The sequence below is a fragment of the Cupressus sempervirens genome, chromosome 2, assembly GCF_028749045.1.
Source record: "Cupressus sempervirens isolate cs-2001-9-10 chromosome 2, ASM2874904v1, whole genome shotgun sequence".
NCBI classification, from domain to species: Eukaryota; Viridiplantae; Streptophyta; class Pinopsida; order Cupressales; family Cupressaceae; genus Cupressus; species Cupressus sempervirens.
In genome coordinates, this window is record NC_143119.1 from 649,204,243 (window position 1) to 649,337,341 (window position 133,099).

Below are 133,099 nucleotides of genomic sequence, written 5' to 3' on the forward strand. Positions count from 1 at the left end.
GAAATTTGCAAAGTACGTTGTAAGTTATATCAGATCAGAAGACCATTATCGTTACTTTCTAGCAATTGTAACAGTAAGTTTAAATCCTGTGGACTTAGGTTGGTTTAATAGCCATAAGATAAATCCTTTAACCGGGTGACATTCCAAGTGAATGTACTAAAGACCTTTAACCAAGCCCATTCTTAACAGTGTGGTGAAATCCTCTAACAAGGTCACATTTAACAGTGTGTTGTAAGCCTTTAACAGGGTAGACTTTTAACAGGGCATCACTTCAGAAGAGTGAAAATCAAGTAGCATGTTATTGGTGGTTTTTCTCAAATTGGGTTTCCACGTAAATCATTGTGTCATGTGTTGATTTTGGATGTTTTATCTTTGCATATTGATTTACTGTAACTTGCTTATATGATTGATTTAAGTTTGGATGGATGAAAAGTGTATGGATTCATTAAAAGTAGTAAAAAGGTATTAATAGGGAATTTTGGACCTTGAATAACTGATTCACCCCCCCTCTCAGTTATTCTAAAGAATTCTAACAATTGGTATCAGAGCCTGACTGCTGATTCAGTTTAAAAGGACTACAAGCAGAAAAGATCAAAATGGCAAAGAAAGAAGTTCCCAAGCTCAACAAAGACAACTTTGTTGCATGGCAAAGTTTGATGAAGCTACATCTTGGATCCATAGGAGATTATGCCCAAAATTCAATTGTTATTGAACATGTAGATCCAACAGGTGCTCCTACTACAGAAGACATGAAAAACAAGCAAGAACACAATCATACAATGCTGGAAATTGCCTCTGCACTCAGCTATGTTGAATTTGATGATATCAAAGGATGTGACACTGCATACAAAATGTGGAAAGCCCTATCAGATATCTATGGAGGAGATCAGAATGTACAAAGAGCAAAAAGAGAAAGTCTCAGAGGAAAGTTTGATGACATGAAAATGGAAGAAAATGAGAATGCTGCTCAGTATGGTGCAAGAATAAAGGAAGTGGTAAGTGCAATAAGATGCTTGAGTGGTCAACTAGATGAAGATACTGTTAATAGTAAGTTCTTAAGAACCTTTCTCCCTATCTATGCTATTAGAGTATCAGCAATACAAGAGCTAAGATGTATACCAGGAAATAATCTAAGTTTTGAAGGTATAATAGGTAGACTCACTACATTTGAGTTATCTAACTTTGACAACTACAAACCTGAAAATGTTGAATTTTCTTTTAAGGCCAAGTTATCACTGAAAGATGCCGAACATGTGAAATCAAAGAAAGGAAGAAAAATGAAGTATGTATCCAGTGATAGTAGCACTGATGAGGAAGATGTGAAACAATTGGAAGCATTGCTCGCTAGAAGATTTCACAGGGGCAAAGGAAAATTCAAAGGTAAGATGCCTATCATTTGTTTCAATTGCAATGAAGTAGGTCATATTGCTGCAAGGTGTCCACAGAAAAAGGATTCCAAGGAAGGCAACAAATACAAGAACATAAGAGATGATGACAAGAGAGATTACAAAGAAAAAGGTAAGAAGTGTTATATTGTTGAAGAAAATTCTGATGACAATGATGATGAAGTTGTTTATGTAGCCATGAAGGACCAATCTGATGAAGAAGAGACCACAACACTGGTAACATGTATAAACAAGAATGACAGATGGATCATAGATAGTGGATGTTCACATCACATGACAAGAGACAAAAGTAAGTTTATTAACTTTACTCAGTATGATGGAAATAGTGTTAGATTTGGTAATGATGCTCCATGTCAAATCAAAGGAAAAAGTTCCATTAAGCTCACAGAACAAATTTCTTGTGACAATGCATATTATGTTGAAAGATTAAACTATAATTTACTGAGTGTCTCACAGGTAGGCAATATAGGTTGCAAAGTGGAATTTGGAAACAAAACTGCAAAAATCTATGATACTGATGGTAAACTGATAGGAAAAGGAGATCAAACAAAGAGTAATTTGTTTTACCTTGATATGGATGATGTTTCTTGTTTATTTGCAAAATTTGATGATGAATGGTTATGGCATAGAAGATTATGTCATGTCAACTTTGACAATCTAGTCAACATCAGTAAAATGAAGAAAATAAGAGGTTTACCAAAATTGAAGAAGCGTGATAATATCATGTGCAAACAATGTCAGCTAGGAAAGATGACAAAGTCAAGTTTCAAAAGCAAAAATTATACATCTAAAGAGATACTTGAGTTAGTTCACACTGACTTATGTGGTCTAATGAAAATACAAAGCTATAGAGGAGATAAATACATAATGCTATTTGTTGATGACTATTCGAGGATGATGACTGTTATGTTCTTAAAACAAAAATCTGATGCTTTTCAAATGTTTAAGTGGTATGTGGCTAGAGTTGAAAAGAAAACTGGAAAAAGCTTGAAATGCCTAAGATCAGATAGAGGTGGTGAATTTACATCAAATGAATTTGAGATATTTTGTAATGACAAAGGAATCAAAAGACAAATGTCAGCTCCTAAAACTCCCCCACAGAATGGAATTGCTGAAAGAAGAAACAGATCTGTGATTGACTGTGCCAGAATATTAATGATGGAAAAGAATGTTGCTCTAAAATACTGGAGAGAAGCTGTAAGTGTAGCTGTTCATACACTGAATCGAGTACAAGTCAAGAAAGGTACAAATACAACACCTTTTGAATTATGGTATGGTTATTCACCTAATGTAAAACATTTCAAAGTGTTTGGTTGCAAATGTTTTATCCTTAAAGATGTTAGAAATGGAAAATTTGATGCAAAAAGTGATGAAGGCATATTTTTTGGTTACTCCACTAGAAGTAAGGCATATAAGTGTTTGAATATTAACACTAACAAAATTGTGGAAAGTGCAAATGCAAATTTTGATGAGCATACAGAAGTCCAAGCTGAAATACCAAAGAAAATGGAAGAGTACAGAACCTTTGTGTATTCTTATGAAGGAATGACTATTGATGAGGATGATGTCAATCAAATTGAAAATCAACAACAAGTATCAGTTTCAGCTGAGTCACAACCAGTGAATGCCGAGTTGCATTCAGAAGCCGAGTTGCAGAATGAAGAAAATGAAAAATCTGATTCTGAAGACAGCATACATGATGAAGAACAACCTAACAACGAAGTGCATAGTGATCCTGAATCCGAAAGATCAAACATGGAAATAAGGACAGAGCCAAGATTATCCAAATATGTAAAAAGACATCACCCTGCTGAACAAATAATTGGTGACAAAGATGCAAGACCAATGACAAGGAACAGACTAAGACATGAATCATGTCCGATCAGCAAATCTGAACCCAAGACAGTATATGGTGCATTACAAGATGATGACTGGTATAAAGCTATGGAAGAAGAAATTGATCAAATAAGAAAAAACAAAACCTGGAGTTTGGTTCCTAGACCAACTGACAAGAATGTGATTGGCACCAAATGGGTATTCAGAAACAAACTAGATGAGAATGGTGAAATTACCAAAAACAAAGTTAGACTAGTATGTAAGGGTTATGCTCAAGAAGAAGGAATAGACTATGGAGAAACATTCGCTCCTATTGCTAGAATGGAAGGAGTAAGAACTTTACTTGCATCTGTTGCTTACAAAGATTTTAAAGTCTATCAAATGGATGTAAAATCTGCCTTCTTAAATGGTATACTAGAAGAAGAAGTCTACATTGAACAACCAGAAGGATTTGTTGATGAAAACAACAGGGACATGGTGTGTAAGTTGCATAAAGCACTCTATGGTTTGAAACAAGCACCTAGAGCATGGTAGGAGAGACTTCACAAGTATCTAGTGCAAATTGATTTTGAAAGAACTGATGATAACAGCAACATGTACATCAAAGCAGAAGAAGGTAAAGACATCATTGTATCTGAAATCTTTGTGGATGACATAGTGTTTGGAGGTTATGAAGTACTTTGCAAAGGCTTTGCTGACAAAATGAAACATGAATTTGAGATGTCTATGTTTGGAGAAATCAAATTTTTTGTTGGATTGCAAGTACATCAACTCAAACATGGAATATTTGTTACACAATCAAAATACATTAAAGAAATTCTTAAAACATTTGGATTAGAGGAATCCAAACTAGTCAGTACACCAATGGCAACAGGAAATAAGCTGTCCAAAAATGATGAGTCAGCTGAAGTCAATCAAACAATGTACAGATCCATGATTGGAAAACTACAATATGTTATACATAGTAGACCAGACATAGCATTAACAATTGGAATAGTGGCTAGGTTCTCTGCTAATCCTAAAGAAAATCATCTCATAGTAGTAAAAAAATAATGAGATATCTCAAAGGAACTGATGACTTTGGTCTATACTACAAAAAGAATGGGAAATTTGAGCTCAATGCTTATACAGATGCAGATTGGGGAGGAAACATTAATGATAGAAAAAGCACAAGTGGAGGTGCATTATTCCTAGGCAAAAGGTTGGTTACCTGGACTAGCAAGAAATAAACATGTACATCCCAGTCCACTGCAGAGTCAGAATATGTGGCAGCTACAATCAATTGTACAAACATTGTGTGGCTCACACATCTATTGAATGGAATGAAAGAAGAAGTAACAAAACCTGTGATATTGTATTGTGATAATACAAGTGCTATAAACATATCCAAAAATCCAGTGATGCATGCAAAAACCAAGCATATTGCAATTAAGTATCATTATGTCAGAGAATTGGTAGAAGACAAACAAGAAAAGTTGGAATACATTCACACAAAGGAACAAACTACAGATATCTTTACCAAACCATTGCCCAAGGATGCCTATGAATATCTTAGAGGCAAGTTGGGGGTCATACCCCTAACTCAAGTAGTTTAAGGCAACATGGAAGCTGCCTTGTATCAATAGGAATAAATCATTGAAATATTAACAGGTTGATGCAAAGGATGACAGCAGGAGTAGAAACTCCAAATCAGTCACAAGCATGGTGACAGAGGGAGAAAATCAACAAGAAGCAAAAGCTTATATTTTGCATAATAAAGATGCTACATCTTTGGCATTTATGTCAAAGAGGGAGAAATATGCAGAAATTTGATCAATAAACAAAAAAGAGGGAGATATATATGAAAGAGGGAGATATATGAGATCAGTAGTAAACATACAAAAAGACAACGTATACAATCTTGGTGGTAACTAAGTTCATCAATTGATCAGTTTGGTTTGCCATCAATGCCAAAGAGGGAGATTGTTGGAAATGATTGAAATGATCATAAGAAAAGTTGTTGGAATAATATATGGAACTGGTAAAGAATGTCCTCAATCATTGTTTTGTCATTGATGTCAAACTTGCTACTTGCAGGAATGACAATTACTTTAGTGATCCAAATACTATCAATTAGTTGATTGTCAAGGTGGAGGCAATCAATAAGATGTAACTAGAACACCTAGAGAAAGATTGAAGTTATGATGTTGTAATGAAGTACAAGGATCAGCTAAGCCATTGATGAAAAAGTGTATTTGATGACATACTATAAGATACAAAGAATGGGCACACTGAAACATATCAAATATTTAAGGTTTTAGCTAAGTCTTTTGTAAAGCTCAAACTAAGATCATTAGAGAGAAGGAGCCGAGCAAGCTAGTAAGAGCCGAGAAAATTCCTAGTTAATACCGAGTAAACTTCAGATGCCGAGCAAACTTCAGATGCCGAGTAAACTTCAGATGCCGAGTAAACTTCAGTTGCCGAGTAAACTTCAGATGCCGAGCAAGTTCAGATGCCGAGTGACACAGAGTTTATCAAGTGCCGAGAAGAACCTAGTGCTGAGCAGGTATAGGTGCCGAGTAACACAGAGGTGCCGAGCATCAGTAACTCAATAATGCCGAGTTGTTGCATTATTTTGGAAATCGAAGATTCGCTAGATCTAAGCCGACAAGGTTGTTATCTAGAAATTTGTGAATTAAAAGGAAGATAAGAATGATGAGCTGGTGGCATAGAACACCATGTAGAACATTTTTCTTTTAAGGATACAACTGGCGAAGTTTCTAGAAGAGAACAAGATATGGGGTAGATACATTGTATCCTACCTAATCTATTTTGAAATCCTAAAATTAGAGAGGGAGAATTGAGCGGCAAAGGCAAATTAGACTTCTATTTAAGAAGACATAAGTTAATGAAAAAAAAAAAAGGAGAGAGAGGTGGTCAAGCATAAAAGTATGAAGTGTTGTAGAATGTGCTAAGGAGAAGAAAGCACAGGAACTCTGTTTGAATAGACAACCTCAAGGATGATTGCATTGGCAGAATGGGTAAGAAGACTCAAAGAGGACGAAGCTTGATAGGAAGACAAGCAGTCAGAGCTGGAGTGATTGAAGCCAAGCATAAGGATTGAATTGAAAGTGTGATCTGAAATCTGCAAAGTATGTTGTAAGTTATATCAGATTAGAAGACCATTATCGTTACTTTCTAGCAATTGTAACAGTAAGTTTAAATCCTATGGACTTAAGTTGGTTTAATAGCCATAAGATAAATCCTTTAACTGGGTGACATTCCAAGTGAATGTACTAAAGACCTTTAACCAGGCCCATTCCTAACAGTGTGGTGAAATCCTCTAACAAGGTCACATTTAACAGTGTGTTGTAAGCCTTTAACAGGGCAAGCTTTTAACAGGGCATCACTTCAGAAGAGTGAAAATCAAGTAGCATGTTACTGGTGGTTTTTCCCAAATTGGGTTTCCACATAAATCATTGTGTCATGTGTTGATTTTGGATGTTTTATCTTTGCATATTGATTTACTGTAACTTGCTTACATGATTGATTTAACTTTGGATGGATGAAAAGTGTATGGATTCATTAAAAGTAGTAAAAAGGTATTAATAGGGAATTTTGGACCTTGAATAACTGATTCACCCCCCCTCTCAGTTATTCTAAAGAATTCTAACAATATCTAGTAGACTAACTTTCCATTACAATATTTTAAACTCTGAACCAATTAACTTTATCAATAGACTAATTTTCCATTACTATATTCTAAACTTTTCCATTCCAAACTTTACATATTTAACATTATAGACATTATAAAACATACATTCATGCATAACCAAATTCATCAAGGAGAAATGCAAAAGCTAATCTTAGTTGCTATCTCAAGGACCGTGAAGAGGTGTTAAAAGTCATAATGGTATCATTCCGGCTGATGTAATGAGCCAATTGATTTCCATTGGGAAACCCAAAAGGAAAGTTTCTTTAAAGTTTTTATTTTTGGTTGAGATGGAGGTCTTACAAGAACACTATAAACTTCAAATTTGTGCCAATCAAGAATCTATCAATGCACTTACTTCCAGGAGGAGGATAATTGGATTAAATGTTTTGAGAGCATTGGGTATAACTCCCCCAAACTATTATTGGATTGGTATGAAAAAAATGGAATATCCCCAAATGCTTCTAGGAACAGTAAATCTTCTTTGAGGTACAGTAAGACGATTTTTTTGTTCAATCCACTGTTTGTAGATAATCATGGCAGCCTACACTCTTCTTTCTTGTGGAATTTTAGTGTATAAAAGAATCTTGGCATTATAAATATATGTTTTTTTTTGTTTTGATTGTGTTAAAGTTCTTAGCATCAAAGGAAGTGCAAGAGACATTTTTTTTCTCTCATTTCTTTTAGTCTCTTTCCTTTTGGTCATTTTGATGATCGATCATATTAGTGATTCAAAATATTGATTGCTGAAAACTTCAACACAATCAAAATCAGAAGCATATATTTATATTCTAATAGATTGTGGAAATCTGATTACATTAATCTTAGAATGTTTTTCTCAATTGTATTGTAGATTATCTTTTTTATACTATGATCAATATGCTCTCTTATAAGAAGAATTAATTTCTGGTGAGATCTGTAAAGAGAAGTCTTAACCCGTATCATTATAATGTCTATTTGTACGAGTCTTCTTTAAGAAAATCAAAATGAACATCTTCGGTCAAAAGCCAAGGTCTAACTACTGAAGGTATTCATTTCATCCAAGACACAATCTCAACCTCATTCCTTTTGATGCTGGGGCCTTGTGCTCAACAAGTCTTGTCCTGATGAGCTCATTAAAGTATTCTCAACTTCACTAGAAAAGAAAAAGTCCATTGATAGTAGGATTTTAGCCTTCTAAATTAATATGAATACTTAAATCAAAACATTTTAAAAATGTTTTTTTTGGCCAACTAAAATTAAAGACCAAGTTTAAACTTATAAATGCTTTCATAATATGAGTAGATAATAAATTAATAAATCCAATTCTATTAACATAACTCTTTAATTTCAGTATGTTTTCTCCTCTCAAAGACAGAACCTCAGAACTACTTTTGTTTAGGCCTCTATCCAAACAAAACAAAAATCTCTCTGTAAATTATACTATTTATTTTCATCATTCTTCTTTCAATTCAACTATACAGTACATAAAAATGGGTCAGATTGTCATCTGATATATGTCACATTTCTCATACACATGGCTTTGCCAAAAACCATAGCAAATTTTTTCTTTACCCAAATCCTCCTTTTGTGGGAGAAGATGAGTTCAAGAAAAGTTGAATATCATGATTTCCAAAAAGGTCTATGAAACTTGGGAAGAATATAAACCTTTTAATATTAGACACTGAAAACAATGTAAACAAAAATGTGCATTTAGGGATGGAATCAATGTCTAATCCAATGTGTATTTGCTTCTTTTACAAAAAAAAAGATGGCTCTATTCTCGTAGAAGAAATGAGCACCATATATTCAAAAGGCACATTGAATTGAACTGCACTAAATTTGGTAACCTCAAGCATTTCTGATCTTTACATAGTTTTGGGAAGAAAAATTAAAAGTTTTTTTCCTAAGCATGCAATGAAATTGTAAGTCAAAGCATACCCATGTTAATTTTGAAGATGCAATGAAATTGTAGGCTAAAACAAACCATATGGAATTTTATGTAGCTATATTAATTTATTTTTATTAAAATAGTTTAACATGTTTATATATTAGCTTTTGTTATACTTTTATGTTAACTTGATCTTTACATAGTTTTAGGAAGAAAAATTAAAAGTTTTTTTTTCCCAAGCATGCAACGAAATTGTAATCAAAGCATACCCATGTTAATTTTGAAGAAGCAATGAAATTGTAGGCTAAAACAAACCATGTGGAATTTTATGTAGCTATATTAATTTATTTTTATTGAAATAGTTTAACATATTTATATATTAGCTTTTGTTATACTTTTATGTTAACTTTTGTTTATTTCTTTAGTTTTCACTTTTTATATTATATTTACGACACCTAGCATGATTGGATATTCATTTTATAAAAAAGAGTTAAGTGTTATATTGTTGCAAGTAATTATTGTAGGTATAGGATGGACTCTATTTTCATTGACTTGGCTGGTTTTTATATATTTCTATCTAACTTATTCAATTTCATTTGATTTTTTCATTTATAAGCGTAATATCAGTTGCAATCAATATTTAACTTAGGTTTCAGTTTTTGTACACTAAAATGAATATCATTCTATCAACATCTTCATCTAGGACACTTGCACAATTTCTTGTTATTTACTAATCCTCCACATGATTGTGAATCTAGTATTTTCTAGATATTGAATCAGGAGACTGTTTTCTTAGATACCCAACTCTCTATTTTTTATTTTTTTAATACATTCCAACCAAATAGGAGAATGAATAAGAAGCACACCCAACAAATTTACAAGTAGAAGTATACAACCAACATGAATAGATTTATGTATTAGGAGATGAAGGATTTGATGAGAACAAATCCATAGATCTAGTAGAACACCTGCATGCAAGAACCTATCATAGAGAAAAAAAAGACAAGAGAAGGAAAGGGTTTGGCTATGAAAATATGGAAGAATATATTATCAGACTGAAAAGAATTAATTGAAATTTATAATTGATCAATCCTTATAGAAGGAGATCATAAAACCTAAAAAGGAAATCCTAAGAGGTAAATGACATGTAATAAATAAATGGGAATGCATGTGCATAAAGGGAAATCTTAAGAAGGGAGTAAATGTAGTTTAATAAAATGAAATGAAATTAATCCTTTACTCTAACACCCCCCTTAAGATGAGCAACAATGCAACTATAAACAATGCATGAAAAAGAAAGGAAACTACAATGTTGAAAGTAAACTTGGGTCCTGACAACAAGGCCTGATGAGGTACCCAATCACAACCAAATGTCTATGAAACAGAGAAATATAGAAAACCTAATGGGAAAAAACCCTACTCCAAAAAGAGATAGACAAAAAAAGTACAAATGATATGTCTCAAGAGACTCTCTCAAAAGCATAAGTACAATGAAAATCCCCATGATAGAGGATTGAGACTTCATAAACCCCCCCCCGCCCCCCAAAATGGTAGAACTCCTATGTCAATGAACATACCGATGTGGCTTCAATCTAAAAGAAAAAAAGGCACTGGACAAGGAGGATGAAACCCTTGAATGTAAGGTGAAGCTGGAAGTCCTAACTGACGCTCAAAGCAAAATGCATGAGAATCCTAAAATGGAATCTCCAATGGAGGTGGGATAATAGGTGTATTGAATCCATCATTTGAGAGGAGATGTATGTCCTCTAACATATCCTAAAAAATTGTACTAGGTGGCTCGATGAATGGATCTGCAATATTAGGCAATGTTGAAGACTAATCATGTGTAATAGATGGAATCTAAATAGGAGGTGGAGGTGTAGAGGTCACAACAATGGTCTTAGAAACAACACATAAGTTCAAGTGATTTGACTTCACCTCAATATTCTCTCATGAAGAAGGAGAGTGAGTCTCTGATAGTGGAGATGGTGGACTAAAATGAGAGAAAGAGTAAAAGCAGGAAGACTGATCAACAATTCCTGTAGCAACAATATTGCTTATCTCACTATCTCTGATGTGCATTGAATCTTGTGCAAACTCAACTGTCTTCCTCGTCCCATTGTGTGCAATTTGATAAATAAAGAGAAGGTTAGAGGACAAAAATGGAACACATAGTACATCATGACATGTTGCTCTTCTGAAGGAGAGCTGTCAAAGTTGAAACTTTTTTTGCATACCCATCTAACTTCTTCTCATAGCAATGTGACTCATCATGAATGGGCTTATTACAATAAGCACACTTTAATCTATCTGGCTTTGATTTATCCCCCTTAGGAGGAGGTGGACCTGATGAGATGTGAGGGCTAGAATCAATTTGAGACTCTGTAGGATGTGACTTCTATTTCTTCTCCTTCTTTCCAGAAGATGTTTGAGCTACCAATGCATAATTTTGTGAGCTTGTGAGAGAATCCAATTGAGAGAGCTTAGCTTTCTCTTGAATCAAACGATCACAAAAAACCTCAAAGGGTGGCATGGTAAATATAGTACCCAAAGCATCCATGGTGGAATGGAAGGTAGAAGAAAAAATCTGAAAGTTTCCATGAAGCTTAGAAAGAATCAAGTAAATACACTCAGTGTCAGTCTTGATCTTCCCACAACCCTACAATAAAGATCTATGTTGTTTGAACTTCATCAAGAAGTCCTCAATGGAAGGAAAATAATCTGGTACAAGCGAGGTAAGCTACGCCTTAATCTAAAGAGCCTTGAACTCATTTACTATACCAAACAAGCCGTTAATATTGCTCCACATAGTTAGAAGGGTATTGCACCCATCAAGATGAAACTGTAGCATGTCAGATACCTATAAAGAAATAAACCTCATTACCTCATCCATCTTGTTCCTATGCTACATGACCTCAAAAATCCTATGTAAAAATGGTTGCACTATGTCTAAACAAGACCACAACCCTTTTGACCAGAGCAGTCATGTCATCAGGGACTTCCATGTGTGATAGTTATGAGGGGTCAGCAGTTCTAGACAAGAAGAGGTCTCAGCCATTGTTTTAGAAGGTGTTTGCCTTTTTTTTAATAGTTTTGGATGTAAATGATAGAAACAATAATACAAAACATCTCCATAATGCAAAAAATTGAACCCCATATGCTAGAAGGAAACATGTATATAAGAAAAGAGAAAAAATATTCAGTTGAGTATCACAAATACATGGAAAAAATTATTGGTAAAATAACAGAAAATCTAGAAAGTGCTCAAGAAGAGCTTTCTAGCGCTTTTTTTCAAATAAAAAAATAGAGCTAAAATGAATAAGTTATGCCCCCTAAAAGGTAGAAAGAATCATCTAACTTTGAGTAAAAAAAATAGGTACAAAATGAAAAAAATTCCAAAAAAATATCTTCATAAATGTGTCTATCTTGGAATTAGCTTTCCGTTGATATAAGATTTGTCAAAAAATACCTCTAAATGCCTAAGATACAACCAAAAAACCATCAATAGATCTTTAGGACAAAATAACTTGAACATTGATGGGTGAATGGTTGTCAAATTTTAGTTCAAAAAATACTGACATCATGACCTACAGCGGCATTGGTATGCATGCCAAGGTCGTACAATCTTGGTATACAATTTTTTTACCTCCCTAGTTAACATTATCCAAAAATAATAAATTTTATATGAGAATAGGGGTTTTGACGCACTCTGAATCCAATAGTGATGTTCATTTGGACTCAAAGAGCTCCAATTTTTAGAGACCCCCTATTTTTACAAACAATACTGAGAAAATACCAAAATTGATCCAACAAACCCTTGTTCCCACTTTCTTGAAAAACCTAAACAAGCTACATTAGATCCAACTCTAATACCATGAAGAATTTGATGAGAACAAGTCCACAAATCTAGTAGAACACTTGCATGCAAGAACCTGTCACAGAGAAGAAAAAGACAAGAGAAGACATGGGTTTGGCTCTGAAAATATGGAAGAATATATTATCATATTGAAAAGACTTAATTAAAATTTACAATTGATCAATCCTTATAGAACGAGATCGTAAAACCTAAGAGGGAAACCCTAAGAGGTAAATGACATTTAATAATAAATATTTAAAATTTAAAATGGGAATGCATGTGCATAAAGGAAAATCTTAAGAAGGGAGTAGAGGTAATTTAATTTAATAAAATAAAATAAATCCTTTACTCTAACAGGGGATAATGACACAAAATATGGAAGTGATCTACATGTATAGATTTGAGCTAGGTAGACACAATTATTACTAGAAATCTAAGCTAGACACAATTATTACTAGAAATCTAAGCTAACACATAGGTAGGGATCTTATTTTAAATAAGAAAATAACCCATATTCCTATAGTAGAGTCATTTATCTTTGATACTAGAGAAAATATTTATCAACCTTCTATTGGGACTCAATTTGAAATTGCCAAATTTTGCTTTAGTCTCATTTCCTTTGTATATTTGGACCTTATTTTTATCATCACAAATAACTAACATAATTATTTTTGTACACGCCTCAATTTATCATGTTTACTCATGTTGGTCATCTTCATTGGCCATGTTCTTATCAACATGTTAAAATTTCAGACATTCAAAAGATATATATTATGGGACTTCCCTAATATATTCCAAGGATAGAAAAGATCATCCCAAATATTTATAGTTGATTTTCAAAAGATGTATAATGGGATCTTTCTAAGTCCCAAGAAGTGTAGATTTGATGTAGAAGAAGGCAAATAGTTGGGTCATACTATATTAAATGGTAAGATTAGAATAAATCAAGAAAGATTGGGAGTAATTTTTTTTACCAAACCTAAAATAGTCAAGGCTGTGCAATTCTTAAACTTGATCAATTTCATTAGGAGATACATTCCTACCTTTGGTGAGAGAAGTAAATTTGTCTAGATGTTATCATAGGTAAACCCAAAATTTTCCAAACAATTTAGTTATTCTCATTTGCCTCATTTTGTACTATTCATATTTCACTACTTCAAAATAGAAAAGATGGATATGAGAATATGATTGTATATTTTAGTGTTGAATTGAAGCATTCATTAATATAAAAACATGTTTATTCTGTTGTCAAAATTATCCATAATTACAAGCCATATGTAATAGTTGCAAAGCTCATTGTAGATTCACCACATATAACAATAGAAGAAATGTTAAGTCCATATAAAGCCTTAGGGAAAAAGAGATTGATGGATCAATAAAATCCAAAAATATGATATTGAACTACAAATGAAAAAGTTTCTGAGAGATCAAGGTGTGGAAAAACTAATGAAAAAGGAAAAAAGTAACTAAAGTCAACTAAAGAAGTTTTGAGTATGCATCAACTTAATTTCCATTAAAATATGATGCTTAACATATTGATATTATCTTTTACCTAGAAAATATGAAGTGTCTTTAAATAATGAGTGGTGGTCAACAACTTAGAACTCTAAAGTTGCAATCATAGACATATGTGTTGGTACATAATAATATGATCTAAATAGATCCCAATTCTCTACTCCTTAATTTCTTAAATGAAGAAAATCCTATAAGGTCATGGATGAATGTTATTAAGGCATCCATGAAGACCGAGATCACTAAGCACATGATCCAGAGTATGATATTGGTGGCTTACCTTCTTCAAAGATGGTGTACATGAGAATTTTTTTTTATGTGTCTTAAATATTCTTTAAGGCAAATTAAAACTTGCAAGTGCCTTATCTCTGACATCTATGATGATAAAAAATTTCATAGGTTTTGGAGAATCAATTTCAAATGAGAAATTAACAAATGATCAAATAATGGAAAGAAGTGGATTCTTGTAGCCAACAACTACTTCACCATATGGATTGGAACAATTCCAACATGTAATGCTACATTAAAGGTGTTAGTAGAATTTCTATTCAATTATAACATAATTAAATTTTTGCATCCCTATAAGAATTGTTGCATATAATGTTACGTGTTTCAAGCCCAATGATACTTCAAGTTTATGAGTTTGGTATTGACCTAATTCACTTATTACCATATCATCCCTAATGAAATGGATAAGATAAGTCATATAATAAGATCCTTATGAAGATTGGTAAGATAACATTAGATTTGAAAAAGAAAAGATGAGATGATAAGTTGAAGCATGCATTGTGGATTGATAGAGAATTCTATAAAATACCTATCGGGAAGAACCTTTTGAATATCTATTGACTACATGCAAAAAATACCAGTCAAATTAGAACAACCTCTGTATCATTTATTGTAGGATGTTGAAGGAGAAAAAAATGCAATCTCTCAAAGAATATTGAAATTATTAGAGTTAGATGGAAATAGAAGGATTGCACAATAAAAATCTTGTCGTATATGAAAACAACAAAACATCTATTTGACAATAAAGCATTGCAAATAAACTTCAAAGTTGGAGATATTATTGTCACATAGAATGTGAGATAAAATGATAGGTAAAAATATGGGAAGATTGACCTATTATGGCTTGAATAATGTGTATCATCTCTAGAATCAAGCATGACATTTAATTACTTCACGTAATTAAGCTTGTATTATGCCTTATGTTATATGTGTGTGTCATGTTTTAGTGTAATATAAATACTTGTTATTATTATTATTATTGAAATCAATATGGATTCACGTTGATAGGATGATGCATGATTGTATTGATCCCCTCTTTGTGATCTCCTTTTGTGGTTTTCTCCTAAAGATCTAAATTGCTAATGTGCTTTTAAGTGGCATGTCCCCCACCATAGCCAATGTTGGGCCTCAACCTAACAAGATCAATTTTTTCTTGAAGTCAAATTTCTTCATGTATGTAGGTAGTGTTTTTCTCATCATAAATAATAAATCACATAAATATTTGTATTGGTTTCCATTTTAAAAAATAACTAGAATGATGGTTCACTTCATTCTTCATATTCTTACCAATGAGTTGGAAGTTGTATAATAATAATAATTATTATATTGAAATTGATATGTATTCTTGTTGACACGATGATGCATGATTGTATTGATCCCCTCTTTGTGATCTCTTTTTGTGGTTTTCTCCTAAAAATCTAAATTCTCAATGTGATTTTAAATGATATGTCCCCAACCATAGCTAACGTTGGGCCTCAACCTAACAAGATCATTTTTTTCTTAAAGCCAAATTTCTTCATGTATGCATGTAGTATTTTTTGTATCATAAATAATCAATCACATAAATGTTTGTATTGGTTCCATTTTAAAAAATAACTATAATGTTGGTTCCTTTCATTCTTCATATTCTTACCAATGAGTTGGAACTTGTAAAGGTTCAAAATTTTTGTTAGAATTATGCTTATTGTTAAAGTTTCAAAGTTAATATACCTAGTATGTATTTTGTTCCAATTTTAGCTTTTATGACTATTGTTATTGAGATATTAAACTTTCCCTTTTATGCATATCTTTTTCTTGAACCTCAACCTTTCTCCTTCTTATTTGATGTGTTTGGATTTCCTATTATTGACACGTTTCTCTTCAAATCCTTGTACTCTAACAATTTACACTTAGCTTTTAAGGTGGCAAGCTCAATTATTCCTGCATCCACAATACTTATGTCATTTTTTCCTTGGTATCCTTGATACTCAAACCCCAATATTTCCTTCTATATATTTTACTAGAGTCAAGAGATATGGATATATTTAGTTAAATATTTGGTGGGATGACTACCTAGATAATCCTAATCAACAACTTCTAATATTTCCCTTCATGTATCCGTAATACTTTTATTTGTTTAATGATAGAAAGAGGTATGCCATAGTCCCAATCTCATATCCTTAAAAAGTGTAATGGACTATGGGGTATCCTTGACCCTAACCTACTTCCCTACATAACCTAGATCACTATATTAGATTTGATGCCAAAATTAACCTAAGGTTATTTTTTCACCTACAATGGTTATCCATTTAAAGTGACTGATGATAATGCAATTCAATGATAAACTATACTACTACTACTAATGCTATGATTATGCTTTTGATGTGAATGATTTCCACACAAGCTACATGTTATCATTTTAGTGATTTTTTAAAAAGGATTTAGCTTGTTCAACATACCACATAAATGACGTATAATCTTTAGTCAGTTCCCAAAAGCAGTTAAGGTCAAACAAAGTGCTATGTATACCAATTCCTCCTCTAAAACGATGTCCAATCATTTCTGCATTTTCATGCAACCTAAGCTAGATATACAATTCCATTCCTTTCTTACCTATTTGCGGTAAAATTTTTTTTATATTGAAAGTCATCTACAAATAGCTAATATGCACCAAATCTTCATAACTAGATATCTCCTTAGCTAGATGTTAGATTTTTTAAAAGGTTAAGAAGCATGACACATTCTTCATGTATTAGGACTTTCTCTTGCTAAAATTAGGTGATATAATTATAATATTCACTAAAATTAGGTGGTGTTATACATATGTATATATATATATATATATATATGTATATATACATACATACGTGGATATATACATACATCCACGTATGTATGTATATATACATACACACACACACACACACACACACACACACACATATATATATATATACATATATATATATATATACATATATATATATATATATATATACACGTATGTATGTATATATACATACATATATATATATATATACACATACATATATATATATATATATACACATACATATATATATATATATATATATATATACATGCATATATATATATATACATACATATATATACATATATGCATATATATACATATATACATATATATACATGTATATATATACATATATATATATACATGTATATATATATGTATATATGTATATATATATGCATATATGTATATATATACATATATATATATACACATATATATATGTATATACATATATATATGTATATACATGTATATATGTATATACATGTATATACATGTATATATACATATATATGTATATATATATATATATACATATATATGTATATATACATATACATATATATATATATGTATATACATATATATGTATATATACATATATATACATATATACATGTATATACATATATACATGTATATACATATATATATATGTGTATATATATATACACATATATATATGTATATACATGTATATATGTATATATATGTATATACATGTATATATACATATATATGTATATGTATATATACATATATATGTATATGTATATATACATATATATGTATATGTATATATATGTATATATATATATATATATATATATATATGTATATAACAAACAATCATGGTGGATAATCCCTCTTAGAACTTAAAAAACCCCTAGCATCTACTACTATTAAAATGTTGTGATACATATTTAGTTAATATTAAAATTACACCACCTAATTCTAGAAAGAGAAAGTCTTAAGACAAGAAGAATGTGTCACACTTCTTAACTTTTAAAAAAAGTCTAACATCTAGCCAAGGAGATATGTAGTTATGAAGATTTGGTACATGTTAGCTATTTGTAGATGACTTAATATAAATATCTTTGACCACAAATAGGTACAAAAGGAATGGAAATATTGTTAGCATGAATGCTAGTGGTATTCCCTTGGGGGAGTGCCCTAAGCATTGGATAAATGGATAACATGATTGACATGTTGCATTCATGACTGTATTTTTCATTGATGTCAACATAATATTGTTTTTGTGAAGACTGGCATAATAGAAGGCAGAGAACAAGGTCGTATGGTTACATATTGATGACCAAGTCAAGCGCAGTTGAGAACATATTCTACATTGTGTCCCAATGAAGTGGACAAGTGAGTGTAGAAAAAATCGAAGACATGCGAGAGTTACTCAAGAATTATAGAGGACAATGTACATACAACATATGTGATAAGTGGTTCTTGATGCTTGGATTCTATCTCCTGACAGAGAGAGAATTATGATGAGTAGATATAAATAGTGACATAAGATAGCCTAATGATGATGTCAATGAGTGCACAAGGTTAGAAGTCGCAAGTGTGAGAAGTTATATCTGTTGTGAGCCGATAGTGTTGTATTATTGTAAAATGATTGTTTATTTTAGTAAGGTCCTATTATAATTAATTGGGAAAGCCTCAAGGATGACTCAAGGAATTATTTTGAGGATGTGATATAAAAGAAGGTTATTTTCCTTATGGTAAAGTGAAGCAAAAGTGAAAAAGTGCAAATTACACAAGTGATATGCAAAGTTGGTAAATGTGAGTAAGCAATCTAAAGGATTAATTGGATGTGAAGTTCGAAGATTTGGTATTGAGATCAGAAGAGGATTGGTCTAGTCAAGAGAACAAAGGAGTTTGAGATTATTCATTTCTATTATTCAACAAGGAATAAAATAGAGATCAGTTGAACAATGTGTTTGGTGATCTTGCCCCTAAAGCTATTTGGGCAATGGGTCCTTCTACCTTCTACAAATCCTACTAGGGATTCAAAGTCTCCTAATAGGGATTGATATGTACTGAATGTATTTCATTGACTCCTAATAGATTCCATCCTCTTACAAGAAACTTTTATATTAGTACATCATTTTGTGGATAGCATACCATCGGAGTTTTCCCTCTGATCAAGGGTTTCCCTAGTTAACATATATGGTGTTATTGTGTATGTGTATCTCTTATGATTGTTGGTTATATTGTTCACATGGTTAAGGAGAATAAGGTTGATAAATATTTTAATGATTGGATAATTGATTCACTCCCCCTCTTAGTTATGTTGGTGGACTTTACTTTCTAACAATTAGTATCAGAGCATCAAGTACTTGAAGGAAAATCTTAACAACTCAAGGAGATCAATGATAGGTCATTTCAAAAAAGAAAGCCCAAAATTTGATGGAGTTAACTATGATAGTTGGAAGGAGAACATGAAGCCTCATTTGCTATGTATGGGTCCAGGGTATTGGTTGATGACAAAAAATGGAAACAAGATTGTGGAAGAATGCAAACTTGAGGATTGCAGTGAAGCTGAAAGAGATCTATTTATGTGGACTATGCTTGCCAGAGAAGCATTATTGATAATTCTTCCTAAAAATGATTTCAGTTAGGTAAAATTCATAGAAACATCTCATGGAATTTGGAAAGCTTTAGAAACTACATTTGATGGTGATGTGCATGCTAAAAGAATTAGATTATAGAATTGGATATGCTTATTTCAAGATTGTAAGATGATGGAAGATGAATCTATAAGAAGCTATATTGGTAGAATATCATAAATTGTTGCAAGAATTAAGTCTTGCAATGAATCTAAAATTGAAGATGAGATTATTTAGAAGATCTTGAAAATGTTGACACCACCATTTAAGCAAACAATGTAGATGATTGAGCTATTGATACCCTGCACTAAGAAGTTTACCAAAGAGACTCTACTTGGAAGGTTGAAAGCAACAGAAGTGAGCTTGAAGCAATCTGGAGATTTTCCTAGAGTGGAAAAAACATTTAGTGCATTAAGTGCTCATTCTACTTTATCAATAAGTGAAAGCATGGTGTAGACTATGCTAGTAGTAATAGATCCATATTTGAGGAGGATAGAAGAATTGAAGAAGGAAAGAATTGAAGAAGGAATTGCCCTGCTTGTAAGGAGAGAACTAGATGGTAAGATAATTTTTAAATTTTGGACTTGCAATAAATTTGGTCATTATGCTTCTAAATGTATCAAAAGAGAGAAAAGGTATAAGAAGAATTTCAAGTCTAGAAAGCCTAGAGATTATTTGTGTGCAAATGAAGATGATGAGTCTAAAGAAAGAGTTTAGAGTGAAAGTGATGATGAATTAGGATTTGTAGCTATAAAAGAAGAAAATCTTAAAAAAGATGTCAAAGAAGAGAAAGCCCTAGTTTTGCATGTTGAACAAAGAACTAATCGAATTATAGATAGTGATTGTTCGCATCATATGATTAGAGACATGAATAAGTTTGTTAAGTTCAGTAATCATGAGGAAGGGATTGTCAGAGTTGTTAACAATGTAACTTTTCATATCAAGGGAATATGATCTACTACTCTTGATGGAAAGACTAAAACTAATGATGTTTATTTTGTTGATGGATTAAAGCATAACCTATTGAGTGTTGGATAGTTGGCTAACAAAGGTTATCGGTTGCAATTCACAGAGAAGACATGCATTATCAAGGATAAAGACGTATGTTGGTTGGAAATGGTAAATGATCCAGAGGTAATATGTTTCAATTGAATCCAACAGAGATGACTTGTTTGGTTGCAAAAGTGGATAAAATTTGGTAATGGCATAGAAGATTCTATCATGTAAACTTTGATAACATTATGAAAGCTAGTAGTATAGTTGTTGCCAGAGATCTACCTAGAATTGTGAAACCTACTAATGTTGTTTGCAAAGAATGCATCATGGAAAAGCAAAAGAAAGTTTCTTTTCCTAGCAAGACGTTCACTACCATAAAAAAATTGGAGATTGTCCATAAATATTTGAGTGGTCCTACCAGAACAAGAGGATTCTACGGTGAAAGGTACTTCTTAATTTTTGTCGATGATTTCACTAGGATGATGTGGGTAGCATTTGTTAAAGAAAAGTCTAAGACATTTGAAAAGTCTAGGTTGTTTAAGAACAAAGTTGAGAATGAATCTGGAGAAAAAGATAAAATATTTAAGATTATATAAAGGTGGAAAGTTTACCTTGAATGAGTTTAACAATTTTTTTGAAGTGAATGGCATCAAGAGACAGTCATCAACACCTAAGACCCTTGAGAAAAATGAGATTGCTGAAAGAAGAAACAGGTCTGTAATAGAAGCAACAAGAGCATGATGTTTGAGAATGATGTATTAAATACATTTCGGAGAGAAGCAGTCAACACAATAGTATACACAATGAATAGAGTGCAAATCAAATAATGCACAAACAAGATGCCCTATGAATTATGGTTAGGACATGCACCTTCAGTAAAGTATTTTAGAATTTTTGGAAGTAAGTGTTACATAAAGAGAGATGATGATGATATTGGCAAGTTTGATGCAAGAAGCGATGAAGGTATGTTCCTTGGTTACTCGTTGAAAAGTAAATCTTATAGATGTTTTAATCAAATAACTAAGACTATTATTGAGTGCACAAATGTAAAAGTGGATGAAAAGTTTGGAGTTAAAGAAAGAATGTTGGATTATAATTCTAATGATGAAGAAGATAATCCCAAACTTGTTATAGAAAATTTTGAAGTTTTCTTTGAGACTAACAATGATTTTTATAATGATTTTCAAGTTGTTGAATAGAGAGAAGAACCAAGATTTGAACCTAGAGAAGAAGTAAGAATTGAAACAGTAGCATCTACACCCAACATAAATTTGACAAAGAATCAAACTGATAATTAGATTATTAAAAGAAAAGAAAAAGGAGTTATGACAAGAAACATAGTACATGAAGAACTATGTTTAATTTCTCAAATTGAACTAAAGAGTACATATGAGGCATGCAAGGATAGTCATTAGAATCAAGAAATGAAGGAAAAACTAGATCAGATTGTTAAGAATGAGACATGAGAATTGGTTCCTAGACCTAAAGACAAGAATGTTATAGGAAATAAATGGGTTTTCAGAAACAAGATGAATAAACAAGGTGAAGTTGTAAGAAATAAAGCAAGGTTGGTATGCAAAGGATATTCACAACAAAAAGTTATAGATTATGAAGAGATATTTGTCCCTCTTCCCAAAATTGAAGTGGTAAGAATGTTCTTGGCTTATGTAGTAAGTAAGAAGTTCAAAGTGTATCAAATGGATGTAAAGTCAACATTTCTGAATGGAGAACTTAAAGAAGTTTACATTGAGCATCTTGAAGGATTTCCTTTGATCGAAGAAAAGGACATGGTAGGTAGATTGAAGAAAATATTGTATGGTCTAAAGCAAGCATTGAGAAGCTGGTATGCAAGATTGGACAAGTATTTGACAAAGTTGGGATTTGCTAAAGGTACAACATATAAAAAATTTTATTTGAAAGAAATTGAGAATGGATTGTTGACTATTGTGATATTTGTGGATGACATAATCTTTCAAGGAAATGATGAAGCAAGTGACAAATTTGCTGATGAAATGAAGAATGAATTTGAGATGAGTATAATTGGTGAGATCAAATATTTCTTAGGTCTATAGACTGTATAGAACAGTGATGGTATCTTCCTATCATAGACTAAGTACTTAAAAAACTTGTTGAAAATATTTGGCTTGGAAAGTTGTAAGCCTGTTGGTACACCTATGAGAACTAGTCATAAATTATCTAGCAAAGATGAAACACCTACAATGGAGTAGAAGAAGTATAGATCCATGATTAGGGGTTTGCAATACCTGACTCACATTAGACCATATATAGAAAATGCAATTGGTATAGTAACAAGATTTCAAGTAGATCCTAAAGAAGCACATTATTCAACAATAAAGAGAATATTCAAATATTTTAAGGGTACACTTAATTTTGGTTTTTGGTATGCTAGATCAAGTGATGCTACTTTGTATACATATACTGATGTAGATTGGGTAGGCAGTATGGATGACGGAAAGAGAACCAACGGTGAAACATTTTTTCTTGGAGGAAGATTAGTTTCTTGGCTAAGCAAGAAACATGAATGTATCTCACATAATACAACAAAAGTAGAGTATATAGCATCAACAAACGATTGTAATCAGATTATGTGGATGGAGCAGATATTGAAGGACATTGGGACAGAGTTTTCAAAACATGTTATCATATATTGTGATAACACAAGCACAATAAGTATGTCTAAGAATCTTGTGTTACATTCTAAGACTAAACATTGATCAATTTGAGAGAGAAAGTTGCAGAGAAAGAAACCATATTAGAGTATGTAAGTAAAAAATAGAAGATTGTAGACATCTTTATGAAGTCTCTACCTAAAGATACATTTGAGTATTTGTGAGGTATACTTTGGGTTATGCCCCTTCCTACTTTTGAGTAGATGATGTAGAGAGTGCATAAGTCTAGTGGTACAAAGCTTTATTGTTTATCTAGACAGAATGTTGATGCTTCCTATATGAGGGAGTATCTGTGATGAGTAAAGTCATCAAGGACTCCTGGTAGTTGGTATAGAACATTATCTTTGGACACTTCAGCTAGGTGAAGACTAGAGAAAATGATTGACATAATGAAGCCTTTGTCATTGATGTCAATGGGGGATAGATTGCATGAAAACCATCTCCTATGTATAGGGGAGAAGTGTTGTAGATCAAGAATGAGGTAAAAAATCATAGACAAGAATAGAGAGTTGTTCCTGTCAATTAGAGCATGAACAACTAATGTCAATCCTAAGAATGAGGAATCACAGGCATAATAGTGTACCTATGAGTTTCATATTTGATCGATGAAGAGGATTTGACATGAAGAGAGCAACAACAACAATAGGAGAGTTTGGTTTGGTATTCTTCCAACTTAGATATTTTTCGTCTATGTTGCCATCAATGCCAAATGGGAGATTGTTAGCATGAATGTTGATGGTATTCCTTTGGGGGAGTATCCTAACATAGTATTGTTTTTGTAAAGACTGGTAGAGTAGAAGATAGAGAACGAGGTCGTATAGATTGCATGTTGATGATTAGGTCAAGCACAGTTGAGAACATATTCTACATTGTGTCCTAATGAAATGGACAAGTGCGTGTACACCAAATCAAAGACATGCAATAGTTATTCAAGAACTATAGAGGATAGTTTGCAAACACCGTATCTAATAAGTGTTTCCTGATGTTTGGATTGTATCTCCTAATAGAGATATAATTATGACGAGCAAAGTTAGATAGTGATAGAATACAAATTGATGATGATGTCAACAAGTGCACAAGGTTAGAAGTCGCACATGTGAGAAGTTATATCTACTATGAGTCAACAATGTTATGTAATTGTAAAATGATTATTTATCTTAGTGAAATCCTATTATAATTAGTTGGGAAAGCCTCAACGATGACTCAAGGAACTATTTTGAGGATGTGGTATAAAGGAAGGTTATTTTCCTTGTGGTAAAGTGGAGAAAAAGTGAAGAAGTTTGAATTACACAAGTGATATGTGAAGTTGGTAAATGTGAGTAAGTGATCTAAGGGATTAAGTGGATGCAATGTTCAAAGATTTGGTATTGAGATCCAAAGAGGATTGGTCCGGTTAAGAGGACATAGGAGTTTGAGATTATTCATTTCTATTATTCAACAAGGAATAATACAGATATATGTTGAATAGTGAGTTTGGTGATCTTGCCCCTAAAGCTATTTGGATAGTGGGTTCTTCTACCTTCTACAACTCATAATAGGGATTCAATGTCTCCTAACAGGAACTGATATGTACTGAATGTATTTCATTGACTCCTAAGAGAGTCCATCCTCTTACAAGGAACTTTTATATTAGTACATCATTTTGTGGGTACCATCCCCATTGGGGTTTTCCCTCTGATCAAGGGTTTCCCTAGTTAACATATCTGGTATTATTGTGTATGTGTATCTTCTTATGGTTGTTGGTTATATTGTTCACATGGTTAAGGATTACTAAGGTTGATAAATGTTTTAATGACTGGATAACTGATTCACCTCCCCCCCCCATCTCAGTTATCTTGGTGGACTTTACTTTATAACAAATGTATATCTAGCCTAGGTTGTGTGAAAATGCAGAAATGATTGGACTTTGTTTCAGAGGAGGAATTGGTATATATAACACTTTGTTTGACCCCTAAATTCTTTTAGAAGTGCTTAAACCTATTTATAGTAGTAAGTTAGGCTTATTTATTATTATTGTTTAGTATTTCTAATTGCAATTAAATTCTTTCAAATATTATCTCAAGGATTGCCTCTTAGGTTTGACTTAGCCCATGTGAGAGTGAGTTTGTCCATTCCTAGCAAGTGACTTATTACCACTCATTATTTATTAATATCCCGGTCTATCCACCTTTAGAAACAACATATTTATAACCTTAAAATAGATTAGTCCCTCTAGAATGATGAACATCAATTTTTCTAACCCAACATCTTTACATTTATGTCTACAACTACCAATTATTAGGACTCTTTTGTCCACCACCACTCTAGATATTTCCTATCGAATAATTGTAGAACTTAAAGAAGGAAATCAAGGATAGCAAAGAAAACATTAAAAATAGTCCATCACATTTGAACCTTTACATTTTTATTTTGATGCATATGGGATTTATGGCTCCTTTATTTGTGAATGTAATGGAAAAGGAGTCTTGAATGTTTATATTCCATCTTTTATAGCCACACACATTCACATCAAAGATTATGTTATCCAATGGCATTCTTCATCACCATTAGGCTCCATTCATTCATTTGACTATGTTGCTAAAATGCTCTTGCATCACTTTCATATATATACAAGATTGACGATCACTATAATGACTTGCACACAAGTAGCCAAAACATCAATGATTATGTCACTCAATTACAATCTTTATGTGACAAAATCAAACAACAATTAGATGATGACAAGTTACAAACCATATTGAGGGATTACTACATCCATTAAAAATAATGTGGACCTAAGTAGCTTGCACACATTTAAAGAATCTTGAAGTTAAATTTTAATGCATTTGAATAGTGCCACTCTTCTAATCCTTAAATTCTTACATTTTTCAAAAGGTAATGTCATGAAGGAAAATACAAATCAAGTGGCTAATACATCTTCCTTTCATTCAATTAACAAGAGCTTTTATGAGAGTGTGAAAAGTTCCATTTCAAAATGGTCGCAACAATCGCTCCCATCTTTGTATTAGGTCCCTATGTAATGATTGGCTTTGACCCTAGGGCTTCTAGGTTTTTTTTTGCACTAGATGACATGTTGGTTGCATGAGTTTCGCTAGATTGGGTGGTGTTGCAACCCCTTCTATTCTTGTTTCTTCCTGTAATGTGGAGGAGACTGCTACTATTTTTCTCTTTGCTAGTCGGTTGGGGATAACTTGTGATGATTTGGGGATTTTGGTTTCAGATGGTGGAGTTTTGTGTTCTCTGCACATGTCACAGAGACCTGAATACGTGGTTGTGCACACTTTACAGACATAATTTTTCCCATGTTGCAAAGTTTGTTATTGTTGTCCCTTCAAAGGAGAAATCTCAACCCATGGTTTGTACCAAGACATCCCCTATGGTGGTTGTGGCTTGGAAGTGGTGGAGAATGTGGATTTTTACTATTGTTGCAAATTGGTTTGTAGATTTGTAGGCTTCTAGCTCTCTCTTCCTAATCTACATTGCTAGGTGTTTATTTCTTGGAGACCTATGGTTGTAGGTAACATCAAGCTTTTCCATTATGCTAAGGGGGTTTAATATTATTGTTTTTACTTCATACAATGAATGCAATTTAGTATTTTACAAGTTGTGGATGTAGGTAACTATTGAGCGATTATTTTGCACGATGCTAATGGTAGAAATTGTCTCAAATCTCTCTCTTGATAAGTTGATCAATGACCAACTGCAAGGTTCCAGATCGTTGTTTTTCAACCTGCTGGGTAGCTCAATCAAAACTAAATGTGAATTTTCACAAGGAGGCCTTTGTTGGTATCTACCAATTCTGCACAACTTTGTTGAAACATAACCACAAAACCAATATATTTTTGAATTTTCTGTTTTATTTTAACCACATGTTTTGAAAAGAAAATAACAAAGATAGAGTAACAAGAGATTTAAAACAAATTAATGAAAGGGAAATTCCTAACAAACATAAGCTAAAGTAACAACACGTCTACGAATTAAATTATCATATGGTAGGAAACCAATGAAATTAGGAGCAACTCTTCCTCAACTCCATTGAAATCAAAAGATGTTTCACGATTCATCAAATCATGCAGCCACAGAAAGTGCATTGACATAAGACAAAATGCTATGTAGGAACAATAGTGATCCTTTCTCCAATTTGTCACAACAATGAAATTTGTTAACATAAGGCAAACACCAGAATTAAAAGATCACACAATTATAACAACACAATAAAACCATTAGCTCCATTATTATTCATGAACATGCATTCACAAATAATAAAACACTTCGGCAAGATTTACTACACTCATAATAGAAGAACCAATAACATTTATTATTGCATCAAAATATCGGCCTGAAGTACATTTTACATCCATGTATTTAAAAGAAATAATCTCCTCCTTTTGTGTTAGGAGTGAGAGCTATTCTAATGAAAATATTATGCAAAGAACCAATAAAATAAAGCTACTTACATACAAACTGACTCTCTAAATGGTGCTAAGTAGGTCTCCACCCCTTGTTTATATCAATTAATGGATGCATGAGCCTTTACATGACTTAAAACAATAAAAGAAGAAGATAAGAAGAGAGAAGACATGAGATGATCTGGGAGTCACTAGGACTTCTAAAAATGCAAGTTTAGCCTTTTTCTAGGTGTTTATAGGAGTCAAATTGTTGTCAAAATGTATTTTCGGTGCATGGAATGCTAAAATATAGTAACTGGTAGTTAACTATCAGCGCACTACTTCATCTTCAAGATTGTCGGCGCACCTCTTGTAAGAAGCACACCTTCTGAAAAGCACACCTCTAGGTGACAGGACCAAAATTGACAAAATTTCTTTGAAGTCCACAAATTTTCAAAATTGACAAAAATATTTGAACTCCACAATTTTCCAAGAGTGAGAATTTTTTCTAACTCCACAATTTTCCAAAGTGAGAGATTTTCTAACTCCACAATTTTTTAGTTTCCATCATCTAGGTCTTGTGTGGATGTTCCCTTTAAACTTTTGGATGACAGAGGTGATTTCTTGAGGAGCTAACAAGTATAAAGCTTCATAATTTTCCCTCACTTCCCTGTGGAAATCATTAAGTGTGACTTCTTGGGCATTCATTAGAACTTGAAAGTCAAGGGTTTGAGTGTGACCTTGGATGATGCAAAAGACAAGGAAGTCATGGCAATATTGGGGACCTCAGGGGCCTCTGCATATTTTAGATATGCGCACCTACGCACCTTTAGAGATAATTTATTCACCAAATCTTCAAATTGTGCACCTGCACACCTTCAAAGAAGCATGCAAGGTGCTCAATTCATCCAAAAATTGAAGTTCTTAGTTTTGAAAATAATTTCTAGGTTTTGCTCAAATGAAGTTTTAGACCACTCTTGTGTACTTATTTCAAATATTTCTGATGATTTAAGCCCATTTGTGCAGCTATGCACTTATGCATCTTCAAAACTTGTAAAATTGTCCACCTTGGCATCTTTGGGGCCTTGGGCATCTTTAAGACTTTAGACCTTCACAAATGTGCACCTTTTAGACTCCTTCAACTTATGCATATTCAAAATTGTAATGCACACCTGCACACCTTGCGCACCTACGCACCTGCGTACCTTTAGGGAAGTGTGCAAGGTGCTCATTTCACCCAAAAATCAAAGTTCCTAGTTTTGAAAATAGCTTCTGGATTTTTCTTAGATAGGGTCTAGGAGCACTCTAGTGTACTTATTCGTGACCTTTTTGATGATTTATGCCCTCTTTATAGTCCAACATTGTCATAGACTTGAACTCCTTCTATTTGAAATCCCAAGGCACCTATTTTGAAAAAGCACATGCAATACCATGGTAATTTTTGTGCTACAATTGATGAGGATGCCATGATGACCTACACAAAAGATAAACATCAGTATACTGGTGCTAGGGATTAAAAACGACACTAACTGACCAGACTCCTAAACTCAAACTACAAAAATTCTACTCCCTAAGGCACCTTGGAAAATACCCTATTCTAAGGAACGAGCTTTTGTGAGCAAAAAAAAGGTGGTCCCCATTTTCGAAGTAAAAAATGGGGTAGGTTATGGAACCACAATAGTAACCACTCCCTTGACTAAACCTTGCACAACCTCCTTTAAACCCTCGTACTCAACAACTCAATGTGCATAATGTGTGGGTTCATCTCTCTAATCTCCCCCTAATTTTTTGGAATAATTATTTCTTTAAGGCTATTAGTAAATTCTATTGGGCATTTTGTAAAGGTGGATAAGGCTATGGTTGTGATAGGCCTCTCTACCTTTCCTCACATTCCAGTTGACATGGACATCTCTATACCCTTTCCTAGGGAGGTGGTTCTCATGGTAGGGGATAGGCCACAGGCTCAACTTGTTAGTAATATGGTTAAATAGATGTATTGATAGTTGTCATTTATGGCAACATGTATTCAACATTTCATTTATATATTTAGAGATAGAAAATTGTCTAAGTGTTATACAATTTGCAGTAGCACAAAGAACAAATGTGATGTGTACGGACGACTCATTGAGAGTTAGCTTATGCATAGTTAAGGGAAGCTCTATGACAATGTCATGATGATGTGTACCAGTGTGCAGGTGTGTACGGACAATACGATGTGAGATATGGTTAAAGTACCAGTATGAGTATTTAACACAACAAAACATAGCATAACATGGAATTAGATTGTACGAATTGAGAAATTATTTTGGCTATGAAATAATTACTAAGTCATGATGAGTTGACTTTGTGGATATTATTCCATAAGTTATTATATATAATGTCAAGCCTATGAAGACATGAAGGCCGACTGAGCAAAGAATTATGAAGATGTGAGGTATAAGTAAATATCTTATCTTGCAAAGATAAGTATGAAGATGTGTGTGATATGTGATGAACTATGCGACATATGTATGACCTATGCAAGATTTGTGATTGTTGATATGTGAACTACATCTGATGTTTGATCAAAGCAAGTGCAAAATACAACAAACAAGAAAATATTGTATGTATATCTATTCTTGTGAAGAATTGAATTGTATAATTGCATGTTAGGGTAGTGCGCACTTCTTGCATACATTGTATTTGTTCTACCAACTCCTGACAGGGTTGAAGCAATTCCTAACAAGGTTGAGGCTTCTAACAAGGCCTAGTCCTCTAACAAGGACTCAAGACACTATATGTACTTCATGGACTCCTAACACGATCCTGTTGTTTAGTGAATCATTTAGTGGGTATCATCCCCACCAAGGTTTTCCCTTGGTGAGAGTTTTCCTAGTTAACAAATAATTGTGTTATGAGTTCTCTATGTGCATGGTTAAATTTACTATTCAACATTGTTGGTTTACTTTCATATGCAATTTATAAAGTAATTGACAATATTCAGTTGTGGGCAAAAGTTTGTAAAATACTGATTCACCCCTTCCCCACCCAATAATATCTATTTCTAACAATTAGTATCATAGCCTAGTTACTCAGAAGAAGTTTAACAACTTGAGTAAGATCCCTGAAGATATGGAACAGTTGAAGAAAAACCTTGAAGAAGTTCTTGAGCAGATTGACCTTCTTGCTAAAGAAAGAGATAGCCTGAAAGATAGGTATGAAGATGCGAAAGTTTTTATCGGCAAGTTAAAAGATAAGATTGATCATTTGAAATTTGGCAAGGAATCAATTGCGCAAACTAGTGACAATGATGAAGTATGGAATCTCTAGAAAGAAAATGAGATTTTGAAACATGAATTGAAAATTGTTGAACTTCAGTTGAGTCTTAAAAAAAAATGGGTAACAATGAACCTGCACTAAAAACTGAGAATGCAAACCTTAGTCCCAGTCAAGTTACATTTGAACTAGATACTATCAAGATTGAGCATGACGAATTAGAAAAGTACAATATCATTGTGAAAGAAGAACTGACACAAGCTAAGAAACAGTTAGAGAAACTTTATTCTAGTAGTGAGAAGATAGATCAATAGATATTTCACTAGGGACCCTCTTATGAAAAGACATCACTTGGATATTTGATTGGAGAGAAATCAGCCAAGAAAGTTGAGATCAGAAGAGAACCAGATTTAGTTATTGAATCCCCTAAGGAATCTGATTTGAGTAAGGTCAAATCAAGCACATCTACTGAAGTATCAAATGAAGTATAATTAATTGATTTTTCATCAAAACATGATGAACCTAAGAAAACAGAGCAAGTTGATAAACCTAAACAAGATGAACCACCCAAGGAAGTAAGACGTGAGTTCAAAGGTAGATGCTTCATATGTAATGAAGTTGGACAGATGAAAAGAGATTGCACAAGTCTTTTAAATCTATTACTAATTTCTATTGTTATAATTGTCATAGTTATGGACATAATGCAATAGAATATAATAAACCTAAGTTTGATGGTAATAATGCAAATAGTAGAATGTTTAGGAATACTAACCCTATACGTAATGAAAGAGGAAGATCACATAATAGATCGAATGATGGAGATAAATCTAATGGAGAGAAGAACCAGATTGTATGTTACAAGTGTAACAATCTTGGACACATTGCAAGGAATTGCAGAGCACCTAAGAATTAGAATCAAACTAATCAGAGAAAAAATGCACCTGTATATCAATTATGTAATAACTTCAGACACACATCAAGATATTGCAGAATGGACAGAAGGAACTTTGATAAGAATCCTAATAACAAAAGGATCAACAACAGGAATGACAGAAGGAATGATAATGATAGTGACAACAATCAAAAGGAAGCAATTAAGGAACATGATGAATTCAAAGAAGCATTTGTGACAGCTAAAGATCCAGAAAGCTCTTATATAGTTTTGGAGGAACAATATTTCGATGCACTTGATAAGACATCGAAGTCACAGATTGTTTGTGACTCATCCTACTTGAAATAAGTAGTTTCAGTAGAGGCAGTGCATCAGTTGGCTAGAACTAATGTTAGAGAGAGAGTTTAAAATTGCACAGTTAATAGATGGTTAAGGACATAGAGAGAAGGCTATGGTCAAGTGTAGTAGTCTTTAAATGATCACAGTAAGCAAGAATTGAGAAATCAAGCTTACTAGTAAACCAAGACGGTATTTGAATCTGTGGTAGATACACATTTAATGCGCAATGAGATTTGAAATGGTTTAAGGATCGCAAGCAAGATTGTGTGTACCATTTGTGCATGTGAAGTGTCTTGAGCAAATTGAAGAGTGATATGACAACGAATTGAAGTGCGAAGTGAAGGTTGTGAAGCATAAAGTTGCAGAAGCCCTAAGTCACAATTTTAAGGTATTTTATGAAGTTTGAATCCAGTTATTTAGTATTTATAGTTACATGGCTAGTTAGAATGTGTATGATGTGAGTGATAGACCACAATATGTTTTCAAGAAGCATCTATTTGTGTCACTATTGGATGACTCGTTGGGTGCATTTTTGCAAGTTATGGAGAATGTGCTACATGTTGAGAATGTCAGAATTTATATTCACTACAATATAGAAAGTATTGGTGATGATGATATTCATCAAGATTTGGGAAAAATGTGTAACAATGACCTAACCTTGAAGTCTGAGTATGTGCACCATTGCTTAAATCTAGTGAAGTTTATGTTCTGTACAGAATTCGACAATCATGATTGGACCTAAATAATTCTGAGTAGGGTACATGATTTGTTGTTGTTAGGTGATGGGCAAATTGTTATTGACAATGACCTAATTCAAAAGGTCACAGGATTAAGTAATGAAGGTTGTAATCCTGTTAATGAGAAGAATGTCAAGAAGATGGTTGAGAGGAATCTGAATACAAGGTTTGACAGAAGAAACATGAAGGTAGACTCCATTCAAGACAAAGGAGTAAAGCTACTAAGCAAGATATTTGGGTACAAGTTCAACCATCGATCAAGGGTTAACTCAGTACCAGCTGGATTTTTACATGCCGCTTATGTAATGGCAATACAAGGAAGAAAAGTTAATCTTTGTGAGATTATCATATTGCAACTATTGGATAACACTGCAAAGTTGAAGAAACAAAAGATTGCAATTTTCATACTTGAGTCCCTACTAACCCATCTATTGTTTTATGCTACAAAGAAGTTCCTAGTATGACAAATTGGGATAGCAACGAGTGGGCAATAAAGATGGTGACTGAATGCTATAGATCAATGTTAGAAAATGTCAGAGATAATGACATTGACAGGATGATGAAGAACTTTCAGACTAAAATGAAATAGAGGTATAACATACCTCCCTCCATTGTGGAGAAATCTAAGGATGAAATATGCTTCATGGTGGAAACTGATAACACCTGTATGAAAGATGTGGTACCAAGGGTAAAGTTTATTGAACCTATGGGATATGAGATGAGTGCAAAGCTCATAGAAGGGTGTGCGCAGATCATACTCCAGTTAGGAAAGGACACAGAGTGCCCTAGATGGGGAACATATGAGGAGAAAATGAGAGTAGTTCAATCAAAACTACACATCAAGGAGAGCAAGAAGAAAGTAGAGAAAGTTATTAATTCTATACTTAAGGAATCAAAAATGACAAGAGAAGAATTCAATGAGGTAAAAGGAATTGCGATGGAAATGAGAGCAAGTAGACAGTCTAAAGTAATTGCAACAACACCTATTGTTGTAGCGGGATCTTCAAAAGGTGTGACAGTGGCATAACCATGTGCGCAAGCCCCCATCGCATCTTATGCAGTATTTGCGCAAGTGCAACCTGTAAATACAAGAGGCAAGCAACCAAGGAAGCGGTCAGAGATGGAAGCACCTACAACGTAGAGACAATATGAGAGATTGGTCAAGGTGAAGCAAGAACATGCACCTTCACCAAAGAAAAGGGTCAAGCAGACCATCAGTGGACCAGGCAAGAGGAGGAAAACGATGCAAGTAAGTGATTCAGATAGTTCTAAGGATGAGGCTGGAGATAGGCCAATAGTACAAGATGCACAGGAAGGCAGAATTGCAACTAGAAAAAGAGCATGGAAACCAAAAGTAGAAAACCTTAACATGCATATAATAAATGATGATAATTTTGTTCAATTGAATAAGTATTATAACTTGTATAGTAATATGGATAAAAGGCAATTAGAAAATGCCATAGTGAGAAATATGATTTTGAGGAATAAGAAATTTGAGAATATACAGAATAAGATAACAAAATATCTGTATAATAGGCTTATAAACAAAAAGAAGAGAGTATTGGAAGAAGCTCTAAATATGAGGATCTCTATGATGAATAAATTGTGTGAGGTTGACTCTAAGGAGAACTCAAACAAAATTTTGAAGGGTGTTGAACCCTTGCTGAAGAACAAAAGAAGAGCAATTCTTCTGATGGGAGGCAATTATGAGGAGGTAAGGAAAGAAACATAGGATGCAATTGTGAAATTCATGACCTTAGTGCTAGAGGTAAGTGTGCAATCAAAACCTGATAGCCCAATGTATTTGCAAGTCAGTACACCTTCCAAAAATGAGGAAGAAGCAAAGGAGACACAACAAGCACTTTCACCACTGCATATTGTCGTGGGTACTGAATCCATGCAAGTGGATAGTACATACATAACTGTGGACACAAAAGAAAATTCATTTGCAGCTTTTGACCAAACTATTGTTGGCACTATGATGATGGTGAAGAGGACAAGAAGAAGAAAGAAGTGGAGGAGCAGAAGAAAAAGGATGATGACGAGAAGAGAAAGGAAGCAGAAAAGAAAGAAGAAGAGGAGAAGAAAAAGAAAGATTTTGAACTTAAGCACAAGTGGAAGATTGTAATGCAAGAATCAACATTCTTGCCCAATCTAAATCATGTGGAGTCAAAAATTGGGAAGGTAGTGTTCTAGCATGAGGTTGACATACCTTATGTAGCCCCAACAATTATATCTATTGCAGTACCAATAGTTAATCCATCAACAATAGTATCAGATGATGAAGATCATAAAGAATTGATGAGCTCGCTAAGCAAGTTGTTTGAGAAGAACAAATCAGTAAAGTCTTTGAAAGAAGACATTAACTGAAGTCTTGGACATATTGCACAAGATGGTTACTACAAATGTAGCAAATCAAGACTTGCAGTCAAAGTCCAAGGAGTTGGTGAAGATTTTTGATGAAGATTTCATAACTTTAGCAAAAGTAGCTTTAGTGCAAGCACAGGTGAAGCATGATGCATCATTGTTTGATACAGTATGCACTAATGTGAAAAATGATTTGAAAGCACTTGATGGAAGCATCAAGAAACTGAGAAAGCACAATGATGAAGGGAAGAGATTGTATGGACAATGTGCGTTGTCATACAAGTGTCTGACTGATTTTGAGAGTCAAATAAAGGCAAAGTTGAGTGAACTTGAAAAAATCATTGCTAAGTTACATCTCACAGAGACCAGTATCGAGGATTGTAAAGCAAAAGTTGAGAAGATACATGATGTGATCAGAGGCTTGGAATCAGATAAGGATAAGGCAGCAAAGAGATTCTCTAGTCTTATAGAAATATTGTTAGCGAAGATCAGCATTTTGCAAAGGCAATTGGAGGAATGTCTTGCAGCTAGGAATTCCTATGAAAAATTTGCCTATATTGACTTGAGCATAGTTGAAGTGGCATCTTATGCACTATGCACACTAATGAGTATTTCAGATACAGTAAAGGAGAACTAGAAGAAGGAAGTGTAAAGACTAAAACTTGTATATGCAAATTGCTTTTTCAGAATATCAAGTTGATTAGCAACAAACCACCCAGTTTTTGTTGATACAGTTTTTTTTTGGACACCTTTGTCATTGATGTCAAAGGGGGAGTATTATGTAGAAGATAAATTGTATAGTTGTATATTTTATATGTAAGGGGGAGTACACTTATGTACTTATGTATCAATGTAAAGGAGATATAAGGAATGTAATGATCCATCAAAACGTGAATAAGATTGTTATGTTTTGAAGGCAATTTTGTGTAGTTACTTTTATTTATTTTTTACTACGTATGACATCATTTTGGGACTTAGTCAATTTTTCCAAATGTTGTCATCAATGCCAAAGGGAGAGATTGTTGGCAATATGCTCAGATAGATGTATTGATGGTTGTCATTTATGGCAACATGTATTCAATATTTAATTTATATATTTAGAGATAAAAAATTGTTTAAGTGTTAAATAGTTTGCAGCAGCACAAAGAACATATGTGATGTGTATGGACAACTTGTTGAGAGTTAGCTTATGTGTAGTTAAGGGAGCTCTATGACAGTCTCATGATAACGTGTACCAATGTGCAGGTGTGTACAGATAGTACGATGCGAGATATGGTTAGAGTACTAATACGAGTATTTACTAGAGCACAACATAGCATAGTAAACAATTGGATTGTACAACTTGACGAATTATTTTGTTTACGAAATAATTACTAAGTCACGATGAGCCGACTATGTGGATATTATTCCATAAGTTATTTTAAAGCATGTCAAATGTGTGAAGACATGAAAGCTGACTGAGCAAAGAATTATGAAGATGCGAGGTATAAGTAAAGATTTGTTGGAAATTTGTTCACCGCTCCCCTCAAAATTCGTGATGAGGGCTTAACCACCCCCTATGTATTATAAATTGAGTGGTTGTATCCGGCATTGATAGATTGGTCTTTTGGTGCAACAAAAACCCCACTCTAACAAGTAGTATTAGAGCTTGGTCACAGGTTCGAATCCTCATACCCTTGGGTAACGCTAAGGGGGAGATTGTTGAAAATTTGTTCAACGCTCCCCTTGAGATTCGTGACAATGGCTTAACCACCTCTTGTATACTATAAGTTGAGTGGTTGTATCGAGCATTGATAGATTGGTCTTTTGGTGCAATGACAACCCCACTCTAACAAGATCTTATCTTGCAGAGATAAGTGTGAAGATGTGTGTGATATGTGATGAACTATGCCACATATGTATGATCTATGTGAGATTTGTGATTGATGCTATGCAAACTACATCTGATGATTGATCAGAGCAAGTGCAAAATACAACAAACATAAAGTATTGTGTGTATATCTATTCTTGTGAAGAACTGAAATGTATAATTGCATGTTAGGGCAGTGGACTCTTCTTGCATACATTGTATTTGTTCTACCAAATCCTAATAGGGTTGAGGCTTCTAACAAGGCCTTGTAGAATGATTATGCTTCTAATACTGATTACCACCCCCCTTCTCTCTCGTTATTATCTATTTCTAACACAACTACTAGATTATGAGGGCTTCTCCTTTTGGTATTGATGGTGCTTCTTTGCTAGTCATTTGACTACAAATTGTTCTCTTGCACATTGAAGATGTGTTGCCACTTGGCAAAGGGATGCATATGATGTTAATTTAAGTGTCTATGCAATCGACACTTCCTGTTATGACTCTTCACATGTTAATAAATGACTTCCATAGAGTGATGCTTCTACTGAGTTAGCTGCCTCTAACATGATGGATTTGACCCTGCCTTTTTTTGTGGATGTAGCCCCCTCTCACTGCGTGGACCCTCTAACTATTGCTACTCCTAATTCAAGCCATCCCTTTGTTGTTGAGTTACAAAATTGTCAACACTTTTCCTTTTATTGATTCTCTCTTGAATAGGCCTTTGCTAACATTTCTCCATTTTAAAAAAGTGTAACTTTATCATAATTTGTTGTGATTTCTATACTCATTGTACCCTCTATATTTGTTTTCATATTTCCCTTCCCCAACTTTTGGGCATCAAGTCTCTTCCAATGTTTGTTGATTCACTTCTTATTTATATGGCTCTTGTTTCCTATTATATTTTCCTCCTTTCCTTTGCCTATGTTTATCATTTTGTTTACCTATCCATACCCACTTCAAATTATGCATTCATATGCTTATTTTGTCTTTTGAAGATATTCATTTCAGATGTTGATTTCTAACACAACCTTGCTACCTCTTATTACATGCTTGCAATAGATTTACCATAATGCTTTGCCTCTAATCATCACTATTGTTATCATACTTTATTACATTTATTGTAGTCTGATGTTTATGTTTTACTCTTTTACTTACCATGGCCATGTAATGCCATACCATCTTTTAAAGGACTTGCATCTTGTGCCAAACTCTTATAATCAACCATTGATCTAACATTGCAATATCATATCTTAATGGTATGCTATAATGGTGTCCGTGCTATCATAGTAAATGCCAACATATAATATATATAGTATACTACAAGGGTCATCCTCCCTTCCCCTTTATATATTATGCTTTCATTTCCTTACATTTCAAGGGGCATCATGCTTTTCCCTAATACACTACAACATGCTTGCACCTCAATATAAAGTGATTTACATCTCGAGTGAGATATTGTGATTTTTCCAAAAAAAACTATCCATCCTAATACTACTTCACACAAACTTTACCATGGAGATTCCCCATTATTAGGCACGCTTAAAGGGAAGCATCTTACATTTATATATTATTATTAAAATTAAAATAGAACTGTTTTGTAATTTTTAAGTAATTAATTAATTAATTATAATAATTAGCCATTCGATCGGCTGCTGGATCTCCCATGCTCAAGGGAAAATCTATGCTTATTAATTTTGGCTGAAAACTATGCAACTTAAAAAGACAAAATATATTTCTATGAACTATACTACATAAGAAATGCAGATCAACTAGTTTGATTATAAAAAAAAAGATGAATCCTAATAAAATAACATAATTTAATAACTTGCAAAAATTACTCCTTACCATATTCGATACCAAATTTAGAAAGAAGATAAAAAAAAATCCAATCATCCATCTTCACCCGCTAACACACATTGCCATTTTGTAATGATCAAAATCTGCCATCACAAATTCAATGTTTGATGTGCTTTTGGAGAAAAACCAATGCTTTCTTTGAGATGTCAGGCTTGCAATGTAAATCATAAACTGCTACTTTTGGAATCACTAATTTTCACATGATCCCAAATTTCTATGCAAAGAACCTTTACAGCAATACGTGAAGCGAATCTTTCACAATTATTACTATCAGATTATGTTGTGTCGTAATTACCTGGCACCCACACAGTAATCACCATAGAAAATACCAATTAAAAATGGTTTAATTATCAGGGATCAAATAAGAGAATTAAATGACTCGGATTGTGTTCTGGCATTATACATTTCCTGAAAAAATAAATATTAACCTATCTTGGCCTACAGTTCTACTTCTGCAAGAGAATTTTCCAACTTGTTAGAGCTATACAAAAGATATTCACAAACATTGGGAGGTGTCCATTACTTACCAGTTTGTGCCACTTACGTTAGACATAATCACAGTAGTGACATTTTTGTGGAAGGAATTTTTCTTGTATGATCATACACAAAGATAGTAACCCTGAATTTTTTAAAGCTAAATTGCTAATAAAATTGGTGGACACATATCAATTACATCTGCTTCTTCAAAGGAATTGATTTTGTATTTAATATAAATATATATTAGGGCAACTCACAGTGACAGTCTGATGCAGATCAAGGATAGGATATTTTGTCAAACCACACATCCAGGTGGCCATAACCATTAACACATCCCCATTTCTCAACTTCCAGGCAGAACAAAACTCAAGTTATTGAAAAAAGTCTTATTATAATAATCTTGAATTCATAAGGAGACCTTGATTTGATGTCACAAAACAATTCACCGCATCTTCACAATAGAAAACACTTGCAGAAAACCAAATATTCATTAAAGCTAATAAAAACACACTGGCAAAATTGCTCACATGCAAGATTTGAAAAATCTTGTCCTCCAAGAACACTTATCTGCAATGTTGAAATGTAACTCCTCCTGACATTCAAATTTGTAACTCAGAAAATTCCAGCATCTCTTTTATAACTCCTCAAATTGGCATCCAAGAACGAAGTACAACTATTTAAGAACATTTGATTCATTTGAAATGTCCACAACCAATAGTTAGGAATTGAAATTTCAAGATTAGGATATTGTTGAATGTTATATTAATGATGCACTTCATAAATCAACAAAATCATGATTTGAAAGCCATAAGCCCAAACCCTTATTTCTCCACACTAACTGGACATTGGAACATTAAATTGCTCAACCAAAATAAAAATATTCCTTGGGAATAAATTGCCTCAGAATTGAAGAAGTTCAAGGACGGGAGACTTCCATGCTACCAACAAATCAAAGGAACCCAACAAAACTACACTAAACTAAACCACTTTTTTGGAGTGATGCAAGATTACCATACAACCCTGGATGCTCCTGCATCAGTCATATCGTGCATACACTGCACGACACGTGTCCATAGCATGATCTTGAGTGAAGAATGGGAGGAGCACACCATGCTCTGGGCATAAGTTTCACACCCCTTAATAGATATGTGATGCTTTTTTTATCACTTCTTACCAGATACACTAACAACAAATTTTTTTGCCTTGAAATCATAAGATCACCCATTAAAGATATCACCCAACATGGCAAAACTTTAAACACTTTTTGCTTTAAGTGTACCCTTCCGTTCAACAAACTTGGTATCAAATAAACAAAGATAATTGGTTTGATTTGTCCAACATAAGTTACACAACCCTATAGAGACTCACAATATGTTTTGTAAGAAAGGGCCCCTGCATGCTCTGGAAGTAAGTTTCAGACCTTGTTGATATCTACAAAACATCTTAAATCATTTAACAGAAAAAAATCACTACCCATTCAAGATAAGAGAGTTGATCATCCAACAAGTAATTTTTTTTTGGCAAGTTTTATATCCTGTGTAACCATCCATTTGACGAATGCAAATTTTGAATATGCCAGCCCAAATAAGCTAGAGAATTGAATGATTCATTGAACATGATGATCGGTAATGTGAACTTGTTGGGAAGATATCAGAAGGAATACCAATGCAGATATAGAACACAAAATAAAAAGAATAAGATATGAAATGGTTCAATCAGTAGTTCTGCCTATATCTCCAGCCAAAATAAATTGACATAATAGAGATAGTCAAAATCTTCTCCATACTGACATCAAACAGTCTCTCCAGAAGGTTATATACAAAGGTCACAAACAACCATATTGCATTTACAGTAACATATATCTCACGCAGTAATACCACATCTGAATGATTTCATCAACAAGCATTCTGAGGTAACTTTTAGCTGTCATTTGTACCATGGACATGACGGTGTTTGGTCTTCTTCGAAGGAGTTTCAAAGAAATGGCGAACTGAAGCCACAGGATTGACCTGAAAGTGAATAATGTTCATTTTCAATTTCTACAGTCCATTGGCAATTATGAACTCACATATTAGAAGAGTAGGAAAAAGAACAATACCTTGGCGAAAAAGATACATAGTACCCTTGGGCAAGATAGTCAATCCATTAAATGTTAAAAAAAAAAACAGTATGACCACTATCAGTATCATTCTTTATGAAAATTCAATGTTGGCTAGTGGCATACCTTGTATCTAGATGAGGTTGATTCTGATTCTCTCAGGGAAGCGGATGCCAGTTCTTGTGCATTGCATTGATCCAGTGCATCAATCGTAAGCTGCCATCCACACAGTCCTGTGTTTTGGTCACTGCCAAGAGTGCCACCTATAACATGGACCCAGGGGCAGAAATGCCGATGTTGTCTAATGGAATCAAACTCCATTCGCTTTCCCCGAGGACTATCTTCTGTACCTATTCCTGAAAAAGTGCCATTTAATATGAAATGTCAAGTATTCCAATGTACAAGATGGATTAAAAACTATAACATGTCTTATTATACAGTGAAATCTATTTTTCCCTGAATTTGTCTTTAGTCCATTTATAATCTTATGTCATATTAAATTGGCATAACTTCAATTTGTATTTAATCTTTTTTCCACTCTTCAATTATTCCATTTACCTTTATTTGTGTGGAACTCTAGGCAAAAGATAAGTAGGAGATAATTTCCACAGCAAGTCAAATCGTGATATTGCTATCAGGATTTAGCTGTGTAGTTGAGTCTATGAGTTTGACTCAAAAACTACACAGTTAAATCCTGATAGCAATATCACAATCTAGGCGAAAGGTCCAGTCCAGCATACGATTATTTGTTTGCAATCATTAACTTAAGTTGGTCACTATGCAAATTGATCATGATATTTAATCAGGATATATCAACAAGGCACTAAAGCATGTTGCTGCATTAAAGATAAATAGCATTGTCTGGCACCGCAAAACGCAACTAATATAATCAAAGTATCATCAATTTGGCATACAAGACAAACTATAGTAAAAGATTGGAAACTTGTAATTTTAAATGATTAATGCAAATGTCAAGATGGATAAGCGAGCATTGTTACAATTTGTTTTGCTTACTTGGTCCTTAACTGCTAATAAGCATTTTAACAAGAAGCTGCAGTTATAATCTCTACAGAACAGTCAGCACATTCTACCATCCCTAACTTGGGCAGCTGCCCAGTCTGATTTCATGGACAGAGGGCAAGGTCCTCGATGTATATGTTGACAGACCTACTATTGCAAAAATCTTACATGAACCCATGACCCATTTAAGGTTGCACATGGAGAAGATTCAGTGCAGTTATTCTCCATGCAGTTGATACTTGCATCGCCTTAGGCCCAAGCTTCATATGAAAAAGTCATGCACTTTCCATATTTCAAGAATTGATCCTGAATAATGTCAGTTGTGAGCAGCAAATGCAAGATTGAACTTGGGTGATGATAGATATGTCCAGCTATCTATCTATCTATCTATCTCCTTATATAATATCATTGCCTTTCATAAAAAAAAATTAATCTTTTCAAGAGCCCCCAAATTTTCCACTCAAGCTGATCCTTTCTTAAAACATTCAGTAACGCAACAAATATTATTGGAACACGGGTTCTGACAGCTATGATTGTTGAACCCTTGGTATTTGGTCTTTGATTGTTGTCATTGATGTCAATAATGAGCATATGATATGGTTAACATAATGAGCATATGGTATGGCTAACATCATGTAATTATCTTATTTAATGTCCTTCAATATTGTTCAAAACATATTCAAGACAAATACTTAAGTGTTATACAGTTAACACTTAATGTTCACATTGCTTTTGAAAACAGATATAAAAAAACAGTTTTGGTCTATTAAAAAGTCGACAAGCTTTTTTATCAGATAGACCCCAACTATCATACCTTTTTAGAAAGAACTCGGAGTTAGCTAAAATGGGTCTTTGTTAGTTTTTGCATAACACGTGTGAAAAGAGAAAAAGTCTGTTTATCAAAAACAGGTACCAAATTGTTATGACAGTTTTGACAGTTTTGAGCAGTTTGGGGTATGTAACTGCCTCCAAAATTTTGACTTTCTTGGTTTATAAGTAGAGGATACATTCCTTTAAAACATCCAACAAGTGGTTTTGATAGAAGTTGCAGAATTGATGTGGAATTCCTTGTTGACCGAACAGTTTGCAGGCAGATTTTTAACAGCAAAGAAGAAGGTAATGCTTTATGTTTCTATTTTCATATTTGTGATTTGATTTTTATTGAAGAAGTTTATCAGAGGTAGAAGAAAGGTTATATATTGCTCCTTCATTCATTCATATCAGTATTTGATCAGATCTTTTAATGGAAAAAGAAAATATATTTGGATATTGGATGTTTTGAAGGGAATAGAAGTATATCCTGCATTGTGTTTTCAACAAGAAGTTGAAACTAGTGATTCATGATTTGTATTGTAATAGAGATAATCCTCTAATTTTCTATCTCACTTGTTCATTTTTGAAGTTGGTGCTTCTTGTATTCACGAAGTTGGTGCTTCAGGTGTAATGGATTGGTGTTCTTTGAAATTGGTGTTTCTAAAACAGGGTGTTGGTGCTTCCCAGAGTTGTAACTCTAAAAGATTTGCCCAAGCGGTCAATAAAGTTACAGATTCAAAGTGGTTTTTTACCCTAAGGGGTTTTCCACGTTAAAATATTGTGTCACATTGTTATTCATTAACTATCTTGCTCGTGTGTTAAATTTTTATAACCTATAATTGTTTCAAGTTTTTAAAAGTATTTTAAACCACTGATTCACCCCACCCAACCACCTCTCTCAGTGGTGTTTGTATTCCAACAAGTGGTATCAGAGCAAGGTTCCCTATATCAAATTTAACAACTTTGGGTAGATTTTGGTTTAGTGGAATACTTATCTTTTATGGCTCAAGATAGTTCTTCAAAAGTTCCTATATTTGATGGATCAAATTATGCTTTTTGGGAAGTATGATGCAAACATATTTGTTATCTATTAATGTTGATGTTTGGGCTTCAGTTGTTAATGGTTATAAAGTTCCTAATACTTTGCCTACAGATCCTGATGAAAAGAGGAAGTATGAAACTAATATGAAAGCTAAATTTGCTATACTTTAATAGTTTATCTAAAAATGTTTTTGTTAAGGTAATGCATTGCACTTCTTCTAAAGAAGTATGGGACAAACTGAAAAACACATATCATGGTAATGAAGTTAAAGAAGCCAAGATACAACATTTGAAATCAAAATTTGAAGACCTTAAGATGGGTAATGATGAAAAGGTAGAAGACTATCTCCTTAAGATAGATGAAACTGTAAATGGCATAAGAGGACTTGGTGAAAAAAATGGTGATATTGATGTTGTAAAGAAAGTTTTGAGATCTCTTCCTGATAAATTTGATTCTAAGATATGTTCTATAGAAGAAACTAGAGATATTAACAAGTATACAATGGAAGATATTCATGGAGCACTTGTAGCTTATGAAATGAGAAAGTTTGGCAAACAGGAATCCACAAGCAAAGAAGCAGCATTCAAGGTGGAAAAGAAAGTGAAGCAAGTCTCTTTAGAATCAAAAGATCTTGATGTTCTTGAAGCGCATTTATCAAAAAAATTAAATAAAGGAGCAGGTAAATACAAAGGTAAACTTCCTTTCAAATGCTTTAATTGTGGTAAAATAGGACACTTTGCATCTAAATGTCCTTATAATAGTCACGATGAAGTAGATGATGAGAAAGAGAAATCAAGTAAAAAAAGAAATTCTATAACAAAAAGAAGTTCATTAAGAAGAAGAGTTTGATTGCTGATGTATCAGATAGTGACTCTAGTAGTTTTGAGTGTGATGAAAATGAAGTTTCATTCATGGCTATAGAAACTACTTGTCAAGAATCAAATAGTGATGATGATGTTGAACTTGTTGAGGCTGATTTAGAATGTGAATTTCTTTATGCACTTAAAAAGATCAAGGAACTTAAAAGAAAAAGAGAATTTTGAAAAAAAAACTAAGGACTTAAATCAACAAGTTATCGAATTGAAATTACAAGTTGAGGAACAAAAGAGAATTGTCTTTGTCACTAAGGAAGAGTTAAGTTCTAAAGATCGGAAATGTACAAGGTTAATGAATGAAGTAGTATCATATAGAAGAAAGTTAGAAAAAATATGAGAACACTAAAAAATATGAGAACACTACTTTGGATGATATGCTAAGGAAACAAAGAAGAACTGATGATCTAACAGGAATTGGTTTTGAACTTGAACAATGTTCTAGTGACAAGAAAGATAAATCTTTATTCGAGATATTTAAATCTGAAAGTAAGGATACAAATCAGAATGCTACTACATCAAATGCAGGTAAAAATGCAAATTTTAATCAGATTTCTAATGATAAAAATTAGGTTACATCAAGCACTTCATTCATGGGTAAAAGATACTTAACCAAGTTCACTTCTTTCTTTGATAGGTATTGCTTCATGTGTCATCAATATGGACATAGAATAAGTAATTGTAGATACATGTCAAGAAGGTATCCAAAGTTTCATTTTGGTTATTCCTTTCCTAAAATGAATAGTCTAAGATGTTACAAATTCAATCTCTTTGGTCATGTTATGAGTAATTGCAATACTAAGTCAATTTAAAATGATCAATCTTATGCTAGTCTACAAGTTGATAAAAAAATTTGATACTAAAATGACTAAGATATGGAGGCCTAAGATTAATAAGTCTATGTTTGTTCAAATGGCTCTACATTCTGAAGAAAAAGACTTTTGGATAATTGATAGTGGTTGTTCTAAACACATGACAAGAGATAGAACGAAGTTTGACAAATTGATTAACTACAAAGGTGGCAATGTTAGTTTTGGTGATGATTCTTCAAGGCAAATTAAAGGTTTAGATTCTTTGATGCTTAGTGACAAAATGTCCATTCATGATGTGTATTATGTTGATAGATTAAAGTACAATCTTCTAAGTGTTAGTCAAATTTGTGATCATGGACATGAAGTTGTTTTTGATGACCATGGCTGCCAAATCAAATTAAAATCTGAACAATTGGTTGCATCAGGTAAAAGATCTAAAGGGAATGTGTACAATTTAAAAGATATCACAAATACTAACAATCATGAAGATGTTTGTCTTATGGGACAGGTGAATGAAAGTTGGTTATGACACAAAAGGCTTGGGCACTTGAATTTTGACAACTTGGTAAAAGTAAGTAAGCATCAGAAAGTAAGAGGTATGCCATATATAAGTAAGCTAGAGAATGTTATTTGTGAAGGGTGTAAACATGGTAAACAAACAAAGGCATTTTTTCCTTCAAAAGAATATTTTGCTTCTAAACCATTGCAATTAGTACATACTGATTTATGTGGTCCTACAAAGACAATGTCATTAAATTGTGAAAAGTATTTCATGCTTTTTATAGATGATTATACAAGAATGACATGGGTAACATTCTTAAAGCATATATCAAAGGCATTTAACAAGTTCAAGATTTTCAGAAAAATGGTTGAAAATGAATCAGACATGAAGATTAAATGCTTACGATCAGATAATCTGTTGAGTTTACTTCAGATGAATTTGTTGATTATTGTAAAAACCATGGCATCAAAAGACAATATGCAGCATCCAAGACCCCTCAACAAAATGGAGTTGTTGAGAGAAAGAACCAAACAGTGAAAGAAATGGCAAGGACTATGTTAGATGAATCTAAAGTACCAAACAGGTATTGGAAAGAAGCAGTTCAAACAGCAGTATATATTTTAAACAGGGCACAACTAAGAGTAAAAACTAAGTACACTACTTATGAGTTATGGTATGGGCATCCTGCATCTGTTAAGCATTTTAGAATTTTTGGAAGTAGATGCTTCATTAAGAATTCTGATGATAAAATAGGAAGCTTTGATTCAAGATGTGATGAAGAAATCTTTTTAGGATACTCTTCTCAAAGTAAAGCTTACAAATGTGTTAATAAAAGGTTGAATAAACTTGTTGAAACTATACATGTGAAAGTGGATGAAGTAGTGTAGGATAAAAAGGAAATGCAAGATAAAAAGGAAATAAAAATGGATAATACTTTCCTACAAGACAGTGATAAAGACTTGAAGGAAGTAGATAATAAAGTTGTTGAAGCTGAAGAAGAGATAAAAGATCAAATAGAAACACCAAAACCCACAAGTACAAAGGCTATAGGAACAAGATTGAAGAAGTATCATCCTCAAGAACAGATTATAGGGGATAAACATGCAAGTATTCAAACGAGAACAAGAACTACATCTAGTGAATGTGCTAATCTCTGTTTGTTATCTCAAATTGAACCTAAATCATATAAAGAAGCTAGTGTGGATGAGTTTTGGGTTAATGCTATGAAAGAAGAACTATGTCAAATTGAAAAAAATAGAACTTGGGAATTAGTGCCTAGACCTAAAGATAAAAATGTAATAGGTGCTAAATGGGTCATTAGAGATAAACTTGATGAAAATGGAAAGATATCAAGGAACAAGGCTAGATTGGTTTGTAAGGGTTATGCACAAATAGAAGGTGTGGACTTTGATGAAACTTTTGCACCAATGGCTAGAATTGAAGCAATAAGAATCTCTCTTGCATATTCAACTTTCAAGGGCTTTAAAATATACCAAATGGATGTTAAAACGACATTTCTTAATGGTTATCTGGATGAAGAGGTTTATATGGATCAACCTGAAGGATTTGAGAACAAAGACTATCCTAATCATGCCTACAGGTTAAGAAAGGCTCTTTATGGTTTGAAACAAGCTTCAAGGGCTTGGTATTCTAGGTTGGATTAGTATCTTATCAAAAATGGCTTCAGAAGAGGTGGTGCTGATAGCAATTTGTACATATATGGTACATGCAATGATGTTCTCATTGTTCTTATTTATGTTGATGATATAGTATTTGGATCCAATTATGATGCTTTAAGTCAAGGTTTTTCAAAGCTTATGCAATCTGAATTTGAAATGTCCATGCTTGGGGAACTATCCTATTTTCTTGGGTTGCAAATTTCTCAGTTGGAAAATGGTATATTCTTATCCCAAACTATGTATGCAAAAGAAATGTTAAAGAAATTTCAAATGGAAGATTGTAAGCCTATGGAAACACCAATGATAACAGGATGTAAACTTACTAAAAATAATTAATCTCTTGATGTTGATCAAACTACTTATAGATCTATGATTGGTAGTTTACTATATCTCACAGCTTCAAGGCCTGATATCATGCATGTTGTATGTTTGGTTGCAAGATTTCAATCTTCACCTAAAGAATCTCATGTTATAGTAGTTAAAAGAATTTTCAAATATATTCAGGGTACTTTGGATTATGGGATTTGGTATCGTAAACATCATGATTTCAGATTTGTTGCTTACATTGACTCAGATTGGGTAGGTTGTCTAGATGAAAGAAAAAGTACTTCAGGAGCAACATTTTTCTTGGGTAACAGGCTAGTGTGTTGGCATAGTAAAAAGCAAGAATCTACTACACTTTCTACTGCAGAGGCTGAATATATAGCCGCATGTTCTTGTTGTCAATAGGTTCTTTGGATGGTTCAAACTTGATCAGCTATGAAAGTAATAGTGTCTAAACCAGTTCCTATCTATTGTGATAATCAAAGTGCAATCAGTATTTCTAAGAATCCAGTCATGCATTCACGCACCAAGCACATTGATGTTCGTTATCATTTCATAAGGGAACATGTTAATGTTCACATAGTTTTTGAAAACGGATCTAAAAAAATAGTTTTGGTCTATTAGAAAGTTGACAAGCTTTTTTATCAGATAGACCCCAACTATCATACCTTTTTAGAAAGGTCTCAGAGTTAGCTAAAATGGGTCTTTGTTAATTTTTGTATAACACGTGTGGAAAGAGAAAAAGTCTGTATATTAGAAATAGGTACCAAATTGTTATGACAGTTTTGACAGTTTTGAGCAGTTTTGGTCTAATGGAAGTTTGGGGTATGTAACTGCCTCCAAAATTTCGACTTTCTTGGTTTATAAGTAGAAGATACATTACTCTAAAACATCCAACAAGTGGTTTTGATAGAAGTTGCAGAATTGGTGTGGAAATCCTTGTATACCGAACAGTTTGCAGGCAGATTTTTAACAGCAAAGAAGAGGGTAATGCTTTATGTTTCTATTTTCATATTTGTGATTTGATTTTTATTGAAGAAATTTATCAAAGGTACAAGAAGGGTTATATATTGCTACTTCATTCATTTGTATCAGTATTTGATCAGATCGTTTAATGGAAAAAGAAAATATATTTTGATATTGGATGTTTTGAGGAGAATAGAAGTATATCCTGCATTGTGTTTTCAACAAGAAGTTGAAACTAGCGATTCATGATTTGTGTTGTAATAGAGATGATCCTCTAATTTTATATCTCACTTGTTCATTTTTGAAGTTGGTGCTTCTTGTATTCATGAAGTTGGTGCTTCAGGTGTAAGGGATTGGTGTTCCTTGAAATTGGTGTTTCTAAAATAGGATGTTGGTGCTTCCCAGAGTTGTAGCTCTAAAAGATTTGCCCAAGAGGCCAATAAAGTTTCAGATTCAAAGTGATTTTTTACCCTAAGGGGTTTTCCACGTTAAAATATTGTCACTTTGTTATTCATTAACTATCTTTCTCGTGTTAAATTTTTATAACTTGTAATTGTTTCAAATTTTTAAAAGTATTTTAAACCACTGAATTCCCTCTCGCACCCACCCCCCCCCCCCCCAGTGGTGTTTGTAAATTTCTGACAACTCTTGGGAACAATCTGAACACTCCTGATTTCACACAACAATAATGAGGTCTTGTGCTCCACCTATTGAATGTGTCTGAGGGTGCAGAGGTTTCCCATTTTTTCAACTACTGAATCTAAATATGGTGCTTGAATTCTGCAACCGTATTATACTTTTCTCGTAATTGATTTAAAGGCTGAAAATTTTAGTAATAAAATTTGGATCTTAACCTCTATAAAACAGTGGGATGGCCTCTATATTTCCACGAATCATGAACCAACAGGATTATATCCTGCTACGAGTCTAAAAAAACCTGATAAGAAAATGTGAAATCAAAGCTCCAGTAACTGTCAAAACGTATCTCCCAACTCTTATTGGGGCTATTGAATCCACACCAATTGGCTCTCTGAGATGCAATTTTAGTCATTAAATCTGAAAAATTGGGGCTCTAAAACTTGAAAAACATGGCTACCTTTACACAGAACAAATGCTTGTGCATATTTTATTATAAAATGCCTTTTGAATCCCACTGGTGTTCATTTCTTGACATAAACACAGTTTCATCATCTCCTTTCTCCTTTTATAGCCTATAAAGAACATCTTCTAAATCTTCCCCAACAAGTTAAACATGCAAAGAAAACTCTTCTAATAACTGTTAAGAATATTAACCTATAACCTACAGGTTTGATGCTACAGACCGTAATTCTTCTTCTCAGTATAATATATCTCTAAATTAGCATTTTATATATAACTCTAAGGGCTGGCGACTTCTCAGGAAACAAGAGCATAATGTTTAACTAAACTAATAAATAGTTAGTTAAGTGTTGTTAGTTATGTCTTCCATGAATCGCCGAATAGGAAGGAGTTTGATTAGTGCTTATTTAGGAAGGGTTATGTCCCTTTAAGGGACATACCCTTTAGGAAGGATATATTAGTAGGTTGTAGGCAGATTAAAGGACAAACAGTTGCATCAGTCTGCTCCTCTAAGTATTTACATTCTGCGATTTATATCTGAGATACTCCCTTACAATAAAAGGTTAAATATTCAGTATTGGATCTGCATCATAATAAGCACTAACTTCATCAATACTCAGAATTTTAGAAGACTATTCTCAGCAAATAAGACTGGATTAAAAGTCTGATTCAGAGACAAGGATTAAGCAGAAACTTTACAATAACATGAACTCTTAAATTGAAAAAAACAAAGAACTCAAATGTAAGACATAACCTCCAATATCACAAAAGTAAAACTGGCAAATCCAGATTCTAAAAGGCAAAAAAAGCATCTAGAATGCAAATATCATTTTTTCAAATTTAAATTTTAAAATTAAAACACCACATCGCCGAAAATCTTGCTTATGAAGAATATCAGAACTACTTAATTAGCCTTAAACTTACATCATTCTAAATACTAATAGAAGGTCAATTGAACTAACAAATATTTTGATTTCATTATTAATTTGCAAATTACAGAAGCTTATAAAACAATTTTCAAGAAAAAATGAAGACAGAAAACTCTTAAATTCAATCTTCTTTCAATCATCACCATATGCTTATACCATTCATTAATTTTTATTCTAGAAATATTGAATTACCTGAGTTGGAAATGACTATATCGTCAATCTTTGCGCAGTTGTGGGGTCCAGGCATCACAAAATTAGATTTCTCCTGCTTTTCACCTACCTCTGTAGGTTCATACACTTCAGATCTCTCACCTCCAACTTGGTACTCCATGCCTATACGATTAGCTAAAGAGTCTTTGCTTGAGGTAATGTCTGCCAGAGCTTGATCTACTAGTAAAGCATGTTGACTGTCTTCACAAATACTGACATTGTGTGGTTTGTCTCCCCTGGAAGCAATCTCACTTCCTTGTACACTTCTTGCAGTTTCCACCAGAACTTCAGATTCAGCTGCTCTACTCTCAGCTCTATTCACCGAAATATCATTTCCACAAACTTCACCATGAGCATCAATCTGAGTAGCATTAACACTCATGCCCACACTGGTACCACCTATTCTACCTGTACTTGCAATATTTGTTCCCGTGCCTTCCTCAATGCCTTCATCACTCTTGTACGAATAGTGAGGAATATTATCAACACTATCTGTAGAATTTTCCTTCCTGTCATGGTAACATGTATCAACTGCATTTACAGACGAAAATCCATGGTATTCACTGCTGCCAAGTTCCTGAACACACCTTTGACCAATGATGGCTCCATCACGCTTTCGTTTGTTTCTAGTGTTGCCATCTGTATCATTGACTCTTTCAGATCTCTTTCCTTCTATTCTCTTACGCTTTGATGATCCTGCAATGTCAATTCTTTCTCTGTCAATATTTATGCTTTCTGTAATGTCTCTTACGCTGTTCACAGAGTTACCATGTTGTTTTGTAACTTTTATTTTTCCCTGAGCCTTGTGTGATTCAGTGGATGTAACCCTCTCACCAACTTCACTGCCAGAAGGAAAGCCAGCTTTAAACTGTGTAACAGAAGGCAAGGGAAGCAGTGAACTGCTCTTTTGTTTAGTTGGTGGAAGGCCCCCAGCTATTGTGAGACTCAAATCTAAAACTCGTTCATCTGAGGCATTCTTCTGACAGTTGCTAGTCATACCTTCACCGATATCATCCTGGTATTCTTTGCCTTTGCCTTCACTGGTAGAAATTCCACCAATGCAACTAGCTGCACTTAAACCACATATTCCAGTCTCATTCTGTTTTTCGCAAAAGTTTTGTGCTTCAACAGAGCCATATGTAAACTGCAAAGGCCGATAAATTGTAGAGAAAGCCCACATTCCCACACTAGCTCCACAAAGAGAACAATCAAAAACAACTGAAGCTGGGTCAGGCACTTCCTGAAAGCCGGGAGATTTGGTTTTTGGTGATTCTCCCACCTCATTTGCTCGAGACCTGGAACGAAGAAGAACACTAGGACTATGAGCATGAGACAGGAGTGGAGATGCTTCTCCAGGGTTTGCATCTTTGACAAACTCACTCGAGTAATCCTCACAATCAACAAAGTAAGGAAGCACCCTTGGCTCCCAACCACAGAGACTGATAATCCTTTGAGCCTGTGGAAATTATTCTGTTAGTTTTTACTATTAAGAAACAACACAATGGTTGATAACTTGATATAGATTACAATTTATAGTTATTGAGCAAGGTAAATTTTATTGAAAAAACAAATATCACTTCCTGTTATTCTAGAAATTTAAAGAACATAGTCTATGTTCTGTTGATGAATAATGCAGAGCAGTACATAACTCTAAAATACATTACATTAAGAGCCATGGGCCATAAGGAGCATAACTAAGGCATTATGTATATATAAAATCATAAAATACCTCATCTCAAGTGATAATCTGTCTTCTTTCAAAATGTGCAATTCTAAAATAGTCAATCATACATAATCTTTCATATGAATTCAACTCCACCTCTCTTCAATTCATCCCCATAATTTGATTCACATTACTACTGTGTATGTCATATTGTTCCATCCATAGTTACACTGCCTTGGGGAACAAGGGGACAAGTTTCCGAGGGACTTGGAGGGGGTTGTGTATACTATACATATAGTACTTAAAATGCTAGTTATGAAAAGATGTATTGCAATATAAGATATAAAGATGTAAAAGAGTAAATACTTGAACATTGGATTGAATTGGAACATCGAACATAAATAGTCAAATCGGTAAATAATCAACACCAAGACATCCCCCATCCTCGGCGGAGGTGGCAGAATCTGGTGGTGCCGCTGGGGGACGAGGAACAGAGTCCCCAAGTCCCCGGTGCATCCAAGTCTCTGGGACGTGGGGCAAAAAGAGGGGGGATGCGTCCCCGTGTTACTATGGTTCCATCATATTTACTCTGATTTGATTCACTTTGCCACTATGTATAATGTATATCCCATAATATAGCCTGCCCCATATCTACTTGTCATCTGCAAAAGTTGAAACCCATAAGCCCAAAACAAAATATTTTCATCCAAGCATTATTACCACAATGAATTGAAATATTTGCAATGAAAATTTTGGAACTCAGTTGGCTTGATTTTAAGTCAATCTGCATGCACCATATTTCGTTAGTGCTGATTCACAATAAACTCTCTCACAGGCATTAATCATTCACTACAAATTCACTGCATTTAGGTGATGCTCAAGTGTGCTTAACCATATAATTTGCCCATAACCAAGATCACTTAACCATTAATGCTCATGAGAGATTGGCTGCCGTGAAGTTTGAACCACTACTCAATAAATGTGGGTCAATGCTTAAACCAAAACAGCCAAATCCCAAAATCATATCACAAAACAAAATGTTAGTTTACATAATAAACAAGTCAAGCCAAGCATTCATCTTAAGCTATATGTGCGAAGTATTCTTAAATTAGATAATGGAAAATAGCATTGAAGACCATCTTTGAGTTGACAACACAATTGAAGATGCTGTTTGGACAAGATAATAAGGCCTTGCATAGAAGGGATTTAGATGGGCACAAATTGGACTGTAAAGTGTACAAAGATATTCCTGGAAAAAGACTATGCTGGGGTTTGAAGCCATGTTTTGTTGAAGACAGCATGACAATGAAATGTTTCCCATACCTAGAGTACAAGAAATGATTCAGAAAGTGAACACAGAAATGAAACTGAACAACTCTACAATGGAAATATGATTTCAACCATAAATTAGATTTTACTATTTTATCCAATGCATTATCAAATTGAGATTGCAAGAAAATAGATGGGTAACTCGAAAACATTTGGAACAGAAGAATTGAACACTCATAATGTTTACATGAAGAAACCTTTTCAAGAAAAAACTCCACCAAGAAGAATGACCAAAATTTATATTATCTTCAAAACAGAGATTATATATATTCCTTCATTCTCCTCTATCTTCAATCCTTCAACACTTGCAAAGAGTTTTTTTTTTGTTCACTCTTACCTAAATATTAAATAATACACACTTACTCCCGTCTTAGGGCTTGTTTATATTGCATTTTCACCCTCTAAATCAGGCATCCAAATCAGTTATCAAATACCAATGTCTCCCACTCTCTGCATAGGATAATGTATATTGCAACCATTTTACTAAACTACTCAATTTGGACACTGCTTGCCCACTCTTGAAAATTAGCCAAATTTTTAAAATTTCCATAATCTTTGTATATTTCAATTGAAACTACCATTCTACATGGCAAATTCTGTGGACAAAGAATGTCATTTTTGCAAGATGTGTGAAGTGTTCAATGAAGAAGAATTCCAGAGATTTGTGATTTAATATGAGATATTCAATGTCTTTGTAATTTCTTGAGTCGTGATAGTTTTCTTTATCGAGAAGAAAAAGAGAATGAATGGACAGGGTAGAGTACTTTTCAGAATTGACAACGACTATAGCAGAAACAATCTAGAACTCAGGTCTGAGCATTTCTCAGAATCTCTGGCTACATCAAGTTGCAGTCCTGGCAAGCAATGTGGATTTGTTTCTCTTATAAATTCTCCTTAATTAATAATGTCATGTTTAGAAACAGGTTTAAGATACTAGTGAAAGTACATTAATGTAGCAAGGTGTAATTGCGGACAAATCATCTTTTAAGAGGAATGACATGCCATCAAAATGAAAATTTGGCAATATTAGATTGGCCTCAGAAAAAACCTTGAAGTGGCATATCTTGCAGTATGTCAGTCATCATGTGAAATTCTCCTTTGATGTCTAATCTCCCATACAGTCCCCACACCTCCAAAAATCTACGGTGAAGTTCGTAGGGTAAAATCCGTGCCTGAACAACTTTTCAAGTGGGTTTAAGAAAATTTTGGGACTCAGTATAATGCCGAGGCATTGACACTTCTTTGAAACAACAAATTTGGGGTTCAAGAGTTTGATTTTCATGCGACATTGTTGACCCAACGACAGTTATTATCAGGCCTACCAAAGACAAATAATTATTTATGTGGCAGTCAGCAATTGTAATGGTTTTGACTTAGTTACCAATGCGATCGCCTAGCCCTGGGTGTGGAAGCTGATGCCTGCAGAAGCGGATGCATGAGAAGATGCTGTGTGATGTGCACAGCATGCATTGCTGTTTTTGCACAGGCTGTTTTATCATGTCATCTGTGACTGGCAGTTTTGCACAAGTTTCCCGTCTGCCTTTTCTCTCAGCTTCCACGATCCATGAACAAGCGAACTAGTGAAAAAAATTTAACCTCCTCTTTCTTACGTTTATTAAGTATATGTTCAAATGCCATATTATCTTGGTGTATTATATTATTTCTTTTTAAATTTAAAGTTTAATCTTTAATTGTGATCTATTATTTTATTTTGTTAACATTTTTCTTTGTTTATAAACTTTAACTATTATAATTTTTTAGTTTTAGTAATACATATTTAAAACATAACATGTCATATATCAAATATTATTTTAATTAAACTAAATTGCTATTAACTTTAACATTTTCTATTGGTTTATTTTATTTTATATTTTTAAAATATTAACATTTATAAATTGAATTTTCATATTTTAAAATATTCAATTTAGATTTTAAATTACATATAAAATTGAACAAATCTAGCATTTAAATTTAAATTTATCAAATATATTATGTTTTCCCACTCTCCCCCCCCTCCTCTCCTCCCCACAACACACACACTGAAAATGAGGACCAAGAAGAGGAAAACAACTGAAAGGAATTCCAGCTTTGGCTGCTCAAAACCTCAATACTGCCATAGCTTCAACAAATGGCATCAGAGGGTTTACACTATACTTCTTTGATAGACGGTTGCTGGATGACATTCTTGAGGCTTCAGTTGATAAAAAAATCAAAATCGATATATACAGTGGCAACCACTTGGTAAGTATTTTGAGAGTTCCTCCAAAGTCCAAAACTTTGGAGGCTGATGAACTCCTGGAAAAGATAGCACAATATGGGATTCTATTCCCTATTATTTCAAAAGCTACAGAAGTTCATCTATATGATATAGACTAATTCTGGGAAACAGATGGATTCACAAAGCCACTGGAACTCAAGAGCAATGAAGCTATCTACTGCCATCACAACTGATGTAAAATGGGAAGCATAGAGAACCTGTATGAGATGTTTGGACAGAATGCTCCAAAGAGATGAAATTGCATGAAATGTATGATTGCATGGACCTTTATGTCTTTCCTATCCCTTTTGAGTTACATGGGACTTTCTTTTTACCGCTCAGGAGTATCATTCAAGCATTGTCCTCAACCTTGGATTGCAAATATTAGGACAGATGATATTCGTTCAGACGATCTCTTGACCTTGTCAAAGATTCGTGGCCAGAAAATAGAACATCGTAAGACTGCCAATGATCTCAACTTTCCTGAATATATTTTGTACAAGCTACAAGTTGGAAATAACGAGGGGGTTTCTGTTATCACTACTATACTGATTTTCCAAAGGAATCCCCCTTCTTGTGAATGTACAAGTTTTCAGTGTTTATTATAAAAATTGCCTTATAATGCCCTCCTGGAAAGTTTCTCATGAAAACAACAGCAGAGGAAGAGGTGTTGCAAGTGTGCATGAAGCCAATCTTATTGAGCCTCACAATAGGATTTTGAAAGATCTGCAATGTTGCTTAGATTCGAAACTCAACAGAAATTCATGACAATAGAGCATTGGAATTGACATTGTGCATTGATTAGCTATCAACTAAGCACTGCAAAATACCCTACCTTCACCTCCTCCTGCTCCTCCACAACAGAGTTCAAATATTGAAATGAAAGGCAGAGGAAGAAATGAAAATCCCCACAACAGTCTTAAAAGAAAACAACCTTCAAATGGATCCTTGTCTGCACTAATCAATGGCTGTCCATGTACCTCGCTAAAAAAAAGAGAAGACTTCAGAGGTAGCTTCATCTAATGAGCTAGAAGTATCTAGGAGACAAGTTCCCAGAAACATAAATATCATGGAAAATCGTGAACACTGAGACATCCAGACTTTGGATGACATGGAAACTGGAAGCATCGCTATGATAGAGCAGCTATCCAATAGGGAGGATGAAAGTGTCAATTGTCGAGAGCTTGACGCGCTTCTAGAAGAAAACTGAAAGCTTCAAGCACAGTTGTGTGGAACATGATGATTATAAAAAAAGAACTTCAAGGAAAAGCTAGCTTATTTGGAATCATTAAGACATAAGACAGCTAATGAATATTTGACATGTGTAACTTATTGTTCAAGCCAAGATATACTACATAACATATGGTCACGGGAAAAAAAGCTTGATATCCCTTTGTATCCTTTAAAGATTCAGTTACAGAAACTGAAAGGTCAATTCCAAAGGTCTTTAAAGTGTAATCAGGGAACATTACAGAGGGGGATCTGAATATCTGAAACCTACATTCAGAAAGAGGTATTACGATAATAGAAAAACTTCTATTATTAGTTAATGGTTATCTTTTGTAATCGATTCTCGGTCTCTGTTGATATTAAGCAAGTGTTTTACCAATTACTTCATAATATGGTATCAAAGCCAATTCTTTGAATTTTTTTCGAAAAATATTATAATTTCTTGTTCGAAATTATCAGAGCAATATTTTTTGAAATTATTTTCTGTTATATCTGCTTCTTACGGCTATTTTTTTGCAACTACCATCTCTTTTTTCTGCACATTTCCGCCGTTTTTTGTGGTTTTTTTGCAGCAGGGCCATTTTTGTTCAAAACCCTATTTTTATGTACTGGATCAAAACAAATTTTATTGATTCTTGGTGGGTTTTTTGAGATCTCAACTAGGTTATCATTTGTTTTTCTAGGTGCCTCGATTTTTGAGCCAGTGGATCTAGAAACCGACACCATATTCTTTTTGCGATTTTCAAACTCTCCTCTAAGTACCCCTTCAAATTTTATGGGTCTTCTATTTTTTCCTCGAAGAACGTGCCTTTACAGATTTTCACTCTTTTTCATTGAAAAACATGCTATGGCAACTTTGACTAATATTATGCTCGAGGGCTCAATGGTCGAAATTATAGCACATAAAAACAATAGATACTAGCAATCTTTGACTATTGAAATACCGATCAGATTGTTCTGGGTATTACAAAGCCTCCGACTGCACCTGATACTGATCAGGATACATGGGATCTCAATAACCAAGAGGCAGTAATGCTTCTCAAATTATCCGTTGCTGATGATCAGCTCCCTCAGATTCCATCCAATGAAACAACTGTCGAGATATGGGAGCATTTGAAGAAATTTCATGAGATTTCTGACAATAGAAGAGTTTTTTTTCTTAAAGAACACTCTGTTTTCTATTATCATGGATAAGCGAACCTCGCTCCAAGCTCACTTGAATAGGATTCAGGAAATCCGTAATCAGTTGCTTGCCATTGGTCGCAAGATTGAGGAAAAGGACATTGTGGTCATAACCCTCAAAAGTTTGCCCAAGTCCAATGAGAATTTTATCAAGACAACATCACTTCTACTGGTGTTGATTTGAAGTCATGAATCTCTACACACTTTTGCTTCAACAAGATCAATGGAAATAACAATTCGGTAGCAATTCCAGCTCTACCTCCATAGAACAAGTTTTTACTGCTAAATCCTTTCAAAAGGATAAAGGGAAGTCTCAGCAGTCTTCTCAACAGAAGTCCTCTGCTCCAGCTTTAGAAGGCTTCCAAAAGAAGAACATTCAATGCAACTACTACCACAAGTTTGGTCACATGAAGATTGAATGTCGAAAACGCTTAGCTGCCCAATCTAAGCTATCAAGTACACAGCCCATAGCAAACAGTGCGGAGCACTCTAAGCAGACAAAATCTGTCTTTTACGCTTTTTGACAGCTTTGTACTCTGGATAGATTAACCATTAAGGGAGGGTATTACGATAATAGATAAGCTTCTATTATTAGTTAATGGTTATTTGTTTGTAATCTATTGTAAATATTAGAATGTTTCTAATATTTAATTAGCTATAGTTATCTGTTCGCTTTCTTTAGCTTTCTTTTAACTAGAATAGAATATTTCTATTCTTTACGATCATTTCCTAAGGAAACAACGCTTTATTCTTTTGTATATATTGACCTCTCGGTATCTATTGACATTAAGCAAGTATTTTACCAATTACTTCGTAATAAGAGGAGATACTTTATGATTCAAACTTTGTGAATGGGGAGATTTCAATAGGTTTGTGAAGGGTAATATGATCTTTTGCACAGAATTAAAAAACCTTCTAAGTCTCAAATTTTGTCCAAGAAATTTAAAGGGGAACTTCTGAAACTTTGATTTCATTTCTTTCTTTATGATTGTCATTTTCCCATGTCAATTGCAATCAGTCCTTGGATAAGTTAGTCTGTTACATTTGGTTACAAGTGTGGTTATTTCATAAATTTTGTGTCTTGAATATTTTATGCGATTTGAATTTTGAGTTTTCTTGTGGATGCTGAGGAAGAGTGAGCTTTATGTCATTCATCTCTCCTCTCTTTTAGTTTATGCATTTGTTTTCATATCTGAAGTGGGCCTATGCTCAAGTGTTAGTGTGTCTTTTCTACTTTGGGTTTAAAAGCATAGATGTACTACCGGCAAAGTACTCTCCAAGTTTAAAAAACTGGTCAAGTTTTTTAGCCTGGCAAGTTTTTACAACTTTTACTAGAGTTTGTAAATGTAATAGATTTATACAAGCAAAGAATTTTAAATTATTTCAACTGATGTGCAAGAATGTAATGAGTATATAGAACTATAAGAATCTGATCATTGATGCTGAATATATTTCACAAATATTGTTGGTGTGTACTTTCACAAGTATCATTGATATATATTCTCCAAGTATCACTGATATATGTTCTCCAAGTATCACTAATATATGCTTCAAGTATCGCGGATGTAATGGTATCGATCTATGTAATGTCTCTAACATAATCGTAGGGAATTTATATGTGCTTTGACCTGTAAAGAGTGGGATCTTCCAAGTTTGAGTTAGCTACATCTAGCCCCATAAAGGACGAGAATCAACAAGTAAAACAACATAAAGGTTGGGAATCAACATTTCACCTTTAATTACCTTAAAATATAGATTCGGGTCTACATCATTCTTGGAGAATCCCAATCCTAAAAGGTAATGATCTATCTTCTCATACCAAGCATGGCGAGCCTGTTTGAGACCATACAATGCCTCTTTAATTTACAAATATGAGATTATTTTTCATGTATTACAAACCCTACCAATTGTTCTAGGTATACTTCTTCTTTTATTACTCCATTAAGGAAGGCAATCTTTACATCCATTTGGTGGACCTTCCATCCTTTTGAAGCAGCAATAGCAATCAAAATCCTAATAGAAGTATATCAAGCAACAAGAGCAAATGTTCCTGCATAATCAATTCCTTCCTTTTTAGAGAAGCCTCTGGCAACATATCTTGCTTTACATTTTTCAATACTACCATCTAAAGCATGTTTGATTTTAAAGAGCCATTTGGATCAAACCATTGATTTGTCTTTTGGTCTAGGTACAATGTCCCAGCCATCATTCTTAAGAATAGACTAATGTTCTTTTGTCATAGCATCTTTCCAAACTTGAAGGCTTTCTCAAAGCTAGTGGGTTTTGACTCGATGATTTCACTCATTAAAGCAACATAGCTTGAGTACTTGTTGGGTTTTTTGCTTTGGGTATGTGAATGTATACAAGGCATCCAAAGATTCTTAAATGACTTATATCTGGTTTTACTATGAAAAATGCTTCTTTAAGAGTTTATTTTTCAAAATGGCACAGGGACATCTATTTTGAACATAAACCGTAGTTCTAGAGGCTTCAGCCCAAAAAGAGGTATAGAGGTTTTGGTCATGTATCATGGCTTTAGTTGCTTCTACAATTGTACTATTTTTCCTTTTGGCCACGCCATATTGTTGGGGGTTATAAGGAACACTAAGCTCCTTCTTAATCCTAACATTACAACAAAAAAGTTTTAAAAGTGTCAAAGGTATATTCTCCTCCATTATCTGATCTTAAGATTTTAATCCCTTCCCCAGACATATTTTCTACTAGAGTATTGAATTATTTAAACCTCATAAGTACTTCATTAGACTCTTTAATTTTTTAAAAGTATATCCAAGTTTTTTTAGAATAATCATCTATGAAAATAACATAGTATAAGAAACCTCCTAAGGATGCTGTAGATATTGGCCCACATAAATCTGAATGGATCAGTTCTAACACATGTTTGGATCTACTTTCACTACTATGAAAGGTGCCTCTAGTATTCTTTCCTAAAGCACATCCTTTTGCATGTTCCTTCACGTTCTTGTTTACATTTGGGTAAACCTATCACCATCCTTTCCATTGAGGATAAAGCACAAAAGTGAAGATGACCTAACCTTCTATGTCAAATCTCTATATTGTGAGCTTTCTTGATATTTGACTTCTTGGTCCATGCCAAGACCTTACCATCCATGAAGGTGAAATGGATACAAAATTCTGCTTGATTCCTAGTACAAAAAACAAACATGTTAACTGTAAGGAGATGCCTGATTTTAATGGTATATTAGTTGTTCCAATTCCTTTCACTGGATGGTTAGAATCATCTCCAATGGCAATTTTCTCATCTGAGTTTTCCACCAAGCTATCTAGGTGTTCTCTAAATCTTATGATGTGGCCTGAAGCCCCACTATCAATCACCCAAGTGTTATGACTGGTTACATAACTAGACGGGGCTGAATAAAATACGAATCCGTTTGAGTCCTTCTCTAAGACATTCTTACTAACTTCAGCAATAGAGGCTTGGGGTACATATGATTGCATAGTTACATCTGAAACATTTTACTTTGGACATGTTCCTGTTTATTGGATGAGAATTTCCCATTTAATTCTTCCTTCCTTCCTTTTGATGTTACCCTTCTTGCCTTTATTGTGTGAATGAGAGTTTAAGACTTGTAAGTCCTCATTTGTGGTGTTTTGTCCAATCCCCCTTGTAACTAGGCTTGACACTTCTTGAATGTGATCGGTTTTTAAACCATCAAACTTAGGAAATTTAGATCGAGCAGTTATACCTTGGATGAATGATTTCCAAGAAGTTGGAAGTCTATTCAGAGCCAACAGGGTTAATTCTTTACTATAACTAATGTGACCAGTGGCGGATAATTGATCACTTCATTCTGTTATTCTCATGAAATAAGATGTAATGGATTCTACTTTGATCATCTTTACACGATGAAGTTATTGTTTTAGTGTGAGAGCCCTGCTCGTGTTGTTTATTTAATACATACTCTCTAATAATTTGAACATGTGATAGGCTGTATCAACTTCAGAGAAAGTTGGTACAACATGATCTCTTACTGCATCCACTAACATTTTCATGGCTTTGTTGAATTTTTTTCGTCCATTGAAGTTTCTAACTTTCTTCTTCAAGTTCAAGTACGACTTCCTTCTGGACTGTATCTAATTTGTTTTCTTTCAAGGCAAGCACAGTTCCAAATTCCCAAGATACAAAGTTGGAGGCTCCTTCAAGTCAGTCCTGAAATCTAACACCATTCGCCATTTTACTGATTAGAGGGACTCAAGATTTAATAATTGTTCTATTGTCTATATAAATCTGATGACTCTGATACCATGTAAATGTAATGGATTTATATAAGTGATGAATTTTAAATTATTTCAACTGATGTGCATGAACATAATAAGTATATAGAGCTATAAGAATCTAATTCACAAATACTGTTGGTGTATACATTCACAAGTATAGTTGATATATGCTTCAAGTATCACTGATATATATGGTTCTCAAGTATCACTGTTGTAATGGTATCAATCTATGAATGCTGAGCAATATGCAATTTGCATCAATATATCAGTATTATACTGTTGAATAATAATATGTTTATTAACACAACTCAGCAATGATTATTAAACAATTATATCATTAATTATCTATCTATCCTTCCTATTAAATATATATATATATATGAACTAATGATATTAATCTCTATCAATAGTTAGGCACATACAGCAATAATAATATTATTATATTATGATTATAATAAAATTATAATCATAATATGATAGCATTACTCATAATTAGATAGGATTAGGATGGAGATCAAATGTTCATGGCCCATACGCCACTTATACATTTGATAATAATATCAGTTAAGAGTGATTTGAACGAAGCTATATCCTTTAACAGAGTTTTTGTTAAGAACTCAGTTGTAGTTTTATAACAGCACTTAAAGGCAAAAAACAGCCCAAATTAATTTCATTTCTCATTTCTTCACTAGTATTTTGCTGAGGGGTGGAAGATAGTCTTCCAAACGCTTCGAAACTGATTTATCGATTTGAAGCAGATTTGGGCGCAATTGATGTGGAGTTTTTGAAGAGGATGGCATCAATGAACACGTGTGCCCATGTTGGACAACCAAATACTCTGAAGTGTTTCACAGTCGGTTTTCTTCTACACCATGCCTCAAAAGGAGTCATTCCATCTAAGGCATTATGAGGAGATCTATTATGTGATTGGTACAACTTATAGCTTCTACTACAACAAATGGATCGAGAGACTTAGCTTCAAGCATACAGCTTATCATTACCTTAAGGGTTCTAATCTTCATTTCTGCAACTCTTGTTTGTTGTGGACAGAATGCAATTGGATTTTGATGTTCAATAGCCTCAAGTTCACAAAAGTCTCTAAGTCTTGATTCCACATATCCTTTTTCATTGTCTATAGAAAGAAACTTGATGGCTTTGCTTGATTACTTCTCAAGATGACTCTTGAAAGTAGACCCATTTGTTGAGTGAAAAGTCATCAATAAAGGTGAGGACATACCCACCCTTGATGACTGCTGTCTCCAGAAAGAGGCTAGCTAGAAAATTGTGAACCAACTCAAGAACTAATGCTCTTCAAGACTTCCCTTTTTTCAAACTTCTCGTCTAGATGCATATCTATTTTCACCCTTAAAAAGTTGATTGTAGGTAGACTTTTGACCATATTTTTTGAGCTAAGTTGTTGAAGATAGCGGAAATCAAGATGTCCATACCGCGCATGCCATAATTTACTTTGTGACTGTGTATGTGTCAACAAGACGTGTGAAGGAGACTTACGCACAAAGTGGGAGAAAGAATAGAGCCTTGAGTAATGATTAGCTTTATCCATAGCAAAAAATGAATCGTCCTTAAAATTTTGCACCATTACTGAATCCGAAATGAACTCAACTTTATTTCCACCTCCATGGTGAGGGATTTGGTAAATTGAAAGAAGATTAGTGTTAAGGTAAGGAACATAGAGAACATCTTTGAACTCTCCATTTTCCATCTACATTTTGTTGACGGTGGTAGCTGCGATAGAGATCTTTATCTCTGGAAATATGAACGTTATTACCGTTATTGTCATCTTCAGCTGAAAAGGACACTTAAAATTTAATTTGTAATATTATAAATGTAAATGAAATGTGTCATTCACATGCATTGAGGCATGAATATTCGAAGAGTCATATTTAATTATAGGAGTTATGAGAAACTCAAGAGATCTTCAGTTAGAATATGAAGAGTCTCTTCTATTGTTATATATTCGCACCATGCGATAAGCATTTTACACTTGAACTTTAATAAAGATATATTTTGTTGTGTGGCTAGGTTTTTCCCTTCATTCTCGAAGGGTTTTCTCAGGATATTTCTGGTGTTCTTTATTTCAGTTTTCTATTTCTATTTGCTGGTTATTATCTTTGATTTCTGAGCTATAGTTTCAACATGGTATCAGAGCCTAGTTTTGATAACAGCGTAATGAAAAAAAATTATGTATTGGTTATTCTCTCTAGTTCTGTCTTTTGCATGCATGTAATATTGCATGTATGTAATGTATTATGATAAGGGTTTAATCCTTTTTGAGTGTTTTGATTATCGGGTTGTGATTGTTATTTTAGTATGCTTTTTTGATTTGTATGTCGGATAATTTTAATTTGATTTTGGATGTCTTCAGGTGGATTTGTTATTCATATGGTAATGTCTCCATTTTGAAAGTTTTGAGCGGGATTTAGTACATGAATTTCATCTTGTAATACGTTGATTGAGTGCGATTTTTTGGATTTGCTGATCTCTTTTGAAAACCGCCAGTTGCTGTGTGACGAGAAGGAGAATCGAACCCATTAACATATTTGGAATAAATTTTTGTGTTGTTTGTTCAGAAGGGAGCAAAGGTTTTTGCTTATCGAGGGCTTCTTGTCGAGAGAGTTTTATTTAATTTTATTTCGGGTCAAAAAGAAGCAAGGTTTTTGCTTAAACCCCATCTGGGTTGGAGATCGAGGGCTGATTTTGCAATTGGCAGGTGCGGCGCATAGTTGTGCAGTGCGGAGGTTTGTGAGGGATTCATGGTTTGCTTTTTGATATTTCTACAATCGGCGTTGAAGATTGAGGTTTCCAACGGGCTAATATGGCGGCTCTTGCACAAGAAACTGAGCGCATCCTTTCTGTCGAAGACACTGGAAAATGGGCCGCCTGATCAAAGCGCAGAGGAAGGGAGCAGGTTCTGTCTTCAAGTCTCACACATCATAGGAAAGGCCCTACGTGCTTTCATAGTTCGGACTATGGCGAACGAAATGGGTATCTGAAGGACATCGTTACTGAAGTTGTTCATGACCCGAGTCACGGCGCTCCCCTCTGCCGCGTCAACTTTAGGCATCCCTTCCGCTATAGGCAGTAGAAGGAGCTATTCATCACTGCCAAGGGCATGTATAAAGGCCAGTTTATCTATTGTGGTAAGAAGGCCAATCTGACAGTGGGAGTGTTTAAGACTTGGAGGGAGCTTATGATTTTAGAGGGAAGTTTTTTTTTTTGTGTTATCTTTATAATGACTTTAATATTATTGTGATGTTAATATTTATTTTTAATGCTATGAGATTTATAGGCATTAATCTAAATCTCTTTGTGTATGTGTGAGATTAGACCACAAAGATGTGAGTATTTATGGTTATATTGCTTGAAAGAGATTATTTTTAGCATTGATAGTTGATTTTAATAATCTCTCTTGGTTGCAGAAAGCAATAAGATAAGGATTATAGCTCCAATGGGAGATGTTGAACTTTAAAGGAAGATTTTAACTTTAGAGGGAGGCTTTATAATTAAGAGGGAGTGTTTATGAAATTCCCTTTACCCTCATATATGCTTGTGATGCTTATGATATTTGTAAAATTTGAGACTTAAATGGAACTAAGTTCTGTTTTTATGCCTATTTCTATTCTTGTGTGAATAAATAAGATTGTAAGATCGACTATGATAACTCTTTCACTATGTGATAGTGAACATCATGTTGAGAGAGTCCATGATGTCATGACGTTGAGAGATTCCGTGATGGGAGTTGTATGTCATGTTGAGAGATTCCATGACAGTTCACGTTGAGAGAGTCCGTGAATAAAGGCTTAGCTGTGAGTCTTACAAATCTTTTCATGTTGAGTGATTCCATGAATATAATTAATTGTTACACGTTTTTTCATGTTGAGAGATTCCATGAATGTGATTAAATGTTACAAGGTTTCATGTTGAGCGATTCCATGAATGTGATTGATTGTTATTCGTGAATCTTATAAGAATATATGGGATAAGATTTCATCATTAACATTTTGGTTGTAGTCTTGTGTGATTGTTCAGCTAAAAATCTCTCTCTGGCTAAGAGGGAATGTTGAAGATGGTAGCTGCGATAGAGATCTTTTATCTCTCGAAATATGAACATTATTACCGTTATTGTCATCTTCAGCTGAAAAGGACACTTAAAGTTTAATTTGTAATATTATAAATGTAAATGACATGTGTCATTCACATGCATTGAGGCATGAATATTCGAAGAGTCATATTTAATTATAGGAGTTATGAGAAACTCGAGATCTTCGGTTAGAATATGAAATCTCTTCTATTGTTATATATTCGCATCATGCGATAAGCATTGTACACTTGAACTTTTATTATCAATAAAGATATATTTTGTTGTGTGGCTGGGTTTTTCCCTTCATTCTCGAAGGGTTTTCCAAGGGTATTTTTGGTGTTCTTTGTTTCAATTTTCTTTTTCTATTTGCTGGTTATTATCTTTGATTTCTGGGCAATAGTTTCAACACATTTGTCCTTTCCCTTCAACTAGCACTTGTGTATCATTTCCTACAAAGATGTGAGGTACCTTAGATAGCTCCAACGAAGAAAATTGCCCCTTTGACGCACCTGTATGATGTGTGGCACCCGAGTCAAAAATCTATTCATCTGAAGAGCTTGAACTTGACATAAGTGCTTGCCCTTTTCATTTTGAAGTGGATGGAGACGAATCCTTGGAAGCATTTGGCACATTGATTTTGTTTTTCTTAATTAAGTTTTCCAACAAATCAATCCTCTTAGTCTTGGAATGATGCTCATCCTTATTTGGTTTCTTACAATATGCACAAAATAGTTTTATTCTTCTTGTAGTTATTTCCCTTCTTGTTAGAAGAAGAATTGCCTTGCTGTGAGGAGGATTGTTGTGTCTCTGATTGTGATTCTGATTTCCACTGCATTTTCTTGCTGCTGAAACTTTTGCCACCTTGATTTCTTTGGTTCTCATTATTAGCCACCAATGTCGAAGACTTTGAAAACTTGAGAATACCCCTATCCATCGTCTTTGAATATTCCAAAATCAACATTTCTGAAAATGCTTCAAATGAAGGCTTAGTGAAGGCGCCTCCCATGGTCAACTTGAGAGTATTATTACTCGAGAAAAAAGCTGCATATTTTGAAGGAAGACTCTTGAAGATGTGATGAACCAACCTATCATCCTCCATGGGAGTACCAAAATCCTTACATATTGCTCTCAACTCATTGTCTTTGTTGACATAGTCTTGAAATGTGTCAAAGTTCCTAGGATCCAATAGCAGAAAATCATCCTCAATGGAAAATTTCCTCATCCACATGGCATTCTAAAAGCTTAAATGTGGAAGAAGAGACCTTTATGAAAACAACTCCTTATAACTCTTAATGCAATATTGTCTTTAATTTTCCATTCAATTGTGTACATGAAGTCAGTGGGTTCTACAATTGTACCATCTACATAGAGATTTAAACCTATTTTCCATTAATCTACTACATACAATATGTTTCCATGTAGCATAATTCTAAGAAGTTAATATTGGAAATTTAGATGAACTGATGATGCAAAACAGAAAAAAGCATAAGAAAGAGACACAAGCACACAAAAAGAACTGTGCTTAAATTTGACACCCAAACGGTCATTGCAATCATTCAAATATGCCTAGAAATGACGGTCAAACGACCATAAATTTTAGCATCATCAAAATATTACGCAAGCACTAGTATGAATTTAACATTCAGCTTACTGTTAAATGGAAAAGAAAACCAGCCCAATGACGACTTGACACCTGTCAAATTTAGACTCCCAAAAGTTGTAAAGAAATGCAAATTTTTACCAAGCATGGAGAGAGCACAGATTGACATGATGGAAGCAGCTCTCAATGTTTGTCAGAGGGTTTTCACTTTGTGATGGAATGATCTCAGTTTCATTGTCTATATATGATGCAACGATCTTGGCTGAAGATTTGAGCGATGCTCAGCTTGGATGTATGCTTCATGATCTCAAGAGTGAAGATCGAACAAGTCAGCTCGTCAGGTTGGACAGGTCAAACCTGTATGGAGAATGTTGTGTTATCAGTGTATCCCTTCAAGCAGCGGGCACAGTGAGATTCAGATCGGAGCTCAATACAAAATCCTGTGGGTTGGATGATCTCTCACGAAGAAACAAGGCATGCGTTTAGCTTTGGGTCAAATGGTGCAAATCGTGTTGTGGATTTTATCACACATGAGCACAATTGTTGAGTACTAAAGTTTATTTTGAGAACATTGTCACCTCCTTAAATAAATCACGACTGTGGTGGTTGTGCTAAAAGGTTGATTTGATCTCCCGGTACTCTGTAGGTGTTGATGCCAATGTAAAATCATAGCGATATAACTTGTAATGTCAAAATGTTGGGGTGTGATTGCCCGGTAGTCAGATTTCTACTATATTGTCAGGTCAGGTCCATGATTGTACAGATCTCTATTGAGTCTGCAAAACAATTCTGCCAAAATATTGATAAAAATAGGGGTGGGGACCCCTAGACAAACCCCAATTTTTTTGGCACCAAAACATATCAAATAATTGCAAATAATTTCAGATCAGAATAATAGACAGAAATTACTGCAAATCTAACAAGTAACTAAAAATTTCTAAAAACACATACCCAATTGCAAATCCAGCTTCCCAAGTCCGATTTGCAAAAAAAAGGTTGCCTCAGATTTGACTTTTGCCCAAGCTAGGCAAATTTATTATCAAAATTCACCAAAATGGCCACATGGACGCAATGGTGAGGTCGAATATTATTCTAGATGCTCCCACAAGTTGTCGCACCTCTAGATCTAAATCATGGCCCTCCAAAAATTGTAGCAAAAAGCTCTTAAATGGCTATCCAATAAAACCTTCTATGGCTCTAATACCATGTAAGAATTTGCCTAAGGCAAACAATTAAAATGCTAAGATCTAGAAGTACAATAAATAGCACAACAAGAGAGACAAAATGATATGATCCTCAATTGATTGGATTCAATAATCAAATAGTACTTGATGCAATCAATCCAATGTTATGATAACCTATCAACCACACAAGGTGGAATCACATATCCACCAAAGGTTGATCATCCTCCACTATACAACAACGTATGTGCAAACTGTGCAATAATGAAAGGATGATAATGTAATAGGAGCACTGAAAGTGGATCTCATTACACAAAGAGGTATCAGATGACAACTAACTCCACCTCAAGTGGATTTCTCAAAAACCATGTCCTAAATTGAAGTGCAACCTCCTATGTGTCTACATGACAACTAATATACAAATGTCTTATCCTGAGAAAACTCGTGTTATTAGTAATATTTAGTTCCACCAGCATTCCCCTATGTCACTTATAAAGAAAAGACTGATTTGAGTTTAACATTTTATTTTTAATATATGACCTTTCCAAAGTACCTTGTAAAAAAACAAAAAAAATGATTAAAAAAAAACATTTGATTTATCCTTATAAAACAATAACTTATCATTATTTAATTGATAAGTAGGAGATATTTTTCCACAGCAAGTCAAAGTGTGATATTGCTATCTAGATTTAACTGTGTTCTCATGTTTCATGAGTAGTGATTCAAACAGATCCATCTCTCATGACAATAAATGGAACACTTAGCACTCATTGGATCTAGGTTTAACCATAGAGGAAACTCAGTAATTAAGCGTGCTCGAGCTGGAGTAGTTCTGGGATAGGTGACCCCCCTTCACCTCTGTGAGCATCACAGTAATGTCCCTCTAGGACTATCTTTCTAAAGACAATAATAAATATATATATCATATTCATTATTTTATATTAGTATCAATTTCATGAACTAATATAATATAATTAGTAACGGATGAAGCGAATTAAATAATAACAGCAATAAAAACTTTTGTTTAATTAAGAAGTTAATTTTTGGTTGTCTATGGGATTTTTTCCTGCGTGATTTAATTTAAATAAGTCTCCTGCAGAGATGGGAAGGGAGCAAGCATTGATTTTGGAAGTATTTTTGAGATTTGTATGAAGTACAGACAAGATTCAAATTCCTTCCGTCAAGAATATAGGTATTCCCTGACCTAGTGGAAATAGTGAAAGAAAGAATAGCAATGTGTGTGAAATTAATTGTTCCTAAGCAATCCCAAGCCTTGACCGGGTGTGTGGAACACGTGTAGTAATATTTGTTTCAAACATCAATCCAGTTGGAGAACACTAAATTCGTGATGTCTCTTGGCTTAGGAAGGTAAACACCTATCTATTGAAAGTCAAATCGTATCTTGGTAAAAGACAAGAAGATTTTTCAATCTGGTGGTTGCTTCATTTTGTTTGTAGCGATAGAAGAGATATCCGGTGAAGACAAATCTCAAGTGACGGTAGATTAAATAATGCTTGTTGGCGAGGGAATTCAATAATGGATATTGCGCAAAGCATCACATGCCTAGTTTATATCAGTTGATGGCATGCCAAAAATACCAAGTACACACTTCTAAAAATTCACACATTTAATTCCAGTTTTGTAGCAAACAAGTTGTGGTCAAATAAATATACATCAATTCGAACGCATAATTCAATTTACCTACCTGTGTAAACACTATGGATATTCATTGAATTCATAAAAATTACGTACAACATTTGCAACACTATTTGGGTTGAATATATATTTCAAATCTTACTTTATTAATTTGAAATTTACATTCAAGTGTATATTCTAGAAACTTGGGATTTTACAATCACCTAGATCCAATGAGGGTTGTGTTCCATTTATTGTCATGAGAGATGAATTTGTGTGAATCGCTACTCATGAAACATGAGTCAATGAGTTTGACTCAAGGAACTACACAATTATATCCTCATAGGAATATCACAATTATCTTTATCTAACTAAATAGCTTCGAACTTCACAAAGCCTTAGGATGAAAATCAAAGCCAACTCCATCGAGCTTCTGAACGAACATCAAAGTCAACTACACTGGCATTAATAATAATGTCAATCGACTCTGTTAGCAGTCATCACTAACTTACTAAAATAGTCAGTATAAGAGAAAGTTCCTTAAAAGGCGCTAGAAAAGGGCATTGTGCTTGCTATCCCTGTCTAAATAGGAAACAACTTCTAACAACACAATCTGGATTCATTAACCCCACACATTACCTGCAAGAATTGCATGAATAGGCTAATGGTCTCTTTACACCAAACTAACTTAGGAAGGGAGCATTATAGTATTAGGACGAGTTTCTAAGACAAAGCGCCAAAATTTAGAAGCAACAACTATGCTATACATAATATATACCATAGTTGAAAATATTGTTATAATCAACTTAAAATTTTCTTAAGTTTAATTACAATTGCATTTTTTGGTCAAATTCAATGAGGAGATGCATTTAACGAGTCAGTAAATGAGTAAACAAAAGAGACAAGTTGATTCTAGATATATTAAAATGCAAATAGGGTACAAAATGGCTCCCTATGTGGAATGTTGATGGCTAGTAGCCTATGATTTGAAGCAAAATCAAAATAGCAAATTGTCCTTGTGAAACCATAAGTAAATATAAGTACAAATCAAAATAGTCCACATCTTCCTCTTCCCCTTCATAGCAACTCTAGTAAAAACTATGGGAAGGGTAGAGGGTCATGTCCTAGAAGTACGTTGTGATTGTGCCTCCTACCTTTGCACAACTAGTTGTAACTCGACCTCCATCCTAGATGTAGATGGTGTTTGATCTCGCAATGACTCCTCATCCTCAACCTCTTCATCCTCCTCAATGTCATCTAATCCCATTGCGGATCCACCCTCATGCATAGCCTGCTTCTCTAGATTGTAGATCTCATCCTTTGTAAACAATGGAGGTTTTTCTTGTGATGTCCAATCACAGCAAGGATACTCGCCATCCAAATCAAGTGGACCAGCACGTGTTGTTTCTACCTTCCTTATGTGCAATCAAAGGTAATATTGCACAAAAACAAGGTCATTGTCACATTTATGTGCTACATATTCATACTCTACGTATGGATGGCCTCAAACAAGCTCCAATTGTAAATTTGATACATTTCCAACCCAATTATGCCACCAAATATATACAAAATTAAATATTGAATCTGATTTTGCTTTGAAAACTTCTTCAAATCTATTAAAAATCAATCTAAATCCTTGCAAATCACCTTTCAAAACCATGGAAGGTTTCTTTTGGTCCTGAAAACAAAATATGAGTCACAAAATGCAAAATGGTATTTTGTTTTGACATCAAAGTTAAGTATGCAATTGCACTCGTCAAACCTTGGAAGGTTTCTTTTGGTTCAGAAAACAAAATGTGTCACAAAAAGAAAAATGATATTTTGTTTTAACATCAAAGTTAAATATGCAGTTGCAGTCATTTTTATAAGCACTTATCGCCAATTTAAAGTTGTAAAAAATTACCAACTTATCAGCAATAAGTCTTGAGGATAAAGTGTGGTAATTTATCCCCGGACAAAACTCATCATCATAAGTCTTATTGTGGATAAGTCAACAATAAGTGCATCTATGCTAGCATTGAGTATCAATAGGTTAGAATACTAAATTGAATTTTAATTTGATAAATGAAATTGTAGAATTCGCAAATGGAAGATTTCTATTATATAAAATATATCATAACGAAGATAACAATGAGTGGCATGATACCAAAAAAAAGTACAAAATGTCAAAATGTAGTGAAGGGAGGCGTCTAATCATCCCTCAAGGAAAACTCCTCATTACTAGAACTCAATAAAGAGGGTATTAAAACATCAACTTGATTTGATGTGATTTCCCCATCGATTTCTTATGTCATTTTAAAATTCTAAAGTGGGAGTCTCAAGGCGAAAACCCCCAGTGGGGTCAAGAGGCAAGGTACCAAGGCAGTGCCCAAGTTGCGCTCCATCTTGCACTATTTCCCTCTTGTGTGGCCTTTGGATTCTTCATTTTTGAAGCATTTTTCTCCCAAAATTGATATGTTTGAATCCCCCTTGATAATGCAACATTTTTAATGTTTTTGTGCAAATATACTTTAGTCACTATCCACTAACAAGGGACACGCAAGCATCCATCAAATGATTGAGGGACATCTAAGTATTTACACGTTTGTTCCGAGGATGTCATGTCATCCCAAAGGCGAAATGGTGGCAATTGGGCAATGGTGGGGGACACCCTTGTCCCAAGAACATCCCCATCTTGGGAAGGTGCAAGTCTAGGGATCGGTGTTAGAGATAGACCCCAAAAAATTAAGATGATAAACAGCGATAAAGAAACCATAGAAGAGATACAATCAACACCACAAGATGTCCTGGGAAAACCCTTCGAGAATGAAGGGAAAAACCCAGCCACACACAACAAAAGGTCATTTTATTGATAATGAAATTCGAGTGTACAATGCCTTTCGCTAGATGCGATATATATGACACAAGGTCTCTTGAAAATCCCAACAACATAACTCTTTATTATAAATACAACTCTTCGAATTACCATGCCTTAATGCATGATGAATGACACATGTCTTTATTTTTAATATTACAGTTATCATAAACGTCCTTTTCAGCTGAAGGTGACTATAACAGAATTACGCCCAAAGATAAAGATTTCTATTGCAACTACAAACTCCAACACTCCCTCTAAGAAAGAGAGAAATCTAATCTAATCTGAAGCAAAATTAAAATAGCAAATTTTAGAGGATATATGTGATTAGATTTATCATACGACCTCCTCATAAACGCATGGCTCCTCATAACCAAACAAATGAAATGGAGAGCACACCCATGTAACAGAAGGCCTGAGATAAACGAAGCACGATTGGAAATTGCTCGGACATGCATCCAATCGCACATAATTGTCAATGACAAAGGGATGCAAAGAAATAACAGACCCTACAAGTGTTGAGACATGCCCAGAAAATAATACTATGACCCATGCAACTGAATGGATTTCACTGTCAATATAGAAAGAAGGTCATTCTATGACAAGGAACCAACGCCAGTTATACATAAGCCTTTAAAAGGAATTAATAAAAAAAAAAACACAATCCTTGATTTAATGCAAAGCACTTCTTTACATCACCAGTTATGCAAACAGATGTAGACCAGAATAAGAAGTCTTCGAATATGGCGCTCTGGCTATTCTCCACAATGAACCGCAAAAATTGAACAACACAGAAATACGTCCCTCAACACAATTACACAAAATAGTAATCATCCATACATGCAAAAAGACTCTTTGGGGACGATACAAAGAGAAGGTTACAAGCAGCAACTACCATCCCAATAAATGTAACGATGCATCCTTGAAAGGATTGTCACAAGTAGATGAACCAACAATGCAATACAAAGACCGTTGAGCTTCCACCTTAAACCGACAACAAGGGAAGCATTAAAAATGCGATGGAAGCATCACATGGAAAACGAATAATGCCACGAGATGGTCTCTTGAAAATCCCAACAACATAACTCTTTATTACAAATACAACTAATAGAATTTCCATGCCTTTGCATGATGAATGACACGTCTTTATTTCTAGTTTTACAATTAACATAGACGTCATTTTCAACTGAAGGTGACTATAACGGATAACACCCACACATGAAGATTTCTATTGCAGCTACAAACTCCAACAGTTGGGAGATGTCCCTTTGTTTCACTGGTTCATTCATTCTTCTTCTCAAAGCAAATGCCAGACTAGTATTGATTTGTCCATTGTTTTCTTTGTTCAATCACGTTTGGGATGACCTTGGGACTTGAGACAGACCCACAGGGGGCCCAGGATCCCAAGGCCTTCACATACCTGATCCCATAACAGTAGCATATTTATGCCATAAATGACCTAAATAGGAGAACCCAGTAATGTAGCTTCTATGAATGCTGAATACCATATGCTACTCTAATTATCAAGGAGTTTTGAGAATTTACCATATCCATGTCAATGAAAGTTTGGTAGAATCAGATTTTCCCCTTTCTTGAATCCTAATGCATCTATGGAGAATTTAGAATATGTTCAAGGTTCACAAGGCATTTGGGGGATGATATAAGGCATGCAATGCCTATGGGCGAGTTGATTTAAAGGCTTATTAAGCTCTTGGCAGGTTGGCAGTGACAGTGACTTGAAATCGTTTTCACCAGATGTGTTAGGCTCTCATCGAGAAGGAAAAAGAAGTATCATATCATGATAGATCTAACGAATAATAAATTGCATGTATCGAAGGCTGTCTCAAGATCAATAAGAAGTGTTGATAAAGTATATGACATTCTCATGTTTAATGTTGATAAGTATTCTTCTTTGCTGCTAACAATGATAGTCAGCCTTCTTATAAAGAAGCAAAAGGTTAGTCACAGAGGAAGGTATTCGTGAGACTAAAAATAATATGTTCATGTAGAATAAAAATTGGATGCTTGTTAATTCACTGTGACATAAAAACACAATCAACTGTAAATGTTAAAATAAATGGTTTAGTGAGTTAACATAACACTAGCCTTGTGAACGGAAACAGTACCTGACTAGACATTAGTTAGGCCCTTCCCACGCATATTCACACGTTTATATTTAAGAGTTAGGAATCTTTCTAAAGGGTTTGCAGATGATCCTAGAGGATTGAGTCCATTGGTGACTCTGACCATACCAACAAATGTATGAATAATGGATAATTCTAGTACTTGAAACTGCACATTACTAATTGAAATTTGCCAGAACTGCATAAATTTTGTGTTTAAAAATTATAAACAGTTTTCTTATTTTCTGCTGGTTTCTGCATTTCTTAACTTAAATGGTCAAATTTCATACCTGAATATAACTAATGCAGAACTAGATCTTTACCACAAAAATTGTCAGATTAATTCTGAGTTTCACGAGTTCAAACAAATGTCAAAAGTCACTTTTCAATAAATAAATGGAGCTTGAACATAAAAAAGATAATTTAGACATAAAATTCAAACCTGATAATAAAGATTAGCAGCAGTTAGGTTAGATTCAGAGCTCGTGATCTCTTTATCAGATCTCTTTCCGCTATATCGAGATAGCAATGATGTTGGTAATGGTGGAGGCTGAGCAAGAAGGCAGTCTATCTGAGGACCCCGTGATATCTTCATTTGCTCAATGGCAGAAGAAGACACAGCAGGGAGAGCTGGAAGCTGAAAGAGAGCATCACATCGATCTTTGTAACTTTCAACAAGAACTGGTGCTGGAGTCGGTGGAAAATGTGCCAAAGCTTCCTCACATTCATTTCCCTTCCATGGACAGAGACACTTGTGCCCATCATCAAGCTTTGTGCTAAATAACGTAGCTGCATTCTCCACTGGTAAATATATGCGCCCATTAAGATACGTAGAAATTACTAACATAACCATGTCACTCTAACATCAAACAAGATGGTCGTATAAATATATAATTAATTCTGCATTTTACCTAAACAAAAATGCCCCTTGTCAAATACCTTGTTGTTTTGTCCATGTAGGAGGGGTGGAAAAGCTCAGGCGAGTACCACATGCTTCACAAGCAATTAAGTCTACATCAAGATTTATCCAACCTCTCCTTGCACAGTTCACTGGACCAACAACCTGGGATACAGAAATAAGAATCCTACGAATGACTTTGTGCAGTAATATTAATACATAAAATTTGAGATCCAAAATTGTCAATTGCCAATATTTTATTAAAATAAGATAAAAATTCAAGATACAACTTTACAACCCACATCCAGTATATGCAACAAAGGATAATTACATTAACTCCCTAGAAAGGAAGAGAACTTTTTTGGAAGAGCCAGATAAAAGCCATAAATACAGAGAAAACTGTTGCATCTCACTACCACACTAGCTTGATATCAACCTATTAATCAACATTAAATTAGGGAAATTAATAAGTGTATTGAAAACATCATGGCTATAATCATAAATCTAACTATCAAGCCATAGAAAGGCTCCAATACCACTTACGAAGCGGAAATGGCATCCTTACTCAAAGTTAGATTATCTTTCCTTCCATTTCTGAAATTGCATATACCCTTCAGATCAATAACCTCTTCACCAACCATTCCTTATTACAGAAGATTAAAGTCACTGATCCTTTTCATTGCTCTCAACAATATTTGCTACAATATCCTCTTACAAAAATATATGAACGTCTGCATCCATGAACCATAACTACTTGCATGACTTGCTTATCTGGACTTCAAGCATGCATGCCCACACAACTACGTATATAGAGAGAGGACAAAAGGAACTTATAAAAATCTAATATATATTACCATAACACTAAAACATTCATCAAAGGGAAATCCACAAAAGCTCAATCCATAAAACATGTAACAAGAACATTACAAAGAATAGACTGTAGCATTTATATTAATTCCTTACAACAGATTTAGCACTCAACCTGAAACCTGAACGCATACATAGTTTTGTCCAAGGATGCATGATTTGTTTCCCCTGAATAGATATATCATGGAGCTCACAAACTGCAAATTGAGATATCCAAAAACCAAAAATTCATAATATAAAACCCAAGTCTCAAAAACAGTTGTTATATAGGAGGGAAATTGAAAGGTCAAAAATATCAAATTTTAGTGCAATGGTATGGTATAAAACAAACTAAAAATGTCCACAGCTCAATGGTTATTCTTCTTTAAAGAATACCTTCCAAAATGTAAAACCACATCATTTATTTTCCTGCTATGAACGTCATCATTATAATCCACTGTCTCAACCATACATATCCAATTCTGAATAGCCAATAGCCACTGCTTGCAATGTTTTTGCACCCTTCTTACTACTCCCAAGCCAAGAATATGGATATAAACACATTGTGAGTGAGATCTGTCAGTAACTTTCAGAGCTGAATATCTATGGTTCCGATGAAGTTAAAAGTCATGACACCGATTAAATATTTTCAAACATGGTACACAGCATACACAGACTATTGCATGCAAAAAGTTTTTAAAAAAAAAAAAATGCATGCAGATCTTGGCTCGTTTCTTATAAAGCATTATTAGGCTTCCTCAAAAAGTAGGTGCATAGTTATAATTTCAAAGAACAAAAGAATCGATGATCAAGTTCAGCAATCTCATTATGCAAGGTGTTAGTACTCGAGCTTGATACTTTGAAGCTCATATTAGCAGTTCATCTCTTGTACTGCCACAGTTTAACATTGGATAAGTTTACAAACAGTCAGGTAACTATTCTCAAACAGTAACTTCTTGAGCTCAGGTTTGTTGATCACCTATACTAGCATGGTTTTAAGGTATTTAAAAACCCAACATTTATAACATCATTTGAAAAATGCATCCATCTGTGCTTAGCAACAAAGCCATAAAATAGAATACAAGAGAGCATAGTTACACCACCCTGGGGGACGGGGGGACGGCGAAACGGGGGGACAAGTTTCCGGGACGGGGGGACAGAGGGGCCTTAATTTGGGGACGGCGGGGGGACGGTGGGGGGACGGCGGCAGGGGACAAGAGGGGTGTATATATCTATGCATATGGTATTTAAAAATGTTAGTTATGAAAATATGTATTGCAATATAGGATGTAAAGATGTAAAAGAGTGAATACTTGAAACATTGCATTGAATTGGAACATCGAACATTAAACATAAATAGTTGAATTTGCAAATAGTGAATAGCAGGATGTCCCCCATCCTCGGTGGAGGTGGTGGAATCTAGTGGCACCGCTGGGGACGGGGAGACGGAGTCCCCAAGTCTCCGGTGCGTTGAAGTCTCCGAGACGTTGGGCAAAAAGGGGGGGGACGCGTCCCCGTGTTACTATGCAAGAGAGCCATAATGTAATGTTATGCCTTGCATACAAGCCCCTTTTTGCAACTTCGCAAAATGGGGGACCGGCTGTTTTCTCAATTACCACAGGGATTTTTCCCCTTGGTGTGTTTTTTCTCTTTTTCCCTAGGTCGCAGGGTTCGCAACCCGCTAGCTGGGTCCGAGTCTGGGTCCTTCTTGGTTCCGGATTTATGCTGGGTACATTGCGGGTCCAAACAGCGTCCCGGGCAGACCTTGCACAGACCCGCAGCCCATGAGGCCAGAAAGTATGTGAAAAACCCAAAGAGTTATATTTTTTTATTTTTTTATTATGGTACAGCTCTCTCTCTCTCTCGTTATATATATATATATATATATATATATATGAACCACAACTTTAGCCAAGATAGCCTTAATTAAGCGCTTAATTAATTTGTGTATATATTATATCAAATTGCAGTTTACTAATGGTACTGTTATAAGATGCAATCAGCCAAAATGGTATAACAAACCATTACTAAACTTCAATTTCATATAATTTAAAAATTAAATGATCTAATACAAATATATGTGTATATGTATATGTATATGTATGCATATTCAAGCCCACAATTAATAAAATAAAATATGTGACACTAGATATCAATAGCAATTGAATTAGTCCAAACCTAACACAAAGATAATTTAAAATATCACACCAAATTGAGATATATATTGAATAACTAGGAATCACATTCGCAGTCAAGCCTAGTCCAAAATATTGTTTCTCTTATACACACACACTCAAGAACCCCCCACAAACCCAAATGAAAAAAAAAATTGCCTGAACCCATGAACCCGTACCTAAATCCGAACTCTCCTTGAACCCAAACCGACAACTTTGATCTTTTCGCCTTGTCTTTAGTTTGAAGCATTATGGGAATTGAGCTTTGGGCTTTTGATGTCCACTTTTCCATCTTGGCTATTGGATACATTACCCTCAACCCTCATTAGGTACCCTTTTCCTTTTCCCTTGTCAGGCATCAGGGTGCTAAGTTTGTTTGGCAACAAATAGCCTTTGCAACCCCAATTCTCAACCCCCTAGATCTTTCTTCCATGGAAGTAGACATGAGGTGTGTTATGGTAAATCGATGTTGTAGTTATATTAAACAAAGGAGATGAAAGATCCTCATATAGATTTACAAAGACAATGTTTCTAAAAAACAATTGTGAACTAAAAATGAAAATAGAAACTACTTAATAAATTTAAGATAAAGTAAGATAACCAGTAAAGAAACATTATAATATTCTAATACCCTCCCTTAATGGTCATCTTCTAATTATTGTCTTTTGGTCACAAATTCTTCAAAAAATTATGTTGATGCTAAGACACTCCTTGGATCTACAAAATGTTAATGACCAAGAAGCCAAAATCTATCTAGAAAAGAACACAGAATGGTGCCCCCTTCTTGAAAAAGCTCTACAAAAAAAAGACAAGAGCCTGCCATTGACTTTACCACTGAGATCAGTTTGTCACTAACTCTACCATTGAGATGAGCCTACCAATAACCCTCCCAAAATTAGCAAAATATTTAACCAAAAATGATCACAAAAACATCCAACCTAATGCTTGATAAAAAGATGCTCTCCCTCGAGACAAAGACAAACACCAAGAACAGTTACCATGATTTTGAGGAAAAATCCACAAACCCTCCAAACTTGGCAAATGAGCATGATGCCCCAAAACAAACTGCAAAAAGCCACAATTTTTTAGACAAAAAAACAAAAAAACCAGACACTATTTTTTAGGTGAAAAATCGATCAAAACCAGACAACAAAATCTGAGGCACAAACAGCGAATACAAATTTTTAAGCAAAAATGGTAAAACCCAACATATAATTTTTTCTAGGAATCCCACACAACTTTGCAAATTATGAAATCAGAATATTTTTTAGGGAAAGAAGTTATGTAAAACCCCTAATTTTTGAACGGAAAAAATTATGAAAACCCCTCAAAATAATCTTTATGCAACAAAACATGAGACTTTGCATGGTGAAACAACACATGCAAGAACAAAATGCACATGCAAGAACATGCAACTCACATGAAAATACATGCAACCTTCGAAAATTAGATTACTTTTACCTAGACCAAAAAATTGAGCAATCAAAACCCTCAACTAGGACTGTAATTTTCAGCAAAAAACTTCAAAGACAAACCACATATTTCATAAAATACCTCACAAGATTTTTATTTCAAAAAATTGAAAAACAAATTTCTGGAAAAAAATTCCATATCAAAATAGGCTTGAATTTTTCTTAACAAAAATTGTCAAATTTAATGAAATCCCATCAACCAACTATGATGCCATGCTATGGTAGATCAATGTTATTGTAGCTGTATTAAACAAGGGAGATGAAAGCTCCTTATATAAATTTACAAAGACAATGTTTCTAAAAGAAACAATCGTGAACTAATGACAAAAATTGAAATTACTTAATAAACTAGAGACTACCTAAGATGACCATTAAAAAAACATAATAATATTCTAATAAGGTGTTCAAAGTTCATTCAGTGACAAGTGAACGTGGAAAGCCCAAAGCCCTACCCCTATGCCTTGCTATGTCAAGCTTGCCTTTAAGCTAACATCCAACCTTAAATAACATTTATTACAGTACATGCATAGCTGTCATAGGCAACCCACCTACAATAAGAGCACTGTTAAAGTCATTTCCCAGCCTAAACATTTAGCTTTAGAGTGTTTCAAACTCTTAAGTGATTTTGCAGCATAAGTGTTGAGCTCTAACCACATTTTGCTCTCAATTCTCGGTGCCCTAGTGTAATGTCCTCATTTTTGCTAGCATTAGAGTTTGAGGGATTAGCCTGTTATTGTGATCCTCGTAGGCTAATTATTGTGGACAGAGGGTCTTTTGAGGCAAAGGCCTGGCTATGGGAGGGCCTTGTCCTCTTCACATTTCAGTATTTCACATGTTCACTAGATTTGTGTGCTCATGGGCTCTCTGCCCCTCTAGGCTAACATGCTCGTGTATTTGGAAAAATTGTGCATTCATGCCAAAGATCAGATCCCCCATCCATGGCCACCAATTCATTAATCAAACCAAAAAAAGCATAGAAATAGAGAAAATTGCTGCTTTGAGATCTGAGACTGTTCAAAACAACTTTCATATTTTGTAGTGGCCCTCAGAGGCTCTGGGTGCAGCTGGGACGGGAAGGGATGTTGCTGGCCTTCGACCTCCTCGCTACGCCTCACATCCTTGGCACTTTCTCTGACATGATATAATGCAAAGCCCCCACCACCAGTACCAAATTAAGGCCTTCAAGACCATGTGGATCATAGTGGTACATATATATCATAAGTTTGTTGCTTTAAACCAAGCTCCAGAGCCTTCAAAAAGCATGGGTGTCCAGCCATAAAGCAATAATTAGGCCCTACCTAAATAAGAAATGGAATGGTTATTTTCTGAAGAATGTGCCCTAGAGTGCATCATGATTAACCCCTGGTTGTTTTCTTTGGCAAAATTCAAATCTGCAATGCAAATATGGTGTTCTGACAGAAATTCAAAACACAAATATTTTACAAGCATAACAGAAAACTGCAGCCTCTCTACGATAAAACTGTCCTCCAAATATGGGCCAACAATCAGAGGAACAAAACATAAGCCTAGAGAATTGTGGAAATGGTTAAAGGAGAAAATAGGCAATCTGATTCAGATACAATTGTCGAATAGGCCAAGCATTGATTTATCACAATAATTTCCAACTTTTTAAAAATAATTGCTGCTACACTATGGTGGTCTCTTGCCTTATCATGTTGTTACACCTAGACTCTATAAGATTAACTTGAATAATGTGTAAAATATAAGATATATGTTACTTTTATAGTTGTTATTATTGTGCAATCATTAGCACATTGTTGAAAGTTGTTTCCTGCAGGATATTAGATTGTTTGGACTTCGTTCCAAAATAATAGGGTCAGCTATTTAAGCCTTTGGCTTATATATAAGCCATCCTACAATGTAATATTCAATGTCTCAACAATATATTAATCTATATCAAAGCCTTGTCAATAGCTAAGCCTCTGAAAGAGACTCTTGCAGTGCTGAAAATGTATTGAGCAGCATGAAAGTGCTTGGAGTGACGTATTAATTTGTTTGAAAGTGCATCTGAAACAGAATGCATCTGTCAGTTAATTAAGAGTAGCAAATAATTAGTTAATAGCATTTACAAGTGTATTGTCAAATAAGAAATAAAGCCGGTAATTTGTAAGATCAAGGTCTGTTGAGAACTGTAAGACAAAGAGGAATATGGAAGCTACTAGAATTTCAGCAATTTTAGTGGATTGTTTTCCTTGCACACTAATCTGAACACCATTAAAGCCAGAGGCAACATTGATTCAAGATCAATGGCCTTCAATGGTTTGACAGAAAACAAACATGTAATTAGTAGCTGATTTAGGTTTAAAATATGGTAAAATCCTAACAAGAAGATATGTCTGCCACTTGCAACTACAGAAAATCACATATTTCTTGAGCCCTTGTGCAAGTCTGGATGTTTTCCTTCATGGGTCATCTGCAAAAGGAACTATGCAGATTTAGTTCCAATTTTCAAGGGTGGGCAATTTCTAGATAGGAAAAGGGTTAAGCAGAAAAAAGCATCATGTGGTACATTCGGAGAGTTTACAATTCCAGATCTGGGTATTACATTTTATTATTGTAATGATCTAGGTTTAACCCACATATGTAATATTGCACATGACCATTGTAAATCAAATGATCAAAGGCAGATTCGACATTGATCGTCTCTCTGTGCATAGTGTACATTTGTCATTTTTAGATGTGCTTTCCATTGGTTGCTCACTCACAATTTTAATCCCTATAAAACTTTTGCAGGGTATCTTCTCAAAACAATAAATGAAATGTATGTGTTTGTTTTAATTGCTTTTCTTAAATGTATATGTATATGCAGAGCATATCTTACCTATGGATTGGTATGGGTATTTCTTAAATGAGTAAATTTGTATCAGTTGTTTTTCTAGAAGTATCAATTGTCTTTTCTTAAATGTACATGTAGAGCACATCTTACCTATGCATTTTGAAACAAATGGTCCTTTGTAATATTTTGAAAAAGTATCAAAATAGTGTACATTTTTAGATGTGCTTTCCATTGGTTGCTCACACTGACAATTTTAATCCCTATAAAACTTTCGCAGGGTATGTTCTCAAAACAATAAATGAAATGTATGTGTTTGTATTAATTGTTTTTCTTAAATGTATATGTATATCCAGAGCATATCTTACCTATGGATTGGTATGGGTGTTTCTTAAATGAATAAATTTGTACCAATTGGTTTTCTATAAGTATCAATTGTCTTTTCTTAAATATACATGTAGAGCACATCTTACCTATGCATTTTGAAACATATGGTCCTTTGTAATATTTTGAAAAAGTATCAACATGATTTTGGTCATTGCATGTTTGAATGAGTTCAGTGACTGCGGTTCAACTGGATAAAATTATCAGTATGTTACCAGCTTTTTATCCCCATTGCCCTTACATACTCTGAACACATAAATCTAAACATCTTCTCAACTTTACTGGTTTTAAAGTGTTCCAACTGCCATTTCTAAATGTTCGTAGTAGCAAAACAGGCTATCATAAAATAAATTGATTGATAGCCATGTGACAGAATATCTGCTCTAATAAGGTGCTTGACCTTGAATTTTGCAAACTAACATATAGGCACAAAATCCCAAGTAAAATAGGAGTGTGCCATGTAGTGTATAGTTTTGTATCAGGTGGATGTAGTACTTGACAATTGAAATGGGTGGGCTATGTGGTGGGTATGCTTTGTATCAGAGTAAGTGTTGTGCTTCTATGGTGATATCTAATGCAGCTCCTTAGAAGCTCCACCCCCACTTTGGCTTGCAAAGTCAGACGTGAAGGAGGCCTTACACACCTAAAACATTGGTCCTAAGTTGCCCAACCTGAAAATAGGCTTGTCGTAATCTCCCTGAGGTTGACTCCCCTAGCATTCAGGAGACAAAGCAATCTAAAGGATTTGGGGTTGACAACTTAGATCATGTACACAAATAATGCAGTAGAATTTAAAGCCCTCATAAAGGATCTTAAGACTTTGTCCAGAAAAGTATCAAAAAACAAGCATGTTTAGAAACCAGGTTCACAAAAGGGAAAGAAAATTATTATTTGAGACTCAAAAGACTTATTCACATCGGGATTCCACAGCCCATTGTGATTAACTTGCTATGCTTTGCAATTAAACTGTGTAAGATTTATTTGCATCAACATTTTGGATCTCTCCATGATCCATCATCAGGATGAGAAAGCAACTCTACAAGTAAAAAGTTAAAACACAAGAAACTGCAGATCAAAATGGGCTAAAAAAGTGAGGGAGAAGATTGGGGGAAGAGGCAAAGGGTGCACAAAGATCAAAGAAGATAAAAAAGAACATAGAGAAAAAGGCCACATAGAAAACAAAGAAAACAGATCATATCACTTAAAACTAAAGGAAAACAAGAATAAATAAATCAAACTATATTAATAAACAGAGGGAAAAAACAATAAATAAATAAAAACACAAACACAAACATATGAATGTACATAAATAATAAAAGCATCAACAAATACACACACAAAATCATGCTCGACAAAAATAATAACTACAAGCAAATGTACATATACATACCCAAAAACATAGGCATGAAGGCATACAAAAAGAATAAACAAACCAAAACAAACCAACACGAACTGAACACAAACAAAAACATGCAAAAATACACAACCAAGTGAGAAAACCAAAAAAGATTACACATAAAAAAACACAAGAAAACTAACCATAAATAACTAGAACAAACATCCAAGTAAACAGGGGCACATAAATAAACGTACCAAAGCACAGGTACAACCAAATTCATATACATGCTTCTACAGATCCATACATATATGCAAAAAGAATAAAATACCTACCTACAAAAACCTATAACAATGCAAATAAAAACAAATCCAGCAACAAATTCTGAAAAAAAAAACATAACCACATACAAAACAGACAAACATAAAAAGAATAAAAGAATAGATGAGCAAGAACAAGAAGCCAAAAAAAACCCAAGATAAATAAAAAGCTGCAAGAAAAAATAACTACCAAAACCTAATGTTATATATACATTTCTTTGTGTTTATTAGTTTTGTTGAGTATGATTTTGTGTGTGTAATGCTTATGCTTTTATTCAAAGTTGCTGAATTGTGGAACTTTTCTGGGTTTTTCTGGGTACGAAACATACCAGAATCTGATTCTGAAACAAATCTCCTGTGGTTACACATCTGGGATATGTGTTTTTAAATGCCGCAATGTTTAGTGATTCTAGTTCCAAACTTTTAGATGGTTTTAAGACCTAGACTGCTGATTAATAAACTCTAAACTTTGTTTATTTATTTAATATTTTTTCTTTGTTTATTAATATAGTTTTCAGAATAAAGTGGAAGTGTTACAAAAACGAGCAGAGTAATGTCAGAATTTACTGATTTTGTGGAGTCTTTAGAGTTATCTGATATTGTTCCGAAAAATGGGCAGTTCACGTGGACCAATAGGAGGTCAGAATTCACCAACATAGCTGAAAAGTTGGATTGATTTTTACTGGACCAGTTTTGGATGCTAAATGTCTTTTCCTTCTTCCATTTTACCCATCTTTATTTCAGATCATTTTCCTGTATTACTAGAAATTGGTTTAAATGAAAACCCAAATAAAGGATATTTTATTTTTAAATTTATGTGGCAGAGAGATGAGGTTATAGTTGAAACTATGGAAAATGGTCAAAGAAGAGTACTTTTTTCAAAGGCACTGTAACTTTCTGTTTCGCGCAGTTATTAAAAATAAATTGATATAATGGAATAAAGCTTATTTCAAGAATATCTTTATAAACAAATTGCAAGTAGAGGCCAAGTTAGGTGCTCTTAATGAAAAAGTAATTACCAGCAGCATGTTTAAAGAAAACTTTTTGAAAGAAAGGGAGTTAAAAAGAGAAGTTGGTAGAATTGCTGGCAAGGGAGGAGTCATTATGTAAAGACATGGCTAGGGAGATTTGTATCAGTGAGGGGGATACAAATTCAATATTCTTCCATGCATCAGCGGCCACTAGAAGATCAGCAAACTGCATTGAGAGGAAAAAATTGGGAGACGACCTTTGTTGTGAACATAAAGAAGGAATTGGGGAAGAAGCTGTGACATACTTTAAATCCATTCTAGGAAGTAACACCATTCTGGATAGATCTAATTGGGAGGATATTTTAAATGCTATCGCTCACATGGTTTTGTCAGAAGATTATGCTATGTTGGGGGAACCTTTTAAAACAAAAGAAATCAAAGAAGCTCCTTTTCAGCTTCTTGGTGACAAACCACCCGAGCCAGACGGTATGCCTGTTAGTTTTTACCACCACTGTTGGCACATTATGTGAGACGATATACATTGGCTAGCTGAAGATATCAGAAGGAGAGGATGAAGATTTGTTTGGGACCTAAACAGTACAGTGATAGTTCTCATCCCCAAAAAGGAGGTGTGTGAATCTATGGGATACTACAGGCTGATTTCGGTCTGCAATTCCTTAAGCAAAATTTGAAAATTGTCTACAAGGCTTTGGTGAACAATTTGAAAAGGCTGCTTCGAAAACCATTCCCAGGAGAGCAGATTGGATTTACTCCAGGAAGGGATATAGCTGATTGTATCATTCTCATATCGGAGACTATCCACTTGATCAAAGCAGAGCATATTAACAGAGTGGTTACTAAATTGGATGTCAACAAAGTATATAATAGAGCTTGATGGAATTTTTTGTTAGAGGTTCTAAGAAAATTTGGTTTCAATGAGAATTGGATTAAAGTGATAAGAATTAGTATCTCTTCGACCAGGTTTTCTATTATGGTGAACAGTTCTCAATGTGATTTTTTTTGAAGCATCCAACAGACTCTGGCAATGCCATCCGATCTCTCCCTTTTTGTTTGTAATTATGGTGGGAGTATTGAGCAGGCAAATTAGGCGAAGAAGGGCATTGAGAATTTAAAAAGGTACAAAGATTCTTGAAGAGATAGAGCCTGTATCCCCTTCCCAGTTTGCTGATGATACTATCTTGTTTAATGAAGCATTGATCATAGAAGCAGAGAATACACGAGACACTTTAGAGGAATGCTCTGTAGCGTCTGGATAAAACATGAATAAAGTAAAGTCTGAAATTTATTTTTTCAATACCAATAAAGCATCTCAAAGGAGGGTTGCCTAAAATTTTGGGCTTTCAGATTTCTACTCTTCTATTCAAATATCTAGGTGCTCCTCTATTTGTGGGTCCCAGCAAAACTAACCTAGGCAAAGAAATAATAGATATCAATTTAACGCATCAGCACAGAAGTACAAATGGCTCCCACAAGCGGGTAGAATGCTAATAATAAAAAGTGTTTTGTCCACAGGCCCAATATATATGATGTTGTGCTCTAAATTTGAGTATATATGATGTTGTGCTCTAAATTAACTCACAAAGCCATTATCTCTTCAGAGAATTATTTAAAAAAATAAAATTAAGGGCAGGAGATAAGGAGGTAGAAAAGATTCCTCTTATTAATTGGGATAGAGGGTGCCTCCCAAACAGGCAGGGCCGGTTTGAGGAAGATGAAAATGAAAAATTTAGCTCTGGGAGTTAAATTAACATGAAAAATGTTTAAATTCCAATAAACCATGGTGTAGAATTAAAAGAAAAAAAAGTACCAACTCATAAGAAAAAAAAGTACCAACTCATATGCCTTCACAAGAATTTTGGCAATGGCCAACACAGGAAGAGGGTCAGCTATATGGAATTTTATTTGGAAAAGTAGGGGAATCATCACAAATTATCTTACTTGGAAAATTAGGGATGGGAGAAAGGCAGAGTTACGGAGAGATACTTGGAATGGAGAGATGATGGTTGCAGACTATTTTAATGATCAAAGTTGGTATATTTGTTGCAGATTGTGTTATTATTAAAGTGACAAGATGACTTTTGGATGGAAACGGGTTGATAATTGGGTGCCTGCACAAATCAATGGGGAGACCATCAGAGCTTTGCTTAAAAATAAAAATTCAAAGGAGGCATTCTGGTGAAGAAGATTGCTCGATGATGTTTTGTTGGAACAAGAATGTGGCTCCCTGTGCAGGGGCTTTTTTGTGGGTTTTCTTGCATGGTAGAGTGCTGTCATGTGACAGATTAAAGCAAACTGGTATAGAAGGACTTAGCATGTGCCCAATGTGTATGGAAAATGAGGAGACTATTAATCATTTGATCCTATGGTGTTCCTTTGCTGCTGCCTGTTGGGAGTGGCTAATTGAATCCTTAGGATGGCAAGCTGCCAGGAATGCCAAACTATTAGATTTCATTTTGAGGGTGGCCTCTATTGGAAAAGAAATCTCTGTGGAGGGATATATGGATTGTACAATGCTCCATGGTAGTTTGGCAGATCTGGAAAGAGAGGAACCAAAGAATATTTAGTGAAAAGCCAATGACAATACAGAAAATCATATCCGATATTAAGTATGCTATTTGTGAAGTGGTGAACTCTGAAGTGGTAGATAAGAAAATCTCTCACATTTCCAAGCGGGATAAGAAGATTTGGACTCTTTGGACTCGGTTGAAACCATGACAGGCCACCATTTCAAACAAATAAAATAGGAGGGATGAAGATCACTTGAAGTTTCCAACAATGGGGAAGGTAAAGCTGAATGTAGATGAAGTGGCCAGGGGAAACCCAGAAAAAGCCAGGGTTGGTTGCATTCTAAGGGATCATGAAGGTAATTGTTAATGGACACTTATTTGGATACATTTGTGAAGCATCCAATAATGATGAGTTGGATGCAATGAACAGAGGTCTCGGATTGTTTGTTTCAAAAGGTATTTGGAAAGTGGATATTTGAGAGTGAATCACAATTTCATATTAATGCCATCACAAAGGGGCATATAAATAATTGAAACTCGGAGTGGATTCCAAAGATTGGCTGGCAAAATCAGAAGAATTCAAATGTTCTCATATTTTTTGCGAAGGCAATAAAGAAGCAGACTGCCTGGCTAATAAAGGGGTGGGCAGTAGAAGAATAGAGTACATACTGGATTGTACGGACATGTGGTCGGAGCTCAAAGATATTGTTAATGGTGACATATGGGTGTTTCAAGGTACAGCGCAAGCGAATAGGTTGAAACAATCAAAGCAGGACCGCTGGTATAAGTGTACCTCTGTTTTTAAAAAACAGAATAATCCATAAATTACAGGAATTTTGGAAGTCAAGAGAATGGAAAAAATTGATAGAAAAGGACTAATTTTATTCCTTTGAACAAAGATCTGCTGTGTTTCCAGGGCAAATTCCAGAGTTTAAAGGAGCAAGGAAGATTAACAGCAATCACAAATTCAATTACAAGAACTGAATGGAAAGAGCTCTTTGCTGTCTTAATGTTGGTAAGGATAATTATGGCAAGATTTAATTCCATGGACTGAAGCCTTAAAGAGGATGGCTCAATCAATTTTAAAATTTTATTGCAAAAAAGAGGAGTTTCAATCCTTATTTGGAGATTCAGAGTAAGAAGGAGGTGGCCAGATTCTTGGGAGATTTCATGGGATAATGGTTGTCTCCCTTTGCTATAAAAGACTACAGTGACTCGAAGATGCAGTTTTTATAGAGGAATGGTTTGAGGGAGACGCACAAGTGTTTTTTTGCAGAAAGATTGTATTTCAGAACTTGGTTGTATTCTACATTTGTAACAATACTCGTGTAATCTTTTCTATGTTTTAATGAAAGGGATCTACCCCCGTAACGAAGAACTTACCTAAAAGTAATATTGCTTGATTTATATATTATCATTCTCCTTCAGTGCATTATCCAATGTCACCAGTTCACCCCTCTCGGCATCATCTTGGCTGAGTTTGGTACTCATCCTTTCAGGCTTGGGGCCACCTTCAATCTGGTTTAGTTGCTCCATCAGCTGCAAGGCTTCATGGACTCAGATTCAGGTCGGCACAAATACTCCTACCTGGCCTACTGCTCCTCTAAAGAGATTGTGGAGTCCCATCCCACTGGTAGGGCTCGATGTTGATTCGCCCAGGCTTTTGCTCTTCTTGGTCTGGTTGGGATCTCAATGGACTATATTCTTCCCTTCTAGTTCTCTCTAAACACCCCCGCTCACCTCCTTCATTCTCAGCGAAGTTGAACAAGCTTGTCAGGACTGACATTTACAGGCAGAATATTATCATGACTTGGAGTAATCTTTCAAGGAGTCTCCAACCAAGGATGGCTTTTTACATCTAGCACTACATGGATATTCAAGACAGCCCTATTGTGTGCCCTTGGTACCTCACCCATTGTTGGACACATGCCCTCCACATCTCATTGGGTTCTTCCAAAGTAGGCTCTGATCAGTTACGTATTCAAATTGATAGAGAGGATAGGATCTATTGCCTTTGCCAGCTTGGGGAGGCAGAAATCGAGACCCATTTTGTTTTTTGCTGCCCCATCTTCTATGAGATCAACGAAGGTTGTCTTACTTGTTTAGAGAGTACATATCCCTTTCATCTTTCTTTTGATACGTTGATCAACAGTCCTTGCACTTATCTCTAGGAGGCCTTATGGCTCCGCAATCACATCTTACAGCTTCAACTACCTTCGACATGGTCGTCTGACCAGCTCATGGCCTCCCTTTCGCTCCTGGGTTCCCAACCCAGGGGACGAAGCAACCCCTTTGGCACTCTTTGGGCCACACCATGTCCATGAGACCTTACAAAGGGTACACTTGCCAGCACCCCCCTTTCTCTAGCGGCTACTCGAGACAATCCGAAGCTCTTCCTCGATTAGGGCAGTACCACTAGGTTCTTGACTATTTCTTGCATGTGAGGAGTAGTTAGTTAGTTAGTCTTCTTTTGGTTTCTATTATCATGCTTTCTTGTATTGCTCTTACCGAGGACAACATTTGGTGCTCCCACTGCTAGTGGATGTCTTTTTGTGCGCTTTTTAGTCCCTTAGACCCTTGTGGTCTCTTGTTGAACACTAGTAAATTTATCTTATCTCATCCTATCTTATCTCCTTTAGTTTTATCATTTATGTGATTAGATCTTTTTTCTTAGTTTTCTAAGTGGTATTAACTTTATTTCACTAAGTTATTTTTTTACCATATTTGATCTTCGTGCACACCATTCCCTCCTCCCCCCTTTCCTCTGTTGCTTTTTGAGTGTGTCTATATTCTTCATTTCCGAAGGGAAGATCATCTTCCTTTATATGTTGATGGTGCCCCTTCATTAAGGGTCACAACTCTTAGCCCAATTAATTATTTCAAATAATTATATTTTATTTTATAAAATGTAATTATATTATTATAATACATCACAATAATATTGTAATATAATTATATTATCTCAATAATAATATAATAATTATCTTATCAATGAATAACCTTTATATTATTTATGTCGGCCTGAAGGAATCCAACCATAGCTACAATAACATCTAAACTCCTCTTAGCTAGGGAGGAATCCTTCTTGATAACTTCTAGTTCGTCCTCCTAATGCTAAAATTAACACTCCCTCTTAGCTAGGATGAATCCTTCTTATCATTTACAAGTAGAGTTACCTTATTGTGATTATTGACCACAACGGCTACATCCATATGTGGAAAGATATCACCTCTTGTCATATCAACTATTATGACTTATCCATAGATATCACTTCATTTGATATCCACCATCATGGTTATCCATAGTATCATCTCACGTGATATCCACCATCATGGTATATTGAAATATCCACACGTAATATCCACCAATATGGCTTATCCATAGATATCACCTCATGTGATGTCCACTGTTATGGCTATCCATAGATATTACTTCACGAGATGTTAGCCATCACTATGTGATCATCACCTCACAATAAAGGTTTAATGCACAAGTGTCCATCATTGTGAGATCATCCCCCTACAATGATATTAACACACAAGTACAAGTAAGTCACCATAGATTCTCTCACATGGTGTTGTTATGACGTCATACACATGACATCCACCATGAACCATATCAAAGGGTGGTAGTAAGGGCTTACTCCTCGAGTCTCCTTGTCTTAGAAAAATGCTACAAGGGTTGATGCCTCAAATTTCTTCACCTTGGAGAAAACTCCTACAAGGGTTGATACCTTAAATTTCACTATCTCAAAATTGCTGCAAGGGTTGATTCCTCAAATTTTTGTCTCAAAGAAAAAATACATGCAAGGGATCGCACCTCAAACTTTGCTTAAGTAGATCTTCATAATGATGCAACTCCCTTTGAAATAGATATCAACATTTTGACATCCTTGGCCAAGGTTGCTTCTAATGAAATGTCAAACTCTCTCTGAATTTGATATCAATCTTCTGACCTCCTCGTCTAAGGAGGCCTTTGATAGATTAACAAACTCCCTCTAAATTTGATATTAACCTTCTAACATCCTCATCCAACCTCATAGGATTGGGATGATCCTAATACAAGCACTCATGCTCAATGACCCCCACATACCCTCACACAACTTCCAAGAGCTTAGCACCATATGTAGAAATCGCTTTACTTAGAGTTCGACAAATTAGAACTCAATGTTACATGCAGGTCCACAATTGATAATCACAGTGATTGAATTCACATTCAGGATAGCTTAATATATATATATATATAGATGCACCGAAACATCTATGACCTCATCGACAAGCTCCGACTACACTTGGACGGTGCAATATATACATTTAACTTGATTTTAGCAACATACAAATCTAAGTCACCCAAAAACAAATTGATTCACATTACCCTTGTAAGGACTACGTTGTTAATGACAAAGGTGTTTCCCAATGAGGTTGGGCTAAAATATTAAATTCCAAGCATGGACTTATTCATACCTCGATGTCTCTTGTTGGCTCTGAAGGAATCCAACCATAGCTACAATAACATCAACACTCCCTCTGAGCTAAGTAGGAATCCTTCTCGATAACATCTAGTCTATCCTCATGCTAAAATCAACATATTCTCCCTCACCTTTTAATTTAGTTTTAGTCTACAATTTCCATTAGAATATTGTAATGTTTCTTTAATGGTCATCTTAGTTAATCTTTGGTTTATTAGGTTGTTTCTACTTTTGTTTTTAGTTCACGATTGCTTCTTTTAGAAACATTGTCTTTGTAAATCTATATAGGAGTTTTTGTCTCATTTGTTTAACAACATCAATTTACCATAACATGGTATCAAAGCAGGTCAATGGGATATCAAAAATTTGCCAATTTATTTAAGCAAAAATCAAGCCTCTTTTGATTTGGAATTTTTCCCAAAAAATTGTTTTTTGATTTTTTGACATAAAAATTGTCACAGGTCTTTTATGAAAATTTTTGGGGTCGTCTTCAAAGATTTTAGCTGAAAAATTGCAAGCCTACTCGAGAGTTTTAAATGTGTGATTTCTTGGTTTTAGCAAAAGTCTATTGATTTTGGAGGGTTGCATGTACTTGCAAGTTTGTTGCATGTACTTGCATGTTGCTCGCATGTGCTTTTTGTGAGTTGGATGTTCTTGCATGTGTTGTTTTACCATGCAAAGTCTCATGTTTTGCTGCGTGAAGGTTTCTTTGTTGGGTTTAGAATTTTTTCCTCAAAATTTATCTTATGGATTTATAATTTTTCCCTCAAAAATCATCTACTAGGTTTCACCTTTTTTCCTCAAAAACGAAGTTGTATATTCTCTAATACGGGTCTCAGATTCTGTTGTCTAGTTTTGATCGATTGTTAACCTCAATAATCTTGTAAAGTTTTTCCATTTTTTCTCCTAAAAAAAGTGTGGCTTTTTGCAATCTATTTTAGGGCATAGTGCTCATCTACAAAGTCTAGAGGGCTTGTCAAATTTTCCTCAAAATCTTGCTAGCCGTTCTCAGTGTATGTCTCTATCTCAAAGAAGAGAAACTTTGTTATCCAACATCATGTTGGATGTTTTGTGATGATTTCTAGTCAAATGTTTTGTTGATTATGGGATAGTTAGTGGCAGACTCGTCGGAATGCTAGAGTCAATGACAAGCTCTTGTCTCTTTTTGCAAAGCTTTCTAAAGAAGGGGGCACCCTTCTCTATTCTTTTCTAGAGAGATTTTGGCTTCTTGGTCATTAGCATTTTGCATAACCAAGGAGGGTCTCAATAGCAGTAGAAGGTTTTGTAGACTTTGTGAGCAAAAGGTAGCAGTTAGATGATGATTGATTAAGGGAGGGTATTAAAATATTGTAATATTTCTTTAATAGTCATCTTAGTTAATCTTTAGTTTATTAGGTAGTTTATATTTTCGTCTAAGTAAATCCATATAAGGAGCTTTCAACTCCGTTGTTTAACAACATCAATTTACCATAATAATTTCATCCATTTTTACTTCTAGTGTTACTCTCTCATCTTGATGATGGATCATAGAGTGCGATCACAAATGTCGATGGATTCGTAATTGTGCATCTTGATCTTATTCTAGAGAAAATGCTCCAACCTAAGCATACCTCCTAGTTGCCTATAGAAGAGTAGGGCCATAGCCAGAGCTACAAGTTTAAGATCCTATGGTCATGGAGCCCCATTATTTCTTTAGGGCAAAGAAAGATGCAAAAGAAGCTCTAAAGCTTATTGTAGTAATCCAATCCAAAAGCACGCCAAATTAATTGAAAGATTGTTAGCTAAGACAGACTATACATCACTTTCTTTATAACTCATCTCAAAGATAACAATGAAAAGTTGAGAACTTTTAGCTTTTGCAATGCACATTATGAAAAAAATTGAAGTTGAAATCACCAACAAAAAAGCAACTCATAGTATACCAAGAATTCAGAATGATAGAATGATCAAGGTGGTCCATAATTCACTAGTCATTTTTCCAATGATGATTGTGGTCATACTTCACCAAGTTGGGCCCCACCTAACTTCAAGTGCAAGAGGGAAAGACCATATTAACATCTTGACCATTAAATTTAAATTATGTCTCAAACTGGAAGGATTTAGAATATTATGTTTGAAATTCTTTAAAAGCTTAATAATTTAAGGACTCACCTATGCTATCAAGTATACTCTTAAGGCGTCCAAGACCTGTACTAGGTGTATCCAAGTACAAGTTCACTCCAAGGAACGCTATGGGTACATACCCATTCATTTATGTAAACCCAAGTAAGTACTCAAGCCTACCTAGGCTACCCAAAGGCGCTAAGTGCTACTAAGTAACAAAAAGGGACATTTTTTTACCTTTCTCCTGCATCCAAAAATTCCAAAATGCCCCTCAAAGCATCATTTCACCCAGTATAATGATCATTTTGTTCTCTTCACTCTTTTTTTTCTCATTTTCTATAAAAATAATTTTAGGCCATCGATCCCTAACCCCCACTTCCAACACATGGGCAAATGAAATGTTTCCTTGCACGCCTTCTATCAATGGTTTTTCTAAAATCCAACACCTTGTGCAACTTATCGTTGCTACCCCTCAAAAACCCATTACGATCTCCACTCCCAAACCCCCACTAGGTAGTGGGATCTCAAATCTCTTGTCATATAAGAAATTTGATTTCAATGAAGGGGTCTAAGGGTGGGGATAAATATCAAAAACTTAGACAGTTAAAAAAATCACTATTAAATGTCTATTGATAAGGATAAACATTAGATATCTAACCATCAATTGTCACTCACTATTTATCTTTATCACTACCATTTTGGCATTTGGCATTGATAGTTTAAAAGTAATAGTTATGGAGGAAGATCTTGATTGTAGGAAGAACACATGGATGAAGCAAAACAAATGATGGTTGACCAAGTGGAACATCAAGTTGCATGAATGTCCTAATACCAATGAGGAGATAAAAAAAAGTATCACCAAAAAACTTAAGATTGCCATGTGGAGAAATCATATTGGGAGAAAAAAAGTATTAAAAGAATCTAAAATATTCTAATACCCTCCCTTAATGGCCATTCTATCAACTACCCTACAAAAAACAATCTACCTGTCTTTTGGTCAAAAATGCATAGAAGGCTGCCCCTTTTGGTCATCAATGCATAGAATGCTCTGCAAAATGAGCCTATTGTTGAGACCCTCCCTAAGTCAGCAAAAATTTTGGAAATGACTAAGATAATAAAAAACTAGTCAATCTAACATTGGGGAAGAAAGTTATCACTCCCTGTAGCCAAAGACACCAAGATCCCTAACCCCCACTTCCAACACATGGGCAAATGAAATGTTTCCTTGCACCCCTTAAATCGATGTTTTTTCTAACATCCAATACCTTGTGCAACTTATCGTTGCTACCCCTCAAAAACCCATTACGATCTCCACTCTCAAACCCCCACTAGGTAGTGGGATCTTAGATCTTTAGTCATAAGGGGTCTAAGGGTGGAGATAAAAATCAAAAACTTAGACAGTTAAAAAAATCACTAGCAAATGTCTATTGATAAGGATGAACATTAGATATTTAAGCATCAATTGTCACTCAATATTTATCTTTATCACAACCATTTTGGCATTTGGCATTAATAGTTTAAAAGTAATAATTATGGAGGAAGATCTTGATTGTAGGAAGAACACATGGATGAAGCAAAATAAATGATGGTTGAGCAAGTGGAACATCAAGTTGCATCAATGTCCTAATACCAAAGTAACATGACTCGGACTCGGCTCGGTCTCAACAAGGGTAGCTTGACTCGTAACCTGGCTTGGACTTGGCAGTGACTCAGCAAAGTGAGAAAACCTCGAAATTTTGAATTTTTTTAGGATTTAAAAAACATTCCATGCACCCATTATTGAATAAAGCTTAAAGACACAACAATATCATGAAATAGAAGGTAATTTGATCACATATTTCAACATACATCAATTCCATCGTTTGAGGAATCAACTAGACAACAAACTTTTAGTTAGTACAAATGACACTTATTTCTTCAAATCTACCTACATCTTATGTTGATGTTAACAATGAAGATCATTATAAAGAGTCAAGACCCATATGAAGTTCAATGCTGCTATTCTTAATTCAAAATTGAACTATGAATATCTATCATGACATTCAAGTTTGAAAAATTTACAATAAAGTACAATTTTGACTTTTAAGTTGATTTAGTTTTTTATATGCATCCTAGGTGGCTGTCTGAACCTAATTCTTGTTTTCAGACTACAAATATGTATATGTTTAAGATTTTTACATATTTTTCTATGGATGTTCATTTGGTCTCATCTAGAGTTGAGACTTAAAAGTTAAATCTGATGGAAATAACCATTCAAAAATAGTCAATGGTTGAGGAAAGGATTAAAAACTTCCTAGGAATCAGTTAATTAAGAACCATAACCAAACAAACATTATTTAGGCCTTTAAATTCAACACTCTTCACAAATTGGATTTAAATTAATCTGGTCAAGGAAAGGACAATGAAAACATTATTACAAAAATTGCAAGAAATTCTAAAAACTGGACTAATCTTGTGATGCAGAGCATCTTAAAAATCAACCAATCAATGGGATACATGCTGATCCCTTCAAAATCCATTAAATAATTTCATTAATTAGAGGCATCTCATGAGGAAAAACAAAGCATTTTCCAACACTAGAACATCAACCTTTCTCCATTTACATAATCTGATTTCTATAGATGAGTACATTACTCATAACTTTCAATCCTGACATTTTATTGCAAAATCCTTTGGAGGAGTTGTTCCAAATTAGGAATAATAAAAAAATCCAAAGATTAGTACAATCCAATAAACCAATTATAAATTATGTTGTCTTCACCAAGACTCATTTTCTTTGTCATAAATCAGAAGTAAAACCAGTAACCCTGCGCAGGGAATCCAATAACTTCCTCAAAATGACTCCAAATGAAACCAAACCAAATACACATTAAACTTATGAGTCTAGTTTCTAAATATGTCAGCCATTAGCTCTTTAACTTCATAAATAATTCTACAAGCGCAAATCATTGTCTACAACTTCAATGGCGATCCTTAAAAACCAGTCTTTACTCAATTACACATAACTTACATAAATCTAGATGAAAACAACTCAAACCAATTGGAATTGAAAGATAATTTACATAGCTTTCCAATGAATATTATTAGAGGTCCTAAGTCTCCACAATGTGTCTGTGCCACACGCTGTAACATGACTATATTCAGGGAATCTCAAATCTGCAAATACTCACTTTCACCAAAATGCTCACAACTTATTCATTTCTTTATAAAATTGAACCAAACCAAAAGCATGAGAAGGAGGATTCATCATTATATCTATCCATTACTATATTACATGGTTTCCAAGCCATAAAGGGCCATATAAGGCTTGGAAACAACACTAAAACAACAACAATAGAATGCACCAAAAATGTATCAAAATATTTCCTCTTCTCCAAATCTGATTTGGTTCGACCATACAATGGTATTTATATCCATTTGATAATTAGAAACCTTCCTAACTACCCCCAAGACCAACCATCTACCTTTTTACATCATTTTTGTAATGTTAGCAACTTTCTCAATGTTGCATCATACAACTTTTTATGCAGCTTTTACATTTTTGACAAAATGACTTCAAAATTTTGTCAAAACTCTCTATACATATGCAAATGGAATATTTAAGACCTTTTATAATTCTTTTACCCTTCCATGGGTTTTCTACACAAATTTGACCATGTAAACCTAAAAATGACCTATTTGACAACTTGAGCAATATTGTGCACATGCTTACATTTCTTGTCAACACCATTACAAATGGATTCAAAATGAATCAATACACCATATAATTGACTTTAAATGACTCAAAAACCTTATATATCTCATACTGACCTCTAGGATTATGTGCTCCTACACCATACTACCGGCCTTGAAAATTTTCCAAGTCTCTTAGAAAGGTGTGCCATAACCTGCAAAAAATTATACCAAAAATCTTCATCTTTACCTTCCTTTGCCTTTTCCTCTTCATGCCTTTATCACCATCATCTTTTCCCTTAAGGACACAGGACTGTCCTCAAAATCATCTTCTCAAATACTCCTGTCAGTGGAGCATTAATGGCTGCAACTTCTACAGTGCCTTATCAGTCAAAGATCCGCCTTTACCATGCTGCTTCAAACTCACCACAACAACTCACCCTTGTGCCTCACCTAGGAGTCCTCTTTGCCTCTCTCCCTAGTCTCTTGGCAATCAAATGGACCGCTCCTTGGCCCTGGACCTTCTCTTGGCCCTTGTAGACTTTCAGTGTCTATACGCACAACCCAACCTTCACATGCAACAAGATGGATGAGCACCTGCAACCAAAACTCATCACCAAAATAAATACCAAATCTCCAAGGTCCTAGTGTGGATTGCCTCCCTCGGTGCTCTACCCACAAACTCAAGATCTTCAAGCTCTCATACCAATTTGATGCAGAGCATCTTAAAAATCAACCAATGGGATACATGTTGATCCCTTCAAAATCCATTAAATAATTTCATTAATTAGAGGCATCTCATGAGGAAAAACAAAGCATTTTCCAACACTAAAACATCAACCTTTCTCCATTTACATAATCTAATTTCCATAGACGAGCAAATTACTCATAACTTTCAGACCTGACAGTTTATTGCAAAACCCTTTGGAGGAGTTGTTCCAAATTAGGAATAATAAAACATATCCTAATTACAAATTATGTTATCTTCACCAAGACTCATTTTCTCTATCATAAATCAAAAGTAAAACTAGTAACCCTGCCTAGGGAATCCAATAACTTCCTCAAAACAACTCCAAATGAAACCAAACTAAGTGCACATTAAACTTATATGAAACTAGTTTCTAAATATGTCAGCCATTAGTTCTTTGACTTCATAAATCATTCTACAAGTGCAAATCATTGTCTGCAACTTCAATGGCAATCCTTAAAAACCAATCTTCACTCAATTACACATAACTTACATAAATCTGAATGAAAACAACTCAAACCAATTGGAAATGAAAGATAATTTACATAGCTTTCCAATGAATATTATTAGAGGTCCTGAGTCTCCACAATGTGTTTGTACCACACGTTGTAATATGACTACATTCAAGGAATCTCAAATCTGCAAATACCCACTTTCACCAAAATGCTCACAAACTTATTCATTTCTTTATAAAATTGAACCAAACCAAAAGCATGAGAAGGAGGATTCATCATTATATCTATCCATTACTATATTGCATGGTTTCTAGGCCATAAAGTGTTGTACAAGGCCTGGAAACAACACTAAAACTAAAACACCAATCAAAACAACAATAGAATGCACCAAAAATGTATCAAAATATTTCCTCTTCTCCAGATCTGATTGGGTTCGACCATACAATGGTATTTATATCCATTTGACAGTTAGAAGCCTTCCTAACTACCCCCAAGACCAACCATCTACCTTTTTACATCATTTTTGTAATGTTAGCAACTTTCTCAATGTTGCATTTTACAACTTTTTATGCAACTTTTACATTTTTGACAAAATGACTTCATAATTTTATCAAACCTCTCTATACATATCCAAATGGAATATTTAAGACCTTTTATAATTCTTTTACCCTTCCATGGGTCTTTTACACAAATTTGACCATGTAAACCTAAACATGACCTATTTGACAACTTCAGCAATATTGTGCGCATGCTTACATTTCTTATCAACACCTTTACAAATGGATTCAAAATGAATCAATACATCATATAATTGACTTTAAATGACTCAAAAACCTTATATATCTCATAGTGACCTCTAGGATTATGTGCTCCTACACCATCTTGATTCTTGTCATTCCAAGCAATTGAATAAGCAATGGATAAGAATCCAAATCCCAAACTTTGAAGAGACCATTTTAGTGTTATCAGCATTTAAACTATTATTTTTAGTCTTAGATAATAGGCTAAATTAAAAATTTGAAAATTCTTATAAGTTATTCATTCTCAATTAGTACGAAATTAAGAATAGACACAATAAAAGAGCAAACTTTTGTAATCTTAAGACTATTCATACCAACCTCTAGAAAAGAAAAAAAAATTGGCATTAGTCTTGACTCGCGAGTCACGCCGTGACTCGCGAGTCAAGCGAGTCACCTCACCTAACCCGCCGAGCCCAGGTCACGGCTCATTCTGACCCGACAAGCCATGTGAGACTCGCCCAACTCGCGGCAATATCACCAAAAAACTTAAGACTGCCATGTGGAGTAATCATATTGGGAGAAAAAAAGTATTAAAAAAATCTAAAATATTCTAATACCCTTCCTTAATGACCATTCTATCAACTACCCTACAAAAAACAATCTACCTATCTTTTGGTCACTATTGAGGAATGAGGATCGCTTGCAGATGTAATTGCATTGCCTATGAGGTTTATGCTTTCCATATGCAACATCCTTTCATTTATATTAAGCATGAGTGAATGAATAGACATGTCTATTCAATAAACAGATAATTAATAATACAAACTTAATTATGTTATATATATAAGCTCATATCTCACATAATAATATATCTCATATATAATTATATGAATAACCATAGAGTTATCCGACTGAAGCTACCAAACATTAACACTCCCTCTAGCAAGGGAGGATAAACACAAGACAAATATTACACCATTGGTAATATTAGGAATTTAAGGATATCTCAAAAGTTTTCTACAATTCAATATCACATACGATATCAAGAGTATTGATCTCCAAAATATCAACATATGATATTCATCAATTACTCAAACTAGGGTAAGATATCACATTAGATATCAAGAGTCTTGATCTCCCAGAGTATTGACATCCAATATTCATCAAGTACTCAAAACAAGGTTTAGATATCACATTTGATATCAAGAGTATTGGCCTCCCAGAATATTAATGATATTCACCACTTACTCAAAACGTTTTGATATCATACTTGATATCAAGAGTATTGGCCTCTCAGAATATCAATGATATTCACCACTTACTCAAAACGTTTTAGATACCACATTTGATATCAAGAGTATTGGTCTCCCAGAATATCAATGATATTCACCAAGTACTCTAAGAGTAATGGCCTCCCAGAATGTTGAGATACAAGACATTCACCATTTACTCAATTTATTAGATCTCATAATACAAGTTGATTGTAAGATTGTCACCTTACAACAACTTTTCCAAATACAAGTGATTATCATTTAGAAGTCGTCACTTCCTCATGATGCACACAGGGGATAGGCCCATACATAGTCACAGTTTTGAGGACTGTGACAACTTATTGAACATTAGAGAAACTAGCTCAACATGGTTTACTCCATCTCAATCAATAAGATCGGGTTCACTGAAGGTTGACCAAATAGCATCCTCAGTCTTCTCCCTCTCTTTCAAGATTTCCTCAAATGAAATGTTTTTCTCCCTCTAAATCTCAATCTCCCTTTTCCTGCAACAACATTCTCGGAGGAAAAGATCAAGACAAACAGCTCTTCTAGTACATATAATTAAGAGAGATACTAATATAATACTCAATATTTTCCTTGCATACTCCAATATTAAATCTCTTTAACATATATTAAACATCATTTTGAATGAATGAATTTAATACAATTACACATAATTCATTACCACATATATTATCAAATTATATATCCCATATAATATTTATCTAAACTTTAGAAGATAATATTTATAAAATGATCATTAATAATAAAACTGACCTCAATACTTATCTTTATTTGATAGTTGAATCCCTTCATTACCACCTTTAATATAAAGTGCTTTCGTGTGTTTGATTCATTTACCGAACATGTCTTACATATGAATTTCCCATGATATACCATATCATCAAGTAGGGCACTCATTGTAATGTTTGATTTTAATATTGGCACTTAAACCAATGGTCCAACTGTATGCATTCATGAATTTCCCTTTCTCTATTTCTATACTTTCAACATAATATTACCACCTTTATTAATGCTTCAAAATAATCTAAGATGATCAATTTCCCAATTTAACTTCACTTCTATTCATGAGAAATAAACAATTAATACTTACCTCAACAAATAAAACATATAAATACCTTTACTACATTAACATCCTATTCACATCCATGCTCCTTTATCATGCTATTTTCCATTTCTTCTAACCCTTCCACGTGACTTGTAGTTGTTGTTCATCTAGAATCACAACTTGACAACACTTTATTAAAAAGTATTAAGCCCTCGATTTCAATTGCCGACTAGACCAAACGCCTTCCTGTCACATTGTGCTTCTCGCGTGAATGAACCAAAGCTAGATAATGAAACAAAATGAAGGACTTGGGCAAATATCAATGTGCTCAACTTCAAACTGAGACTGATTGTATTGTACAATCATTTGCTTCCCCTTCACAAGAAGATCAAAGGGTCAACTGGATTGCTCTTTTTGTAAGTGCCAATGAAATTCCATGATTGACGACATGTAAATACTTGACTACGGTGAATTTTATTATACGTTGCCACCAATAGTCCCGCAACAATTGTTGAAGATATAGACGTCTAGGATATGTGAGTTAACATCTTTATATCATGTCATCATATTCGCACATATATTTAGATTCCATATATTCTATTTAATTATATTTTTGTTGCTGACTACATTCCTCTTTAAATCTTAATATCTTTAATTCATTCGATGAACATCATTTCTGCCATTGAAGTGAAAGCAACTTTCACTTAGATCAGTCTTTTCTATTTTAAATTTATTTACATCTACAAGTAAGGCTCTGATACCATGTTGAGTTATGAGGATCGCTTGCAGATGTAATTGCATTGCCTGTGAGGTTTATGCTTTCCATATGCAACATCCTCTCATTTATATTAAGCATGAGTGAATGAATAGACATGTCTATTCAATAAATAGATAATTAATAATACAAACTTAATTATGTTATTTATATATATATATATATATATATATATATATATATATATATATATATATATATATAAGCTCATATCTCACATAATAATATATCTCATATATAATTATATGAATAACCATAGAGTTATCCGACTGAAGCTACCTAAATATATAATTGTTCAGCGTTTAGATCATATTCATTTAGATTACCAATTGAATTTGATTATTCTTAGTTTTGAAACATGAACAAGAAAAAAAATTAGATTCTAAAGATCTTTCCTCTCAATATTTGTCATGTACTGTTTATTAGAATGACTAAAGACATCAAAATGAATGACGAAGAAGAAAGTATGCTGATTGTAGATGATTCCAAGAACTAATAATGATCCGAAAAACATAACAGGAAAATCAAACCAAGAAGCATGTCAATAACATGAGCTCACATGCCAGCATCAAAACTCTATTAATCAACCTTGGAACAAACAAAATGATTACCTACCTGCTAAAAAAATCTATTTTCAAGGTTTCCATACTATACAGAGCATGAAATATGACAGCTAAATATCCATTTTACCAGAATCTTCTGTAACTAGAATAGCTCAATAGATAATCCAAAACCATGAATAAAATCTAAGGAGAATTCCATCACCAAACCACCTACAGTCTTATCCATGCAACTAAAACAGTGAGTCAAGATAATAGACCATAAGAATGCATCAGCATACAACAGATCCAAAATAAAACACTTGACGCAAACATTGCATTTATATTATTTAATATACAAGACAATTACACAATATATTTGACCCATTATAATTTAAGACAAAATTAAAATAAAGGAAAAAAAACTTTAAAACAGCTACATGAATAAATCAAAATTCTACCAAAAATGCATGGCATCACCAATCCAAAACAAAGGTTCTGTTATGAGCAAGCAAAAGAAAACAAGTTTGACCAAATATGGCTGACCTCCATCGCCATGTCATTAAAATCAAAAAGCAAAACACATTCCACCAACTAAACTTCATAAAAGAGCTGTTGACACCAACCTTGGGTTTTCCAAACCATGTCATGGACTTGAAAGTGGCCAAACGCCTCACAAGGTCTCTCCGATCCCAAGGTCTACATGTTGGTGCAGGTGAGCTCGTAGATGTCGATGTAGATTTTAGATTGCTCCCAGATAATCTACATGGTTGTGGACTAATTCTTGAAGATGAAGGACCCTTTGACATTTGTCCAGACATTGCTTTATGTGCACTAGTTGCAAGTTTCTTGGGTGAAGGAGTTCCAGGAGAACTGTCAAAACTCAATACACAAAAAAAATGAATTTTTTAGTTTAAAAAATTATCAGATATTAGTGATTCGCCCAAGCAACACAGCACTAATTTGATAACAATATCTAAAAGAATAGCTACTAAACCAAAATCAAAATGCAGGGTCTTGATATTTATCAAAACAAAAAACATCATAGAGGTCACAGTTTCCATGGCCAAATGAAAGATACTAATTCATCTTCCTACATCTTCATTAGAATGCACAATTGATTTCACAATTAAGATGAAAACTGTGTGTTATAGAAGATGCCAGCACATTTTCCTATGAAATTGGGATTTCAGAATTTGAGCTTATATGTGCAAGTCTCAAAACAATAAAGCTTTAACTTTACAATCTCTGTACGTACTTAAACAATTTCACTTTTTGCTTCCCTTTGTGCAGAATAGAAAGCTTCTAATGTCCCCATGTGTAGTTGGTGAAGATTAAGCCCTTTCTCTGAGATCATATGGTGAGAACTCAATTCATATAAAGGGACAAGTCAGCATCAAATTTATATACTTGGGCTGCTCACAACTATTGTAAGTTTTCAGACATAACTGAGGCAGAATTCAATTCTGCAGAGTTGCAGAATGTTGTAGCATCTCCTTATAGTAGTTAATATGATAAGCCACAAATGTTTACCATAGTTGTCAGAAATTCGACACTTGGATGTGCCCAAATTAATATTTAGCATGAAGACAGTCTTAAAAACTGAAAATTATAACCATATCAAATTATTAAAAAATTTAAATGATTTTTAAATATCTCTTCAATTTTATAATTTCTACATCCGACCACATCTCCATAGACATAACAAGGAACGCAACTTTAATTTATTAAATTGTAGTTCTTACACTGATTCTCTCACTAAGAAAATGGGGGACATAGTGGAAAGACATCGCGAAAAATTGGGTTCAATATGCCTGACATGAGTTCATATTTAGAAGCACATATGATTGCACATGTTTTGAGTATGCTTCACTGAGCAGGGACACTGATACCCACAACTATATGTGGATGACTGCTAGCAAGCAAGTAGAAATTCAAATTTAAAACTGCTTGGAAATTTTGGGAATAATCTAGCATCTAAAATGTCAGATAATAGGAAATTGCCAATCGATAATCAATACCAATTCTGGATTTTGCAATTGCAAATATGCATAACCCCGTGAACATGCCGTATGACATGTCATCAAAAAAGCATTTTGCAAGCACACTGACCACTACAACGTTAGGGAAACAGCTACAGGCCCTTTTATACCCTGCAGTTTGCCCCTGCCAATTTTTGAAGCAGCCCAACACAAAGATATAGACTCATTTCCTTAAATCCATGAGCTGTCATTTTTTAGCAGGAAGCTTTGAGCAACTGCCAGAGAGGGAGGCACTGGAGCTTTTGAAGCTTGCACTGGGTCTTTAAGAATCTTTTTCCAAATAGCTATATGCATATGGCGGAAATTGTGTTATTAACTTTCTACTCAAAATATTGAATACAGGACACAATAAATATGTGAAGGAAACTCAAAATTCTCAATTGTTAGTACTACTTCTAAGCAAATTGCTCCTATTTCACTAAGTAGTGCCAATTCAGAAAATTGAGTTATCCATTCCCCATGCATCCAGTGTCACACAAAGCACCCAGTTCATTGCTGAATACTGGGAGACCTTCCTTCTCTAATAGGCAGAGTACTCACAGTCTACATCGTTATATGAATTCATATAGGGTTGTTCAGCCGGTAGCAAGGATGAAAAGTTGAAGATGCAATATCGTTCTTGGAAAGAATAAATTATATCAAAAAAATAGTCGGAATTTAATATCCAGTAGATATTAAAAAAAAATTATACAACGTGCCATAAAGAAACTGTGCCTTTCTACAGTTAGAAAAATTAGAATATCGCCACAAAAAAACCCTAAACCCTCTGCTATTACCGATGAGGAGACCTTTCATTCGTGAAAACTGCATAACCTTTCTTTTCCTGTAACTTTCGTTAGAAAGTAAATTTATCAACGTTTACGATCTATATAAGTGGCAATTGATCGAAATTCTACTCTACCCCCAAATATTTAACAGCGTCCACTGAGGTTATGTGGAGAGGCATGTCAGGGAGCTCAATGCGACAAGACCTATGTTTAAACCCATCGACTGCCCTCTTATGATCCCTGCAGGACCAACAAGCTTTCTAAGCGGTCCTTGTTCCAATTTTCCAACTGCGAACGGCAGCTTAACATGAATCAGTAACATCAGAAACAAACTCTAATAAAAGAATTAAAATATCTAACAAAGCATTAGGCATAAGTGTTCAAAATCAAGTCAGTTCCGATCGGAGCAATCCAACCAATGGCATGACAACATTCTGGATGAAGCGGGTGATCAATCAAAACCCTTAGAAAAGGCAGCTAAAAAACACAAATGTTTGCAATGAAAACTCTTAAGGAGAGCAACTTAAAAACAAATACCCTAAAAAATCGAAATGCTCGTGAGCTACAACAGAAAACCGAGCTGCTTGCTAACTAAATTGCAGTATCAGGTGAAATTTGACACAAACCCGGTAGTAGATGACGGCAATTTGGGTTGGAACAGTTTGTCCATTGCCCTCTCGAAGCGCTTCTCGGCGTCATCCGCCATGTCTGCTCTGACACCAGTTTCAATTTCTGTGAATCAACGCTGCGACACTGACTTCATTATAAACTCTCATTTCATTTCATTTTAAAAACACTTGAATTTTGAAAAAAGTGAAAAGTGGGCAAATTTTGGGGAAATGCACTTTGGTGACTTAGGCTAATTTTGAAAATATGTTAAATATTTTTAATACATTTGTCCTAAAAAATATGATCAATGTTGTAAAAAAAATTAATAATAATTAATAATTAATAATAATGATTATTATAATGCATGAGTTTTTAAAATTTGGTGTTTGGTAATTGCTGTACAAAATTATCAAACACTTGGTATGAGTTTTTAAAATTTGTTGCTTGGTAATTAATGTATACAAAAATATCAAACACTTGGAATGAGTTTTTAAAATTTGTTGTTTGGTAATTATTGTATACGAAAATATCAGACACTACAGTAATATTTTGGTACTTCTTTATTTTTGTTTATTATACTTAAAGGAATAATTGTTTTTTTGTTATTGTATCTTGCTAATTTTGCTAATAGTTTTTCATTTTCTTCATTCTTAAATTTGAAATTAGTGTACAAACAACAATGTTTAGACAAATGTCAAAGAGACCTTCATAAAACATTGTCTCGATAAATGACAAAGACCAGACAATTTGAAACATAATATTTTCTTGAAAAGTTGTGCAATTGGTTGTTGATGGAGCTATATTATGAACATGTTTTTGGCAAGGTATTTTTTTATTTTCTTTAATGTTTTGCAAAATCATCCTCTAAGCTCAAAATTTAATTTGATCTTGTAATCCAAATCTGTTGGGTGGATATTTTACAACTGACAGCTTTCTTAAAATCCAGTCACAAAATAGGTAGACTAGCCACAACGTCTGTGACAAAGTTTCTCCTACCTTAAAGGGCAGGCTTCCCCTTTTCACCGCTCCTTGTGTTAAGAAAGTAACCTGAATATTCTACAGGTCTATGGGTACAGAATCGTACCTCACTCTTCTTGCTAAATATTCTCTAAAGAATGACATTGCATATTATTTATAGTCTCTATAGAGGTGCCGACAATCAGGTTGGAATTTGTTAGTTTGACTTGTAATTAATTATTAGTTAAGCCTTATTACTATTCCAAAGTCGCCGACTTAGAGACTCTTAATAATGGATGCATTTCAAAGGGTCATGTCTCTTAAGAACATACCCTTCAATAAGGATATTTAGACAGGTAATATATGTAGTTTTAGGACACACAAAAACATACAGTCTGGACTAAAAGCATATATATCCTATTGGGTTCCTTGTATCAATTTCACACTCCAATTTAAGATTATCTCAATAATACAATCATCTCAGAATTCACATATTCAAACCTGCACATTAGTATTTGAATCAGGGTTGATGTTCACCTAGTTTTATCTTAAACTCAGAATTCTTGACATCTAAATCTGCAGATCTTCACACCTTGGATCAACTCAAGGTAAGCAAAAAGTTGAGAGACTTGTTAAGGGTGTTAACAATATTCTTTCCTCTAACTTTTAGGAAAGAATCCACTTACCAGCAGAGCGAGTAATGGGCAAGATGAAATCTCTAACTACAGTTCTATCTAATCGCTGGAAATGGTGATACCAATATACTAACACCAACTAATAGGTTGATTGAATGTGAGTCGGTTTGGCTCTAAGTCTTGTTTTAATCTATTATATAAGAATAACCTCTACAATTGGGGCGCAAAGACGCAAAGACTACCAGAAGTAGGAATTATAACTATTTTTGGTGAATTGAGATGACAATACAAGCTACGGTCAAAGCTTCTAGTCTATGTCTCCCCATAATCACTCCTAGTAAAAGATTCGACTCCAATTGCCTCTTAACTCATTATACTCTATTAATAAAAAAACAATAACATATGAATCAAATATAACAGACACAAATTATAGTCAAAGCTTCCAATTCGCACTATCACAATTGCACTCTATCAATGTTTCATCTATAATTGCTTCTTTGTATTTACTTTTCTTCAAAATAGTACTGCACAATCAAAGTTATGCGTGCACAATTTTATTAGAAATTTCTTGCATACAATACAAGATGAGTTTTACAATGAGAGGGGCACTTCTTTTATAGGAAAAGAAGTGAGAGAAATAAGGAGGAAAAAGTGGGAACAACTTAACCACTTTGACCTAGTAAAACAAGGTGAGAAGAATTATTGGATTACATGTCATGAGGACATGCAATTGTATCGCATGAAATTCATCTTCTCCAACTATAAAGATAAAAAACTTAAACTAAAAAGAAGAAGAAGACAAAGAAAGTTGACTCAATCTTTGAGACTATCTAGGAAATACTTGTATTTGGTATTACAATCGTAAGCCATAGGAAGATCTAGGATCTCCATCATCTTTGAAATGGCCTCAATTCTAACTACATTTACATTTGCATACATTACAACTTTGAAACTCTTTACAAGAGAATCCTACAAGTGTTTTGCCACAAATTTGTATGTAGCAAACCTATTCATCACATGTGATTTGAATTCTTCAAAATCAAAATCAGCATTGACTGTGTCGGTATACCCTGAGGTCATTTATTCTTCAGAGAACAATTTATCATGTTCAATAAGGACCTTGCATCTCATTTGCTCTAGATCATTCATGATCTATATCTCCATCATTTAACAGCCTTCTAAGGCTCCATATAACTTTGTTAGAAGTTTTCACAGTGTCTCTTCCTTGTGACCTATGAGTCCCTGATATCTATAGAACATATCAGAGGATGGAACAACATTACACAAAATCAAGACATCCAAATCCACATCTATCATTTGATCCCAATTATCCAAAATTTCATTCAAGGTATTGATTTCTTGTTTATTGGAAGCAATCAAGTCATGGATTCTGTACTCAACATCTTTGATACATTCAGAGACATTGACAACATCTTTCATAGATTGAACTCCTTTTGAGATAAACTTCTTTGAACCAAGTCCTTGCTACCTCAGCTCTCTAAATTATTTGAAGTGCCTAAGATGTGATGACTATGGGTTGCTAGGATTGTTGACAAATGACCTCATGAAGACAAGCAACCTACTACTCCAGCTGATTCTTCTTTTCCCAAAGCTTGTGATTACTTTTTGAAAAATTGGCAAGTTCATCTTGGGCATCTTGTAAACACCCCTATCATGATTGGTTACCAAGTTCAATTTTGGTGAACTCATAATTTTGGCCTTTGAATGTTTAGATTTATTCTTCTTGACATGGAGATTATTTGGAGGCATTGCGACCTTTCTTCTTTTCATGTTGATTTTTCCCAACCATGTTGGCAAACTGAAACTTCCATCTACTAAAACTGGGACAATGGCTACAATAGACATTGATCCTGATTATATTTATGTCATCATTGTATGTGCTTCAGTTTGCATAGCTAGAACCATGGGCACTCTTTGAGATGATTTTGTCATGAATGTCCTGAATCCTGCATTTGAAGTATTAAGTTGGGAAACTTGACCTTCTGTGAGAGTTAGAAAATCTACGAAAATATTTTCCAAATTCTCACATTGCTATATTGTGGGTATAGGAGGAGTTGTAGAATATATGGGGAGTGTTGACATGTTCACTTCCAAGATGGAAATCGTGAATACAATGGAGAATGATATATGTCATTCAACATCCAATAAGGGCTCCTCCTAAGTAGGTGGCTCTTAGTTGTTTAGCGATTGTGGGGGAGATATGATCATTACCTATCCCTCTTTTTCTTCTTCTTCCCTATCAGGTTCTTCTTTTGACTCTTATTTCAATTCTTGAACTTGCGCAGGTATTTCGGAAGTATCCAAAGATGGTTTTGATTATTTTCCTTCATTGAGTTTAAACTTGAGAGTTTAAACTATCCTTGAAGAGGATGGACTATCCTTCTTTGTGATTCTACCTCAAATTTCCTTCTAACTAACCAAAAGTTATTGCAATCTACCCCAAGTTTCGAATGCACTCTCTTAAGGCCTTTGATTTTCCACCACTTGTTAGTGTTTTCCAAAATAGATTGGAATTTTTCAAGATAGAAGTTCCTTCCTTTTGTTGCCACTGAATAGGAAAAGGGTTGAGCTTATCAAACCAAGTATTGTGATACTCTAGATCCAGGATACTACCATCATCCTCATTCTCGAAAGCTAGTGGAATCTCAATCATGTTGAGGTCAATGATTTATTTCAACGTGAGCTTGCAGTATTCCATTTTTATGATATATATCTTTGTTTGTAAGTTAATCCACACATACTCCATGTGATGAACATGAGTGAAAGTCACTTTGATCATTGTGTGCATTCCTCGGTAGTCAAAGTTGAACATAGCTTTGAATTTCTTCAAGGTAATGAGTTGAAGTTCCACTTCCATGGTCTAAGCTTTATACACTGAGTTGAGCTTATAATTACCAATTACAAGGGGTTTGGCAGTGGTAATGTTGAAACTTGGCATGTGTTGACTGCATTGGTATGATTGCACCTCCATGAGATGCCTAGCCAACTCCATCAAAATAATCCTATCAGTAAGATATCTTGGTAAGTTATATGGCTCTCCTTGAAAATAACCAACTCTCAAATAGGTGAAAGTAAAAAATTACAAGAAAATGCAGCTGAACTAATTTACCCTATCCTAGACTTCATCTAATACTCTTTTGATTGCCAAATGTTTGTCAAACAAACACTTGAAATGTCCAAAGGATGTATCTTGGACTCTTTTATAATGGTATTTTCTCTTAGTCATTGTAATATGGTCATAGTAGTTCCAGATAGGAACTAGAGACCGATCTCCTTTGGTTGAGAGTCTTGAGAATGTTCCCATGGTTGCAACAATGTAGACCAAGTATGAATTCATGTAGAATGGTGTTGATGTTCCAACATGAACCAACTGTTCACATAGAGTTGTACTTATGAACTCACCCTAGTAGATGGGTTCCTTGTTATCAAATATCTAAAGGATGAACTTATACATCCAAGGTTCAAAATCACTAGATTCCTTAAGGTCACAGATTTTGCTAAGGAAAGTCATTAACCTCTGGTTTGAAGTCAGATATGTATATTGTTCTGGGCCACCTAGAGCAATTAGATCTCTTTTTATCCAACCATTGATCATTTGTGTGCCTCTGATAATCTAGTGTGTTCTAGTTCCACAATTGTAGAGATATTTCTTTAGGTAAGGCCACACATTATAAAGTTTGAGGAAGTCTGAAGATTTGCCCAATGAAATCAAGATCCATGTTGTTAATGACCTTGTCATCTGCATTCTTAATCCTTTTTTACTTAGGGTTGAAACATCGAGTGCATACCAAGATGAACTCAGGTTCTAGAGCAGCAATGGGAACAGTGGATGCCAAATGAATATTACTTCTTTTGATGTGTCACATCTCTCTATTGGTAGGAGTTTCAAGTCTTTGTAAGAAGTTGTCCATATCCACATGCTCAATCTTCTTATGTGATACTTGATCCAGAGTGGATGAAATTTGAGATGCAGTTGTATGAGTGAGCTCCCTGTTGTACATATATTTCATCTTCCCTTTGGATTTTGACGATGCAAACATATCTTATGTTGCAACATGGTAATAGAGTAAATACATTGTCCAAGAGAACTTGATCTTTGAAGGGATTGGACTTTGATTGGTAATGATAGATCTATAAAGAACGGGGTGTTTGGATTATTGATTAAATACTCATGGAAGTCCATTACATATTTAAAATATGCATTTTCAAGCCAAAATGAGACTCTACAAGTACATTTGCACGAAAGCATGTAAAAAAGACATGTTATTGAGTTACACAACTTAGGTGACCAATTTAGCACATGTCTAATTGATTTTTGAGTTAATATCACTTAAAGGGATCAAATATAATACTTGCACTATATAGTTAATATATTATGTGCAAAATTTATTCAAAAAGTAATATTTAACTTAGATGTTTTAAAATAAAATAAAAAGTAATACTCAACATTAAAATTAGAACTATATTGTGATAAAGTCACTTAAGTGAAAAATTAAAAAGTAACTCAACATGACAAGGATGCAAAATGTCAAACTTCTTGCCGAAGTTAAATGTAATATGTTGAAAACTAATGAATAGGAAATTACAGTAATTGAAGTGTATTTTTAAGATAGAAAATATGAGTTATAGTAGAAAATTTTGTAATTGGACATTATCATACTATAATATTTAATAAGATTGAATGTATTGTGTTGAAAACTAATTAGTAAGAAATTATAGTAATTGAAGTGTATTTTTAAGAAATGAAATATGACTTATAGTAGTAAATTTTGTAATTAGACATTATTGTACAATAGTATTTTAGTAAGATTGGGTGTCTTAAGATAGAATATACTAAAAACTATTGACTTCTTGTTCAAAACAAATATATTAAATTTATGTAAATTTATGGGTAGTATAATTAAAGATCTTTTTAGATTTTACAATATTTTTTAACGTGAATTTGGTTTATAGATTTTTTAATTGTCTTTTTAACAAAAGTGTATTGCATAAAATTGTCAAATGAAACACTATTGAACAACAATGAAATGCATAAAGTTGTCAAACAAAACACTATTAAACAATAGTATAATGCATAAAATTGACCCAAAAAAACTATTAAATTATAAAAAATCAATATATATTAAAACTATATAGTTACAAAACATTCTTCAAAAATCCAGTATTGTCATTGGACAATTAAATTGAACGTTACTTTTCATGAATACAATAGTTTCCTAGCTACGATAGAAACTAAAAATATAACATAAAGTGCACTTTAGTCACTTAAGTGATAAAGTAACTTTAAAACATAACATAAAGCTATGTTAAATTATATTTTTCAAAAATTGAATGTCAACATTAAAATATAACATCTATATTTAAAATATGTGATTGCACCTGGAGAGTCCACTTTTTGGGCACCTAAATAGTCATATCTTTTGACTACTAAGTCCAATTAAGCCCTAAGATATACCAAATCGAAGGGAAAATTGAAAGCAAGAGATTGAACAAAATAAAAAGATTATAACCAACTAAACACTCACTAAAAATGTAAGAAAGAACATTGAAGGCTTTAAAAACCAACCATAAACTTAATAAGATGAAAAATGAAAAGGACTTGACAAAAGCTTTTAGTAAAAGGATTCACTATGCAAATTGGGGTCGGTTGATTGATCGATGTTTGCCAATTAAATAATGAATTATCTCAAAGAAATGTGAAACTAAGCTTAAAAAGTTGTGTAGTGTTACCTACATTTGTAGTGACAAAATGCAGGACATTAATTGGCTATGTCTAGGGAATGCTACTCATTTGTCCTTGGGAAAAAAGAGTGACATATAATCTAGTTTGCTAAGTGCCTTCATCCACTCCATTGGGCTATAGAGTCTGGCGGCTAACAAAAACAAAACAAAAAACAAAGATCTTATGTCTCAAAAAATGACGAAACTATGTACAAGGGGTACTTATCTGATAATGTTTCAGATCTTGTTTGTTGTATGGCAGTGACAATAGTGTTCCATCTTGATATGCAAGCCATAAACTATTTTCACATGAATTCTGGTGAATTGTGAAAGGAACTCACTAGAGAGAATTAAAGTTTCCATGTAATCCTTCACATTCTCGCCTTTTATCCCATAGTAGAATAAGATTTCCAATCTAGAATTCTCAATGTGTGGCCTTTTTGTCAAAGAGGACCTTAACTTGTTGCTGGTGAGCAACAAGTTGATTTACCACTTATTTCCTTTGCTCCTCCAATTCTTGAAGAAACATAATTCCCTATCTAGTGAGTCTAAAAAAGTTTCATCATCTTCTATAGTTATCAAAATCTCAACATTGATCTCGTGTAGCAACTAAAAAGGCGCATTCCAATTGCTCTTTTGGAGTATTTATGTCATCCCACAAAACATCGTACAATGCCTTGTGCCATGTTCTTTGATTTTCTTCTACCAACTTCTTCATGATAGTCATCAAATTTTTTATTTTTGGATTCAGCTTGATCATTTCCTTGTGGATGATATTCCGGTGCATGAGCCAGAGTTATCTTGTGATTGAAATAGAAATCAGTTACTTCCTTGGAAAAGAAAGTGGATGTGTTGTGCACGACAAGCTTATTTGGACCACCAAAATGTGAGATGATGTTCTTCTTCAGGAATTTACAAATTACCTTTGATGTGGAGCTCTTCATAGGAATTGCCTCTACCCACTCGATAAAGTAGTATGTTGTGGAAAGGATGTAAGTATGACCCTTGCTTGAGGGTAGATTGATAGTACCCATAAAATCAATTCCCCACTACTAAAAGGTTCCTCGATCACTATTGGCTTTAATAGCGGAACAACCAACTTTTATTTTCCTACAAATTGCTAACATAATTTGCATTTACTTACCCATTGATATACATCTTGAAAAAGTGTGGACCTAGAGTATTGAGCTCTCAAAAATTTATTTGTAGTGCAAGGTCCCAAGAAATGTCCTCCACATGTTTGATTATGGAAAGAATCCTGAATCCACTCTTGTTGGCTCTTGTCTACACATCAGAGGACAGTTTTGTTAATTACACACTTATAAAGACCATTTTTCCATATGATGAAGTTAGGAGCTTTGGCTTGAGAGTTCTCCATTCTTTATATGTCAAATTCCATAAGCTGATAGAGTCCTTCACCATGAGATAGCTTGGTTGGTTGTATCTCCATATCATATTCCTAGATCTTGGAAATCCAATTCCCTCTCTTTGTACCAAAATATTGTTGTTTCAAGATGGTCTTGATAGCAGTATCTAGAACTAGAGCAATGACATGTGAGTTCAGAATGTAGAACCTAAAATGCTTGACTTCTTTAACAACAACATAAGAATGCTTCTTCATCTAGTTGTATTTAAATTCACGAGCCTTCAAATGGAAACTCATGAATGAAATAGGTGATTCAATACCTTCATCATTCTTCTACATTAGAATGACAGACATAGTATGCTCAAAAGCGTAACTATACATGATGAAGCTCTTTGTGTAATATGGGCACATTAACACGGGTGCATGTGCTAATGCATTTTTATTTCCATGAATGTTGTCCTCCCTTCTTGACTCTAGTGAAAGGCATCCTTTCCTTTCATCATATTAACGATATGACAAGTCTTTTTAGCAAAGTTAGGCATATGCCTTCTTAAGAAATTCATGTTTTTGAGGAAAGAGTGAACTATTGTCTTATTTGATGGCAAAGATAAGCCTTGAATGGATTGTACCCCATCTAGATCAACCTTGATACATTATTTGGATAAGATGTGTCCCAACAACTTACCTTCCATAAAAAAAATTGACTTCTTGGTATTTAGTGATACGCCATGTTGTCAATATTGCTCCAAGACTTGTTAGAGATGAGAGAAATGATCTTGGCATGTTTAGGAAAAAATAGTCAAGTCACCCAAGTACATGACAATGCTTTCATTGATGAGACCATCAAAATCAAGGCCCATTGCTCATTGAAAAGTCACCCCGACATTGATGAGACCAAAAGGCATCCACCGATATGCAAATGTTCCCCATGGGGTAGTGAATATTGTCTTACATTGGTCATCTTCATGGACTTCAATTTGACTGTAGTCCAAGGAACCGTCCAACATAGATAACATCTCGAATCCAGTAACAACTTGTATTAATTGATCCATGACCGACATAAGATAGTTGTCCTAGAGGGATAACTATTTGAGATTGTTGAAATCCACACTTATGTGGATTTATCCATTCTTATTTCTTACAAGAACTATGTTAGCTACCGATGATGAATGATGGATAGGAAATATAATATCTCATATATTCCAACTTTAAGGTATTGATGAGGAATGAATAGAGTAGCCGAAATAACAAGTGAATCAACCCTATCATTCAACTCCCGAGGAATCACTGAGATATTGAAAGTGTCAGATATCTTGATGAAGTTCCAAACTAAATCACAATAATGTCTAAGTCAATCATTTATGGCTTGATACTAACCCTTGACTTGACATAACACCAATTCAACATTTCCTTTAACGTGCAAGTTATTGATTCCTTTGACTTATGCCATGTCCAATCCCAATATTAAGGCCTCATATTTAGTTGTGTTATTGGTATTGGGAAACTGCATCTTGTATGAATAAGGGAAGAACTCCCCTTCAAGTGAAATCAACACAATTCTTGCACCAGATCCCATAGAGGTACAACTTCTATCGAACTCCATGGTCCTAATATTATGAGAGCTAATTGTGCTTGCTTCACAATCCATAAGAATAATTTTTCCTTCAAGGGAATATGTAGAATCCCCTTTAGAAAAAATTTCCTCTCATTTAAGAAGATCCATAGGATCGTCTTCAAGAATAACTTTTTCTTCAAATGTGACTAGCAGTTGATCTAGAATGACACCCTCCTCCTAATCTTCAACAACATAAGCAAATATTTCAGTGTCTGGAAGCAAGGAGGAACTTTTAGAGCTACTTGCCCAATCTTTCACAAATTCTGATACTTTATTAGCATGCAGGTAGTAATTACCCATTCCAGCCGATTCAAAAAGAAATTTATCATTTGGATCATTAGTTTTGACCACCACATACTCCACATACGTTGTTTCCCTCTCAAGATGCAAATTTTGCATAACAACTTTGACAGGTATTTTGGCTTCAATCATGTCCATGTTAAGTTCACCACCAACATTCTTAGAGAAATTATGACCAAGTAACATGTCATAAGAAGCGGGTACACTACAACCAAGATGGTCATTTTGATCTTCTTGTCCAGGAGGGACACAAGAGTAAACTAAGCATCTTTGATTTGTCCTTTTAGGGGTAGTTTCTTATTCTCCATGGAATAGAAATTACCAATGACTTTATCAAGGTTAATTCCAAATAATCTACAACCTTAGTTGGTATGATATTATCAGAAGCATTGGAATCTATGATACAATTTCTTAGTTTGAAACCATTTATTAGTAGGGGAAGGTAGAAAGGTTCAATCTTTCCCAATACCGAGGATGGAATAGTAACTAGGTTATTTGGCATGCTCTTAGAATTAAAGGAGCCAAATGAGGTTGAGTGGGTTGTGCATTTTTGACAATTTTGTTAAGCCAATCCAATTGATCTAAATATGCTTGTAGGTATTCTACTTTAAACATCTAAATTTTAGTCCTCTTAGCATGATCAATGATATTGAAAGCTTGGAATGAACTAGCTAGAGAGGAGTTAAAAATTTCAGCTTGGGGCTTAATAATAGTATTAGGCATATTGGGCTTTGAAATACTAGATGGAGTTGGTAGATCAACACTTACTTGGGTCATTAGGAAAGGTTGGTAGTGTTGTTCCCCTCTTTGCAATAGCAATAGACTATTAAGGAGCATCTAGTTTCTTTTCATCCTCTTCTTGTTGTTGGACCAGTTTTATTTTTAAATGTGTCATAATTGCATAGGCTTGTGCAAAGTCCATCTCGTGGTCCTCATCATCATATTGGATGTACCCAGTAGTAGAGTCACCAACTACATGATTGTCTTCATGATATTGGGTAGCAATATCCTTGAAAGGATACTCTTCCTGAGTGTCACCAACAAGATCAACTTCATAGTACCCAATGGTTGAATTACTAAGTGGTGCTTTTAAGTGCAAGCCACTCTGGAGGGGGAGGAAGCTTGTTCTAGTTCTTAGCTACATAGTTTTTTGTAGCATTAGGATATGGTTGCATTGGTATATCCTTGTATGGAGTAGAAAATGATCCTTGAGATATCTACTTCTTGAGGGCAAGAAGTTCATTTTCTAGTTTTTGGACCAATGGATTAGTTGAACCTGATGAAGAAGCTTCAGTATAGGAATTATTCTTAAATCAGTCTGAATCCTTACAAATTTTTCCCACAAGTATCATATCATCTTCAATCTTCATCACCGAAGTTTGTGCAAGAGTAAAAGTTGTAGGGAAGCTCTTCTCAACAATAAACTAACCTTTAGAAGTTGAGTACTACTGAAGAAATACTTTAAATTTGCAGCGGTAGGTTGAGAAGTGATGGGAATCTAGTTGGCCAATTTATTGAACTTGGAAATAAACTCTTGCATTTCATCTTACAGATCCTTCTTCATTTGTGTGAGTTGTGCTAAGAGACCATGCTCATCTTTTGTCAGCTTGAATCTGTCAAGGAACTTGCTTTGCAAAGAAGTCCAATGCATAGTGGAACTAGGTTCCAAATTATAGAACCAATCAACTACTATACCCTGTAAAATCTCAATGAAGAGCCTTACAGAGTTATCTTCACGTTCAACATTGAAAACTCTTACAATAATGTAGAAGGCATTGATGTGTTCACATGGGTGTTATTTTCTACCCCCATAGAATTTGGGAAAATTCTTACATGTACCTCGAGATAATGGATGTAACGGTGTTGCAAGATTTAATGGGTCGAAAGCTACTCCCTATGGATTAGTAGTCATATTGGTATTAGGAATATGAGTATGGGAAGTATGCATGGTAGGAATTAGCTATGCAACAGGAACAAAGGGTTTGAGAAAAAATTGGGAATCTTCACTAGGAATAGAGATCTTTTTTTTGGAAGGTGAGCAGCTTGTAGTTCAGGAAAGAGAAGGGATTTTGGTGAGTAAATCAAAATGAGCTAGTTGTGTTGAAATCTGATTGAAAAGATCATTATCAAAGAGGGAGATTGTTGAGAAGAAGGAAGATTGTTGATAAAGAATGTTTTCAATCATTGTTTTGCCATTGATGTCAAACCTGCTATTTGTTGGAATGACAATTGCTTATAAGATCCAAGTACTATCACTTAGTTGATTGATGAAGATGATTTAATCAATAAGATGTAACAAAAGCACTTAAGGGAAAGGTTAAGTTATGGTTTTGTAAAGAAGTACAAGGATCAGTTAAGACAATGGTAAAATGATGTATTGACATTACACTTGAAGATACAAAGGTTGGCCACACTTAGAAACTCTAGAAGAATAAGTTGTAACAAAGTTGTCTACAAAGCTTGACTAAATTCATCAATGGGTGTCGAGCAAGCTAGTTCATGCCAAGTAGATTTTCAGTAAGTGCTAAGCAAATGTAAAATTTAGTGTGTACCGAGTGAAATAGAAGGAGCCGAGCAAGTAATAGGTGTCGAGCATCAGTAAAGCTTAGTTGATGCTGAGTGAATCCATAGTAGGTGTCGAGCATCAGTAAAACATAGTTGGTGCTGAGCATCAGAAATTTAATAGTGCCGAGCTGCTACATTATTTGAAAAGTCAAAGATTCGCCATATCTGAGCCGACAAGTTTGTTACCTTGAATTTTGTGAACCAATTGGAAGATAAGGATGATGAGCTGGTGGCACACAATTTTAAGTAAACCACTTTTGGGCAAATATAGGAGGATTCTACATGATGTTTCTAGAAGAAACAAGATAAGGGGTAGATTCATTGAATCTTACCTAATCCATTCGAACCAAAAATAAGAGTGGGAAGAGTATTCCAGACTTCTATTTAAGGAGTTACAGGTCAAGAAGCAAGAGTGGCCAAGTGGTTGGTTGGAGATAGTATGTGGTGTTAAGAAGAAGACATCGAGAGGGAGAAATAGAGTACAGAGACTTTGCTTCTATAAGTGACCACATAGGTGATTGCATTCGCACAACAAGCATGGAGACTCAGGGAGACAAAGCTTGAAAGGAGGACAAGTTGTCAGAGATGTAGAGACTGAAAGCCAAGAAATTTTGTGAACTGAATTGAGATCTGAAATTTGCAAGTTAAGTTGTGAGTTGTCTTAGGTCAAAAGCCCTTATTGTTACTCTCTTGCAATTGTATCAGTTAGGGAGAAATCCTATGGACTTAGGTTGGTTTAATAGCCATTTGTAAATCCTTTAATAGGGTGGCATTCCAAGTGAATGTTCTAAAGTCCTTTAACTAGGCCCGCTTTTGACAGGGTGGTTGAAATCCTTTAACCAGGTCACATTTAACAATGTGTTGTAGCCTTTAATAGGGCAAGCCTTTCACAGGGCATCACTTTAGAAGAGTGAGAATTGAGTAGCATGTTACTAGTGGTTTTTCCCAAATTGGGTTTTCATGTAAATCACTGTGTTATGTGTTGATCTTTCATGTCTTATTCTTGCATGTTGATTTTTCAATAACTTGCTAAGATGAATGTTTAGCTTGGATGCATGATTAGTTAAATGGGCTCACTATACTTAGTGAAAAAGTTTTATCAGGACATTTGGACTTTGAATAACTGATTCACCCCCCTTCTCAATTATTCTAAAGCATTTCTAACAATTGGTATCAGAGCCATCTACTGATCTGGTTTAAAGGTACTAGAAGCAGGAAGATCAAGATGTCCAAGAGAGAAGTTCCCAAGCTCAACAGAGATAACTTCACTGCATAACAAAGTTTAATGAAGATGCACCTTGGATCAATAAGTGATCATGCACAAACCTCAATTGAAGTGGAACATGTTGATCCAACCATTCCCACTGCAGAAGATATGAAGAAAAAGAAGGAGCACAATCAAGCAATGTTGGAGATTGCCTCTACCCTCAACTATGCTGAATTTGATGACATCAAGGGATGTGACTTTGCATTCAAGATGTGGAAAGCCTTGATAGATACTTATGGAGGAGATCAGAATGTCCAAAGAGCAAAAAGAGAAAGCCTCAGAGGAAAGTTTGATGACATGAGAATGGAAGAAAGTGAGAACATTGCTCAATATGCCACTAGAACAAAAGAAGTAGTAAGTGCAATAAGAAGTTTGGGTGGTCATTTAGATGATGATACTTTTAATAGAAAATTCTTAAGAACCTTGCTCCCCATTTATGTTATTAGAGTTTCAGCCATCCAAGAGTTAAGATGCCTACCAGGAAACAAGCTAACTCTTGAAGGTATAGCGGGAAGACTTACTGCATTTGAGTTATCCAACTTTGATAACTACAGACCTGAGAATCTTGAATATGCTTTCAAGGCCAAGCTGTTGTTGAAAGACACTGAGGAGGTGAAACCAAAAAAGAAGAAAAGAAAGACAATATATGCATCCAGTGATAACAACGCAGATGAAGAAGATGTGGAACAATTGGAAGCATTACTGGCAAGAAGGTTTCACAGAGGCAAAGGTAAATTCAAAGGTAAGCTGCCTATCATTTGTTTTAATTGCAATAAAGTAGTACACACTACTACAAGATGCACACATAAATTTTTTTATAGAGAAGGCAACAAGAACAAGAACAAAAGAGAAGATGATAGCAGAGATTACAGAGACAAAGGCAAAAAATGCTACATTGTTGAAGAAGAGGATTCTGATGAAAATGATGATGAGGTAGTCTATGTAGCCATGAAAGATGAGTCAGATGAAGATGAGGCAATAACACTAGTAACTTGTGTGAACAAAAATGATAGGTGGATCATAGACAATGGATGCTCACATCACATGATAGGAGACAAAACTAAGTTTACTACCTTAACTCAGTATGATGGAAATAGTGATAGATTTGGAAATGATGCTCCATGTCTAATCAAAGGAAAAGGTTCCATTAAGATTATAGAGAAAATTTCATGTGATAATGCATATTATGTTGAAAGATTGAACTACAATTTGCTAAGTGTGTCACAGTCAAGCAATGTAGGTTGCAAAGTAGAATTTGAAAAGAAAATTGCCAAAATCTATGATACTGATGGAAATCTGATAGGAAAAGGAGACCAAACTAGGAGTAATCTATTTTACCTAGATAAGGAAGATGTAACTTGTCTTATTGTAAAATTTGATGATGTTGGCTATGGCATAAAAGGTTGTCACGTCAACTTTGATAATCTGATTAGCATCAGTAAAATGAAGAAAGTTAGAGGTTTGCCTAAACTAAAGAAGCCTGACAATACAATGTGCAAACAGTGTCAACTAGGAAAGATGGCCAAGTCAAGTTTCAAAAGCAAAACCTACACTTCCAAAGAAGTATTAGAGTTAGTCCATACAGATTTATGTGGCCCAATAGAAGTACAAAGCTACAAAGGAGACAGATATATAATGTTGTTTGTAGATGACTACTCTAGGATGATGACTGTCATGTTCTTAAAGCAAAAATCTGATGCATTTCAAATGTTTAAGTGGTATTTGGCCAGGGTTGAGAAAGAAACAGGAAAGAGTCTGAAGTGTCTAAGATTAGATATAGGAGGAGAGTTCACATCAAAATAATTTGAAACATTTTGCAATGAAAAAAGCAATTAAAAGATAAACATCAGCACCTAGAACTCCCCCACAAAATGGAATTGTAGAGAGAAGGAATAGATCAATGATAGACTGTGCCAGAACATTAATAATGGAAAAGAATGTTGTTCTAAAGTATTGGAGAGAAGCTATTAGTACTGCTGTCTACACCCTGGATCAAGTATAAGTCAAGAAAGGTACAAATGCAACACCTTTTGAATTATGGTATGGTCACTCACCCAATGTAAAACATTTCAAAGTGTTTGGTTGTAGATGCTATATTCTTAAAGATTCTAGAAATGGCAAGTTTGATGCAAAGAGTGATGAAGGCATATTCCTTGGATACTCCACTAAAAGTAAAGCATATAAGTGTTTGAATACTAACACTAACAAAATTATGGAGAGCGCAAATATAAATTTTGATGAGCACACAAAAGTTCAAGTTGATGAAACCAATAAATCAGAAGAGTACAGATCCTTTTTATATCTCTAAGAAGGAATGCCTACTGAAGGAGAAGCTGCCAATCAAGTTGGGAATCAACAACAAGTTTCAGTATCAGCTAAGTCACAACCAATGAATGTCAAGTTGCATTCAGAAGTTGAGTTACAAAATGAAGAAAATGCACATTCTGATTCTGAAATCAGTACAGATGAAAGAGATGGTGAAATACTAGAAAGAGATGTGCACAATGACTCTGAAGCTGAAAGACCAAACATGGAAACAAAGACAAAACCAAGACTATCCAAGTATGTGAGAAGACATCACCCTACTGAAAAAATTATTGGTGACAAGGAAGCCAGACCAATGACTAGAAATAGACTAAGGAATGAATCATGTCTGCTGAGCAAGATTGAACCCAAAATAGTGAAACATGCACTACAGGATGATAATTGGTGTAAAGCTATGGAAGAGGAGATTGAGCGGATAGAGAAAAACAACACTTGGACCTTAGTTCCAAGACCAATTGATAAGAATGTGATTGGTACCAAGTGGGTATTTAGGAACAAGCTAGATGAGAATGGTGAGATCACAAGAAATAAGGCCAGAATAGTTTGTAAAGGTTATGCACAAGAAGAAGGACTGGACTATGGAGAAACATTTGCCCCTGTTGCAAGGATGGAAGGAGTAAGAACACTACTTGCATATGCTGCTTACAAAGGTTTTAAAGTCTACCAAATGGATATAAAGTTTGCTTTTCTAAATGGTATATTGGAAGAGGAAGTCTACGTAGAACAACTAGAGGGATTTGTTGATGACAACAATAAGGATATGGTTTGCAAATTGCATTAAGCACTCTATGTTTTTTAACAAGCACCTAGAGCATGGTATGAGAGACTTGACAAATATCTAGAGAAGGTTGGATTTGAGAGAACAAATGACAACAACAACCTATATATCAAGGTAGAAAAAGGTAAGATATTATGATATCTGAAATCTTTGTTGATGATATAATATTTGGAGGAAAGGATGCATTATACAAAGATTTTGTTGATTAGATGAAACATGAGTTTGAGATGTCAATATTTGGAGAAATCAAATTCTTTGTTGGATTGCAAGTACATTAACTGAAACATGGCATATTTGTGACCCAATCAAAATACATCAAGGAGATACTCAAAACATTTGGTTTAGAAGATTCAAAACCAGTTAGTACACCAATGGTAACAAGACATAAGTTATCCAAGAATGATGAGTCAGTTGAAGTAAATCAGACAATGTATAGATCAATAATTGGAAAGTTGCAGTATGTTGTGCATAGTAGACCAGACATTGCATTATCTATCAGAATAGTGGCAAGATTTTCTACAAACCCAAGAGAAAATCATCTTATGGTAGTAAAGAGAATAATGAGGTACCTAAAAGGAAAAAATGACTTTGGCTTATACTGCAAGAGGAGTGAAAATATTGAGTTGAATGCCTACACTAGTGCAGACTGGGGAGGTAATATTGATGACAGAAAAAGTACCTATGGAGGAGTACTTTTCTTAGGTAAAAGATTAGTCACTTGGACTAGCAAAAAGAAAAGTTATACCTCACAGTCCGCAGCTGAACCTGAGTATGTTGCTGCTGCTATCAACTGCACTAATATTGTATGGATCAAACATCTATTGCAAGGTATGAAGGAAGAAATAACTGAACCTATGATACTTTATTATGATAACACAAGTGTCATCAACATATCTAAGAATCTTGTGATGCATGCTAAAACAAAACACATTGCAATTAAGTATCATTATGTAAGAGAGTTGGTGGAAGAAAAATAAGTGAAGATTGAATATGTCAACTCAAAGGAACAAATTGCGGACATCTTCACAAAACCAGTACCTAAAGATGCATTTGAATATCTTAGAGGTAAGTTAGGGGTGATACCCCTATCTAAGGCTGCTTGAGTAATAGAAAGATTGCCCTGCATCAAATGAGTTGATTGTTGAAATGCTATAAAATTGATGTAGAGGATATTTACTTTAGGACTTTGCCTGAAGTAATTAAAGTACTAAAATTCCAAACAAGTCACAGGCAAGGTGACAGAGGGAGAAACTGGAGTTCCTACAAATGTTACACTTGCATATTAAGATGCTGAAGTAATACATCTTTGGCATTGTTGTCAAAGAGGGAGAATTAGCAAAACTGATCAAAGTGGTAAGCTACAGAAAAGAGGGAGATTGGAAACTGATCAGACATGTAGAGGGATATTGTTGGTTAAAAATAATAGAAAGGAAGGAGAAAGGAAACAAAAGATAAGAGGAAGAAGTAGAAGCTAGGAATCATTCAAGATAACAAATAAAAAAGGGAGCAGAACAAAAAGGAGAAGATAGTGTATTGACAAAAGAAATATCCCTAATACTTTGAAAGAGGGAGTTACTTACAAAATTTAGGAGTCATAAGAGGTTCAAAGTTGCTAATAGAATGAATAGTTTTGGATACAAAGTTTTCTTTTTGGCATTTGACTTACTGTTTTAACCTAGTTAGCATTTTGATAACTTGGTTGATCAGTTTGGTTTGCCATCAATGCCAAAGAGGGAGATTGTTGAGAAGAAGGAAGATTGTTGATAAATAATGTTTTCAATCATTGTTTTGTCATTGATGTCAAATTTGCTATTTGTTGGAATGACAATTGCTTATAAGATCGATGTACTATCACTTAGTTGATTGATGAAGAGTATTTAATCAATAAGATGTAACAAAGGCACCTAAGGGAAAGGTTGATTTATGGTTTTGTAAAGAAGTACAAGAATCAGTTAAGACAATAGTAAAATGATGTATTGAAATTACACTTGAAGATATAGAGGTTGGCCACACTTAGAAACTCTAGAAGAATAAGTTGTAATAAAGCTATCTGCAAAGCTTGACTAAATTCATCAGTGAGTGCCGAGCAAGCTAGTTCATGCCGGGCAAATTTTCAATAAGTGCCAAGCAAATGTAAAATCTAGTGTGTGCCGAGTGAAACAGAAGGAGCCGAGCAAGTAATAGGTGTCAAGCATTAGTAAAGCTTAGTTGATGCTAAGTGAACCCACAGTATGTGTTGAGCATCAATAAAACATAGTTGGTGTCGAGTAACACAGTATGTGCCAAGCATCAGAAATTCAATAGTGTCGAGTCGTTGCATTATTTGAAAAGTCAAAGATTCACTAGATCTGAGCCGACAAGTTTGTTACCTTGAATTTTGTGAACCAATTGGAAGATAAGGATGATGTGCTGGTGGCACAAAATTTTAGGTAAACCATTTTTGGTCAAATATAGGAGGATTCTACATGATGTTTCTAGAAGAAACAAGATAAGGGGTAGATTCATTGAATCTTACCTAATCCATTTGAACCAAAAATAAGAACGAGAAGATTAGAGTGGGAAAAGTATTCTAGACTTCTACTTAAGGAGTTATAGATCAAAATGCATGAGTGGCCAAGAGGTTGGTTGGAGATAGTATGCGATGTTAAGAAGAAGAGATCGAGAGGGAGGAACAGAGTACAAAAACTCTGCTTTGATAAGTGACCACAGAGGTGATTACATTGGCACAACAAGCATGGAGATTCAAGGAGAAAAAGCTTGAAAGGAGGACAAGCTATCAGAGCTGCATAGATTGAAAGCTAGGCAATTTTGTGAATTGAATTGAGATCTAAAATCTGCAAGTTAAGTTGTGAGTTGTATCAGGTCAAAATCCCTTATTGTTACTCTCTTGCAATTGTATCAGTTAGGGAGAAATCCTATGGACTTAGGTTGGTTTAACAACCATTTATAAATCCTTTAACAAGGTGACATTCCAAGTGAATGTTCTAAAGTCCTTTAACCAGGCCCACGTCTAATAGGGTGGTTGAAATCCTTTAACCAGGTCACATTTAACAGTGTGTTGTAGCCTTTAACAGGGCAGGCCTTTCACAGGGCATCACTTCATAAGAGTGAGAATTGAGTAGCATGTTACTGGTGGTTTTTCCCAAATTAGGTTTCCACGTAAATCACTGTGTTATGCATTGATCTTTCATGTCTTATCCTTGCATGTTGATTTTTCAGTAACTTGCTAAGATGAATGTTTAGCTTGGATGCATGATTAGTTAAATGGGCTCACTATACTTAGTGAAAAAGTTTTATCAAGACATTTGAACCTTGAATAACTGATTCACCCCCCCTTTCAGTTATTCTAAAGCATCTCTAACAAGTTGGGCCCAAAATGATCCAATAGTGCTGAGGAACTTTCATCCTTCTCTCTCCTCAAATATACATGCTCAAAAATTTTCAATGTGATAAGCTATGATTTTCAAATAGTAATTAAAACAAGGGCATAAAAGTTCAAATGAAAGAAATAGGTTTTCAAATGTGTTCGTATCCATAGTAGCGTTGCCAAAAACTATTGGGTGTATATTGTTCAACTGACAATTTTGTTAAAATCTAGTTGCAAAATAGGTAGACCAACCACAGTGTATGAGACAAAGTCTCTCCTACCTTAAAGGGAAGGCTCCCCCCTTCTCATCATCTATTGGATCAACTAAAGGTAAGAAATAAGTTGAGAGATTTTTAAGGGGTGTTACCAATATTCTTTCCTCTTAACTTTCAAGAAAGAATCCACTTAGCCACAGAGCGAGTAATGGACAAGATAAAATCTATATCTACACTTCTATCTAATAGGTGGAAATGGTGATATCGATAAACTAATACCATCTCAAATGTTGATCAAAAGTGTACCAGTTTGGCTCTAAGTCATGTTTTAATCTATTACATAAGAATAACCTCTACCATTGAGGTGCAAATGCTTCTATAAGTAGGGAATTCTAACTATTTTTGGTGAATTGAGATAACAATACAAGCTACAGTTTGTTTGGTGGTGAAATGGAAACACTTTAATAAGATGTGGGCCTCCACTTTTTGGGGCACCGAGCCATTCAAATATGTGTGAGTGAGGGAAAGAGGGATATTTCTAAGTGTGATTCAACTTATGATCCAAATTAGATTAGTTAGGACCCAAAGGAAGAAGGATGCTAATACTAAATCTGGGTTGTAAAGAGTAATGCAATACCAAGAAATACATTCTCTTAGGCTTTTGATAAGATAATGTGAATGTGAAATTGAAATAATTACTTGAGAAATGTAAATCTAAATGCTATGTGAGTATAATTAGCCCAATTAAGATGTGAATCTAAAGTAAAGATATGAAATGAAATGAAATGTAAAAGACTTAGTTTGAAATGCATAAAGGAAGATGTATTTTTTCCTCAATAAATTTTGGATATGAATCTTTTTTGAACTTCCATCCACTAATCCTGGAATGAAATGATGAAAGGAACAACACCCAAAAATCTTCCCTGAATCCAAGATTGGAGGACTAGATCAACATGGAAGGATGTCCTACAACTAGGTTGACATAGTCTATGACTCTGAAACTAATGACTCTAAAAAGCTTGTGTATGTAGGTTCGAAGTTTGTAATTCCTTTCACTCCCAACTTGCAAATCAACAAAGAAAAGAAAAGTTTGGGGGTTGGGGTTTGATGAGGGTTTTCCTTGGTCAAGTCCTAGGTTAAGGAATTAACCATAAATGAGAAATGTAAATGTAAATGACTATAAAGAACAAGATAAATGTGTTGATCTCTAAGCCTTGTTGCTTATTAGTGTCCAACACTTAGTAATTTTCTAGGCAATGTTGGTTTTTCATCACTGTGACTGAGTCATCAAGAGAAGGTTGAGGTACATGGACTAGTTTACACTTTACCTCAAGATGAGCAAGTGAAAGGTTGCCAAGCACCCTGGTAGAGACTGAGCTACTATACATGCCAAGTAAAACTTATGAATACTGAGTGATGTACAAATAACTTGTTCTGAGTGAGTCAGTATATGTCGAGCC

The 133,099-nt window shown here is 34.4% G+C and overlaps 1 protein-coding gene across 1 annotated transcript; it reads right to left on the reverse strand.

Moving 5' to 3' along the window:
* Window positions 1-41,312: 41,312 nt before the first annotated feature.
* Window positions 41,313-110,634, reverse strand: LOC149575044 (C3HC zinc finger-like protein). Its single transcript, XM_089814909.1, has 7 exons — window positions 110,525-110,634; window positions 107,716-107,962; window positions 78,466-78,589; window positions 77,969-78,327; window positions 52,096-53,569; window positions 41,973-42,202; window positions 41,313-41,757 (listed from the first exon to the last, which is right to left on the reverse strand). Exons 1-7 carry the CDS (start codon window positions 110,602-110,604, stop codon window positions 41,668-41,670), a joined length of 2,604 nt encoding a protein of 867 aa, XP_089671035.1. The 5' UTR covers window positions 110,605-110,634; the 3' UTR covers window positions 41,313-41,667.
* Between the last annotated feature and the right edge of the window lie 22,465 nt (window positions 110,635-133,099).

What these genes read in the sequence shown, in the direction of transcription:
- LOC149575044 (XM_089814909.1), bottom strand. Translation starts at nt 110,604, where the DNA reads ATGGCGGATGACGCCGAGAAGCGCTTCGAGAGGGCAATGGACAAACTG. An exon ending in TACATGGACAAAACAACAAG is followed by an intron (nt 78,328 to 78,465) that starts GTATTTGACAAG and finishes TATATTTACCAG; the next exon opens with TGGAGAATGCAGCTACGTTA. An exon ending in CAACCTCATCTAGATACAAG is followed by an intron (nt 41,758 to 41,972) that starts GTATGCCACTAG and finishes ATTCACTTTCAG; the next exon opens with GTCAATCCTGTGGCTTCAGT.